This window comes from Aplidium turbinatum, chromosome 2 (assembly GCF_918807975.1).
Source record: "Aplidium turbinatum chromosome 2, kaAplTurb1.1, whole genome shotgun sequence".
NCBI classification, from domain to species: Eukaryota; Metazoa; Chordata; class Ascidiacea; order Aplousobranchia; family Polyclinidae; genus Aplidium; species Aplidium turbinatum.
Window position 1 is genome coordinate 51,549,621 of NC_137473.1, and position 144,179 is coordinate 51,693,799.

General features: G+C 38.2%; 6 protein-coding genes and 1 pseudogene across 7 annotated transcripts; 3 read left to right on the top strand and 4 right to left on the bottom strand.

The window, feature by feature from the left end:
• The first annotated feature begins 11,647 nt into the window (after positions 1-11,647).
• On the top strand, positions 11,648-25,022 carry LOC145765247 (epsin-2-like). The gene is made up of 7 exons (XM_082577038.1): positions 11,648-12,031; positions 13,276-13,416; positions 14,480-14,593; positions 17,921-18,007; positions 18,457-18,598; positions 19,424-19,599; positions 21,194-25,022. Exons 1-7 carry the CDS (start codon positions 11,678-11,680, stop codon positions 21,827-21,829), a joined length of 1,650 nt encoding a protein of 549 aa, XP_082433164.1. The 5' UTR covers positions 11,648-11,677; the 3' UTR covers positions 21,830-25,022.
• Positions 25,023-26,203: 1,181 nt separating this feature from the next.
• LOC145765249 (geranylgeranyl transferase type-2 subunit beta-like) lies at positions 26,204-32,168 on the top strand. Its single transcript, XM_082577041.1, has 8 exons — positions 26,204-26,330; positions 26,778-26,968; positions 27,387-27,501; positions 28,033-28,126; positions 28,903-29,087; positions 29,364-29,463; positions 30,151-30,326; positions 30,766-32,168. The coding sequence occupies exons 1-8, from the start codon at positions 26,328-26,330 to the stop codon at positions 30,907-30,909; spliced, it is 1,008 nt and encodes a 335-aa protein (XP_082433167.1). The 5' UTR covers positions 26,204-26,327; the 3' UTR covers positions 30,910-32,168.
• A 795-nt stretch (positions 32,169-32,963) lies between these two features.
• Positions 32,964-39,723, bottom strand: LOC145765248 (rhamnose-binding lectin-like). Its single transcript, XM_082577039.1, has 11 exons — positions 39,642-39,723; positions 39,158-39,246; positions 38,624-38,723; positions 38,179-38,290; positions 37,565-37,746; positions 37,124-37,241; positions 35,942-36,232; positions 34,888-35,069; positions 34,239-34,318; positions 33,714-33,819; positions 32,964-33,416 (listed from the first exon to the last, which is right to left on the bottom strand). Exons 1-10 carry the CDS (start codon positions 39,685-39,687, stop codon positions 33,715-33,717), a joined length of 1,305 nt encoding a protein of 434 aa, XP_082433165.1. The 5' UTR covers positions 39,688-39,723; the 3' UTR covers positions 32,964-33,416; position 33,714.
• Positions 39,724-57,880: 18,157 nt separating this feature from the next.
• LOC145764394 (intelectin-1a pseudogene) lies at positions 57,881-62,391 on the top strand (annotated as a pseudogene). Its single transcript, XR_014288479.1, has 3 exons — positions 57,881-58,088; positions 59,766-60,397; positions 61,926-62,391. The product of XR_014288479.1 is annotated as an intelectin-1a pseudogene (transcript).
• An 856-nt stretch (positions 62,392-63,247) lies between these two features.
• On the bottom strand, positions 63,248-77,212 carry LOC145764704 (phosphatidylserine lipase ABHD16A-like). The gene is made up of 14 exons (XM_082576357.1): positions 77,011-77,212; positions 76,511-76,634; positions 75,706-75,792; positions 75,243-75,331; positions 73,934-74,180; positions 72,936-72,976; positions 72,360-72,436; positions 71,211-71,379; positions 70,929-71,040; positions 70,395-70,511; positions 69,532-69,651; positions 66,958-67,140; positions 66,338-66,483; positions 63,248-64,281 (listed from the first exon to the last, which is right to left on the bottom strand). The coding sequence occupies exons 1-14, from the start codon at positions 77,092-77,094 to the stop codon at positions 64,132-64,134; spliced, it is 1,746 nt and encodes a 581-aa protein (XP_082432483.1). The 5' UTR covers positions 77,095-77,212; the 3' UTR covers positions 63,248-64,131.
• A 15,584-nt stretch (positions 77,213-92,796) lies between these two features.
• LOC145764395 (rifampicin phosphotransferase-like) lies at positions 92,797-124,823 on the bottom strand. Its single transcript, XM_082576010.1, has 31 exons — positions 124,721-124,823; positions 124,215-124,375; positions 122,413-122,562; positions 121,422-121,552; positions 121,075-121,149; positions 118,251-118,364; positions 117,323-117,553; positions 116,326-116,453; positions 114,710-114,857; positions 113,597-113,795; positions 112,095-112,151; positions 111,898-111,947; positions 111,350-111,388; positions 110,808-110,994; positions 109,963-110,027; positions 109,667-109,808; positions 109,347-109,458; positions 108,404-108,555; positions 107,554-107,675; positions 103,637-103,709; positions 102,247-102,339; positions 101,368-101,535; positions 100,692-100,908; positions 99,972-100,111; positions 98,614-98,766; positions 97,564-97,661; positions 96,147-96,282; positions 95,699-95,790; positions 95,015-95,219; positions 94,318-94,495; positions 92,797-93,751 (listed from the first exon to the last, which is right to left on the bottom strand). The coding sequence occupies exons 1-31, from the start codon at positions 124,821-124,823 to the stop codon at positions 93,693-93,695; spliced, it is 3,978 nt and encodes a 1,325-aa protein (XP_082432136.1). The 3' UTR covers positions 92,797-93,692.
• A 1,408-nt stretch (positions 124,824-126,231) lies between these two features.
• Positions 126,232-131,116, bottom strand: LOC145764564 (coiled-coil domain-containing protein 186-like). The gene has a single exon (XM_082576189.1). The coding sequence runs from the start codon at positions 130,953-130,955 to the stop codon at positions 129,159-129,161; it is 1,797 nt and encodes a 598-aa protein (XP_082432315.1). The 5' UTR covers positions 130,956-131,116; the 3' UTR covers positions 126,232-129,158.
• Positions 131,117-144,179: the final 13,063 nt, after the last annotated feature.

Genomic DNA, 144,179 nt, shown 5'->3' on the forward strand with positions numbered 1-144,179 from the left:
TTAAATTTTTGTCTCAAATCATCTCAAAATTTCATCAAATTGAGAACAAAACTCCTCTTCTGAAAACTTTGCTACGGACTGTGACATTTGGTAGGCACATAAAAAATTTTGTAAGGCAAATGTATCAATGGACCAATCAAAAGTTACACGAACGGCGTTTCAACCAATCAGAAAGTTACAGATAAAGGTGTTGCGATCGTGCCATATTTTAAACTGATTGTCCTGCTTTGGTATCATGCACGCTACAACGTTCGCGTTTTGTCGCTTCTATTTTTTTCTAGACCTCTGCTATATTTGTCATATATTGTTTATTCGTTGTGATGGTCAGAAATAAAAACAAAGTAAACTGAACTGAGATAATCAATCAATCAATGTTTTATTTGTCAGTAACAGGAACATAGGTACATGTTTGAAATATGCAATATACACAATACAAAAGTTACACAAGTTCCCATACCGACAGGGAGACAACGAGACGACCATACGGTCTACTAGTCAATTGCCACCCTACGGAAATTACGATTTTGCCATTTAAAATAAGCTTACAAGAGAAAAAATAAAATAATTGAAACGTTCCCGCGCTTCAACAACAACATACGCACAAAAAAAAGCAAAAAAAAGCATATTGATGATAACGTAGGCCTAAACACAAAATTCCATGAAGCAAGCAGAGAATAATCAAGTTTCCGAAGAAACTGTCAAGTTGGTTTCCATAACATATCACTTACGATGCACTGTAGCTTTGTAAAATTAACGTTTTGATCTCTTTTTTGAAACAATGAAATGATAAGTTTTTTAGCCTACTTGGAACCTCTGACCAGAGCATTGGTCCCAATACCTGCATGGACTTTTTGCCAAATTCTGTGTTTGATCTATTTATAAAATAGTTGTTGCTTGTTTGATATCTTGTGATATGCTGATAAATAGATGAAGCATTTGTAAATAAATCACAATACGTAGACGGATACTCATTCATATGAACTTTGTACATATGTTTTTTTATTTCAATGTTATGTATGTCTTTTAGTTTCAAGATGTTCATTTTAAAAAATAAAAAATTAGTGTGAGCATAGTAATTTTGTTTCGTAATTATTCTTATAACCTTTTTTTGTAATTTTATTAAAGGATCCAGTGCACTGTCACAGGCCTTTCCCCAGCTTGAAATACAATATTGCAAATGACAGTAAATCAAAGCGTGATACACATCTTTTAAAATGTCTGTGTTGGCATAATTTCTGAGTTTAAGCAACGCCCATGAACCTTTTGCTACTTTTCCGCAAATTTTATCTATGTGATATTTCCATGTTAATTTGTTATCTATGTAAACGCCAAGGTATTTTATTTGATCTTTTTGTTGAATGCTTGTGTTACCAATGTTAATGTTAAAATTTTTTTAATGTGTTTTTTATTTGTTATTGGCATGTATTCAGTTTTTGAGAAATTTAACGATAATCTATTAAGCTTCAACCAGTTGTAAACTTTTTGCATTTCGGCATTCACATTGTTCTGCAAATTTATTTCACATTTGTCGCTCATCGTAAGATTGGTGTCGTCAGCAGATAGTTTAACATTCATGTTTGTTGAATTTGGTAAGTCATTTATATACAGTAAGAAAGGAAGGGGTCCCAATGTCGATCCTTGGGGCACACCGCAGGTAACTTGTCTTGAGTTTGAAGAGATTCCATTGACGACCGTGTGCTGTAGACGATTGCTGATATAGCTTTTTAACAATAGACCTTTCCCGCAGCCAACCAATGAAGCGTGACGTTGAAAACAAACCACTTCAAGAATTGAAATCGTAGCAGTGAACCACAGTTTTTGAACGTTTTCATCGAACAATCGCGCGTTTTAGTCGTACATTTTGTACTAAAAGTACTTTTTTGACTGAGTATTACAATTGAGTTATTTATTTTTAGAAAAAAAATTGAATTTACCTACTACAAGGCCTTAGCCCATGGGTCTAACTACCACCGGCACAGCGCTATAGCCAACTGCACGAGACTACTAAACGAAAGGACCTCGCATTGATAAATTTTGTTTTAAAATATTTCAGTAACAACTAAAATAGGTAGCCTAAACGTGTTATCATTTCATTTAGAATCTACACTTATATTTTTTTCATGCAGCTTTTCCGTTTATTAGGCTACTTGATGTTTTTGTCCTAGCTTACCCTATGCTTTTGGTCACTCCAGGTTTCTAGCCCCTTAATGTTTGTGTTTGGTTTGGCTTCTTTTATTTTTATGAAATTAATATATTGAGACAGCATAGGCCTATGTATTTTTGGCAATTATTACTTTCTGTCGAAATAGGAATAATCACATCACAAGTTTGCAACACACACGCATTCATTTTAAATTGGACTACAGCGCAAGTGGAATCCCCAATACCATACTTTTTGGTTAGGCTAATACAATTTTATTAAATTATTAGCCTACTAACTGTTGTCTAAAATTTTAGAAAACTTTTTAACATTATAAAACTCTAATTAAGTACAAACAATTTATAGTAATGTAGCAACTGCATGGTTGAGTGATGAAAACGTTTGCGCGACGTTCGCAAAGGACGTCGGTTCGACACCACTCCAGGGTTTGCGGCTGTGTCTCGGCAAAGACACTAAACACACAAATAATTGAAATCCTTTTGTGGTCGGAAAAAAAGACTGAAACGTACTAGCTTCGATTTCATATCTAAAGTAATCACCAAACTTTTGCGAAAATCCAGTTTTTATTGGATGAGTTTGGGCAAATGCGAAGTGTGTGCCCTCTACGTCTTTATTAATAGGTTGACCCGTTGGGCAATTGAGATAAAAGCGGCCAAAACAAGGCATAAGCTTATGGTAACAATAAATGTTTGTCAGCAGCTGATTGTAGCAAGAATTGACAACTATAGACACCGATGTTTCGTGGTGTGTAGCCTAGCTCATGCGAGCTTTACATGCGTCATTTCTACGTTCTATAATCGCCTAAGCACAGAAACAAATGGAGGCCTCATAATTGTATCGGAGCCTCAATTGACGAAGTTAGGCTACAGCCCTCATTGAATGGCAGTCCAGCTTATTAGCCTACTTCAGTTGGTTCATATTCAGTGCAAGTAGGCCATAAGTGATAGGCTGCATTGCTTTCACAAGTAAAGAAGCAAAAAAAGGCTACAAACTGAAAACCACTTGTCCTACTTATTGTAGCAAATACGACACTAATTCTCACTTATTATTATAAGACATAGTAGCTAAAGCAGAAAGAAATTTCAAGTCTATCAGAATTGCAGACTAACAGGGTTTTGCTTAGACATTAACACACTACCAGCAGTTCCTTCAAGCGCCATAGCTTATTCGTAGTTACTAGAGCCCATTAAATAAGTGGCTTATCATTGTATCACTTGGCTTGTTTTTCATACAAAAGTAACTTGAATAAAATTTAACAGTCAGATCCTTGCTTTTTAACGTTGATTCCATGTTTTTACGTAGATTCTACTAACTACTCAACAGTGATGTACGCGCATACAAAAAATATTGACGCCGTCAGCGCAAACGCAAACGTTCGAAAAACTATACGCCGTATGCGTCAACGTAACTTGTAAAAAAAGTTGGCGGGGTCAGCGCATGCACTAGCGTAAACTCATTTTGTTTGCTAAGTGCCAAACATTCACACGGTATAAACCACTCGAAGCAAACAAGTTTTATTTTGAATTTTCACGAAGAAACACAAGCATCTGGAAGTGCTCATCTGACATTTTGCTCTGTTTTGGTTCCAATATGTCTTTGCCCATTGAAAACATTCTTTCAACTGCAGCGCTGGTGGAAGGTATTGGCGTGTTGTAGCGAAAATATACATTAAAAAGTATGCGTTGACGCTATGCGCTAAAAAACCGCGAAAACTTTACGGCGTAGCCTCAAGCGCAAACTATCCAAAAAACTGTGGCCGTAAAGCGTTAGCGTAAACAAAAGTCTACGCCGCAAGTCTGCGGCGTAGAATTTGCGGCGTATACGTACATCTCTGCTACTCAACAAGTTATCAAGTAGCCTATTCACAAGCAATTTGGTGCTTGCCAATGAAGCAGCCAGCGTGATTGTTTTCAACGTCACGCTTCATTGCACAGAGCTGCGGGAAAGGTCTATTGTAATGGAAGGCCCCGAAAACCATATGTTGGCAGTTTCTGTATGAGAATAATGTGATCAACTGTGTCGAAGGCTTTAGCTAAATCAAGAAATACAGAGCAAGTTGTATTTTTATTATCTAGGTTAGTTAAGATGTTATCACAAACGTTTGACACAGCTAACGAAGTGGAATATTGTGGTCTAAATCCATAGGTGATAGGAGAGATGTGGGACCAGTGGGTCACTTTTGACGTTTTAGCATGAGCAGGTTTAATTTGCCTTGTAAAATTGGATTTAGAAGTCTTAACATGAACTTTAATCTATCCTTCAACATACCACAGCATTTAACTCAAAATGTAAGAAGAGAAAAGTAGTTTATTTTGCTCGCAAAAAATGCAACTCAAGTGAACCATTGGTTCCCACCCATAAGGACCAGTGGTTCAAGGATTGGGGACCATTGGTTCACAACATCTTGTTGAAGAAGAACTCAAGCACCGTCCAATACAAATGCAATTTTCATCTGCATTATTTTCTTATTTTTCATTAGCCTACTATTTACATGGTCTTGCAGTTTAATTTATATTTCTAGCAACCAAAGTAGGCTATATTAGGAAATTAAAGTAGGCTACTATTTCCCTTAAAAGCCATTTTGACGTCATCACTATCGAGTTAATGATTGCATGGTGGTCTGTTGATACGTTTAAGGCCACAACCAAGTTTAAAAATGCCGTAGAAGATGTTGAGAAATTTGCTTATCTCTGTGGTTTGTTTACTCGGTATGCGAACTGCATGGTTAGTGGTTTGTTTACTCGGTATGCGAACTCCAGTACAAAATACAAATTCTATTAGATGTCAAAATTTTACTTTTTTGCCTTAAAAATCGTTTTATTGTCTCAAATCTTACACAGCTTTTTGTCTTGTTCAAAAACTCGTAGATAAAGATGGCACTGCATCTCGATGCTACAGTCAAAATTTCAAACATCTATTTTAAATGGAAAGGAGAAAAAAGCTCCCGAGTCACTGGTCCCTATGATCTACTGGTCCCACATCTCCCCTACGTTTGGACCCGGGTCCGAAATATTTAAAGGCCCCGATTTAAAACATTCCCTGCGACTTCAAACGTTAGTAATATCTTAATATAATCAGATCTAAAAAGATTGCCATCAGAGGTTAAAACAGCCACTTCAGCCGTCAGATGGTAAAGTACCGGCCCCCTTCTGGGTAGGCTATAGACCTAGCCATGTGGGCTAATAAAGCTATAGCATAAATATATGTTGTTTAATTGTTTTTTTGTTTTTTTATAACATTTTCTCTTTTTTTTTTCTTTTTTTATTTTCCCTTTATATCTTAAATTTTTCTGAAGGTGTTGCGACCGTGCCAAATTTCTTTCAAATCAATAACTTACTTCGGTCTCAAGCACGTTTTAACGTTCGCCGTTTTGTCGTTTCTACCCTTTTCTCGACCTTTGCTATGTTGACGTGTATTGTTTTGATATGGTGGTCAGAAATAAAAACAACTGAACTGAACTGATTTCTCTAATCACGATTTTTTTTTCAAAAACACGAAATATTTTTCTTTACCCACTCTTTAATTCTGAATATATATATATGTTTTGGTGGTAATCACTTCTAGCTACTTGCGTCTACTTTACAAAGAATTAATTTCAGCCGAAAACTCCAACAACTTTAAACAAACAGACATACCGTACTGAAGATCGTGATTGAGAGCGAGGATTTTGCGGTTTATGGAGAAATCCCTAATGCGTAATTGCGCAGTTGGGGTATTCGTGGATACAACAAATCTTTGAGAATATGTAAATGATATGCCTCTTAATTTTCTACTTTGAACGGCATGTGTCACCCTCATTTTAACAGCACATCAATAAAAGTTTGTACACAACCTTTATATTCATAACATTATAAAGGGTGCCGGAAAATAAATTGGTGCAGGGCTTGAGAAATCCTGACTTGCGAAATCCTACGGCCCTGCGTGGTCTAGTGAGTAAAGGCTAGGGGATACATTTCGATAACTTTTTTTCTTCTGTAATTATGAAACAAAGTTCAAAGAAGGACCAACCCTCTGGCTGACTGCTAGACGGGTGACAATCGGACGGTTTTTTAATGTATTTAGCAATTTTTAGAATTCTGTCCTCAGGAATTTTTTGTTTTTTGATTTGGCAACTCTGTACCTCATCTAAGTTTAGGTAATTTTGCATTTTTCTATGAATCTATGTTTCATAATGTTTGTGAGACAAGCCAGTAAAGCTAAGTTACAATGCGTTAGTCGAAGCAATCGTATGACAGCTGTAGAAATTACAATACTGACTGAAGAAGAGTGGTCAAAATAGAGGAGCCAAAATATTGTAATTTACGGTACGTAAGACATCTATTTACTGGGGTGCAACCTATTTCGTCCCCTGAACACTTTGTACCCCCATTTCGTACCCTGGAAAGATCGAGAAAAAAATACAGCAGAGCCGAAGTCGCTGATTGGAGTTGGCGCAAACATTTCAAAATTTCTCTCGATCTTTTCAGGGGACGAAATAGGTTGCATGCCTCGAAATTCAATTTTGTGGCCAGCGGACAAACGTGTCTGGTCTGAGCAGCTATCTCGACGGACAAATTAAGTTTCACAGCGGACACACCAGTTTTTACTGCACGTCACAGCAGCTTCTCCTGCCATGAAAAAGCTGCTAAGCACCAGAAAAGAGTCCAACTTATAGATCAATTCGTTCTTACTGTTACAAAGAAAGCAAAGCTTGTGGATCATGTATTTGACAATAAGACCAGGGAGGCTGAATTGCAGTTGGCTGTTGGAGTGATATATCATATAACATATAACATTATATCGGTAACATATATCATATAACATTTTAACGTTTAATCTTTTTTCTCTTGTATTTTAATTGGCAAAATCGTCATTTCCGTAGGATGGCAATAGACCGTGTGGTTGTTTCCCTGTCGATATGGGAACTTATGTAACTTTGCATTGTGTTTATTACTTGCATATTTCAAACATGTACTCTGTTACTGACAAATAAAACATTGATTGATTGATATTGTGCAATTTTGTCCATCGACCACTTAGGAGAAATAATAGTAAGACATGGTGAAGCACCAAATGTACTAGAATTATTGATGCAAAAGGAAAAAAATAACACTGGTCTACACGATTTTTGCTCTGTGAACTTTGAAAACTGATTTAGAGTAATTTTGGGGTGCTGAATCCGAATATGACCTCAGATTTATCCTATCACGTCAGGTTTGTGAGATATGATAACAGCATATTGTTACTTTTGTCAAAAGTGGAAGATTTGACGTTGCGTTTATTGCACATACACATTGTGCAAGATCCAGAAATCCAGGCCATGTGGTGCATAAGTAGCTGAAATACACCTACCAATTATAATTTTGATACCAATTTGTTTTCTAAGCAACATTATTAACAAGGCAGTAATAACAAGTTAAAAGGGAGGCTATAAGTGTAACTGACCCCCTCCCCCCGTCAATGTTTTGCATGAAACCACAAAGATTTAAGCAAGCCTATGGCAATGCTTGTTTAGTAACCATATTTAGGCTGTTTTGGCCTGTCTAACACTAACCTTTCGTTACAGCACTGCATATGTTGGTGGTAAACGCAACGCCAAATCTTCCACTTATGACAAAATTAGCAATTTGTTGTTATCATATTTCACAAACCTGTCGTGATAGGATAAATCTGAGGTCAGATTCGGATTCAGCACCCCAAAATTACTCTAAATCAGTCTTCAAAGTTCATGGAGCAAAAAAAAATTCTTTTTTTGTAGACCAGTGTAATTGATGAGTCAACTGACATCTCTGTGCAGAAACACATATATACTGTAGGGTGGCTCTTAAAATTGAGTTTTTGAATTTTGCTTGGGACACCCTTTCAAATGGTGAGGTTGTCAGAAAAAATAACTCTTGCAAATTTTTTTTTAATTTGAAGTTGATTTAGAGGTGGCCCTCCCCCCCTAAAGTTCTGTGCCCTCCCTCGAAATACCAAATCTGCGTATCTCGAAAACCAATTGAGCTAGAGATACAGTTTTTGTGTTAAAAGATGCAGAAAATATGGTTTTCTATCTGCTTTCTGAACATTGAATGCATCTATCTTGAGTAGAAAAGCAGTTATTTAGAAAAAACGCCTTTGACCAAATCTTGATTTTACAACCTTTTTTGTGACCACGAAACCGTCTACAAAATTTCGTTTTTTTGTCTTAATTTTTGCACCTTAGAGGGAACACTGGTAACGATATTCATATCAAAATGTAATTCTGGTCAGTATCATACTGGAAGAAGCGATATTATCGACAATATTTCACATATTGCCTTGCGCATCGTGACAGGATGTCTGCGACCTACACCATTGGACAATTTCCCTGTCCTTGCAGGCAACCAACCAGCTGAGTTTCGTCGCGAAGAAGCCATCCTGTCTCTTTCTCGCCGCACTACGAACCCCAACCACTTGCTCGGACACTCAAATCTCTACGAGTCTGTGAGCGAGCAATCGAGCATCCTCGGCAACTGAAATCGAGACACCCATTTGTATGTGACGCACAACTTCTGATGAAAACCGCTGAAGACCAATCCATCAGCGCGGCTACCTGGGAGAACAACAAATGGAGCTCAGAGTGGAAGAAGAACTCCTCAAGACTCTAAAGTTGTATCTCCGACACCAGCCCCCATCCAACCGGAATGCATAATTTGCCAAGGAAGGCCTGGGTGCGGCTCAACCGCCTGCGTCCTGGGCTAGCCTACTGGAGTCAGACTATTTCGCACCAACATGCACAAATTGGGGATGGCTCCATCCGCAATCTGTGAGTGTGGCAAAGAGGAACAAACCACAGACCACACCATCTGTAACTGCGCCAAATGGTGTGCGTGGTCTGCTTGAACTGGATGACGAATCAATGGACGAATCAAAGGATTGCTGCTCGACACCTGCTCAAGCATCTAAACCGCATCGCCACTGCCCAAGAGTGGTAAAAGACAGAGCCCTTGACCCCTGGAGTAACAAAGAAGGTTTAAACGAAGAAGAATAGACAATATTGTTCTTGTTGGAATTTGGAAACAGTTTTCTGTGTTCAGTAACAACTTGCAAAAGAAACTGAAGTTGGTACTCATCTTCAGTTAAGATTTTGTTAAAATCCTGGATTAGACTTAGAGCAACTCCTCTCTCTGCTCTGTCATTGACTACTGAAAGTCCCTTTGCCATGTGTAAAGCTTGAATAAATGCACCATCTTCAGTCCAATGAGCAGGATCCTTTGAAAGTATAATTATTGCTTCATCTTCACCCAACAGCTGAAGAAGCCATTTTGAATTAGAGGTGCAATACTGTTCTAGACCCTTATTGCTAAGAAACGCATCTACTTTGATGCTTGGTCTCCTTGGTGGACGTTCTCCTGTTTCATCTAACATGGTTGCCACCATTAGCTTTTTACTTTCCACAGACAATCGAGAGTCAAACAAGGCTAGTCCAACCATTTCTTCGGACAGATACCATAAATGCACACCAAGCTTTTTGCATAAATCGCCTTTGCCATCCAACAAGTGCGATGCATAGCACCTGAAGCTTGAAAGCGGATTCCACGCTCAGGAGTTTCTCCAAGGAATATGATACAAAACGGGCATTTTAGCTATGCATGAATGCATAAAAGTTTAGGAATACTTATTTCGTTTATTGCTTTACCAGTTTTACCGGTTAGTTTATGAACTTTGTTTATTGAATAGCTTGGGCCACAATACTTGTTTAGCACTGTTTTGTGCTAGAATACCGAAAACAGGTTTTTTCTAAATAACTGCTTTTCTACTCAAGATAGACGCAATCACTGTTCACAAAGCATATAGGAAATCATGCTTTCTGCATCTTTTGACACAAAAACCGTATCTCTAGCTCAAGCAGTTTTTGAGATATGCAGATTTGGTATTTTGGAGGAGGGAGCAAAACTTTAGGGGGGGAGGGCCACCTCTAAATCAATTTCAAATTCAAAAATTTTTTGCAGGAGTTATTTTTTCTGACAACCTCACCTTTTAAAAGGGTGTCCCACACAAAATTCAAATTCTTTTCATTTTTTGCCAAATAAGAGCCACCCTAATATACTGTATGTATTTTGATTTGTTTTTAGTGATAAGAATACGATTCTTAGGATTTTTACCTGTTCATGATGCATCAGCAGCAAATCTCTTTACATTTATTGACGAAGAAATTTCTCTGTGTGGGCTAACACTGAAACACTGCTTTGGATTTGCCTCTAATGGTGCTACAACAATGACTGGTTGTAACAATTCAGTTTGGACATAGATTGAAGCTGTTGCTCCTAACTGTGTGCACTGTGCAACTAAAATGCGTTTGCCATTTTTTAGGTCTTGCGATCCGATATGCGGTTGATAAACTGCTTTCCAGTGTGGGATTTCTTTTAACAGAAATACCTCATTGGCTTTGTAGTAGCGATATTAGGCGAGAGAGCTTCAAAGAATTGTTCCAAGGGATGAATGCGACAGAAGATTCTGTTGATACTAGAACAGCTTCGCTGTCATTTGAAAAACACTTCTGCCACAAGACGGCTTGTCAGAGGCAAAGTGATGTACATTGTACAGTATGACACTTTGATCAACTGGGATGAACTTACAGCATACTTCACTGCTGCTAAACAATTAAACATGTTCAATCAAGACTAGACTCTCGATATAAAGCAAGTATCATATGCTTAAAAAGATGCTGATGGATCGTATAAATTATCTTTACTTTGTATTTTGTACTCCAATTGTGCAAAAATTCGAACGTGTAAATGCATTGTTCCAGCATACTAATGCTGACTCGTAATCACCAAAGCCTTTTCAATCAATTCTATCATCATGATGGCATCGAAAAATGTCTTTTACAGATAGATATTTGATTTAAATTTTCCCCTGAATGCAATGACTTTATCAAACAAAGTGAAATTTGAAGTGGACAATTTAAAACTAAGATGTAAAGACATGCTTCAAGAAGCCATTGATCAAGTTGATAATCGTCTTCCCTTTGCCAAATACACAATTAAAAATTTATCAAAATTAAGTCCTAATGAAGTGTTGAATCAAGCTTCCCGATCTCCATTTTTAGAGCTGCCCAAGTGCCCATGCTTCACGTTGTCGAAGAAAAATTGATGTTGTGAAGGAACAATACAGCAAGATCTTATTTGTCGACTGGAGTGAAGAATCTTACTTTCAGGATCAATCATGAAATTGGTTCAGTTGACAGTGAGCAGTTTTGGGCAGGAGTATGCCAGCACCAATCGTTTAAAGATCTTTCAATGTATGCATTAACGTGCCTGGCTACTTCTGTCAGCAATAGAGAGGGTGTTTTCCTTTGCATCATCATCGACAAAAACAAAGCCACGTAATCGCATGCAGCTGTTGGATGATGGAATCACTCACTTTGTGGACAATGCATTTTTTTTATTGATCTTGCAATTGAATAATTGATGCAGTTAGTTCAATTATTATTTGGCTTGTTCAATAATATTCATATCTTTTTCTAGACAACATAAAATTATAAATACTGTGTATTTAAAAATAGTATAAATTATGGCACTGTCTGTGAGACGGAATGTTTTGAATGTTGTAAAAAATTACACTGATGCCGAAATAAAAGTGCGAGATGCAACATCCAATGAACCATGGGGTCCATCAAGCTCCTTGATGTCTGAGATAGCAGATATGACATACAACGTTGCAGCGTTTACAGAGATTATGACAATGATTTGGAAGCGCATCAATGACCATGGAAAGAATTGGAGACATGTTTACAAGGCTTTAGTACTTCTTGATTATCTGATTAAGACAGGCTCGGAACGTGTTGCTGAACAGTGCAAAGAAAATATATTTGCAATACAAACATTGAAAGATTTCCAGTTTATTGATAAAGATGTAAAAGACCAGGTAATATTAATATTATAAGAGCTTTTTGCTGGAAAAGATTGATAGCCTAGTTACCTATTGTTGGTATATAATATATGTATATTAATTTTTTTTGTTTTTAAATTCTAAAAATAGTGATACATTTGAAAGTTGGGAGCTGACGTATAAGTTTCTTCTCTGCTCAAAAATACCATGATTTCATTAATTGGATTTGACCAAACATTAGGTGCAAGTACTTTGCCTTTACTTTATTGTTCACACATGTATCCCCACATGTCTTGATGGATTCCAACCTTTGATGAATATTCATGTCATAGAATTTATGACCACAGCGAAGACTTGTATACCCGCTACGAAAATTGTTATATTATGGTTCAATGAAAGTTCAGAGTTCAATATATTTTTCAACATTTGTAGTTTCTCAAAAACTGTGTTGCCATGCCTATTATGTCATAAATCCAGTTAAAAAAAACAGTTTTAATTCTATCATTAATAAATACATTGTTGATTGATTATGATTTATATATATAATAATACACCACCTTTTGAATTTTTCTTTGGTATTAAAACATTTTTTTGCTACTTAAAAAAAAACAGTCCAAGTAAAGTAATGAAACTTCTGTAATAACATACTATCGTTCATTTTGAAAAAGTTTAAAATTTACTGACAAATTAGATTGATAAAGGTTTCAAAACTCTAATTAGAGTTAATATAACTAGTTTGAAAAGTTGATACTACTGCTTTTCTTAAAACCAGTATAAATACAGTTTCAAAACAAAGGATTATTGCCAAGAAATGTATACAAATAGGATTTATTAAATGCTTATTTATTATATATGGTAGATTTTTAACTAGTCATCATGATCATCCTAACTCGGGTTTGTCCCCACTAGTGGGAGGTGCTCGTTTCTTTCCTTGCAGTGATTGTCTTTACTCCTATTCTCCATCTCATTCTGTCCATCACATCTTCTTCCTTCAGTTCGACTTTACTTCATTCTCCACCTGCTTTTTTTCCATGTTGTTGGTCGTCCCTGTTTCCTCTCCCCATTTCCTTCGAAGTCAATATGTCTTTCAAGAAAAACTTCCTAATGTTGTTGGTTGTAATGTCAGTTTTGAAATCCAGTAACCTGTCAATCAATTCTATTTCCAAGTATTATTGATATGAGTTGTTTTGACAACCACTAGCATGAAGAATTTTTGTAAGCAATAATAAGAGAAATGCTACATTTTGTTTTGGAGAGCTCACTTTATTTATATTTTTAAGGGTTCAAATGTTCGTGAAAAGTCCAAACAGCTTGTCAGTTTATTGAAGGATGACGAGCGATTAAAAACAGAAAGAGAACGAGCACTTAAAGCCAAAGAAAGGTTTTTGCAAGCTACAACTGGAATAGGAAGTGATTCAAAAGTAAGTGCATTATCAAATAAATATAGAACCGGACTATTAAAAAAAACATGTTTTTGATTTGATCAATTTTCACTGTGAACAATGTGCTACCGGTACGTAAAAATCTGATTTTTTTTAAATGTCAGTAATGTTGCTATAAAATTTGATATATTATATAGTTTTAAATATTATATTACTTGAAAGCAGGGAGTCGAACCGTTTGATTTTTCCGGTTCGGGTCCGGTTCTGGTTCAAAGATTGTTTCAAAATTTGGTTCAGTTCCAGTTCAGGTTCGAAGAAACTTAAAACCGGTTTTATAAGTTCCGGTTCGGGTCCGATAAAATTAGGCCTAGGCCTACTATTGCCCAACTACTAACTAGCCCAACTGGGCGTGAAAACCGCAAGGTTGGCAACACTGATCTCAACACTGCTTTACTCAATTAACTTGCCTTTGTTGTTTGTTGCGCAAGTTACAATCAAACTATATTGTCTATGATGTCACAGAACAGAAGTTGTTTACCTCAAAAAATTCCTCTCCAAAGCATCGATGAGATAGTGAATCGTGTGTTACGGAATAGGCTATAATTCATCCGTACAATGTGGCCTCCAAGATAACAACATGCTACGTACAACTTCACTTACCACAATGCGAACAATGACGTAATGCTGGAGTGAACCGCTTTTTTTAACCGGTTCGGGTTCGGTTAGGGTTTAAGCTAACTCAAATTTTCGGTTCAGTTCCGGTTAAGGTTCAGACAAAATCGCACCAAAACCGGTTTACAAAAATCCGGTTCGGGTTCGGTTCGACTCCCTGCTTGAAAGACACAATCATACCAAAAATGAAGAGCTCAATATGTAGAAGTTTAACTCATGTTCAGTTAATGTTTCGACTCAGCTAAACTGTTTTCATCTTCAGTGATATTGGATGGCAAGCGTAGATACAATTATTTTTCATTGTTTTGCTACGATTGTTTTTCCGACCATTAACACTTGTTATTTTTATCAACTATGTTGCAGCACTGGTCTTTAAGCTTTTTTGAGATAAAATATCTCATTTTGCTTCATAGCGTTGTGTTATTTTCAGGTTGTTTATGGTCACGGTAGTAAAAGTCCACACCATGGCACTCCAGAAACCACTAGAGCATCAAATCAAACAACTACCGGTACCAGTAGTGCTGTATCAACAGAAATTGAACAGGTAAATGTATTTCTTGAAAATTGATGATTAAAGCTTATTCTTGTGCTTTTATGTGCAATTTAATTTATATATAATTTACTATATCTTTCCAATTATGCAAATCATAAGTTATACAGTATAAGTCTTTTGTTTCCCGAATATTTATTAGCAGCGGCTACCATGTGGGCTTACGCGCCGACTTCCGGGGGCGTTGCTCCCCGTAAATTTATGGTTTAGGGGCAAGAAAAATGGCTATTACAAGTGGTGTTTCAAAGATAAAATACTTCGCGAAAGAGATCTAGATCAGTGCTTCTCAAACTTTTTTAGTTCATCGCCCCCTTTTCGTTACTGAAATAAAATTTCGCCCCCCTAATTCTGTGAAGTAAAATAAACATTGATAATAGAGTGATAGACAACTTTAGTTTTAGGAATTTAATCAACGAAATTGACAGTAACATGATAATGTTCAATGGGATGGATGAGCTTGGCGACTTTTACAAAGTTTTGAAATGTTTGGCGACATCTTCGTAAGATAGAGTCGAAGATCATCCCGTTTATGAACTAGCAAGCGATTTCTTTGCTTAGAAAGCATCTATGTCACAGCCGAAAACCCCTTTTCAACCATATATGAAGTAGGAAACGACAAAATCCACATTCTAGCTTCTTTCCAGAGAAGCTCATATTTACCAGCAACCTGGCACCAAAACAAATCGTATCGATCATTTCTGAATTTCATTCTTCATCGTTTGTTTGCATATCAATGAACTGCTCTTGAAGTTCCACTTCTATGTCTGTGGGTTCGGTAGAAAATAGTTGTACCACCCAGTTTGGAACATGGAGGTCCACGAGATCTGCAAAGCGAAGTTTCATGTCTTTATGAAGCATGTCTAAATGTGAGCAGTATTTTTGCCGTTGTTCTTCTATTATAACATTCTTGAGCAAATTGGGAAACTGAGTTAAGACATTTTGACCTGTGCTTTTATCTTGTTGACGCATTTTATCACAATATTCAGTGATTCATGCAGTTCAGGACTGAGATTACGGGCAACCAAATGCTAACGGTGAATTACACAATGTATTGCAATAAGTCCAGGAATTGCTCTTTTCATCAGTGCAATGAACCCTCGATGCTTTCCAACCATTGCCGGAGCACCATCAGTTGCGCATTGTAGAATATTCTTCAGTGGAATCCCCTTCTCTTCGTAGAAGTTTTTCACTGCATTAAAGATGCTTGATGCCCGAATATCTGGAGGAAGGCTGAGCGCAAAAATCATTTCTTCTTGTTCTCATATTACAACAAAACGCACATATCCAAGCAGCAGCAGCGATACATTGTCGGTCAAGTTGGATTCATCTATTTGCAGTAAATGGTTTGCGCGTTGGACTGTTATTGGTGGTTTGATAAATTCGCCCCTTTCGAGTGTTTTCGCCCCCCGATTGCCCCTCTTGATTTTTTCGCCCCCTTGGCGCTCGAAATCGCCCCCAGGGGGGCGATTTAGCCCACTTTGAGAAACGCTGATCTAGATCATTTAAACGGACTTAAAGAATGCCAAAAGCGAAAAACAGCCTATGTTGCTCTTGCTCGCAAAACAACAGCTGATCGCATGGCTTTCTCTGGAACGTGAATTACTACTGAGATGCGCACACACGCTCACACACTGCTTAGTGCTTATCTTCGCGCGCGTGAGACGCAACTTCAAAGTCAAAAGGCGTAGTAGCGAAAAAGCGAATGCGAGGTTGAATGTTTATTCTCATTTCACGAGTTATCCAAACCTTTGTTAGATTTTCTGTGATTTCAAACATGAAATCGATTTTGGCAAACTTTATCGAGTTGAAACCAGGGCTTTGGAGCAAGGAGCCGGAGCTCCGGAGCTGTGCATTTTTAACGGAGCTGGAGCCGGAACTCTATGTGAAATTCAAACGGAGCTGGAGCTAGTTGTTTGAAAAATAGCTCCGGCTCCGATGTATTTCATAAGATGCTACCACTATTGGCTGAATTTACATAATTTAACAGCAACCCTTCACAAAATTAAGAAATTGTTTGCATAATCAGACGTCGAATTAGCGAATATGTTTTGAAGTTTCGCAAGTCATTTTGATGAAAGTACCTTAAATTTCATAAAGTTGTGCCATTTTTTATCAATAGTTGACTGCATGCATTTTTAAGCTTTAGAAGTTAAACTGATATGTCGTCATTATTTTAATGAAATCACATTTTGAGCCTGGAGCCGGAGCAGTGATATCATTAAGCTCAGGAGCTGGAGCTAATTTATTATAAAAGATAGCTCTGGAGCTGGAGCAACTTAACATTTACGCTTGCTCCAAAGCCCTGGTTGAAACTACGACACAACGAACAATTACGTGAATACAGCTTAAAGAATGCATTTTTCAAAACTGTCATCCGTGTTTTGCTTCAATAAGCACTATATTGACTATTGATGTATATCAACATTCAACAATTATGAGAAAATTGCACTACCGTATTTGATAAAAGACTATAAAGACTTTCGATAAAAAAAAAGAAGAGAAAACACTTCGCCGTTAACGCTTTGAAGGTTAGGGTTAGCGAAACGAGGTTAATAAAACTGATAGTGGGTTTTCACTCTGCTTGAGATCATGATTTTTTTCCGTTTTATTTCGATAACTTCACTGTCTTGATCGTTGTTATTCACTCGCACGAAAAGGAAATGAATCGGCTTGTTTTTCAACTGTTCCAATTACGAGCTAACAGTATCAAATTTTTTACGACTAGGTGTACTGCATGCGTAAGACTAATCCTTTCAAGGAGCGGTTCTAATAAATGCGATTTGCGACCTAGGTGTCAATATAAACAAGACAGTAAGCTTAATCAAAGACTATTTTAATTGAGTAAAATAGCGCTATGGCTATGACGTCATCACTTTTCTCGCCCCCCCCCCCAGGTTTTTTGAAAAGTCGGCGCCTATGCATGTGGGGGTTACTTAGGTGTTTGTAATGTGAGGGAGAGTAAAAGGCCACATATGAAGCAAAAATTAATTTGACTTGTTGAGATTTTGTCTTTCACACTTTCTGCTTATTTGCCTTAAACCTTTCAGCAATTCATCGGTCAAATATATATATATTCTAGTTTTTCTAATATTCTTTCAGTTTCTTTCAAGTTTCAGCTATAAAAAGATTACTATGCTTAGACTTAACTTGATCTTTCATAAAGCAAAGTTACCTTTTCATAATTAAAAATCTTAATAAAGTTCCATTTTCCAAATTGACTCAGTTGAAGTGTGGCTGTTTTATTTTTTAATTTTCAATATATTTTTTGAAACTTTTAAATCTAAAAGTCTAGCTTAAAGTCTTCATGTTTCGATTTACAAGGCCCGACCTCAAACTGCTACTGAAGAAGAATTGCAGCTGCAACTTGCGTTATCAATGAGCAAAGAAGAGGCTGAGACTGAAAAGAAGGTTTGCTGTTTTCATCAGATCTGATCTTGTTGCTTAAAGTTTCTCGAGTCATGGTGTATTGTTGGTGTCTCTGTTGGTAGTATGAACTGTTTTGTTTGAAACTGTAACTGCTACAACGAAATTTATAAGGTTTTATATCGGATTCGCATTTCAACGGTATAACTTTGGTATTAACTTTAATCCACTTTGATTTGCACAAGCATTAACATAATTATACAGGAATGCAGTGTTCCAAATTTGTACCAGCCGTCTAAACCTTCTTCGGAAGTGAGTGTCTCTGGATAGACACGTGGCTATAGTAAGATGCGTAATTGGACAAATACTGTACCGTTTAGCTATTCACTGCATATTATATCTTTTATGGAGTTTTACTTGAAAAGAGAATTCGTTTTAAAATAGTCTGCTTCATTATGATCTGTCTTTCAAGCAGGATTGTTACGTTTTGACAGAAAATTGATAGTGATACGGTTCGTCTCGAAATGGCATTGTCGGAGAGTGCAAAAACGTCTTCTTCGACTCACGACACAAGTCACAAGCCCACTTTGGTCGATTTATCCGCTGCTGCAAAGTCTCTTAAAGATCCATGGGGAGGTGCGAAAATATAAATATTCTCTGAGCATCTTTTAATGTAAATTTTGATAGAGATTGTCATGCTAGATATAAGTTTTCAATGTAGGTTTGAAAGGCCTTAGTCATGCTTGTTTCGAGCAGTCGCAATGCACAACTTCCAAAAATTTTGCCATTTAACACTTGTGTTATATTACATTTTAATATTATGTTTTAATAGCCTCTCCTTGTTCACTGCTCTCCTCATTCCAGGTCGTCTAAAACAAGACCGTTCCAGAGCCTACTCTTGGCGAGTCTGTTTTTACTAATCTGGGTAGATTTAGAGGGGAAAACTTTGATAAAATCACGTTGGTTCTTCTAGCAATGTTTAGCCGGAGGATGGGAGGAGTGTCTACCATTTCCAATGGCATGTTTGGACTGCTTGGTTGCCGCCAGGAAAGGCATCCGGCCATAAAACTCGTGCACCTAATACTTATATGCAGTGATGTTCTGTACAAGATTTTAAAGCCATTTCCATTAATTTAAGTCTTTGAATTACCGGCTATACAGAAGCAATTTGTTTAAAGTCTGATAAATCTTATGGTTGTCTGATAAAGGATTTCGCATGATAATCCTGTTGTAACAATTTACAATCAAAGAAATGTGGAATAGAAGATTCCTAGTGGGGGGTGGAAATTAATCTGGCTCATACAATGAAGCAAAGGAACTGTTGCTATTTAAGCAGCCTTTTAAGCATTTCTTAGGTTTTGAATTTTGTACAGTACATGGTAGGGTGATAGAGTGGTAACGTCTATAAAGGCGTTTAACATATTTTGCGATACTGTATCTTTTTAACTTGTTTGTTTTTAGCTTCTGCACCAACTTCTCAACAATCAAGCGACCCATTTCCAAGTCAAAGTGCGCCAGCCCTAGCAAATGATCCCTGGGCCCCTTCTTCCTCTTCAGCTCCGCAAACCGACCCCTGGGCCACGAACCCAGCTCCCCAACAAGTTGACCCTTGGGCTAGCCCCCCTACCACAACTAAGGTATGTGGCGCACCTGGTCAGCCATTTGTAGGAATAGGATTTGGGAGATGTTCTTTAACCCAATATTTGATAATCATAATACTACGTTTCTATTTTATGAAAATAGTCTACATCCTAATCCAACTTCAGTAATTTTATGCCGCCTTGCTGTCGCTCACTCAGCTTCTAGAAAGACATTGAACGTAATGCCGGATCTAAAAAATTCAAATTTTTATCTTTTTTCACAAAAATCGTAAATGTTGCTATTTTGGCATGAAAACTCCAAGTTTGGGTAAAAATTATGCAACGTAGCTTATACTTTGTTTGTTGTGTTACGTAGCTCATGCTTTGTGGAGCGAATGGTTGGCTGAGTGTTACGTGTGTCACGTTTACCATTAAAATATCACTTTGTTTACTGCTTTCTTGTACCAAGAAGAAGGGTAGCAACCATTGTAACAGGCTGTGGTAGGAAAACCTATCATATTTGAAATTGTTACTTTAGCAAAACTGTTACAGTTCGGCAGGTAGTTGAAATGAATTTTTGTAGGTAATGACTTAACCTCACGGGTTCTGTTTCCAATAAGGTCTTCAAATTTCTTAGGATGCTAGTCACAGATCCCCAACTTTCAATGAAATTTTCTACATTAAATGCACGGTGTTAGCTGGTCCAGGCTATTTTACACATCAATACAAATCTTAAAAAACTTGCACTAAAATTATTTATCTACAAAAGCAGAATAAAAAAACACACATGGCAAGTCATTTGCTGCAAATTTGACTAAAATTTTAGGTTCATTTTCAAATGGTTATTTAAGTTATTTTCTTACAAGGCGAAGCTAAATGCCAACTACTCCACATTTTGAGTGCTATAAAATTAACTTTGCGTATTTGTCAAGTAGTAATCGGATCGAAACACTAAATTTTTGTTGTTGCTGTAGCGCAGCTGTTATAGTTACACAGGTGGTTAAAGCAAAATTTCGCGGTTTATGACTCGCCATTTCTGTTTTCAGTGAAAGTGTTTAAAATTTTATAGTGGAAATTATAAGGAAGATTTCATTGAAAATAGGAGAATCTGTGACTGAAACTCTAATAAGTTTCAAGACTAATTTCAAACTAAACTGTCACGATCCTGTTCTTAATCGAAAATCTGTATTGCTCTCGGCCAAAATCTCAATTTTCAAGAATTGATGAAATCTTCCACAATAAATGCATGATGTTCGCGGTCCATTTTACACACTGATACAAAATTTAAAAACTTGCTCTAAAAATTAGTTGAAAGTAAAAACTAAATTTGAAAACACACAATATGGCAAGTCATCAACTGCAAAATTTCATTTCAACCGTCTGTGTAACTGTGACAGTTTCAAATGTGGTAGGTTATTCTGGCAGACCTTGTATTTGCTTAAATTCGTTATCGTGCATCCCTGTGCATCGTGGCAACCATCAGTAATGTTCATTCTTTATATTTACGAGTTTTGCTAGAAGGAGAGCACTTTAGTTGTTTTATAATTGACCAATGTTGCCTGCACAGTTGATAGTTTAATTGTTCTGCATTCTTGAGTTCATGTAATAACTTTTACTTCATCTTACAGCACGGTTTGTTGATTTCTTTTAGGCATCTCAAGACCAAGCTGCTTCGTTTGATCCTTTTGGAGCTCCTGTTGCTTCCCAGCCGGCCTCTTCTCAACTGGATGTGTTCGATAGCATATCGGCTGCTGCAAGTTCTTCTGCTCAACCATTTGATCTGACCTCGATGAGCAACAACTTACCGGGTCAACAGACATCATCGGCAACGTCAAAGAAGACTGCAGAAGGTTTTCTAGGTGATGTGTCGAGTTTGGTCAACTTGGACAATCTTGTGACCCCCCGGCCCCCCGCACAACAGCAGCCTGCTAACCCTTTTTTGTCTTCTTCGTCGCCGTATCACCAGCCTACACCAAACCAAATGACTATCAACCAGATGAGGGGTGTAAGTTCAGTTGTCCCTCCGGCGGCGGGGACAACAATCCTGGCACAACCTGCCCCGCAAATGACTGCTCCAGTCATGATGCCTTTGAGTTACCCGGCCCCAGCCATGACCCCCTATGGGTATCAGCCCGGTATGCAACCCGCTTCAGGTTTCGGGGTTCCGATGACAAACCCAATGATGCAAGGAACCCCTCCTCAAACCGTGGGCTTGATGGGAAATATGGCGCAACCCAACATGGCTGCCAATGTCAACATGCAGGCGAACAGAAACCCTTTTCTTTGACATTCACTGTTATAGTGGGGATCAGAAGAAGTGTTTGGGATGTGCAATTTGTGGGCTATTAAAATGAAATTGTATATCCACAAAGACTAACTGAGTGTATGTAGTATTGCTATGCGTTTGATATGATTTTACCAGCAATATTAATTGTTTTTTTGTTTTTTTATAGTTTAATTGTTTGAGCATGTGCATGGGGTTGTGCAGTGGTTTTTACTTGTAGGTTTGAAATAAGAGATTAAATACTTTTGCCAAACTTAGAAAGATTTTACAATCAAACGCAAGTTTAATGCACAGATTTGCTTGCAGTGGTTGGCTATTCTTCGTTATCTACAAATGATGCAAAACTTCTTCGCCTGCAGTTATGTACACGTCGTTTTTTTAAGATCTTTCCCAACAAACGTAATCTAATTTGTCGTTTGGACATCCGCTGGACGCTAAAATGATGCAACCAAGCAGTAAACCAATGTAAAAACCGGTTGATTTGCTGTCTGGGTAGAAACGGTGTTGCTGGCTGGATATGCGTATTCTGTGCTTATCATTTCTGCGCAGTCACTTAAACAGCGGATGTCTTATCTTTTCCGCCCAGACAGCGCCTTAGTTTACACTGCCAGTGTTGCAGTTCCCAGAGAAGTTTTAATCATTCGAAGATGAGCGCATTGGCTATGTCAGCTCAAACAGACAAGAGACAACGCCGAGGAAACAAAGATAAGTGTCGAAAAACGTAATGTAGGCTACAGCTGTTGAAAAGGAGCGATCTTCCTGGCGTCAGCACTACCTGACTACTCACTATAGAACAGCGAGCATTGTGTTTCGCTAACCATACCAGTGTAGCCTCCACACTAGCCATCAAAACGTAATGTAACTGATGAAGTTTCTGTTTTCGTGTAAATATCTATTTTTGTTCATTTTGCTCATCGGCAGCGTTTTCAATAGTTGAATTTACAACATCAGGTTATGGTTTTAAAGCAGTATAGGTTTTCTGTTAAGGCCTTGCAGGTATGATAATTAAACCACTTCCTGTATAGCTTCAGTATTAATACTTACGCATAGCTTTTTTTAATTGTGATTTTTGGTTGAATCTGAGCAGTACATAGTCTAATTCCTGTTTACAAAGAAATTCAGTTTTCATTTTATTTCAAAGGATGAAAACCTTAAAGTTTCAGAGCTCAAGTATTTTAGACTTTAACTGCTTGATCTTTTTATGTAATTGGTATTAGTTGGTTTCATATTGCTGATGCAATGCGTTACTGCTCAGAAAATGAGTTAAGTAGTTGTATATAACGACATCCGTTGCTCCTGTTCTTGTATAACATGTTATATTATTTATTGTCATGAACGAACGTAATACCCCGGGCCCGGCGTTCTACTTTCTTTTAAATGTTTTCGTTCTTCACCGTCATCAGCGACTCTCGCTTGAGTCAAAACATACGACCCAAACTTTTATGCTCAAATTTTCTGCCATTACATTTGTAATTTCTAACCCGCTGTAGTGTTAGAAGCGGATTAGAAATGATAAAAGAATGTATTTGATGCATGGTAACATAGGCCATGCAGGCTTCAAGTTTGACTGGAGTCCGATCTGCTACCCTTAATACATAGCAATCAAAGTTACTAGCATAAGTTGATATTTTGAGCAGTAGATAAACATAGTGTTTTTGTCCACTTGGACTACTTTTGTGCTGTTGTTACCACACCGTACAAATAATAGACTAGATTTTGGCACTTATGCTGGAAGTTTAAAATTGCAATTTTTTGACGTTAAACTAAAAGTTACACAAAGAGATACAAAGTACATTTATTCTAGATTTCAACATCAGAATTACATCGACCTCCAGTCAATGTGTGAGGTGCTCTCCTTGGCAAAGCCTGTGTAGATAGATCGTTATGGTTTGCTGCATGCTGTCATAATAAATCTAACAAGAGGTGACTGTCTTAGATGTTGGAGAGCTTTAGTACCAACCCATGTTCTGTTGGAAGTGCTCCGTTGTTTTCGAGGTCTTGTATTTCTTTATCAGGCTTTCATACCACCGCAAGTTTCATTCTGCTTAAAAATATCGTGAATACAAGTTCAGGACTCCACGCCAGCATCGCTATTGCTTTGTGACTCCTATAGTTTGTCATTTTTAACTGAGTGTCTGCAAATGGTAATTACGAACTATTTTCATGGTACCATAAGCGTTTGATCGTATCCCAATGCCAAAATCAGCTTTTATTTTACATTGATTCAATGTGTATGTGCGCAAATAAGACTCAATGTAGATCGAGAAAACATATTTCATGGTAATTGTTTTTCAAAGAAATGCATCTATTGATCGTTTTTGTGTCATCCGTATTCACTTCTGCAGACGTTGAATCAATGTAAAATAACCAACTTTTCTCTCTGGGATCGTATTTTGTTGTAATGCTTGTTTCATTTCACCTAATTATATGACGGTATAGTTCGGGAAAATTAACATATCGCTGCAGTGCATATGCTCTACGTTATTTTTTGGTTATAGGCGACAGCCAGGGATTCCTGGGTACAGCATTTGCAGTGGTTCCACCAGTCATGAATAACGATTATCGCTCTGCATTTTTATTCCGTTTTTAAATGTACAAGTTATAGTGTTGTCTGCATTTTTGTATTAGTGGCTGCTCAAACATGATATGAAGCTATTTTCTTCACTCCGTATGAAACCAAATGTGATATTTTGTCAACCAATGTGGTGCAATTTGACACCTCTATGATGTTTGAACAGCCCCTCCGCATTGTACATAAGTAAATATTGTACTTTCATGTATACTACCATCCTACTAGTCAACTCTATAAACAATGTGAAGTTGCGACATAATAAACATTTATTCATCAATCATCATTATGGAGTATTGTCTTGTATGCCTTGAATTATGCGTTAAAAGAATGGTATTTTACGTGACTTCTACTTTGGGGCGATCAGAAAGCTGAGCTGGATTTCACAGCAAGACGGAAACGAAATTTTTCAACCCACCTGTTGTGGATAATTGTCTGATTGTTGAAATAACTTTATCTGCTTTCCCACTCATCACATGAGTATTTTGCATTCATTCAAAGTCTGCAGACGTTGAATCAATGTAAACATGTCATTTGCTCTAAACTGTCCAGACAGTAAAACCCGTCGTTTTTACATTAATTCTACGTTTGGAGACGTTGTTGACGGATTTTGTTGTCTGGGATGGATGTGCCACCTCCGCTTTCTTGACAAACTGAGTGTAAACTTTCAAGCTTTTTTAATTTCAGATTGAGGAAGAAATGAGCATTATTACTCAACAATACAGCATTTACAAGAATCGTAGTCGGCGCGCACACCTTAGGTGGGCTGTGTTTGTCCAAAAACTAACAAGCAGTGGCGTCATGTCAGCAGATGAAATAAATGACAAAACGAAAGTGGTAAAAGTTAGGGAAAAATTTATTGGAGTTGGACAAACTTTTAGAATTAGACTATTTTTCATAAGCAAAAGGCCACATAAAAATAAACGAATTTGCAAGCTGTTTGAACGAGGGGTACAGCACAGCGTCTATGCTGTGAAAGGGATTGGCCACCCTTCCCACTGGAGCCGTAGTCTTCACAACTAAAATGAACAATTATACTTTCATACAGTGATGTCTTATAAATATAAATTTAGAAGGTTATTATTAGAATATGGCGCAGCGGATAAGGCGTTGGTTTTTCAGTAATGTAAACCTGGTTCGACACCAAGTTTAAGCTGGTTGTTGATTAACACCGCTCACCTCTACCCAGGGTATAATAAATTGGATGGGGAAGCGGCCTAGAGAAAGAAACTGGCCATCCTACTTTCGTTAGTGGTTAATATTTTGAAAACCTTGTCTTCTCTTTCCCCAAAGCTCAGTAATGACTATGGGATCACTTTTACTTTAATAAGAATATAAAATTTTAAAGTTTTTAAATAAAACGAGTTTGGTTTTAAATCTTTATCCTCGCACTGACAAAGCCTTGATAAAGTTATTCCTGGTAATTTCGCATAGTTGTAGAAGCTTTCGACGCAGGGCCGGTTGGCGAGATTGACAAAGTGAAGTTTCCGATTGTTGAAGTTTTGTTGCCGGGGAATTATTCCATCTATTAGGTGCCGCTGAATGGAGAGCTGTTTTTAAAATGCGTTGCTCAAGCGCACACATCGAAAGTCGAACCAGCGCAGCTTGATCGTGAAATTACTTTGTTCACGAAGTCACGCGCTAACCAACTGAGCTATCGAGGTTGCAGAGTTTTTGTCCATTGTATCAAACTATTCTGGTAAAGAATGCAATTATGTCGAACTTAGACCGATTTTTACCTGATTGTTTTACAGTACTGTAGCCTACTGAAGATATTCGGTGTTAAACCAGGGCTTTGTCACCAATCCTTTTGCTATTTTAATGAAACTAAATTTGTCTCCGTCTGTTTTTTACTTTCAGGTTTTATCTTAACAATCATGTGAATTACTGTGATTAACATTCAGCAAGAAGATCTTCATCAGAACTCCAGAAATGGTACGGATGTTAAATTTAGTAGACAACGTGTTTTGGCAAGTGGGAGGCACCATAGCGGCATTGCAAGAAAACAGGCAAATAGCGAGCCTTAAGATAGCTTTGAGGCAGTGGGAGATTTAATCTAGTTTGGAATCGGTTCGCTTTGACTTGAACCTGGCAATTTTGCGTACTGTGATTATATTAGGTCCACCCATGACCCACCCGAAAAAGTTGGCCAGGAACCGGTTCAGCAAACTGTTTTACTTTTAGAAAGCGGTTTGCGCAAACCGGCCAAATCTCACCACTGGTAACTCCTGAAATATTTTCCTTTTGTTGCTGAAAATAACCATTTTTTTTTCAATGTAGCCGTGTGCACCTCAAGGCGCGTTACTGGTGTTGGCGCAGCTATCAGAACTATTCATAACTGCTTTAAGTTGACAAGCTCACATCGTTAAAACACTTGTTCAGGGCAGCATTGTGAAAGACGCGACCTTAACAGATGATATGCCTAAAGAGTTGCTATTGGAAAAGCACATTGAATACATCGCCTCGTATGGAACCGATAAAGAAGATTATGAATATTGCATGACGGAATATCTTCGCCTGAGTGGAATTTACTGGGGACTAACCACTATGGATTTGTTGAATAGTTTGGAACGGTATTGTCTCTTGCTTGTTTGCAAACTTTGTCAAAAGTATATTCTACATTTTAGCGACTCATAATATCATGGCTAAAAATGTGCTGGGCATTTTGTTTTGCTGAATTTGTTCTAAACCTAAGTACTTCATTCATTTTCTTAGCAGCTTAATGTCAATTGTAGCATGTGGTTGGGTAGTGGTGAAATTAAAATACCTTAACAACAGGTTCTCTCTCTAGAGACAATCCATGTTTTCCCAATATGTGGATACAGTGGCACGCAGGCTTAGTTAGGCTAGTTACGTTTGAACCTGCTCGCGGTATTCATTAAAATCCCAAAAACAGGTTCACAGACAGTATAAAATATTGCCCGTTTTTTTTTCGTTCTCGTAACCAAAACAAGCAAACATATATCTCACTGACTACACTTTTGTATGCAGCATGAACAAAGATGAAGTTGTTGAATTTGTCGCTTCGTGTCAAACAGAATCCGGTGGGTTTGGCCCTGCGATACGCCACGATGCCAGTATTCTTTACACTCTCAGTGCTGTACAGGTATGTGACAACCAAACGTACATTGCACTTTTAAATTTCGTTTTTCGGCAGAATTTCTTCGTCAATTTAAAGCTTTAGATGCCCAACTCCAGCTAAACAAATCAGATTTTACATTGATTCAACGTCTGCTAGTTCAATGTAAAATCGTGTTTCGTGCTGCCACCAATCAATCGCATTGATTTCTTTTCAGACAGCAAATCAGACGTCTGCAGACGTTGAATCAATACAATAAACGACTGATTTGTTGTCTGGGTTGTTGCTTGTGTATTTGAAAAATGTGTAGCCCTCGAACAACAGTAGCTTCAACTGTGTCGTGTGACTGTATCACAATACTCACGTTGTTGAATGAAGCAACAAACGCTTTACCAGTTTGACACTAACCGGAAGCTTCAGCAGTTGACTTCGGTGACTTTTCTAACGTCAACAGCACCAACTCCCACTACTGCCTCGTGTGAAACTTCGAGCATGAATCTTAGGAAGGGGATTTTTTTATTTCCCACAAGCTTCAGGCTATTTTCTACATGGTTTCAGGTGCTTTGTATTTACGACCGACTGGACGCAATTGACGTGGAGGCCGCTGTGAACTACGTCTCAAGCTTGCAGAACGCAGATGGTTCATTTTCAGGTTGATTTTCATATGCAATGTCTTTCACAGATCCTGTTTACATTGATTCAACTATAGCAATCGTTGAATCAATATCAAATGTCTCATTTTGTAGCTGGGTCTCGAAGTGCTTGTTTGTTATTAAACCACATAAATTATTGTTGTACATCAATCAGATAAGATCGGATCTCGTATTTCGTTGATTTCAAATGACATTGAAAGTCATTAGCAGGATTACTCAAAGATTCCTGCAAGCTCAGAATGTTTTGAGTCGAAAAATCGATTTCTTTACTTGTAATTTGTGTTGCTCACCTTGAGGTTTAACCTTGCTGCCGCTGCTGCTGCTGGTTGCACATCAATTTATTGTTCTGCTGCAGAATGTGCTAATGTTGCATACGAATTTTTTGGGCAGGCCATAGTGGACAATAAAATCCTTCATTTTTACATTGATTCAACGATTGTTATTGTTTAATTATTTAATTTATATCTAAATTAAATGTCTTATCCACATTTATCTAAATTTCATTTTATAGTAATTTTTTCAACTCATGATGACTTCTGTTATGTTTCATGTGAAGAATTTATGTATTAACACTCACTTCTGCAAAGCTTTTTTTTTTCTCTGACTTTTCAAGTTACTGGGCAATGGACATATTAGACAATTTCAGCCGGTTTAAGTTTTTGTCGCCATATTGAGTAACAAGAAAAGATGCTTATTTTGATGGAAAACATGTGAAATTTCACGACTGTCCGCTCATTGGTATTGACTTTATTCTCAAACGCTGTGTTTGTTTTAGGAGATAAATGGGGAGAAGTCGACACTCGGTTTTCGTTTTGTGGAGTTGCCACTCTTGCCTTGCTGGGTCGTTTATGGGAAAATTGCCCGATCAACATTGAAAAATGTCTTCAGTTTGTGTTGTCCTGCATGAATTTCGATGGTGGCTTCGGCTGTCGGCCTGGCTCTGAAACACACTCCGGTCAGGTAAAGACCGTTCTTTAGCTGGCACACATTTTAAGGTCCGAGACAGCAAATGGTCGTTTTTACAGTGATTCAACGTCTGCAGACGTAATTTGTTAAAATATTTAATTTAGATCTAGCCCCTGTCAAACTCTGAAGCGAATTAACAGAGCCATGTGCTTGATTTTAGAACAAACGAAATTTTTATTTGCTGTCAATTTTGTTACTTTTTACCGCGTTTGACTGCAACCGATTAGATTAACTGCTAAGCGCTGATATTTATCTGTTTGCATCATCCAGATATACTGCTGCGTAGGCACTTTGGCCATATTAGGAGAGCTGCACCATATTGATGCCGATCTGCTTGGCTGGTGGTTATGCGAACGACAACTTCCTTCAGGTATCCTTTGCTATTTTGATTTTAACTTCTATTATTTTCACTTTAAGGCAGGGGTTTTCAACCTGTATTGCACCGCGACCACCTCAGAGCAACCAACGTAGCCTTGGTACCCCACCCCGCATAAAAATATTCAACAAAACAACCCTTAGGGGTTACGACCTCCATGTTGAAAACCACTGCTTTAAGGAGATTCAGTAATGATACTACATCCGATCTTCTTGTGTTCGAGGCCGCCGCAGTTCATGTTGTTAAATCCAGGCACAGCAGTCAATTGTGTGTTCATCGAGCGTTGTTAGGTCTACAAGACTACATGTCTATCCTGGGGTCGGTATACAGGACAGAATGTGGCGTGCAGTCTAAAAATCTTAGCCACATGCACAAGACAGTGAGTCGGCGAGGCCCCATCGAAACATGTTGCTATTGAAACGGCTCACCTCAGTTCGCAAGCGATAGAGCTTCACCCATTTCTTCCGAGGTAGCTGCATCCGATAATAATGCTGGTTGTACTTTTTTTAATTATCGTTTATTTTTTTTGCATTTAGTTTCACAACTTCATATGACGTAGGCCTACGTTCATCGCTCACGAATTGCGAGTTTTCCTTATGTAATGGTTTCTCGCTCGAAGCGACTAAAGTTTACAGATTCAGTTTTGAATTCTAACATCGAGCGTTGACGTTTTCTTTCCAGGAGGATTAAATGGGCGACCGGAAAAACTTCCCGACGTCTGTTACTCCTGGTGGGTGCTCTCCTCATTAGCCATCCTTGGGAGGCTGTCGTGGATTGATAAGGAATGCCTTCAAAGATTTATTTTGGCTTCACAAGATTCTGAAACTGGAGGGATAGCAGATAGACCTGGAGACATGGTACGTATCTTTATTGCCCACTACGTAGTACCTTTCTTTTTGTAATATTTTGAACAAGCTTATCCCAGCAATCAAGCAGCTTTGCATTAAACATTTAGACCAGTGGTTTTCGCTTTGTGATCCATAGGCCCTCAAGGGTACGTGGAGCTTTAAAGAGGTCAGTGAATGCATTGAATTTAATATTACTAAAATTCGTGCAGGTAAAAATAGTCTATTTTTACTTAGGATCACTCTTGAAAATTAAAGGGTATGCACTATGCAGACATGGTAATTCTTTGAAAGGTATAGGTTATGATTACATAAAGTTTTGGAACTATTGCTGCAGACAACCAATTCTTTTAATGCGCTCTCTTCTTTTTATTTTTATCCTTTTTTTTTAATTACAGTTTGCTACTAATCTTGGTTTTACGATTAACTTAAAACTTTGGTTGTTGTTCAGGTTGATCCATTCCACACCTTATTTGGAATTGCGGGACTCTCCCTAATGGGTGAAAAAGCTTTAAAAGATATCAACCCGGTCTTCTGTATGCCGCAACATGTCATTGAACGTCTTGGTATAAAAGTACAAACACTCACACTGTAACCGAATATAATTGCGGACATGATGAGTTGCGTTTAGTCTACTCCAGAAGAGCAGTGTGCTTTTGTCACATGCAATTTTAGGTTTTTTTGGGATTGTGGAATATGGCATTGTGTACAGGGCCGGATTTAGCTGACGGGGAGCCCGGGGCACTTTTAGATCGGGGGGCCCCCCTGCAAAAAAAACCACCTCTGCGTCTACAGTAGCATCAATCCAGCACCGCACAGCATTTTGCAGAAACTTCAAAGGCTGGAAGGAAGAAAAAATAACACAAAATCACATTTTTTCCACGTAGGGGGGCCCCTTCAAAAGTCGTGGGCCCAGGGCATCTGCCCCCCCTAAATCCGGGCCTGATTGTGTAGGCTATCCTCGGACTGAGAAAGCTTCTATTCCTGACAATTTTGCATACTTGTAGAATCTTTGACGTAAGTCACTGAGTCACTAACAAGCCGGTCACCGAGATTGACAGAGTGAAGATTTCGATTGTTAAAGCGTTGCTGTCTGTGAATTATTTCATCCACTAAGTGTCAGTGAGTGGAGAGCCTGCTGTTCTTGAAATATGTTACTCAAGCGCACACCCCGGGAGTCGAACCAGCGCCGCTTGATCATGAAACTTCGTTCACGAAGTCGGTCGCTTAACCAAGTAATTTTAACCTTTTTTGAGCGACGGAACATTTTTATGCATTAAAATAATCTTGCTAAACACCAAACAAAATTTTATGATCGTGCAATAAAGTAAACAACAAAACAACAATTATTTACTTATTCAGTTTTTGTTGGTGCGATATTTGGGCCTATTTGGATGATTCTTGTGATTTTGATTTTCGACCGCTGCTCTATGAAATGGAACGCTAATCAAACTAATAGACTTCTTGCGGAACACCTGTTGAGAATAATTGGTTTAACCAACTGAGCTATTCGGGTGGATAGTTTTGCAGTCACTCTCGGCTACGTGTTTAATTGCTATGATAGTAACTTATTGATCTGGTTTATTGCCCTGTATTAATTGAAGACTGTGCGCGACGGTTTCTTTTAGTTTCGTGTGATTAATCTTAGTTTATAGCCTATATCCACGATTTGCACACATTTCTGCTCCGACATTGGCTATCCTCCCCGCTTCTAAGCAAACAAGCGTGAACTACAAACGACCGCTTAATCTGGTTCAAATTCTTCCCAGGCGGAGGCAGCAATCTGGTGTTAATTTGCACCATGTTAAGTGCTTGTTTGTAGAGCCGGGTGACAAAACAGTAGGCTAAACCTGGGGTTCGCGGACCCCTTGGGGGTCCGTGAGAAAGCATTTGGGGGTCCGTGATTACCTTGATGAATTTTGGAAGAAAAAAAAACGAAAAGCGATCTTTTTAATTTCATTTCTCATTAAATTTGCTTAAGTTTCGGCACCTTTGGCACCTTTTTTCTTTGGGTCACCTTAATAAGCAAATACTGCTGACATTTCTTGATCAATTCATTCATTTTCTTATTTGAGCAACTGTTTAGCCTGATATTTGCCGCAGGAGTCATAGCGGCAATGCAATATGACACAGTACAGTAGTTGAGTAGCATAATTATTACAATAGTCAATAGTAGCCTATGTTAATTGAGTTTCAGGCAAAAGTTAGGTAGGGGTCCGCAGAATTAATAATTTGTCTAAAGGGGTCCGTGACAACAAAAAGGTTGGGAACCACTGGGCTAAGGTGTGTCACAACAATGACATAAAAACGTTAATGTTAGCTTGCAGCTATGACGTCGTCGCAATCTAGCTTTCCATGATGGAAAGACAGTCGGCTGCATGGCCAAGTGGTGAGAGCCATTTGACGTTCGAAAGGCCGTCGGTTCGACACCGCTCATGAGCATGTTTCTTTGGCAAGACATGCCGTCGATTGCAGAGTGGTGCCCCTTCTACTGCAGCACTTGAATCCTCTCAGAAAGCTGCTCCAGAGAGAAATGCCTACGGGCCTACTAAATTGAACTGTGATTACGTGGGGTAATGACACGAATTTGATGGTAAAAATGGAAAACTTGAGAAAAAAAATGATAGAACGACAGACCAGCACAACACCTGCTTCCATGTTTGTTTATTAATAAAAGGTCAGAACCCGAAACGCAATTAAGAAAAGCCGTAACAGAAAATGATTTAGTCTCGGACAAAAATATAATTAACTCTCAACATATTGAAAACGCTTTTTCCTAAACATTTTTTCAAGCTATTGTATGAATCGCATGTCACCACTTTTAACAACAATAAATTCTCCGTGTAGAATTTGTTTTTATTTTTCTACAAAATGGCTCCATAATTATCACAACTTAAAAATGCTCATAAAAAGGACATGATTAAATTTAGGTCTTTTGCGTTTCAGACATATTTTCACTAAGTTACTTTTGGCGTTTGTGTATTAAAATCAAAAAAGCGACCTCTGTGCGAAAAATAAAGCTTTTTACATAAATGAAACACGAACGTTAGATGACTGAATGACGCTGTTGACGAATTCGTCGTTGTCGTGGATTCCATCAAACTGTAAAACAACAATATTGAAAGATAACACTGTGCAAGTCATTGAGGTAAAGTTCAGCTATATGTCCTTTTTAGGCTATCCGATGTAGCCCAAGGGGAAATTAAACCTTCACTTTCAAACGTTTGCACGTTAGGTTATAACTTATAGGCAAAGTAGACTTACTTACTTTTCATATTATTTTTTCCAACAGTATTCAAGCCTACACAAACGCATGTTTTTAGTCGCTATCTTGCTTGTGAACAAACCTCGGAAACAAAAGAATAGAAAGTTATTGTTTGATCCCTGAGGGTCTCTTACCTTAAGAACATCCGGGAACATTGTATGGCCAATCGCATACCCCGATGCTTGGGTTGAAAGCTGTCCCGGGGGCGCATGGCATGGTGTGAAGAACTCCGTTAGAGCACTGCACACGAAAAATTATTGTAAACCTTCAAAATTGTTGCATCACGTAGACCTATAACGCGTTGAATGAGCCGATCCGTATTTTTTGGGGAGATAGATAGGCTAGTCTTATGCTTGAGTTAGTGATCGGATTACTCTTATTGTAGAATCTAGGCTTACGCCTGATGGTTGAATATTTGGTAAAAGTGGATGAAAAGGCAAGGAAACCAATCTATGTGTCTACCTTCAAGTAAAACGTGTCATGCAAAAGACACAACCGCATGCTCACGAGCGGTGTCGAACTGACGCCCTTTCGGGTGCGGTACCAGGGCTCTTACCAATCAGCTATGCAGCCAACACCCACGATTGATAAATGCTATTCAAAAGTTTTGTATTCATGCTAAAGTGTAAGGAGAGCAACAGCGTTAAGTCAAAATCTACCTGATAAAAGTGGTCGCAGTCACCAGGCTTTTCAAAAGGATGGCTGCTAATTGGTTTTCCATTCTTGTCCACACATGCACCTGAAAAGTTGACATCGCAAATTAATTAAGCTCATATCGCAGATAGTTGTACGAGCCTCAATAGCTTGTAAGTTATAATATTTTTAAAGTGATGATATTTTTGCTTAGGCCTACATTTTAGCAAATTCATTATTATTAGCCTGTTTGTCGGAAGACGTAGCTAGGCTAAAGTAGCTTTTCTTTTATGAATCGTCAGGGGAAGGGGACAAAAAGGGCTATCGCCCCTCTCTCCCGAAACATTTTAAATAACAAATTTACGCTCTGTTGCATGATCATTTGACGAAGTTTTACTATTGCTTTAGACTTTAGGCTACTACTCTCAGAATGCGCAATTTGAAGATATTTTTTTTTAATTTTTCTAAGGGAGACTCCCCAAACCCTGTGGGTGCTTTGTCTTTGGTGACTTGTTGCCGGGCTCATTCACATGTGCAAAAACACTTACCTGCCCCTCCTCGAAATTTTGTGCTGGCTGCGCCCCTGTGAGCCGCTTATGGGTGCCTCTGAATAAAATCGACAAATCTGACTTTCTTATAAAATCAAGTGATTTATGACACAAATTGAAAACTTACGTCTTTCATTTCGGCAAATGTAGTACATCTCAACGTATTTGTAAGTTCCAACACATGGGTCTCCAAACACAGAGTTGCTCGCTTCAACTGTGCAAGAGCTTTTGCCATTGCAACTGGACTTGATTGTGGAACCAGACTTTGCGGCAGCGCATTCAGTCGTCTTAATGCTGCTGCTGGGGCATCTGGAATAATTAATTGAATAGAATTATTATGGGTGCTTTTCTATAGCGCTGTCGCTTATCAATCCTTACTACACGTTGGTCTCACTCAGCGCTTTACAAAGCTGGCAGTGCCAGCATAGCCGTATAGAGACGCAACTAAGTAGCCTGCGTGTTACTTAAAAACTATTCATTTGTTGAATCCCAAGCAAGAATAGGATACAATATCGCTTTTAAAATGTTGTTAATATTATGCCTGCAACTAACAGGGTGACCACTCAGCTAACAAGGTGATACAATAATGCTTTTAGCGCAAAAGCTCTCTATTTTGCGAAAGATACAGTACAGCGTAGTATAGGTTATAACATTTTATGTAATAAAATGCCACCAAAATTAGAAAGGTTATCCACAGTGGCCTTCTTGTGTCAGCAGGTTTAGTCTGCTATCAGAGCTTTTCTTATTTTTCTTCTCTGAATTATATTCTAATAGTCTCTCGGCCGAAAAACATTTTGTTGATTGGAGAGTTGCAAAACCTAGAGTGAAAACCACACCCTTACGGCTGGCCAAAGGTAATGTCCTCTGTTCTATAGTAAGTCCTCAGTCCTCAGCCTTGTGATGACAGCCATAAAATCGTTGTTTGTTTTATTTTTGTTTGTTTGTCTTATCTAGACTTGCACCCGGTGGTTGAAAAATTAGATTAAGTGAACGGATAGGCAAGGAAGCCAATCTTCGTGTCCACCTTCAGGCATGCCTTTAAGTGTCCTGCCAGTGACAGCTGCATGCTCTTGAGCGGTGTTGAACCGGCACCCTTTCGATTGCTGTCCCAGAGCTTTCACCACTCGGCTATGCAGCCGACATAAATCGTTCAACACAAAGTTTAGTCTTTAGATACTTACGTCGTGCCATCGTCTCGGCCGTAGTAAGCTTTTCCGACCCTGAGAACTTGTCCGCTTGGGCATGTGAAAGTCTGCTTTTTGTTTTCACAGATTGTAGCCTTCTTCCATCCTGTTGGGTTGTGGCAGAGGTACAGCACCTCCACGTACTTGAATGTACCGTAGCATGGGTCGCCAAACACAGAGTTACTGGCCTCAACAGTACAGGTGTTCTTCCCGTTGCAATTCGATCTTATATTTGCCAACGATCCACTGGCAGCGCATGATGTGGTTTTGATTGGTCCATTGGCACATCTAAACAAAAAATGCAATTTAGTTACATCCCGCTACTTCCAAGACCATTAATTCTAAAAATTGAATTTTTAAATCAAGTAAGACCACTTCTTTGCACCATTTTCCATAACTATTCAATTTCTTGCCTAAGAAATGTTGACAAGTAGACTATGTTGATTAATGACAGAAAACGCTAAATTGATTCGTTGCAGAATTTTATATTTTCAGTCTGAGAAAGTCTCTTTGGAAGCTTGATCGTGACAGTTCCGCATAGTTGTAGAGGCTTTGAATCACTGACGCAGGCCTTGTTACCGAGGTCGACAGAGCAAAGTTTTTGACCGTAACTTCTTGATCTTGTTCCTTGTTCACAAGCTTGTTGCTTAAACAACTGAGCTATCAAACTGATCATGTTAAATTCTTTGGACTTTTAAATTAATTTGACGTTTTGTTGCAATTACTAATCTTGAGCTTAGAAATAGGCGTAGGCTTATTTGTGAGAATGTTTAATCGACGTTCGATCGTACGTCATCGTGACGTCATCGTGACATGTATCTAAAGGACACATCAGTATCCTGATAAGACATTGAGCCGCTGGTAAGACAAAATGGATACGAAGGTCAGTTTCATCAATTATTTCCGTCATATCAGAATTCATAACATCAGGTACAAGCCTGGACAAGATTAACAATAGCTGGATACCTTATGAGAATATCATATCATTAATGATTCCTTAAATTTAACCGGTCAGGCGACATTAAAGTCTTCAAATAGATTTTCTTTTATTAAGTAAATACATCTTGCGACGTAATAAACTTTACCCTACATAAAACATTAAACCTCGTATAGAACGTTCACTGTCGCAAAGCACTAAATCACCGCTCATAAATCTGTCGTAATGTTTAATATGCTTACGTTTTTTTGTCGTCCCGCCCATAAGAGCCGCTCTTCACCCAGATTACCTGACCACTGGGGCATTGTAAGGTCTTGCTGTCGTGTTCACAAATAACTTCCTTGTTCCACCGCGAAGGTCCTACGTGGTTGAGACAGTGATTATTTGATGCCGTGGAAACGTGCATAAAACTCTTTCAAATCTTACCGATCAGTTCTAATAGTTCCACCAATCCAGCATAACTTGCACTTTGAAATACTGAGCTTATTTGAAATCAAATATCTACATGTTTTAAGTCAAAACTCAAACGTGCAAATCGTCAAACGTACATGCATTTATATCTTTGGCAAAGTATCCGTATTTAGTTGAAAGTAAAAGTAATGAATATATTTTGATAACTTTTAGAACCATTTTAAAAAAGTGATTATTTGTTATGCTTTTCTATCTTTTTACTAACGACTCACGATTTCTTTGTTTGCAGTAGTATTGCATCTTGATGTATTTGTACGTTCCCACGCAGGGATCGCCAAACACTGCGTTGGTGGGCTCCAAGTTGCAAGAGTTTCTTTGGTTACAAGCTTTCCTCAAAGTTTTTGCTGATCCTGCAGCCGCGCAGTCTGTCGTCTTAATGTTGGAGCTTGGGCACCTGTTGCATAAAGCAAAATGTTAAAATCTGTAAAGTTATACCCTAAAAATATCAAACTGGTAGAATATGTTGCTGTCTTATTTTTTTGTTGCTGTGTTAAATTTAAAAACTAAACTATTTTCTGTAGTTACTGCATGTGTGTGTGAAATTGTCACCATAAGTAACTTGTTTTTAAAAGAATCATGTTAATATGTGAATAAATTGTTGTGCACAGCACCGCCTGAAACAAATCAAATGGATGTCAAATTGTAATAAGTTATTAGTGCCGTTTCTTGAATAGGCTGTTGACATTGTTATGTCATTTGCGTGTCAGCTGCAAAACATTACAAAAGCCCATTGTTGTGTTTGGTTCATGATCAAAGGTAAAGCACAATTTGAAGTAAATTAAACTTTCGTAAATTTCTGAAATACGAAGTTCGAAGTGACACTTACGTTGTTCCGTCATCTCTGCCATAGAAAGCATCCTTGATCAGGATAACAGAGCCAGTGGGGCATTGCGCTACCCCGTTTTTAGCATTTTCACAAGCCACAGTTGTGTAAAGCTCTGCAAAGAAAAAGTTTGTTTAACAAAATTTCAGTTTTGAAACAAATTCTTAATTTGGTTGGATTAGAAAACTAAAACACCAGTATCATGATCTGGAACTGGATTCCAAAAACGACGATAAATACTTTATAAAACTTTGAAAATGTGGTATACTGCAGGCCCATTAAATTTTATTAAAGTTTGTTTTGGAGCAGTCCCTTTTCTCTTGCTCCTACTCGTAAAGTTATGGCAGTTTAAATTATGCAAATGATCGGAAATCTTCATCAAGAAGAATTGCACACGAAAGATTGTCTGTACAAAAACAAATTTTCTTCAAATGTTTAATCTACTTACTGCAATCCGGAACATTTGAGGGCCAGTCACACACAGAAAGGGCAGGGTTGAAAACTGTTCCTGGGGCGCAGGATTGTGTTGTCAAGTAGCCATTAGAACACTGAATGTATAAAACAGGTAAGGTACTTAAAGTATGGAATGACTTTCAACTTTTCTAAGTAAAAAATAAAAAAACATATATATTGAACAACTCAATTCGTGAAATGCAGATTAACTTAGTAAGCAAACAAATGTAAAAAGCAAGTGGGGAAATTAAAGTAATCAATTTACTTAGTTTTTTAAGAACAATAACTTAATGGGATTGTCTAATTATTACTGGGCAGCTAAAACATCGCTTCACTTCAACATTATAAAGTTGTGCGTTATGAAAATCGGACCACGAGAAACCGCTACTGTAGGCTACGCCGGTCTTGGCCCACTTTTCTATGTAGGCTATACCATGAACGTATACGTATAGCCTACTTCTGTAAATGACCAGCCTCAAAGAATGCAAAACGACAACTTTTCAATAAAAAAAACAATGCTATCAATTACCTGGTAAAACGCGTCACAATTGTTTCGAATCTTGAATGGTTTACTTGAAATGGGCTTTCCATAACGGTCTGTGCATTTCTTGTCGAAACCTGAAATGATTTTTTTAAGATATTTATTATTGCTAAGTTATGAGAATCGTTGGTGTTTAATGAATGCCGAGCGCCAGCATGCGGTCTATGTTTTTTTAACCATTTTTATCGCATCAAATAATTGCTTTTTTGTGCTAAAATGACTGTTGCGGCCCTCTTGTAATCCAAATTTGTTATTAGTATCCCTTCACGTTGAATCGTTTGCTGGTCAAACCACCAGCGGCCGTGGAACATGGTTTAAGAACCATCGTGGTAGGTAAATATAAAGATTATCTTGAAAAATCTAAAGCCTTTCAAAAATTTAATTATGCTAATGCTTCATTACTTAAAGGTGGTTATGTGCACTTTTAGTTTTTATCAACTTATGTTTATGTATTAAAATAAACATAACTTACCGAAAGCCAATAGAGGAAAAAGAGCAATTAATAAAAATACTTTCATTTTATGTTTTTTAAAAGAGTTTCCGTATAACTTAAACCTTTCAAAAGCAAGAAATCATTTGGTCAGCGTGGTCAGTAAATTTACTATATCTTCTGTAAAGTGAACCTTTTATACTTCAAATGCGTGGCATTTGTGGACTCCTATCTCGATTAATTGCAAGTAGAACTACAGAACTTGCTTATAAATGATAAAATTAATCAAAATTGAACAGCGCTATAGTTGACCAAAGCATATCCTTCATTTACTGCTTTTTTTTTCAGAAATCATAGCTAACAAAGAAAAAATTTTCCGTCTCCCTAATTTTTGTTAAAAAATTCAAATGGCAACACTTTTATGCTACCTCTCTTTTGCATTCTGAATCTTAGAGCGACCATGTTCGCTTTTATACGCTTTCCCAATTGTTGACAGATAAAAAAGTGACTTTTCAAAGTCGTAAAACAAAAAAATCTTTTATGATTTACGCAAGTTCAAACATAGCCGAAGTTGTCCTGGCGTTTCGTGCACAAAATTTACCTCCTTCGGCAAACAACCTGAACTGAAATGTTTTAAAAGATTTTACAATACATGCTGACAAACAAGCCTTGATCGTGTTAAATGGGCACCATGAGTTATCTCAAAACCTGATTTCTATAATAATTAACCTGGAAATTTACCAGACATTGAACACGAAGATAAAGTGATATTTTCATGACGGGCTGTTTGAAAAAAAATATTTCGAAATTTTAATTTTTTTCGTTTCGAAGCAGAATTCCATGCCTTGCATTCGTTTCGTTGTAAAATCTAAACAAAAACGAAACACACTAATAAGAATGAAAAAGCAACGTAAAACTTAAAGGGCGTTTCGTCATGTTCATTCTAGAATTTATCAATAATTATTAAAACTTGGGTGTATCTAACGCAAGCGTATATTTAAAGTCTTCTTTTTCTTTTTCATGGCATAAAATTCTTTTGTTTTCATTTCGTTTTGTTTTCGTTTGGAATGAAATCTATTGGCGATGAATCTTGTTTCATTTTCATTGTGTAAAACTTTGTTTTGATTAAAAAGTACCTTTTAGAACAGCTTTATCAAACATGCACGTATTTCTCAAAAATTGTCCCTCAGAGAACTTAACTGCACCAGCCCTGATTTCATGCATCACGTAGCTATAGCAAGTTTGGTCATGTGGTTTTATTACAAAGTTTTTATGAGCGATTGTCGCATAAGAAAGGTCAATAGTATTAAGCCTTCTCAGATTAACTGGTCTTCACTTCCATTTAATGATTCCTGAGAGAAAAATCTTCAAAAACATCGTGCGCAAAGAAAACAGGACGATGGGTGACGACCAGTACCGTACTTGTTTGTTATCCATGTCTAATGCAATGTGTCATTGCTATTTCAAATACACCATGACGATATGTAGGTTATCAAAGTCAAGTTATTAAAATAAAAATTCATTTACTCATGTCATAAAGATTTTTTTTGTAGGTTTAATTTATTTATTTGTACGCAAAGTTTTCTCATCACATCTTTGGAACATTACTAATATCAATCCTTTTTTATGAATTTTACCTTGGACAGAAGATAATAATATATTTTTTGGTTTAGGAATACAATGCATTCCCGGTACCGATAAAAATATCCTATCAGAAACCCTTAAATAGATTTCCATTTACAAATAAAGCTATCAAACTGAGATAGAAGTTTTCTTTGTTATCAGAATTTATAAATTAATTACAGTGTTGTCAGCGATCTGCTAGGGATGCGAAACTTCAAAGAAAGTTGATTTCAAAATTATTGGACTTTCAAGTTTCCAAAAAAGGTTTGCTTTCCAGGGCTGTTTTCTTTTTCACTTTTGTCATTCCTGCGAAAGAAATCCCTAATTTTTTCAATGATTGCTTTACACAAAAGTTCACTTTCATTTAAACAATAATCTGCAAACAAATAGTTCACAGTCTTTATATCAGGAGGTTTTACATGACCGGGTGGAGGAGACACAAAGTATGATATTTACAAAGGTTATTTAAAAAAGAAAATTGTCAAAGTTTTCAAAAATCTAATTTCAGTTTGTAAGAGATTGCTTGGCTTTGCACAATTTTTAAAATTTTATGCTCTGTTTTCTTTCAAATAAAAGCAATTTCGTTCTATTGTCAACTCAAAACGAAAACAAACTACGGGATTATCCTGAACTTACTGCAGAAACCAAATTAGCCTATATTAACCAAATGGTAACCAAGCTATGTCTGTGCCGAGGAGTGACAAATTATTGTTACTATTATTTAGGCATGTAATTATTATCATTCCAAAGGAACATATTTTAAATTTGCTACAAATTGTGTTTGGTGTTGTCAAGTCGCCAAAGACACAATGCAGTAGCCTATAGCTTTGCACAGCGCTGATAAATGAACGCATATCTGCGACGGATACAGAAATTTTTGTATGGTATCATTTTAAGGTATTAACAAAGTCAAAAAAGTCATTGTATCGTTTTGAATATCCGGAAGATTGCATAAAATTTTTTCTGTTTCTTTGCTACGTTTTGTCTCTCCCACAAATCATTGGTGATGAGCAAAGGAGGCTAATAACAACAAAAATGGCTCCACTTTTTCAGAAATTGAATGCATCTTTGGATGAAGGGTGTTGAAAATCCAATTTAACTTTTATAAGTTGGGTTTTAATAAAAGCAAACGTTTTCAAACATTACCGATAGACGAATTAAACTTTATTTGAATTTGTTTCTATGAAAAGTCGGAAGATGCTTTTGATACGGTTGACATGTTGTACGCTTTTTGTCTAGTGGTGTTTGACATGTTGAACCTTTCACAGCCTAATAATGTTTGCTGTTACTATGCAGCTTTCCTACTTTCACAAAGTAAAGAAACACTCAAGAGTTCAATATAAGTTCGACTTTCACCATTGTTCAATTTGAACTCAAACGTTCTTTGGATCAGTAGGCTACCCTAAAGTGGAATGTTGCACACACAAAAACAAGACCGTGAAATTTTCATACAACAAATGACAAAATACGTCGATTGAAATACTGCACTAAAAATACTAATAAAATGTTACTGAAAAATATTTTTGCTGCAAAACAAAAGTGAGTTACAAATGCTTAAAACATTTTTTCATGATTAATACTAGGCCAAAATATTTTGCCAAAGTCACTTGCACAGCAGCATCCAACTAATTTTTACTTTTATACATAAAAACACTTAATCACCAAAACATTTATAAATCACATAAAATTTGTTTTTAAAAAGTTAGATGGTGACTCACAAGGTATGCCTATGTCACGTAGCACACTGTGACCTGGTCCACCCACCAAGAAAAGCATATTTGCTTAGTTGAAACTTTGTGGCAACCATATAGCTACGTCCAATAGCGTTAACTCTTAACAAGTTTAATAAAGTTAAGGAGAAAATGCCGAGAACAGCAAAGTTAGTTGACCTTTTGACCCGTTTCGCATACCACCTGAAAATATCTTTACAAACAATTTTTATACGTTTGCATTCTTTATTATTGCTAATGTGATGACTATACAAACAACACAAATATTTTTCAGCAGTGGACTGTAACAAGAAGTGACAGCTATGGACACCGGTGTTTCGCTCAAAGACTGGGCACATCAGCGGTAGCATTGACAGGGGGTCACAAAGATATATTTGGACCCAGGCACGGAATGATTTTAGAGGCCCGTAACCTTTTCAAAGGGGCCGGGACACGAAGAAGCCACCGCGTATTCTTTGAATATGTTGCGTTTTTCTTGATCTCATTTGTACACGACCAAAATTATCCTCTCATCAATATCGGACCACTAATTCATGCCACAAACTATCAAACCGGTGTAGCGGTGGAATGGCGCAACGGATAAGGCGTTGGTTTTCCAATTATGCAAACCTGGTTCGACTCCCGGCTTCAGGTGGTTGTTGAAAAACACCGCTCACCTCTACCCAGGGTGTAATAAATTGGGTGGGCGTAGTTGCTGAAGTAAAGGCGGCCGAGAGAAAGGAACTGGCCACCCTACTCTCCTTTGTGCCAAGGGCTTAGTATAACGAGAACCTTATCTTCTCATTGTAACCCAAAGCTCAGTATCTGAGTATGGGACCTTTACTATCAAACCCTATACCTATACCTACACCAGTCAGTTAAACTTTTATTATACAGTTGTGGAAAGAAAAGAACCAAACCAGCAAGTGCCAATTAAGGGTAAGCAATGTCGAAAGGGGTGTTCTTCCTGGCTGTCAGCACAAGACTGGCTAGAATAGCGAGCAATTTGTAATTCGCTCACCATCGCGGTGTATAGTAGCATGCGTAGAGTAGAAAAAAACAAAGCCATCTCAAATCGTTTGGGGTGATCGTATGAATAAAACAATCTTCTATTAATGTGTTATATGTTTGAACAGTGCCCGGTAAGAATAGGAACAGATCCAGCAAGTATTCCTATTAGGAGGCATTTCAACAAAACACAATAATGTGTAAGTTTATATTAATTCGACTTTGCAAACACACCAGGAATAAAGTTACTTTTTTGCGTTTTAGGGGGGTAATTATCTTAATTACCTTTTTTACCTACACCCGCCCCTGGGTAAGAAACTAATGCCCATCAGAATGATTTTTTATCCACAATTTTAACCTAGCCCATTTCAACAGTAATAAGAAAAGTTATGAACTGTAGTAACGGTTTTGCACACTAAGTCGGTCCAGCAAGCAAAAATGACCCTTTTTACATTGTTTCAATGTCTGCAGACGTTAAATCAATGTGAAATAAAGCAATTTTGCTAAGTGGAACAGTCTGTTGTTATCAAAGATTCGTTAAAACATGTGCTCGTTGGTACTGTCGTTTCCTTTTTATCTCAAAAACATAATAATTTGCATAACGTTGTAACAACTTCATGCACCTTAGACAGCATTAGAGATAAATACGTATTTAAAGCTAAGCAAAATTTCACTTGACAAACGGACCAAAGTTGATGACACTGTCCATTGCAATTTTTGCATTTGGTTACTACACTGCCACCTAGCGACACTTCTCAAACTACACCTAGCGAAAGATTTTACACTTGCGCAGTTTAGCTAAAAAAATCTTATTTCAAAATTAGGCTAAAAACATGTTGATAATATTTAGTTGATTGATTTCTTCTAACAAGTAAACTTAACTTCATGTGGAGTAATAGCCTAAATATGTTTTCATCCAGGTTTAAATTAATGTATACCTTTTGTGTCGAAAGAGCTACACCATATACAACCTACAGGTTTAAAAATGTCTATAATTATTTTGTTGTTCTTTCGGTTGTTTTATTGAACTCGCTCCTGCTGGGTCAATTGGAGGAGACTTTTGCACTTAAAACCATCTTAGCTTTGATCTCACTACGGGATCTTGCGTGGCCAAACTGGGAGGAAGCTGTGATGTTCTTTTTGTACGTTTGCTGCTTTTAAGAAAGTGCAATGTCGGCACGCGTTTTGATCAATGGCGGAGACGGATTAATTTCGTTTTAAGTCCAAAGATCAAACTTTTCAAAGGCTATCCGACACTTGCAAAAGACCTTAAAACAAAAAAAAACAGTGAAACTGCGGTTCGACTCAAAAGAATGCATGGAACAAGATTTAGATCTTCTCACTTTAGGTCTTTTGGAAGTAAGAGTGAATTTTTAGTTTAAGTAAAAAATTGTAACTGGAGCAAGGAAGTGTCTTTTTTGAATGAGTGTACTAGCTGAAGACATAGCATTCCAGAAGTTTCAAAAGCAATTTTTGTCTGAATTGGAATACAGCAATAGATGTGAGTTAAAGTTTTCGTAGCTACTAAACTTTCTTCTGCGTGTTTAAAACGTAGAACTAGTCGAGAAAATTGATCTAAATGTTATTAGTTACTTAGCTAGTTACAAACTAAAGGTTTTTGAAACAACGTTTTATCTAAAAAATAACTTTAAAATTCAGTTTGAGGGAAAAAACGTATGTAGATATACTGAGTAGCCTACATTCATAAGGCAATATGAGATTAGCAAAATGCTTGCGAAAATATAACGGGAACAATAATGCATTTCACTCCAAAGAATTTCAGGTTAATCAACAACAAATGACTTTCTTGTTTGTCTTAAATTATTACTAATAGGCCTAGATTGGGTTTTAGGAAACGAAGTTTTTTTCAGTTGAAACGAGACTAATTTTTTTCATTGAAATCATTCGAAATTAGTTAAACTCCAGATAATGAAATTCATGTCGAAATAAAACAAAATATCTGCTAAACACTTGGGAGCCGGAATAATTGAAAATTTTTATTAGAATTCGTTGTGAAAGCAAGATTTGCTGTTTGTTGAATCGACGACAAATATTAATCTGGCGTCGAAACAAATGTGTCACAATTTCGAAATATGTTTGTTTTAAAAGCCAGCAAGCTGCTTTGATTTTGAAACAAAAAGTTTTTTTTTGATTTAATAACAAAAGATGAAACAAACGATACTAATTTTACCCATAAGCATATGTATTCAAAACGTTTAAACTTGTAAATTAAACCTAAGAAGTCTAATGTGATTTTGCTATAAATGTCAACATGTTAGGCTCGAATAACACGTCGTCTTCGACTTGGAGGAGCGCGATGCGCTCGCTCAGTTATTCAGAGTCATCATCATAGTCACCCCATTTCAGTGTCTTATTAAAACATCCAAAGAAAAATAAAAGACAACCGATTACTTAGTAACTTTTTACTAATTTTGCTTGAAATTACAAAAAAAATCAACTCAGAAGAAAAATTACAGAGAACTGATTAATTTTTGTTAATTGCAGAAATTGCAGAAAAAAATCAACCCAGAGGATTGCTTCTAGTCTATGAAACTGTCCAAATTTAACTTGGATTTTTAGATTTCTTAGATTGAGCGCAGAGTGCTTTAAAATGTCTTCGCGGCCGGTTAGCAATGAAAATGATGTAAAAATTGGCCCATCGTTACCAGAAAATAATAATGCAACTGATTGCGGTGAGACTTCATTTTAGCTTTTAAATCAAGGCTTCTATTTCGTTTATTTATTTTGAAAAAGGTTGTTTTTGCATCAAATTTTGAAATCCATTTAATTGTAGTTTTTAATAATTTTAAATGTTTGCTTTGTGAAATCCCATTGTTATTCATTACGTTTTGCATTAGAGATTGAATTTATTGCAGTGAAGAAAAACTAACAAATATGCAGTAGCCTTCTCTGTGTAAAACGAAATTTTTAGGCAGCTATTGATTTTTAATTTCAGCTTTTAATTTTTAAGTGAAAAATTTTCAAGTACAGTTAATTATCGATTTTATATCCCAATTAAATTGCAAAAAAATTAATTTTTAGAAGGTACTGAAACTATGCTTGATAAATCTTGCAACGCATCAGCGGTGAATAAAGATGACAGCGCGACGCGGCAAACGAAACGTCCGGACGACCGAAACGAAAATGAGAATAGCTTATCCGATTCACTTTCGGTGGCAAATGAAAACGGAAGGCCAAAACTCTCCTTTATCGCTTTAATTCACTTGGCTATTCGGCGGTCGAAAGAGCAAAAATTAACCCTCCGTGGCATTCTTAGGTTCATTGAAGACAATTTTCCATACTACAGTAATAAGGGACCTCGGTGGCATGCAAGCATACGTCATAATCTTTCTTTGAATGACTGTTTCATCAAAGTACAAAAGCCGTCAGGCGAAAAAGGTCACGGAAGCTACTGGATGCTCGATCCAGACGCAGCCAATATGTACGAACACGGCTCGTTTCAACGCAGAAGAACAAGATACACTAAAAGCATCATCGACAAAGGTTCCAATCCATCAGAAGCCGCGTTTTCAGACAAAAAGATAACATCTTCAAATGCCAATGAACCCGACCAAGAAGACATGTCATCTAATCAGCAACGCTCAAGTTTAATTTCTGGTGAGCAGTTTTCTGTTACTTTGAATCTATTAGGGTTTTATCTGTATTTTATTAGGACCTCAAGTTTCTAAAGTCTTCATTAACTGTTCTATTTTCAACAGGAGAAAACGAAGAAAACACAACTGCAAGAAATCAGAAAAGCTCTGCAAAGAACTCGCCTGAATTGTTAGCTGTTCCAAAAAGTGCGAGGACAGGCTTCCAGTCTTCTTTTTCAATCGATTCTCTTCTCAACAAGCAATCAACTAAAAGCCCACCTGCCGTTCATCATCCAAGACCATATTTGCAACCGGTTTTAACTACGGTTCCTCCTTGTCTAGCTATTCCGCAGCAAGTAGTACCAATGCGATATCCATCGCATCCTTCTCTAATTGGCGCTCAATCGATTCTGGGCCTGGCTTCACAACCACAACCAAGTTTGTCATCATGGCAACTACCTAGAATGTCGTGTCCGGTTCGTCGTCAAAACATGCTTCGTTCAACGAATTTTGGGCTGATCTTGCCACGATGGCATCCTTATTTAGGATGATAATTTTGTGCAAAAAAGAATTTCGACTTTTTGCTTTTCTGAAGCGGAAACACCAGTTGAAGCAAAGAGGAATTAAATTCAAGGACTTGGCAACTCGTGAAAATAGACTAAATTTAGACATAACAAACATTGTGCCAGAAAAATTATTCATTTGGCTAAAAGTCTTAAAAATGCATGTCTTGTGTCAAAATATGAAACATGTTTGGCGTGGTATATTTTGAATATTTTGTGAAAGCTTTTTGCAAATCGATTCGAACTAGCAGAGAGCTAAGCTATTTATGTAGCATTTGATAAAGAACATTTGAAACGGTATCATCATGTCCTTTGAAAGGTAATTTTTTGTGTGCGACTTGAAAATTAGCGTGATTGGCCATGATTGTAAAAAAACAGTCAAGTGTTTTTGTGTAGTTTGGATTTCAACCTGGAGTCTATAAAGACTTCCAAAAGGTTAGCCCTCAGTCAGGGCCGGATTTAGACCATGAGAGGCCCTAGGCTATTCCATTTGTGAGGCCTCTCCCTATTTTTGAGCTTAGAATTTCTCTCTGAACAACATCACATGTCATTGCTTAATATTAAAAATATGAGTGCATTAAACTCTTCGTTCTTTTTATTTTCCACGTTCATGGGTGCAAACTTTTAATTAATAGAATAAAAGTCTAGCTTAGGCAGTTTTGCTTTTAATTTTAATTTCTTTGATCAAACAACCGTTACAATAATTGTAAAGTTTATTTACGAGGACATAAGAAATAGTTACAGCCATCAAATAGAGCAAGACAAGGCTACCAAATTTTTTTTCTAGCTTTGGTCAAAGCGAAATCATGCAAAAGTTCATCAAAATTGATCTGTTTAAGTTTGTCACTCTCAATGCACGGAATGCTCAGCGCGGACAACCTTTCTTGAGACATCGTCGATCTCAATTTATTTTTGATGCTTTTGAGCCTTGAGAAAGATCTCTCTCCTGAGCAGTTTGATTGATTGAATCTTTATCCTCGGACTGGGAAAGCTTCTTGCAGAGCTTAATCCGGGCAGTTTCGCATACTTGTAGAGGCCTTGAATCACTGACGCAGGCCCGGTCGCAAAATTTGTTTTCCCACGTAGCCTACTTTCTGTCTCATTTACATATTTTGGTAAAAGTTTGTATTAAAACCGTGTGAATGCAACATATTCTCGTTGGCACGGTTGGTTCAGTGGTTTCATCCTCTGCCTCGTGTTCGTGAGAACGAGGGTTCGACGCCCTTCGAAGTCAAACTTTTTTTTTCTTTAAATTAATTTTTGCGGTGCACAAGAGCTTTTCAAAAAAAGTAGGGTTCGGGAAAGCTTATATTTTATTATCATTGCAGAATTTCATTGGCAAATAGCTATTTCGCAATCTGAATCAACCAATCTCTCAAAACACTTTCGGAAAATCTTACTTTTAGAGTGACTAGAATCAAGGCCTATGAGAGAGGGGTACGGAGGGTACGGCGTACCCTTGAGGGCCCTGGCCTGTGTTTGTTGGGGGGCCCAATTGCGATTTTATAGTTTACGCGCAAAAATGTTTGGTTGAAACCATTCTAAACGACTAAATTAAAGCATAAAAGTTGTTATTCTTTAGTCCTGGGGGGCCGTAATGTAGCAAAAGGGCCCGGAAAGGTAATTGAGTGCATTGTCAGAAAATTAGGAACCCAAAGTGGTGGTTTAATGCTTTACGTGCAAAAATGTCTTGTTGAAAGCACCCTAAATGAAATCATAAAAGTTGGTTATTTTCCTGTCTGGGGGTTATTTTCCTGTCTGTCTACTTAGCGGCCATGGCCGCAGACTGCTTTAAGGCTTGACAGGAGGTTACATCATTATAACATAGCATGATGCCCTTCTTTGTATACCGGACACTTGTAGGCTATCATTACTCAATACATAGTGAGCTGATAGATTAGCATTATCGCTATATTTATCTTAAAACAAAAGTGCCCTTTTTTCGTAATCTTGCCCCCCCAATCAAAACTCGTTCCGGCGCCCCTGGGAGGTCATGTAACACTCAGTAACGTTAACGGATTTAACATTTTTGATCAAACACACAAAAAAACAAGAAAAAAAACTACTAAGCTTAAATCCAACGTTTTCGACACCACATAGTGTCCTCATCAGAAATAATTATAGGCTACATCTAAGAGTAATAAATAAATGAATTTGAAAATTTTACATTAAAGCTGTAGGCTACAAGCAACACCTCTCATCAGCACCATAAACATTTAAACAACTGACACACGAATTCAATGCAGGATACATAAATTGGCAAGGGATAGATCACATGATATGCACAACACAAAACACTAAATAATAGTTTTTTGCCGCCTGATACTATTATTGCGCACAGATATCAACAGTAAAATGTTGTATGATGTGTGGTACGCCTAACCAAAAGTCATATCGTTTTGCCCAAGACAAAGGGGGCCCGGATTGAGAGGGGGGCCCGGAGTAACTCTTCGTACCCCTAGTGAAAATTTCTCTCAGAGGCCCTGACTAGAATTAATGAGACAGAAAGTTCGTGGGAAAAAAAATTTCGCGGCCCGGTCACCGAGATTGACAGAGTGAAGTTTCCGATTGTTGAAGTCTTGTTGCCGGGGAATTATTCCATTCACTAGGTGCCGCTGAATGGAGAGCAGTCCTTAACGTGCGTTGCTCAAGCGTACACCCCGAGAGTCGAACCAGCACCGCTTGATCTTGAAGCTTCTTCGTTCCAGAAGTGACGCACTAACCAATTGAGCTATCGGTTAGTGACCATTAAGCTTAGAAACAGTCTTAATATTGCTTTCGCGTTAGGAAAGGCAGTGTTAATTTTTTCCTTGCGTATAGCCTAATTTCACAAAGATCTCCATGAGATAAGGAAATAAATTGCTCTTCTGTACCGGCAAGCCCTTGGTTTTGTGTTTGTCTCACGTACAAATGAAAATGTAGAACTTCATCAGCAAGTTGCGGGTCAACATCTTCTGGATACGCTTCCTTTAAACGTTCTACGCTTCGTACAATTTCTACCTTAGGTGCTTTCAGATTAGCAAGAAAGAGGAACATTTCTGCAATGTCACTGTCAGGCGCGAATCTAAGAGTTTTTTTCGGGGGGGGCCAGAAAATTTGAAAATCAATTAAAAAGAAAGAAAAAGCTAAACAGATATGAACAACGATGCTACGACATATACGATATGCTAGAAAATAGACATTAAAACAACCATTTTCATCAATTGTGATGCCGAGGGACTAATATCAGCTGTTTAGAAGCATATCAAACCATTTGATGCGGAAACATACAACTTCTACAATTTTTCACAAAATTTCGGGGGGGCCCGGGCCCCCCCCATAAATCCGCGCCTGGTCACTGTACACATTAGCTCTTCTTAAATTGGCTTCAAGCGTGTCGAGCATATAGGGATAAAGGGATTAATTTCAAACCTTTCCTTTGAATAGAATTCACTTGTCTTAAAGCGTCAGGTGCATTTCTTTGTCTCCTAGTGACAGCTCTGTATAGTTAATATTCGGCATTCGGCAAGGTTGCTTTTGCTTGCAGATCAAACTCATCTCTAATTTCGCTTAGAAAGTCTGTCAAACCAATTTTGTATAGAATTTTTACTCTGAAAAGCTTGATATATATATACTTTAGGTAGGGTTTAAACTGGTCAAGTTTTTAAAAGAATTACAACTTTGAAACCGAATTTCGAGGCCCCTGGACGTTGAGGCCCTAGGCTTCAGCCTGTCTAGCCTATTGGTAAATCCGGCCCTGCCCTCAGTGGAAACCTTCAAGAGTGTCCATTATTGCTTTTGTCCTCAGATGAGCTAATCTCAGCACTAAAATTCAAATCAAAATGACGAAAAGGGATTTTGAATGAAAATTTCTCTCGAGACCGCCCGAGAAGTTCGTGTGTTCACAGGGCCTGATTAAGGCTCACGATGCCCGAGGCACAGCTAAGTTTAGGGGCCCCTATTGGCAATCGCTTTCGATGCAATGCCATGTAGTCTCTTCGAATAAGAACACTACTGAATATGCCCATAAGCGATAAATTACGAACAACAGGTATAAGGACTTCTTAGGCCAATTGGTTCAGAAGAATACAAGTCGAAGCGTGACGATTCGGAATCGTTATTCGAATTCTTGTAAGGGCCTTGTGACTCCAAAAACGATGAGAACTAATTTTGACAGAAACTAAAATTTGCAGTGTAGACCTAGCCTACGTTCTCAAGAAAATGTGGTCTATAGAGAAGTCATGTTTTTCTCAAATGAATCAATCAATGGATTGTAGCTTAAAGTTTTTGTTAGTGAAAAAATAATAGTTCTGATTTTAAATTATTTTGTCAGATTTTCTGATAATAGCCTATGCTTTAAATCAGTGATGAGCAACCTTTTTGTGACTGTGGACCATAAATTTTTTTTAGAAATCTCTGTGGACCATAGCCTTTTTTGTATATCAGATTTATAACTGTGGCTTAAGTTTAGAAAAACAACATAGTAATAAGTAATAAATTTAACCAAATATTTATAAGTAACAATTGACCAAATATCATAAAATTTTACGTCAGTGACTGCCTTGTTCTGTCACACATTAAGTTTGTTGTTTGTCACAAATTAAGTCATAATTACAAGTAAAAGTTTGATTCAATCTTAATCTTACTGTACTACGCTTATTAATATCAAGTCGTTTTTTTTTTTTTTACAAAAAATGTCATTAATAACAGAAAATCCAGCCTCAACTAGCCATGTTGTTGGAAAGGATATGATGAAACATTGTACGATTTCGTAAATCTGTAGATTATTATTTATTATTTTAAATAATTATTTTATCCGTGGACCACCGAAAATTCTCTGTGGACCACTTGTGGTCCACCTGGACCACGTTGCTCTTCACTGCTTTAAATCATTCAACTTTAAACATATTCTGGAGTTATCGTGATTTTGATTTACGAAATACACGAAACAACATTTTTTGCAAATTCGCGGACTTTGGTGCCGAGTCGTCGCGAACAGGCATATCTACAACAGAGTGGTGCAGTAGAGTTCACGTTTTAGAATTTGTAAAGGACGCAAACAAATTATAGAAAAATTTCTAGCAGCCTATCTAAAAAATAAAAAGCTTCTGGAGTGTCCAGAAAGCCTATCACTCGACTGTAAACGCTAAATGTGAAAGAAATAATTCAGTAATAAGCCTACACAATACTTCACACTAGTAGGCTACTTTCCCTGGATGTAATAAACAGTTAAACATCAAAAATCTTAACATGAAATACTTTCAGCATAAACTGTGAGATAAAAAATAAACGTTTTTATTTCCACTTTGAGCAAGGGAAGCAGTGTGTATGTGTTATAAGAAAAGCGATGATATACGCCACGTGTTGTCGCCATGTAGCCAACTGCACACTGCATAGCTGAGGTTTTTTAGTAAGTTTTCTGTAGCCTATCATTTTCTGTTTCAGTAAGCTTTTTTCCCTATATTAAAGCCACTTTCACAATATCTTGCAATTTTTACTCCGAGTCATCTCTGCTGCAAGTTCTAATCGTAAATAATACAATCACCGCCATTGCTAAATGCTTGAGACTGGTTTAGCTAAATTCTTAAAAATGCTTGCGTTTATGGATCTTTCTCGCCTATAATTAAGGAGAAATTTTGGAAGGATCGATGTTTGTGTGATATGCTTACACTGAGTGCATGATTGTAGCATAGAAGTACTTGAATTGAGGAGGATAGCCTATGTTCTTTCTGACCATGAGTCAATGGTTTCTTGTAAAAAAAACGCACAACAAAGGCAAACTGCAAAACTGATGCTCAATCTAAAGCGGTTTGTTTCCGAAAAACTATGGAATAAAAGACAAAAATGACCTAAAACAAGTATTTTCTCTTTTGTGTTAGGTGATTTCATAACTGATAGTTACATTTTCAACCTTTGATTTAATGAAAATCCAAACAAAAGTATGTTGTGATGGCAGATTTCAATCCAAAACTGATTGGTTAAAGAAACCATTCCATTATTGTTTTACTTTCAAAGTTACTTCAGTTAAAAGTCAGGTAGCTTATTAATCTATGGCACCATTGCTTACAAAACCGCACACGCCAATATTATTCGAAAGGAAATTCTAGGCATGCAATATCCTGTTATAAGTTATATCATTAGCATGATTTTTATGTGGGTGATCCATCAGAATGTCATTAGTCAGTGGTAGAAGAATACATTGACAGTAGCCTAATAAGCCAAACTAAGCAAAAACCAAGGTAGCACAGCAGACAAGTTCTGGAATGATTGATTCAACAGTACGCTTCATCCATAAATCAATTTGTTTTTACATTGATTCAACGACTGCAAACGTGTGGTGATTTTTTAAGCTTTTCTGAAATCAACAGTGTACACCCAACTAACAAAAATAGGTATTTTCACATGGATCTAACGTTTATAGACGTTAGATCAATGTAAAAAAACAACTTTGTTTAGTTTGGGCTGGTCACATCTTAATCATAATAATAGGCTACTATGGTTTATGTACTGTTTCTCAATACCAGCTAAGGTCTTTTAGCGACGAGGCTCATTTTTAATTTTAGATCAGGTTTACAATGTCATCACATCATGACCCGACATCTCACTGCGTTACGCAAGAAAGAACACAAGCTGTACCATTTTTAAAGTCTTCGGCATGGCCCGACTTAGAATCGAACTCAAGTCTACTGGCACTAGAGCCGAAAGCGATAACTACTTGGCCGCTGAGCTGGTTATTGCCTCCCTTGAAGGTCTTCAAAACCATCACATTCTCATTGATCATAAAGAAGAGTAATACATTCACCTGCAATCGGTTAAAAATTCCTTCAGTTACTGCGAACGCTATTGGAACAATTGTTGTGTCAAAGTAGGTGACTGTGGTACCGTAGTTAATGTTATCAAATTTAATTTCTAGAAATCTCTTTAGGCTATAAATTAAACGCCAGTTACAAACTTAATGATCAATTACAACCAGAGGTGTTTTTCTATCGTTTTTTTTTCAGAGAGAGGCTCTCAAAACCTAATTGCGCTGTAGCAGGCTTACTACGTCTGATCATAAGTAGCCTACCGTAGTAAGAATATTATATAGGCTACCTTGATAGAAAGAGGAAAACTTGACTTTAACATCGTAACGTGCTCCAAGTTGGTGGAGATGAACTTACGCAAAAAAAAAAACTACGCACGCACAGCCTATGTGTTGTGAGTTTACATTACAAATACCTGGTACTTTTTATTTATTTATTACAGTGCAATATCTGCATTCTGCACATGTCTGAGTTTCGGATATTCCATGCAATTAACTTCAAAAGCTTCACGGGAATATCCACAGCTCATCGATGTGTCCATAACCAGGACCGCGGAGTCGGGTGAAAAGAACTTCTCGGTTTAAAACTCTCCGGTTCCAGCTTCAGTGTTGTCAGACTTTTGAGAGTTTCCAGATTTTTTTAATTTTTAATTTTTGTCTTTTTTTACTTTTATTTTTAAAGTTAATCTCACTTAGGCTAAGTTTTACTCGAAATTGAAATGACGATTTTCAAAAAAACAAACAAGAACAAGAAATTTTATTTTCTGGAAATATTTTAGAACACAATACGGAAAACAAAAAACAACATTTTGTAAAGAGATTGCAAACAAAAACTTTATTAATCATCGTTTTTTATCAAGTTGGAGTCTGCATTTTTTACAATGATTTTGACGCTGGACATGCCAAAACTTCTCCGACCACGACTCCAACTCCATCACCCATCGAAAGTTGCTTTTGCACCATTCCATGCGTGATGACGTGGTCCATTGACACCAGCGTTGACAGGGGGTTTAGAGTGTATCATTGGACGCGGGTCCGGGACGATTTTGAGGGGCCCATAACCTTTCCAAAGGAGTGCGGGAATTTAAAGAAACCACGGCGTTTCTTAAAATATATTGCGTTTTTCTTAAAAGTGACTTGATTTAAGGCCTTAAGATCTTATTGGTACCGAGCCCAACATCCTCTCAATGGCCCTGTTCATTGACGTGTACGACCAATCGTGCGAAAACAAGTGATAGCTGTAACCAAAGCGATGTTAAGACGCAATTTGTCGCAATTCAATCCAGCTTATTGTGTTGCAGCATTGCATAATCATTCTTCTTTTGGTAGAAACACTTGCTTTTGCAATCTTCTGAGTTCTATTCACCATGTGACCACAGCCCATCCCGGAGGCGTGTTTATAATCTGCAGGTCGCGGCTGCAGATGAAATTTATTAACCAATCAGAAGGCAAGATTTGAATAAACTGATTACAGTCATGTGACTCATGCGCGTTAAAAAGTAAATTAATGGAATGTTGCACCGTTGCCAGTGGGGCCGAGAGGAAAATAGTCATTTCGATGGCGGGGCTTTGATTCCCACCCCTGCCTTTACTCTTTTTTCTTCTGTAATAGCCTACTAATTACCAAACATAGTTCAAAGCAAGAATCAACTCTTTGGCTGAGTGCTAGAAGGCTCACAATGACGCTGTCAGCTGGTTCATACAAAACATTGTCCTATAACTTATTAAAATGTCCACCGGTCAAAATACCCTATCCGCTGCAGCGACTTACAGATTGCAAATAGGCCTACGCGCCCCAAAGTCCTCCTTCATCGTTTTCTTCTCATTTGGTGGATGGAATTCTCTGTGGTACCGTAGGGGAAGACGGGGCAAAGCGGGACGCGGGGAAAAGCGGGACATCGCGATTTCTCACGTTTTGTATACTTTGGCTCCCTCTAACCGGAAGCACTAGTTAGGCAACTATGAACTGTATTTGCTGTGAAAAAATGGCGACTGGCAGAGCACAACGCGTGTCATGAGGAAGTAAAATGTGTTTTGGCATGGTTTATTATAAGAAAGAGATGGAAAAGTAGCTACCACATTGGTTAGCATAAGCGAATTTGTTGGTAGCTTTGTTTTTATCTTAGACATTGAGACAGTATTTGTTGGTAACAAAAGCAACTTTTACCTAAAACTTTACAGGTTTCAGCAGAGATGTTATTTTCCAAAGGCCATACTTTGGGGCAAAGTGGGACAGCTGTATTAGGGCAAAGTGGGACAGTGCATTAGGGCAACATGAGATTCTAGAAGTCTAGATTGTATCTGTGGTTCTTCTGTTGACTGAATTTGTGTTTATAACTGTTTTAGCCTTCAAGATTGTAAAATATTTATCAGCATTCATTTATATTGTACCGGTAGGGCTACATAATTAAATTCTGACAATAGTTCGTCGCTATAAGAGAAAAACTGCTATAGGTAAATGGACGGATAGGCCATCAATATTAAGAATGCAATAGAAGATGTGAAAAGCAAGAAGTTGTCTTTGAGAGAAGCGGCTAAACAGTACCAAATCAAGCAAAAATGAAGTGTCCCGCTTTGCCCCACGGCTGGGGCAAAGCGGGACATTAAAAAAAAAATCTTTTTGGATTTGTACTATAACAGTATACTGTTATATAGAAAGAAAGATTCTATAGAAAGATTCCGCTTGATCTTCGAACCAAATATGCTGACCAACTAAGACTTTCGATTAAAAAAGAAATTAACTAAATCCAACCATCACTGTTGCTGAAATTACGTTTTTACGAAAAGTGTCCCGCTTTGCCCCGTCTTCCCCTACTTGACTATATCCCAATAGCTGGGATCCTTCTTAGACGACAGTATATATTAAAACTACATAAAATTAATAAATGCGCTTACATTTAAGTGTTTTTCTTCATCCAGGAATAGCAAAGGTCTGCGGTGTAGGTTTAAACAGGTTTTTACTTAATTAGGAAAACAACTAACGGAAATGTTGTCCTTCTTCTATATGGGGTTTTGTGTATCCTTGGTTGCTGCAGTTGCGCAGCAACAAACAAAGGATCAACCAACTGAAGTAAAGTTAATTCAAGGTCCTCCTGGCAAACGTGGTCCTGCTGGTGTGCCTGGAGATGTTGTTCATTGTGATTGTTCGTCTCCAGACAGCAAAGTTAGTCAGCAAGTGCAACAACTGAAAGAAAAACTTGAAGAGTTTCAAGGTAAGATACGGCTTTTGAGCTTCTTGATAATTAATAATGTTTGTTTTTATATCGCGCTGCACCTGCATCCCACCGCAAATATGCGTCACTCCTCAGCGTTTTGCAAAGTAAACAATATCATTGCAGCCGTATAGAGGCGCAACCGAGTAGAAATTACTTAAATCCCCTCCATTGCTGCGTGCCAAGCAAGCATAAGATTCAGTATCACTTTTAAAAAGTCTTTGGTATGACCCGACAGGGTATCGAACCCACGCCTAACGATCCAAAGGCGGACCATTAAGCCATAGAAACTGTTGCTTTAATCAGGTTATTCGACTTGTATCTCCCGAAAGTTCTTGCAGTCATCTCAAATCGTTTTTACTTTACATAGCATCTTATTTCGATATTAAACATGTTTTGTCGCTTATACCTTTTCTTGAACACTGTTATATTTAGCATGAATTGTATTCGCTATAATACTTAATAGTAAAAAATAAAATGAACCAAACTAGATATGAAACAGATTACACTTTCAATGATTAAATTGAAACGAGTTTCACCTACGAATAGGCTTAGTGTTCGTTAGCCAGTCAGACAAATCAAAATTTTTATATTGATTTGACACATGCAGCTGTTGAATCAAAGGACCGACGTGGCAGATTCGATATAATCCTTGTGTCGTAAAGCTAGGCTTATTCGTGCAACATTGACTACTGGCCATGGCGATCTATACTACTGGCCATCCCAACGTGGCAACAGCCAAAAATGTGGGGGCCTATTAAGTTTTGGCAACTAACAGATATTAGGCGTAAAAAAGGCGTTTTTGCATGAATTATTACTAAAAACAAACACTTCTGGATGAGAAAACGAATTTTTTAACATACTGAGTGTTGTGAAAGTTGGGTCACTCTTGATTTCGTGTACCTTGATTCTGTTGATATCTTGATTCTCATGGTATTCTTAACATCTAGCTATTGTCCTGCTTTCTTGCCACTTATTTAATAATATTACATCTTAATTACGTTTTGGCACTGTATTTACAATTTTTAGGCTAAAAAACATTACTTGACCAATGAGAATTGCTGATTTCATGTTGTAACACTTATCTCAGTCGGTAAATTGAAATTTCGTATAGGCCCCCACATTATTTGGCTGTTGCCACGTTGGGATGGCCAGTAGTATAGATCGCCATGCTACTGGCACATTGAACGAGTTCGCTTTTGTCATGACATGGTGTAGGCTAGCCATCTGCCATCTGATGGTTGCAAGTGCGAATTTAGTTTTTCTGGCAATACAATTATTTAGGTACCGGTAGTAGGCCTAGTAATAAAGTAATTCTGATATCTCTATATCTCTGTCCTGGCTTCTTGATGCTTGGAGAAATGCACGTGATATAACAATTAGCCTACTGTCAAATTATACAGAAAATAATTTTTTTAACCAAAGACCATTTTGTAGTTTTGTCAATTTTGTTTAATAACTTAATTTTTAATAATCGAGTAGGCAAACTATTAGGCTTAAAACAATATCTTTATTTTGCAGGCTTATGAAAAATGCTAAGAGCTTGGTTGATGCCATCTTCTTGAGTTTAACAAAATAATTTTTAAAGTAGGCTATCTGTTAAAATATTATAGGCTTACATCACTGTACAGTACTGTAACAACAATTAAACGTCTTTACGCTTTTGTATTTCCACAGAAAAACAACAACAGCGAACATCAATCTATAGTTGTGAGCAACTAAAAAAGAGTTTTCCGGATAGCAACACTGGCTTGTACGAACTGAACGATCTAACCGGCGAGAGCTACAAAGCTTATTGTGACATGGAGACCGATGGAGGCGGCTGGACTTTGGTCGCTTCTGTTCATGATAACAACCCTTGGTCGACTGGTCGATGTACGGTCGGTGATAAATGGTCCAGCGAGCAGGGGAACAATAAATATAGAACTAAAGGAGATGGCAACTGGGCGAATCTGAATCTTTTTGGACGGGCCGTAACCGCGACTAACAAAGACCTAAAAAATCCTGGCTACTTTGAAATAAACGCAAAAGACGTCATGATTTGGCATGTTCCAAATGACACCCCACTTCGCAACTTTAGCATTTCCTCCTATTTGAAGTATCGCACCAATAATGGATTTCTTACTCGATATGGAGGGAATCTCTACCATTTTTTCTCTAAGCATTTCCCCCTGGAGTCGAAAAAATACTCTTTTCCAACTGACAGTGGTCCTGCTATTCCTGTTATTTTTGACGTAGGAAGTAAACTATCTCTTTGGCAGCACATTTCACCAAATACAAAGCCCGGAATTGAACTTGGATATATACAGGTTTGTAGGCTAAATCGCAGAAAAGCCTAATGATTCCTACGATGTTTATCGCAAGAAGGATTCAGGTATCAGCAGTTTCTTTCAGGGGCAATCAATTTTGAGGTCAGTTTACATTTACAGGATTAACACTTTTATCAGTCCAACCGACAACCGCACTGGCAAAATGCATGACCAGTGTCACAAATGTCTATAATAATTAGCATGGTCTGTGTAAAATTAGTGAAATTTACCAAGACAGCTTATTTATTTCTCAGATTGTTTAGCCACAATCATGATCTTAAAGGCAGAATCTCCTAATCTTTTATGAAAATAAATTAATTGCTTTATTAGGCTACATCTCATACAAAATGCAGCAGTCCAAATGTCCAATTAATAGGATATAACTAATAATGATAATTTAGTGGTTAGTGGTGATGCGTCACTTCCAGGATATGATCAGCAGTTGTATTGCAAAGTTTCTGGAGTGTGCGAGCGAGTTGGTTTCTGGAGTAAACTGCGAATATTGTATCCTGTGTACTATTCTTACATGAGAGACTGAAGTTAGACAAACAGTTAGACCTGCTGTTTCATAAGCATTAGGCTATTGCTTTAATCTATCAAGCATTACATGAAATGTTGGTTTTAAAGTGAAGTCCAATAGCCCAAGAAACGTTGTTTGAAACTGTGGAAAATCACACCTAATCCACCGCGATAGCTCAGTTGGTTAGGCGCCTGACTTAATGAACGAAAACGGTTCAAGATCAAGCGGCGCTGGTTCGACTCTTGGGGTGTGCGCTTGAGAAAAGCATATCGATGACAGCTTTCCATTCAGCGGCTGCTAGATTAAATGAAGCTTAACAGGCGGACACTTCGCCCTTTCAATCTCGGCAACTGGGTCAGGGATATCTAGAGAAGGGGATATGAAGGTTCGCAGCAATTTGTCTTATTCTCATGACACTACCAGGGCGGTAGTTTGTAGTGCTTTAAACATGTGGTTCTTTTTAAAATCGTAGAAAGTTTTGTAGTGCAGCTGGTACAGTGAGCTACAGGAGACAGTTAGCAAATGTTACGTAGAGCATATTTAAAGAATACTTGTTTACAAAGACAGTTGAACAGTTACCAGTAAGCTGTTTTTTTTAACAAAGCCTTTGCAGTAGGCTAGATGTAAAGCAAGTATATGGGTAGTTGAATTAACAAGCAACCATGAGCATGCTGTGAATATCCAGGCCTGATGCTAATAGCGCAATGCAAGTTATCATAACAAGATTTATTAAACTACTATCGGTGCCAATTGTCATTTTACGATAAACACAGATTATTTACAATAAACAAAAGCCCTTCTATTGTCAGACGTAATAAAAGCCTTCGTATCTCCTTCTTTAGATATCCCTGAGCTGGGTCTGCATCAGCAGTGGTTCAAAGCCTCTGAAAGTAAGTAAAATTCCAGAGTTAAGCTCTGGAATAAGCTTTCTCAGTGCTATAATAAAGATTCCCACAATCAACCTTTTGTGCCTTTTAAAACGTAGTTTTAACTATAACCTTCTTTTAGCTTCGTGCCATAAGTGTACATAGAGATGCTTTCGCCCTATGTGCTGGATTCCGACTAAAGCCGTCCTTTGAATATCCCGGACATGGATGCTTAGGTTCAACAGGATGGAATCAGCACATTCACTATTGTGGCGACACAACTGCCTACTTTGAGGGAACAGCAGCGTTTTTGACGGGTTGGACAGCAGATGAAACTTTGATCACAACAACGTATTTCATCTTTTATCGCTAGTAAGCAATAAATTATAGAAAAAAAGAATTGCATACTCACTACTCAGTGTCGTTCAACGATGTAGGCTACTCTTGCTCTACCTATGCTTTTATAACTTATGTTCGTAGTATTTTCCCTGTAGCATTGTTCGTAGTATTTTCCCTGTAGTGTTCGTACACTTTCCTTTTGCACATAACTCAGTATGGGTGGATGTAGCCTACACAACAACGCTATCTGAAGTAAATAAATATTTCAACAGTTACCAAGGTGGATTTGAAAGATTGTTGTCATTAGGCTCTCATTTCTGTTTCTTTGTTAAATTTTCATATTTGCGGCATAAACTGTAGACAAGATCAGCCTGTGGCTGATTGCATAGTCGACTGGTGAGAGCTGCAGCACGAAAGAGCGCAAATTCGACACCGCTCAAAAGCACACGGCTGTGATTTTGGCTAGACGCGCCTAAAGATGGACACGAAGATTGGCTTTCTTGCCTTCCGGTCCATGTGATCTAAATCTTTAACTGGTTGGTTTTGAATTTTTATCCTCGGATTGACAAAGCCTTGATAGGTTATTCCTTGTAGTTTCGCATACTTGTAGAGGCTCTTGACGCAGGGCCGGTTGCCGAGATTGGCGGAGTGAAGTTTTGCGATTGTTGAAGTGTTGTTGCCGGGGAATCGGCCGGGAAATTACTCCATTCATTAGGTGCCGCTGAATGTATAGCAGTCCTGAAATGCGTTGCTCATGCGCACACTCCGAGAGTCGAACCAGCGCCGCTTGATTTTAGGCCGGGCGCGTAACCACTGAGCTAACAGGGCGGACGAACTACCAGGTGTAAACCTGGATAAGAAAAATCAGCCGGGACAGCTAGTCAAGATTCTCTGCTTTACCGACAATTGCGCGGATAAAAGCGTGGAAGAAATCCGAACTGCGCACGACATATTATAAGTCTACAGGCAAATTGCAACAGGCTATGACAGACTATAGACATTGGATACGTCGTTACAAACTTCTCCACTTCACAGATGTGGCCACCAAAAGTGATCACTAGAAGCTACACAAGTACACCCACGTTACCAAAATCCGCTGCTCAGTCAGTCCTTGTTAAGCTAATCAACCGTTTCAAAAGTGTATTAAATGTGCGTGGCAGAACATATCAATAATTTTCTGATAAAATTGAAAATAAAATCTCTTTGGCCGAATATGTTGAATATTGCGAGTACTTGTAGAACAGCTGACTGAAGTGGGGTGATCATGGACATTGTCATTAGATATTTCTCGAAATATTAATCGTCGATTACCAAGTGGAAAGGAAAACACGCAACAAAATGGACAGTGTGACTTTCTTCCTTGCTGTCAAGCACGAGGCATAGTTTGGCACTCGCTATGTTACCGGGTGGGCACTCAGTTTTGAGTCAACAGCAAAGAAAAAAGTTACGTACTATACGGTACTAAATTAGAATACTAGGCTATATCCTCTTTGGCTGCGGCAGATTGATATATCTCGAGGGAGATTTTTCTCGAATTTGCTGCAAACTGCAGGGCTGTGGAGTCGTAGGGATTTTGGCAATTACGGAGTCGGAATTGTTAAGGGCCCACTCAGACTTGATGCGAAACAATGAACAACAAAGTTTTTGTTTGCAATCTTTTTCCAAAATATTGTTTCTTGTTTTTTGTATTGCGCACTAAAACTTTTTCAGAAAACAGTAAAAATTTTCTTACCAGTTTTGTCAAAGCCGCATTTCCAATTTCGATAGCACTTAACTGAAATTAAATTTAAGAAAAAAAGTGAAAAAGTACAAACATTTAAAAAAATCTGGCAACACTGAAGACGAAGTCGGCCAGGTAGAAAATCGAGAAGTCGAAATCGTAGATTTTCGCCCGACTCCACCGCCCTGGCAGAACGCGAAGATTGAAACGAACGTGCGTGGTATGGTGAAGCTGGGTAGTCTGTAACACCGCTGTCTCCCGTTTCATTCTTTTCACGTCTGCAAAACAACTATGGCCGTTGCACCACCTCGAAGTCGGAGGAATCGCTCTTCGAGTCCGACTCGTCCATGAGAGACTCTACCCTCCAAGGACACCTGAAGAGACCCGGAGGAAGAGGAGTGCAATGAGTGGAGGAGAAGTGACGCATGTACTTGTTTGCCTGAATGACAAAACAATGATCTTTATTTAATGACAAAACAGGTTTATTTAGGGCAGTGGTTCCCAACCTGGGGTTCGCGGACCCCTTGGGGGTCCGTGAGAAAGCATTTGGGGGTCCGTGATTACCTTGATGAATTTTGGAGAAAAAAAAACTTGTTCTATAGGCACGGATGGAGCACCAGCTATGCTCGGGAACAAATTCGGATTTGCTGCTTTAGTAAAAAACAAAGCTCCTCGTGTGGTTATTACCCTTTGCTTCTTGCACAGGTACGCCTTAGCTGCAAAAATTTTACTAGCAAGTCTCAAAGAAATTCTGACGAATTGCGTGAAAGTCGTTAATTTCATCAAAAGCAGAGCTGTAAACCACCGTACTTTTAAAGCGCTCTGTCAAGAAGTAGGGTCAGATTACGGAGTACTTTTGTATCATTCTGAGGTAGCCTACGTTATCTAGAGGAGAAGTTTTAAAACGACTGCAGCAGCTAAAAACTGAGGTATCAACTCTTTTCAAAGCAAAAGGAAGTCCCCTCTCAAAATTGTTCGACAGTAAAAGTTTTCTATACGGCATGGCCTACTTAGCCGATATTTTCGGTCATATTAACAATGTTAATCGTGGCATTCAAGGACCAGATGTGACAATAATTGATGCAGCTGAAAAACTGAAAGCGTTTTTAGCTAAGTTGCCGGTTCGGAAACGCAGATTGGAAGCAGGTAATTAGTAATTACGCTAACTTTCCAATGTTAGAAGATCTTATCTTGATGGATAAAACTCAAAGAGAATGTGCTCTTTTGATCTCTATGAGAGAAAATTTTTACGCACACTTGAAACCCTGCAAATCTCATTTCAACGTTATTTTAATGTAGAACACCTGTCGAACGAAGTTAAAACATGGATTCGAAATCTTTTTCTTTTTGACTTGAACAACATTAGCAGTGACGATCTCAGTAAAGATGACCTAATTGATTTGAGATCAAAAGAGTTATTACGCATTGAATTTCATTCAACAACTGTGGAAGCATTTTGGTGCTCACAAACTGCAAACCTACCCATTCTTGGCAAAGCAAGCGATTATTGTTTTGTTACCATTCATAACCACTTAACCTCTGCGAGGCGGGATTCTCAGCTCTCGTTACAATAAAAACAACATCGCAACCGCCTGGACAGTTGACGTTGAAGATGACATGCGTGTTGCATTGTCAAAAACTCAACCGCAGTTCAGTCGTTTAGTTCAGGAAAGGCAACAACAGTCAACAACCATCTCATTAAATTTGCTTACGTTGAAAAAATTTCAGCATGGCACTTTGGGTCACCTTAATATTCAAATACTGCTGACATTTCTTGAACAATCTATTCATTTTCTTATTTGAGCAACTGTTTTATCTGATATTTGCCGCAGGAGGCACAGCGGCAATGCAATATGACACCGTACAGTAGTTGAGTAGCATAATTATTACAATAGTCAATAGTACTGTGATTGAACCGACTCGTGTGAAAATAAATTTGTTTGCAATAGTCAATAGTATGTTAATTGAGTTTCAGGCAAAACTTAGGTAGGGGTCCGAAGAATTAATACTTTGTCTAAAGGGGTCCGTGACAACAAAGAGGTTGGGAACCACTGATTTAGGGTTTCCTGGGTAACAAATCAAGCAACAAAAAACGTTTACCTAAAATCTTAAACGAACGTGATGCCCTCGCCGAAGTTGTTACAACTTAGCAGAACACGCCTAAAGTGACACCTGAAGGGACTTTCGAAAAAGTGTCACTGTAGCAAAATGTCACTACAGCCAGACACGCCGAAATGCACCTTTACTTGAAAAACGAGACTTGCAACAAATGCCACTATAGCCGAAGTCTACAGTACAACCGCTGCTGCAAAAGGGGTGACAAAAATTAAATACATGGCATCATATCTGACAGGTTGACGAGTTTGTAAATTGTAGGTTGCTGTAAGCCATATCACATAATTTGGCTAACGTCCGGGTATGTCAAGCTAGCCTATTGATTGTGCGAGAAACTCAGCAACGCTACATTATCAAGCAGTCCTCAGACTTGAACTTACCAAGAACAGAACAACTTGAGTCTTCTGCGCTGATGTCAGATCTTTCCCAAGTTCACAGGCAAATGATTCTTCGTTTTCCAAAGGAAATTTGAAGTACGGAGATTTGGTGTCGACAGAATGTGCATCATAGTTTTGCAATACCGCGTCTTAATAACATACAAAACGAGGTATTAAGCCTGTCCACGTGAGAGATATTGCAATCGATCCAAAACCATGGCATCGATCGATCGCAATCCCAACACATAGTGTTAGGATTCTAAAAGAATATCCAAACATGTCTTTGTCTAGTGTTTGTCGTATCTAGACTTCCGGCTGGTGGTAGATACAGTGAACGGGAAGGCAAGGAAGCCAATCATCGTATCCACCGTCCGGCATGTTATTAAGGTCAAAGACTGATCCAGTGATCCTCTTAAACGGTGTCGAACTGGCGCCAGTTCGAGCGTCGTACCAGGGTTCAAAGATGTAAAATGTAATTACTTACAAGTGGGGTAGTGAGTCTATTTTTACCTTTGTTTTTAAGGAAATCACCTTCTTCCTGTAATTTTCAAACTTATTTGATTTATTGTGATTGCCTTGCTGCTAAAAGTAAATCTTCGTGTCAAGCTGCTTTGAATTGATACCTCGGTCGTCGTAGTCCTCAGCACAAAGCCACTCCCAAAGCGCCACCGCTTGAGGGCACTGTGAACGAACATATGACGTGGTGTCACGTGGCAATTCGTCATCGAAGAGATTTGGGAATCGATAATGGAGAAAATCTTCCAATAAATGATTTCCTAAATTGCTCGAGACGATGCGCGGGCCATCTGGAGTAAAAACAAGGCGTTGGCATTTAACGTGATTAATCTTACTTTTCTTGGAATAGAACTGAATTATAACAGCGATTGCATCTTAGTTCAAGTGGTCAGAATAAGTGAACCTATCTTTCATGGTTTCATATTAAATCGTTTCAAATTGCGATTTTGCTTCAACATGTTACGCAGGTATAACAACACCATGTGCTATCGCTGGCATAATCCAGGAAAAAAGTGAAACAAGATGATATACAACGTTGAAACAATGCCTTGGTATAGAGCTACAGTTTCAGCAGCTTCTACGAAATCAATAAATAATTTATTCCACATGACCACAGGAAAGCACGCTTGGTCCAAAACATGTACTGCATGTAATAGAAGTTTTGGTAATCATAGGCGCCGGGTTTTGAAAATTGCCGGGGGGGGGCAAACTTTCTAGCCGACTGATTGCTTACATTCAAAATGCTGATGTTTGTTTGTCAGCATTGATGTTTGTTTGCGTCTATCTGCCATTGTATATCGCCAAGTTTTATAATGTAGGCTCAGGTCTCGAAATTCACGGCGGACATCGGACATGTCCGTCGTCACAGCATGTGATGTCCACGGGAAGTACCATCTAAATCGGTCATATTTGTCCGCCGAGAAATAACACAGGAAGGGTCTGCTACTATTCGGTGAGTCCGATTCGGTTAGTCCGATTCGGTGAGTTCCTAACCTGTAACCCCTAACCCTAACCTCTAAACCCTAACCCTAAAACGGCAATGATAATTAGGCTACGGTACCCGATAATTTAAAAAAAAAATTGAAAATATCACCGAATAGGGATCGGACTCACCGAATCGACTCACCGAAACGGGCCATTCCGACACAGGAACTAGCGATACAAATCGTCATTGCATAGCACGAAAAATTGTTGCGATAATAATATTTTCCAGCGCATTCTAGCGCGCATCTAGAAAATGTGAATACTGTATCCCTTAGCTTCCATTCAAGGTGGAAAACTTTCGATTTTTACATTGCTTCAACGATTGATGACATTGAATCAGCGTAACAAAGGTGAATTCTTCGCTAAGAATCGATAGGAGTACAGGTACTTCTATACTAATCACGCAAAATTTAGTTCAAGTTTTACATCACAATGTCTGCCTTTGATCTCCGAGTAATAATTATACAGCAAGGTTGGTTACTAAATTAGATTATACGAGTAGGCTATTACAGCAAGATGCAACAAAATTTGTTAAGTTTGGGTATTACAGTAAGAAAAAAAAAGACCCAAGGAAAATTGACTTTTGCTTACATGACACGCAAAAATAAACTTAAAGAAAAAAGCCTGTGAAACTTTGCACAGCAGAAAATAGTAGCGTCGGTGTAGAAATTTTCCGACTCCTGTCCAGAGCATTGTGACGCAATAAGCCACACGACCTCGTTCGGTGGAAGTTAATCAGTTATGTGACGTATTGACCAGCTACACCGCGCTTTGACTCTTCAAGCGCAAGTCGTTGGTCTGATGAAAGCCTTTCAGAGTGATTTTACTGAATTTTTAAAAAGCCTTCCAAAACTGTAGTTATAGCTGGTTATAGTTCTGAAATGGCGAAGAACTATTATCAAGATAAAGTGATTAAACATGACGATCGACGGCTAAAACTGGTGTGTCCGCCGTGGCCCGTGAGACTTAATTTGTCCGCCGAGATAGCTGCTCCGACCGGACACGTTTGTCCGCCGTCAACAAAAACGAATTTCGAGGCCTGTAGGCTACTTCGAATTATATGCTAGTCACTTTGAACTTTAGCTCTTAATACGCGTAGATACTAAACTGAGAAAACAGCAAACCCCACCTCGTTATTGACACTCCCAAGAAAAAACAAAGCGGAAGAAATCAAGAAAAACGTTTTTCAATCATGGTTACTATGCTTCAACGGCCCATGCTGGCGTTTATCAGCTACCGTACTTCTGTTTCTTTTGTTAACTTAGGAGCAGCGCTCTTGTTGGAACAAGTAGATCTTTCAATTGAGATCCATCCGCAATGAAGATCAAACTAACGCAAATCTGAACTTAGAAACATTTGATTTAGGATTTTTTTTTAATAATTTGCGGGGGGCAGCCACCCCGAGCTATATTCATGGGCGGGCCGCCCCCCCCCCCTCCCCCGGAGTCGGCGCCTATGTTGGTAATTTTCCAGCCGCTTGTCAGTAAAATGTCAAAATACACGTTTATCGAAACAGTTTTCTAAAGGCTTAAAATATAATGGCAAGTTAACATAAACAAAATAAGGTATAAACGCACTTTTCTTCCTTCATCTTTATGCTGTTTTGAACGTTGAAAAACATAGTATAAAACAAAACCCTACAGCAATAAAGGGTTCAGCAAATGAACTGAAGGCGTAAATGAGTTGTTCCCACTCACCTATGTTCATAACTTCGTCGCTATGACGACGAACAAAAGAGATGGGTCCCTTGTACAGTCGAAGATTCGCGCAATTGTGCAAGTTGAGATAGTTGCGGATCGTGTACATGACGAGGTTTTCTAAGTTATGCATAGCGTTAAACCTCTCTGAGGCACTGACGTAGCTACAAAAAAACGTTAGGGAGGCAAAAGTAACTGTCAGTGGGCAAACGTTATTGACATGAATTACAATGGCATTAAATGTTATAACACCATTAAAACATATTTTTTAGAGGGCAAGGTAATTAGGGGACAATTGTCATCCCAAGCTACCTGTGGCTACGCCCTTGTTCTGAGGGAAAAATCTGTGAAGTGTATGTTGATACTACACAATCCGACAAATATTTATAAGTGCAGTGCAAAATAGTTACGAAAGATCAAATTACCGTCCGTGTACATCAAGAAGATTTCTAGAAAATACGAAAATAATAATGATATATTTCTAACAATATAATTCATTAATTATAATCATTTTCCATCAATTGTGACAGCATATAGTACACTGCAAATCACATATGCAACAGATTAGACAGCAGCGAAAAGACATGTGATCGTCGCATCAGCTGTTTCCTGATAAAAGATTAATCCCCTCCTCAAGGAAAAGTCTGGCCAGGGAAAAGCCACACTCCATCAACAACTGAATCTCCATAATTCTTCGTTTGTTGCCACAATGTACAATGCAAATCGTATAGAGGCAGGTGTTACCTAAGTAACATGAACTAACAAAACCAAGCAGTCATTGGATCAGGTGCACTTTGCCAATGCACGTTTAAAGCATGAAATAAAAAACGTTTTTACACTGCTTTTTCATCGCGGTGACTAACCGGCAAAGGAAGGCATCATCTTCTTAGCGAAGGGCATTAAGTCATAAAATGTAGAATCCAAAACGATTCCTTGAATATCTGGGTAAGCAACAGCTGCGTTTATGGCTGTGAAAGCACCTGCGATAGCAAACACAACACTTGGTTAATTGGAATGAAAATTGGCAACATACGGTTGAGGAACCGTCAAACTTAACACTTAACCCTGGCACCGTTGACTCGAATTCGGTCATTATAAAGGCAACCATCTGAAGTTCTTGGCTTTATCGCAAATATGTTAGTTCTAGCATTCCAGCAATTGTTTTACCTACAAAGTTCAGTTAAATGAATAAGAGCAAACATTGTCCTTGAAATTCTCTGCTTACTTGCACTTCTCTCGTATTGTCGCTAAATATCATGAACAACCGGTAGACCCTGACATACGAAAGAAGACCTGCCCTTGATGAGAATACAGACAGTCACAAACGGATTTACTATAGGACGTTGAAAGTACAGTTGAATTCCAAAAGGAACATGGCAGCCACGACCAGCACTCACCTATCGACCACGCAAATATTATGATGTTCTTGGGCTCAAAATTAAGTTTATGAAGAGCATATTGCATCACTACGTCCATTGCATTATTGTCCGCATCTGGAAAAGGTTTGCCCTGTAAAGAATGTTTCTTAAAGATTACTTGAAAACAACATAAAACTACAAACAAAACAGTCAAGTTTCAAATTAAAAAAATTTCAAAGAGTTAAACATGCAAGTTTACTATGCGACTGCAGATGTTGCATTGTTAGTGACAGTGCAAAGTTTATACAGAACATGACTCACAGAGCTGTACAAAAATCCAGGATGGTTCCAGCCTAATACAGAGAATCCGCTCTGCAAAGGTGTGGTCATGCATCCCACCTCATAAAACCCTGCGTTACCTTCGCAGCATATCACAAGGACGTTGCCATGACGAGACGTGGCATCCGGCTCAATTTGGTTTTGACTGGATCTGCGTGAAAATGTCCAAGGCTCCATCAAAACCGGTACAATGGCTAACATACAAGATAATTTGATTTAACATATTGGTTTTTGAAAACAAGACCGCAGACTATTAATGCGGAAATGGAGACCGACGTCTATTAACATATACAAACAATATTGCTTGTACAGACCTTCTCTGAGTAATAACACTTTAATTAAAATCAGTACATTTAAGCACTATGCAGGTACAGTAACATAGCATACATTTTGACACAAATAGAACACTGACATCATCAATACCATGATACACAGAGCGAAAAGCATGCAATGACCACCAACGATGTGTCTACACATCAGTTGCAGTGCATCAAGTCTCTACGTGTCTATGGAATCACTTGAACCTAACACAGGTTTGGATTAAACTTTTAGCAGCATTCTCTTGGTATCAACAAGAGGAACATAGACCCAAGCGTGGAATAACGCTTGTTTTCTACAACTACATCACTGACCTTATTAATAAATAATCAACCCCAATCTCAAAGGTAGTCACGCCAAGAGGCCGAGCACTTTGCAATAATAGTATGGCATGTTATGTTTCACATGCTGTTTAAGTCTAAAATTGCTCACTAATTTTCAGCTTCACGTTTAGGACAGTAGCAGACAAAGCACTGACCAATGATGTATCTATATATAATCTATTCAAGTGTTAACTGCTGGAATGAAAGACATCGCAAGCGACTCAAACACACCAAGATGTTGAGGAATGCGTGACTGCGTGTAACAAAATTAAACTGTTTGACAGAGTTGAGTCAAGGCCAGGGCTGCCATTTATGCATTGTATATGGTTAAAATTTCAGCAATTACTGCAAAGATTCTTTATTGTAGTTTATGTAATTGAATGTAAACAAAAAATGGTTGCATATGAATGGGGTTATTGTTCTAACTAGAAGAAGGATCTCGTCTTTTTGATCATTGATGTAAGAATGGGGGATTGGCAAATGTACATACTTTTGTCTCCTGTCAACAAACATGGTATCAATGTCATTTCCATCTTCTGTCAGTAACTTGGCACGGCGGCCTTCATTCTAGAAATGAAAGTATCCATCAGAAGGGTACATAACATTCTGACAAGGCCGAATTGGTGCGAGACAATTCACGTGGCCGACTTGTCGCAGGGACATCTCACCGTGACACTAATCGGTACAAATTCTATTTCATCCATTGAGCATATCTTGCCTTGTGCAGTTATTTTAATTTACGAGTGTTGAATTTTCATCACAGTTAGAAGTCATACACAATTACACATGATACTTTGATCTGCATGCTACATTGTTTATAAAATTTCCTCCTATCACCTCTTGACCTGATTTATTTCATATCAAATATATGATTAAGCTAAACGTCTCCATTAACAATAAAATGCATGCATTGTATTATTGTAGTTTTATTTTGGAATTTATGAATTTTAATTTTAGCGCATGCTGCATTTTCAAAACATTTGTCAACAAAATAACCATTGGGCAAAAAGAAAGTGGAAAAACTGACCTAGCTAAATTTCTACAAGTTGCAACCACAAAGTCTTACCTTTTCAACAAGAGTACATCTGTTTTCCAATGTAGCATTGCCTGAAAGTAAGATTAGATTGAATATTGAAAGAATAAACTGGCTACGTTTTACAATTGTTTTACTTGCTAAAATCAACTATTGTTAAAACCAGACAATAGCTAAAGAAATAATGTTTCTGGTCTATGGAATAAAAAGTCCTTTTTGATTTTAGAGTACCGTATTCATTACTACTACTGAAAGCATATTCAAGTAGCCAAAGAAAAATAATGCAGAATATCCCATCCGCCCCAAAAGCTCAGTTGGTTAGCACGTGTCTTCGTGAACAAAAAAGCTTCAACATCAGGGTCTGCTACTATTCGGTGAGTCCGATTCGGTGAGAGCCTTTTCGGTGAGAGCCCTATTCGGTGATTTTTTTGAATTTTTTTTTGAAAATTATCGGGTACCGTAGCCTAATTATCATTGCCGTTTTTACATCGTTTTAACGTCGCTAAACGTTGAAATAAGACCCTAACCCGTAACCCCAACCCCCAAACCCTTAACCTCTAACCCCTAACCCTATAACGGCAATGATAATTAGGCTACGGTACCCAATAATTTAAAAAAAAATCACCGAATAGGGCTCTCACTGAAAAAGGCTCTCACCGAATAGGAAACTCACCGAATCGGACTCACCGAAACGGGCCATTCCGTCAAGATCAAGCGGTGCTGGTTCGACTTTCGGGGTTCGCTTGAGCAACGCATTCTAAGGACTGCTCTCCATTCAGTGGCACCTAATGAATGGAATAATTCCCCGGCAACAACACATCAACAATCGGAAACTTCACTCTGTCAATCTCGGTAATCGGCTCTGCGTTAAAAGCCTCTACAAGTATGCGAAACTACCAGGAATAACCGATCAAGGCTTTGTCAGTCCGAGGATAAAAATTCAAAACCAACCAATCATCCCGTTGTTAAAGCAAACCTATCACGATCATAACTCAACACTAAAAAATCAGTAAAATCTTCAGTATTCTTACCAACAGCATGCTGAAGGATTTGCATACAACCAGGGTATAGCAATCTGATGCCAAATGTGTGAGACATGAGGTAAGCAATTGCTTCTTTGGGAAGACCTTGTAAAATTGTGGTGAAAATGTTGGAGTGTTGAGAAGATATACGATTCCAATTTGAAGAAGTTTTTCTTATCCGTTTGCCATCATTATTGTTCCAGCTGTAGTCCAAAGGAAAATACTTGAAATCAAAGTCATATCCTCGCAATCTCTCCTTAAAAAAAAGTGAAAATCATCATCGAATCACAATTAAAATGTTACATGGACACTTTGGACAGTCTGTTATTTTCATAACCATAATACGTAGCAACGAGTAGTGATACCAATAACAACTAAGAGGAGTAAATATTGATTCTTCAAGCAATATTAAACGGCATTAAAATAGACTATATATATTTTTTTATTCAAATAACACTAATTTACAGAGGTGGGCAGTCGCACTGTACTTTTTTGGTAGCGACGCTATGAATATATTTTTGTTGGAGTAGCGGCTGCAATAGCGGCGCTACTTTCCAATTTAACATGAGAAAAAATGACCCATTTTGAGAGATTTTTATGTCCATACACAATGCTTGACAAAATCAAGGCAAAAATAATTCGACTGTTGAGAGAAAAATCAAGCCACGTTGATACTGACAAGAGTGACACTTACAGCAGTCACGACTCGAAAATGAAATTTTTGGTGTGTGGATGCCACTGCACAAAACGTTGATACAAAAAAAAGTCAATCGTGGAAGTTTATTTTTTTCAGATTGAAGGATGTCCTTGAGCTTGCCCATTGCCGATTTAAAACGTTTCTTCATTAAATACAACACCGTCCTTTCTTCCAGTGCTATGGTGGAGAGACTTTTCTCCATTGGTAAAGACGTACTGAAGCTAAAGCGGACAGGACTCTGTGATTCGCATTTTGAAATGCTCATGGTTTTGAAAGATATATATATACATGTTGTGTAACAATAAATTTCGATAATGAGGTTGAAATGGCAGTACAATCGAAAGAGATCATTATAAGGTCGTTTCTATGTCACAAAGTGCTTCCAGTTCCAGTTTAATACAAAAAGGAATGAGAGAAGTAGCAGACGTTACTTTAACATGAGTAGCGGGTACTTTTATTCACTCAGTAGCGGTTTGCGCATGATAATTTAGCTCGAGTAGCAGTAGCATGCCAGTTTAAAAGTAGCAAACGTCCACCGCTGCTAATTTAACAATAGTTCAATTTTATCATAGTTTTGACCATCGCACTTTCAATGATGAAATTAAACTACTTGTATGTTACCTTTTTTTCTTTGTCAGTTGGATTGCTTAGAGATTTCAGTAAAACATCAAGAAAAGCAACATAAACTTGATTACTTGCTCTTCCAATTGCTATGAAACAATAATGTTAAAGTGTAAAAAAATTCCAAAAAAATTTATAATGCAATAAGTGATTACTGTATTGTCAGCTGATTATGAGCATGACAGCTGATTTTCATGAGTCCATTTGGCATAACCAAAGTACCACCCAGAAAAGTTGTAAAGCGTTGTGGTTTCCATGATGAATCTTTGTCTTGGCTTGAATGTAGCACAAACACTGCACTCTTCAGAGTGAAGATTTTATACCATTGAAGTGATTATTATGATAGTACTTGGCTTGTTATCCATTTTATTGCAATCATAAAGACGCTTTCACAGAACTTTTCTGAAACGTACTGAAGAAGATCAAACAGAAATAAAAGATTTAGTTGTTTTTGATTACTCACCCCTGCACACAAGGGCTCCTGCAATAACCAATGTCACTCCTCCACCACACACAGCAAAGTTGAGAAGATAATCTTGCGTTAAATAACCTAAAAAAATAGACATTTGAAATAAAATATGGTGGGCCCCACATATTAAACCCACTTCAGAACCAGACAATTCTAGCTTTGTTTAATGATTGGGCCACAAATTAATGAAAAAAATGTGCCATAGTTCAGCAGTTCACACTTATTCAACTAATCTTGAAACCAGACAATTTTAGAGCTGTATAAAAAATGACAAATTTTTGCTATTTTGCATTGCTTGTAAATGACCATGGCCGATTGCATAACAGATATAAGGAATTAAATCTAATCCACACAACAACAAATAATATAATCTTGTCCAAAACATCAATACGTTTATGAGACTAGACTTGTCTTTTCCACATCTCTAAAAGTAAATTCAAAGAAAAATATACTCAACAAACCAACAACACCTGCCTTGCACAATTACCATGTGACAAGGTTTAACCATTTGTGGCAAAACAGTTATGAATAAAAAACAAATTTGTATATATGAAAGAACAGTGCCGCGGCGAGAAAATTTACTGGCCACAAACATCATCCAATATGAATTACAATTACTGCAATAGCATCAAAAAATTTTTTGGAGGTAGGGGTTGCCTCCCCAAGTCCTCCCCCATGGCTACGTCCCTGTGTAAGAAGTATAAAGCCACTAGACAACATGTCTGAAATGATAATTATTATTATCAACAATTACTGTTTCTGGCTTATAACAGAAAATGGCAAGTGCAACAGTACCCACCTCTTCTATAGATAAATGAAGCCCAAAGCGGAATCGTATATGTAAGAATGACTTTTGATACAGATGCAAAATTTAAAACTTTTTGTGCAGTTTCTTCACATCCATTGTGTGCATAGAAATATGACTGGAATGTATATGCATACAATAAAGAATTTACATACTTTTTTCTTTACTAAGATAACTGATAAAGTAAGGTACGGTAGCTAAGCAAATACCGGTACACTTTTAATTTGAATAGTTTAATTTATATACAATTATGCCAAAAAGCAATTACCGAGTCAATAGACACTTGGAGGATAGTTAGTACTTTTCTGCACATTAATTTTCCAAAATAGCAGTGGCCTATATTTTATCCAGAGTTGTTAAATACTTTTTTTTTCTTTGTTTTCCTTACAAGCCATATCAAACCTACTATTAGTTGCATTAGATGGTAGCCTCTGAAATGTTTATAGTAGAGCTATTAAATACCATTAATAAAGTAAAGTTACTCTAACACAAACCTTATTTTTCCCATTTTCAACTTTATGAATCCGATATAATTTTGGTCCAAAAATATACAACTGAATGCGCCTTAACCTTTCCATTGCTAGGTCCAATCCAAATTACATAAATTCAAAAGCCTATTAATGATGACTACTGGTATATTTTCTTTTATATAAATTAATAAACTTTGTCGATGATGACTTGGCCAATGGCCTATAAATAAAACTGAAAAAATAAATACCAGTACTGTAACTTTTTTCAAAAAAAATTAGAATACGCTAGTTCAGTGATTCCCAACCTTTTTTGGATGACAACCCCTTATGTTGATTTTAAATATCTTGTGACCTCCTTCCCCCCGACCAACTATTTCTTCTAAATAGCAAGATCAATGTCGATTGCTGCGACAAACAAAGTTGATGGTTGCAACCCCCACGAAACCTCTTCGGAACGACCCCCAGGTTAGAAATCACTGTGCTACCTAGATGAATTCAGCTCCAAATGCTCAGTTGGGTAAGCAAGTAAATTAGTAAACAAAGAAACTGCATGATCTAGGCCGTAGCAATGCAAGCTCGATAGGTCAAGGACACCTCTCCATGCAGAGGTCCCCAGTGGATGAAATAATTCACAGATAACAAACTGGAACTTCAATCTATCCAATATCCTTCAGTTACCGTACTGCACACTGCCTTTGTCAGTAATTTGAAATCTTTTCTCTTGACTTACAAGTATGCCAAGCTGCCTGGATTACATCTCCAAACGAAAGATAAGCTGCTTTATATCTTTTTCAGTCCAACATGATACAAGCAGAATGCATTCCTTAGTTTCTTGAATTGAAGGCCACCAGGCACCAGATATATTACCTCATTATCTGGACTGGTTTTGGCAAGCTTATTCTAAGAAAAGATTTCCATTTAGAGTTGCCAAATAAAGTCTTACACACTACACAGCTGCTTTAAAAACCACCAAGGCCTTTTAGGGGAAGATCTCTTAAGTATTATTTTGCCAACTTCAAAATGATCTCCAAAAAAAATTTAAACATGGTATTTTTCCACCAACTTTTGCATAATCCTTGAAAAAACAAAGTACGCTTGTCGCACAAACCGCACTTCAGGTCTAGGCCTATTATTTATCTCTTTGTTTACATTTTATACAACCTCAAAAGTTTTCTCAATGCAATAGACCAGGGGTCACCAAACTACGGCCCGCGAGCCAGAACCGGCCCGCGAACTGATTTCATCCGGCCCGCCAAGTGCTACGGAAATAACAGCTTCACTACAACTGTTAAGGAAAAAAGTTACCAAACTTTTTGTAAAGGACTGATGTTGCTGTTGAGCTACACACAACCTGCTAATGACTTTTCTGGGGACAGCCTAGGCCAAATTTGGAAAGATGTAATGTTTTTTCAAGAGCACGATGCCCTGTAGTGTATCACAGTGTTCCAGACAATTGTTCACCTAATCAAACGTCATATAAAAACCGTTCAAGTCTACTGAATCTTACGTCATGGAAATTCCTAAAACATGAGCCAAAATTGCACCATCGTTCGTAAGACTTGTGTCAAACCTGTTTAAACCTGTTTAAACCTGTTTAAACATGAAATATTGCGTCACACGAACTGCTGACGTGCCTTTGAGTTATCACAAATTTTTCTGATTCATTCGTAAAATTGTTTGTTGGAAGTCAGTCGCAAGTTTAACTGTTTGCTTGGTGCTTGCTAGCTGGACAAATTCTCCGTCTTTTATCCAAGTAATCTGTTCTGTAGTGACAGTTTTAGAGGCGTACGGTGTTGCGTTTCATTTTCGATAGCCGCGGGCTAATTTTACAGGAATACACTTTTTGAATAGACGTTTCGAGGAATGTTTCTTTTTCGGTCACTACATGCAGACAAACGGATCCGGGAACTTTATGTTACAATTTTCCCACGAAGAGATTATGGTTTACCGCTGTGACCATAAAAAATAAAAGACGAGTTCTTGTTAGCTGGTGGGCCAAGAAGCACTTGAAGGCATAAAAATAAAAGACGATTTTTGTTAGCTGGTAGGCCAAGAAGCACTTGAAGGCATAAAAATAAACGACGTGTTTGTTGTCAGCTAGTGCAGAAGAACTACTTAGAAGTACAAGAAATAATAAAAGAAGATTTGTTGGTTGGTATAGTCTACACTCTTACAGAAGCAAAGAAAAGTAAAGACATTTCTTCTCAGTTTGGTACTGAAGAAAAATAACTTTGACATTCATTGGCAAGAAAGAAGATTAAAGACAATCCATCTGTGCTTGTAGATTCAAGTGGAAGAATCCAAGCAGGTTTTGTGGACTTTAGGACTTCATACTCGTACAGCTACGGTATCGTGCATTTAAATTCTTTTTTGTATTTTTTACGGTCTTTGCAGTTAAGTTTTTTATAACTACTGTAGCCTAATAATTTTGTGTGTTTGTGTAACTTAATTTTTTTTTTTCAATTGTTAAATTTAGCCCCAACATTTAATATGTCTACACTCGGTGGCGACAAGGACTCGACCGCCGTAGACTCGACTGATTTTAAGCCTGATGATGTTCTTTGCGGTCGGGCAGGCCATTCTGTGGAGGGACCCAGTAACGATGAGGCTAAGTCAGTTCGAGTGGCCCGGCATCTTAGAAGGGATATTTTGACTCAAATTGGGAAACTTTCTGTAGCCCTAGGTTCTTTGAGTGATAAGCAGGAACTGTTAATTTTTAGGTCTAAGTTATCTACTTTAGAAGAGGAATTACGGCATTTCCATGCTCTTTTGACTAAAATCTCTCTGCAATCTTGGCAGAACTTCGTGATAGGGTAGATTCCGAATTTAACTCGTTAAAAAATAACTTTGAACAAAATGAAAGTGAGTTCTCAGATATGTTGGATGCTGACATACATCCTGAGGATAGCGCCCCAAATGTAAGCACTAGGATGTCTAGGACTTCGTCTCGGATCGTGGTACAAATTAACCTGCAGCTAAGACGAGAGGAGCTCCAGATACAAGCTGAGGCCGAAGCGAGAGCTGCTGAGGCTGCCGCGCGAGCTGAGGCCATTCGAGCTGAGGCTGCCGCGAGAGCTGAGGCCGAAGCGAGAGCTGCTGAGGCCATTCGAGCTGAGGCTGCCGCGAGAGCTGAGGCCGAAGCGAGAGCTGCTGAGTTCGCACTCAAAGACGCTCAGTTGAGGGCTGAACAACGTAAAGAGGTAGTTTTAGCTGAATATCGATCAGAGGTGGGCTCTCGGCGTAGCTCTAAGAAGGGCTCTTCTAGGCATTCCAGAAATGAACATCAATCGCAGTTTAATTTACATAACCTTTTCCAAACGCCCGTTCAACCTGTGAGTGGACCAGGGCAATCCACACGTTTTCCAGCTGTTTCAGGAGGTCTCGGGGCCGCGGCTAAGGGTCTTCCGAATGCTGTAGAGCCAAGGTCTGCGAATTACAACCGAACTCCTCCCCCAGAGCGTACAGGTCACGGGGCCGCCATTAGTAGCAATGCTTTGCCCCCTTCACAGTTTTCTGCGCCGCTAGTTTTTGATCGCCCAGCTACACGTAATTTGGGTGGTTGTGAGAGGCGTATCGCGTCTCCTGATTTTAACGTGTGTGAGGATCGTGATCGGGCTGTGCACGTGACTGAGCCCACTCAACCCCTTAAGGGATATAGCTTGTCTTCTCCCGCTAAATCGAGTTCTCAACAGCAGGATTGCTTTTTTGAATACCAAAATAGTAGGACGTTTTTCGATAAGGCGGCCTTGATTGGTTACGATGGTAATAATATGCCATTTATCTTCTTTAAAAATCGTGTTACGGCCTTAATGGCAGCTTCGCCCTTTAAGGGGACTTGTTTGACTTTGTTACAAGCAGCTTGTGTTAGAACAGCTGTGCAAACGATTGCTAATTTGGTTTCTGACACCCCTGGCTTGTCAGAGGAAGACAGGATAGAAATGTCGTTAGCTCGCTTGTCCCAGCGTTTTGGGGTTCGTGGAGGTCTTTTTGCAGAACCAGAAATTAGAAAGTATCGCTATGGTAGCAAATTGACTTCTATCTCTTCCAGTGATTTGAAAGAGTTTAAAGATGAATTATCGCAGTGTTTGCTTTACACGCAAGCTTATGGTCAGCGTGACAAATTGGAAGGACGTTTTGTTTTGAATTTGGCTAAGCGACTCCCGTTTGACGCTAAGCAGCGTTATCTTGACTTTTTAGGTGATCAGTATGGTGGCACTAATGAGCCTACTTTTCAGAGTTTGTTCGATTTTGTTGTACGAGAGGAAACGCGTAAGTCGATTGATTTTAGCATTATGCTAATGGGCGATTCTGGTGAGTCGCAGCATTTTAAAAAGTTTGGCAAAGGAAAATTGCCTTCATGTCCGGTTAGGCAGACGTCCGTAAAACCCCACGATGATGTGATGTCAGGGAGTTCGCAGTACTCGACTGTTGTTGGCGTACCGCGCGGTGGTGAGGCTAGACGTAAAGACCTGCCGGCATGCATTTGTTGTTCGTCACGTGGTCAAGTTGAATATCATTTTTTGTCTAATTGTAAAGAATTTTTGCGCTTGACACCTAAAGATCCGAGAGATGTCATTGTGAAAGCTGGCAAATGCTTGAATTGTTTGCGCCAGCATATGGTTAGGGATTGCGTTCATGCAAATAACTGTCGTAAGTGTGGGCCTAACAACGATAGGAAACACTATTTTCTTCTGAATGATTTTTATGTGACGTCACGTGATTCTCTGGATTCGGTTGGGAAAGATGATGCTCGTGCCAGAGTTCCTGTGCGTAATGTTAAGATTGGAAATGTTAAAGCAGCTTTTAACCGCGTTACTGCTGCTCGTGTTTTGAATCCAATGACTGGCAAATCGAAGTTGGTGTATTGTCAGCATGATCCTGGTTCTCAGTTGACGTTTGTTTCGAGTGATTTGGTGTGTGAACTTGATCTTAAACCGTACGATAAAGCGTCGTTTAAAATGGATACCCTGGCTGGTCAGAAAGCTACTTGTGCTGACCTTGTTAAACTCAACATCCAGTCGTTAGAGACAGATGAACTGTTTTGTGATATAACTTCGGTGGTTAACCCAGCTTGGGCTGACGATGTTAAAACTTTACCGCATAAACAAGATTTAAATGGTTTCCGTCATTTTCATGACGTGAATATGTTTCATTTGAATGATTGTAGCATAAGTGTACGGGAAACATATTTTTTGGGGGTGCAAAAGAATTCTTGCCCAAATATAATCAATTAAACTACCATTCAACGTTTTATAAGCAGAGAAAACTTTTTCTCAAACCGTAGAAAATTTCATTATCAGATCACCGCTTCAATGCGTGATGGAAATCTACAGATAAATCTGCATCAAGCATTGCAGAATGCAGAGTGCAAAAAACAGTGTTGCAGAACGCGTTTTCGAATATTAAATTCTCATCAGTGCAACTACGTTTATGAACGCAATAACAACGGTTAAATTTAAACTCAATACAATACATTACAAACATTATAAGGACATAATCTCAGTGTTCAATTGAATATTAATAAATCCAGAGACATCAGAAAATCACTTCCCGCATGCAATTCCAGACCGACATTACTCGCTTAAGGTTTTTTTTGTTAAAACAAACTTAATGTTCAAAGCAAAAAAGCCATCACAATGAACATCTACCGAAGTATACTAATTTACAGTACTTAGATAAGCACTGAAAATTAATGGACGGTATTGTTATTAATATCAATTCAACATGATTTCAGTGATTATAATACAATGTAATACAGTAGCGTATCCAATTAATTAGCGACGACCTTTTAAAGTACACGTTAATTAATTAATTATCTGAAATATAATCAACTGGCCTAAACAAAAGTACTACACATGTAAGAAAAAGCAATAATATAGCCTTAAAAAAAAACAGCATGAGGCATCAACTGACAAGCCTTCTACAAAGCCACTGGTATGATAAGTAGGGGAAGGCGGGGCAAGTTCAGGGATATTAGATAGATATAGTTCTAGATATCCCTGGGCAAGTTGAGCAGGTTTTTTTTAAATCTTTTTTTTTTTTTTTTCACTAAGTTTTTCGAGGACTCAAGTACAGTAGGCTATTGCATTTCAAAAACATGCTACTAAGCCAAGTTTTTAGACAAAAACTGGTTGGTTTTATTTATTATTTTGCACTGTATTCAAGTTTAAGTAACGATTGCACAACTTGCCCCGGATTATTTTTCCGGGGCAAGTTGTGCAGCACCATGGGGTAAGCTGTGCAGCACATGGAGTAAGTTGAGCAACAACAATCGTTCGTTTTGACTAGGGGCAAGTTGAGCAACATATTACGGCCAGCAAAAGTACAGACAATTCAACAAATCAGCTATTTTTACATTCATTCACGAGTCATTTTTTACATTCATTCACGTGGAAGACTTTGAAACTATGTAAAAATGGATAATAGGCTAGAACATTTGTAAATTAACAAAGGCGGTTTACAGGAACAGTTGCAAAACTTGCCCCGTCATCAATTGCACAACTCGCCCCATTCACACTTTTTTTAAAGAACAAAAAATTTCAAGAAAACTAACAAATGTACGAAAAAATTTTACCTGCGAAAATACAACTACATCATATGTCTACTGACCCCTACTGCTAAAGTTTGACTAGTTCTACTGTGCATTCGAAAAACCAAAATTTCGTTTGCGTCCAAATTTAGATCCTAAGACCTAAACACCTTATATCGTTGATCAAGCCTAACCTGCCCAAAAAACTGATAACTGCGATTCACGTGCTTCAAAGGCATTATAGGTAAAATATAATAATGGCGTTAAAGATTCATTACGCTATTTATTTCCTTTTAAACGGGGACTTGCACAACTTGCCCCGGGCCCGTTGCACAACTTGCCCCGCCTTCCCCTACGGTATACCATTATGCAAATTTGCAAAACAACAAATTCATCAAAAGACAATTGAAGGGAGTAGGCTAATTGACACTACACTGACGAACCAGTAGAATGCAGTACCACCGGTACATGGCTCTAAAACTGCAAAACTAAAATTGCAAACTGAACTAAAAAGTACTGATTAGTGGTAGTCTGGTGGCATAGGCTACACAAATTTAAAAGAAGTATTTGTTTTGCCCACTTCGTTGTCCTAATATATCTACAATGCGATTGACATCCACTTTAATTGTTGTTGGTCTTTCCAAGTGCAACAAAGCTAAGTTTGACAGTCGTGTTTGGCCCATTGTTGATCTCAGATATGTTTTCAATCGTCGTAATCCGGAAAAAGACCTCTCAGCTGAACATGAATTTGCAGGAACTGTTGCTAGAATTTTTGCTGCTTTGGAAAAGTGGGGCATAGTTTTATCTGATCCATTTGAAATTAGGAATTTTGTACATTGTACAGCAGTTTTGATTTCTCTGTTGCGAGTGAGTTGGTGAAAAAGTTGATATTCCGATTCCAGGAAATCCTGTTCCGAGGTGTAGAATTCAGATATCAACTTCAAGCTTTGTTGGTTGGCATTATTTGTATCTTCCGAAAATTCTCCTTTTGAAGACTAAGGAGAGAATTTGGGCAATTTTTCATATTTGGGCAAGATTTCACACCTATCTATTCTCCTTTTAGGATAGATAGGTGTAAAATCTTGCCCAAATATGAAAAATTGCCCAAATTCTCGACAGATTGGGGGTGCGATTGCACCCCCTGCACCCCCAGCTCGTACACCTATGGATTGTAGTACTGTAGATGTACTGATTGGCAACGACAACGCTTATTTGATGTGTGCAAAAGAAGAGCGTGTTGGTGAAAATCGTAGTGAACCGCATGCTTTACTCACTCCTCTCGGCTGGTTGGCTTGTGGTGGTAAGTCACCCTTAGAGGAAAGCGTTGCTAACGTGTGCAGAGTGCAGACGTCTTCAGAGTCGGATGTCATCTCTGGCTTTCAGCGTAAAATTGAGTCTCGCGATATGGAAATAGCAGACCTGAATAAAGTCATTCAGGATTTGACCTTGCAAAATGAAACCTGTGAATTGTCTCGCAATGATAAGTTGGCTAGAGAACTTGTTGAACCGAATATTGAGTTGAAAGATGTTCGATTTGAGATACCTGTTCCGTTGAAGGAAGATATTGATCTACCTAACAATTTTGTGTTGGCGTCAGATAGAGTTGCTGCTTTAAGGAAGAAGGCTTTAAAACAACCTGAACTTCGTGATTTCCTTACTGACACCATGAAAGATCTTAAATCAAATGGCTATATTGAGCGTACTGGTGAAGCAGGAAATGTCAAGGGATTTGAATGGTATTTACCATACTTTGTTACGTCACAATTAAAAAAGCGCATTGTTTACGATGGCAAGCCTGAATTTCGAGGAACTTGTGTTAATGATGTAATGTTTTCGGGTCCTGACTTGTTAAACCCTCTGGTAGATGTCTTGGCTAGATTTCGGCTTGGTAGATTTGGTCTCATGGCTGATGTGACTAAATGCTTCTTTCAAATAAAGTTACCTGAGTCGCAAAGGGATTTGTTTCGTATATTGTGGTTTGAAGATGATGACCTTGAAAATGGTAGGATGGTACCATTTCGTTTTTGTGTACACCCTTGGGGAATAAAGAGTAGCCCGTATATCGCTTGCTTGGCTATAAAGAAAATGATCGAGCAGAATCCCAGCAGTGCTGGTGAATTGACTCTCTGCAATATTGCAAATAATATGTACATGGATGATTTTATATTTTCGGCTGATAGCTTAGAGGAAGCTCAGCAAATCACTCATGAATCAATTGCTTTGTTTGATAGCCGTGGGTTTAAACTTGGTAAGTGGAGTGCTAACAAGGAGGCTATGAATGTCTTGTCAAATTTGGATAATGAGATGCTTTCACCTTTGATTCGTGACATTGACTTTCAGACTGAAAATATGACTTTGCCATCAGCGAAGACATTGGGTTGTGTGTGGCAAACCGAGTCTGACGAGATGCGTATCGCATGTTCCTTAAAGCCCTTAGCTAAACACACGCGCCGAAGTATGCTCAGTCAGCTTGGACAAAATTTTGATCCGCTAGGCTTTGGAGCGCCATTTTTTCTAAAAGCACGCCTTATACTTCAGCAATTGGCGATAGACAAGTTTGATTGGGACACCGAGGTCCCTGATAGCTTTGTTAAAGAGTGGGGGTCGTGGCTTCGCTCTTTGGACCTGCTTAAGGATTTTTCGTTACCGAGATGGTATTTTGCAAACTCTGGCGTGTGCAGTCCGGATGATATTGTTTCATATCAATTGCATGGGTTTAGTGATGCTTCGAATCAAGCTTTCTCTTCTGTTGTTTACTTACGTAGACTGGTTAACGGAGTTCCGAGTGTGTCTTTCGTTCTGGGTAAATCTACCATTGTTGTAAAAAATCAGTTTTCTTGGCCGATAGCTAGGAAAGAGCTTGTTGCCGCTTTGAATACAGCAAGACTCGTGAAGCAGGCCTACGAGGCATTGAAGATGCCCGACTGCAGTAAGTATTTTTGGTGTGATTCTCGTACTGTGTTGCAGTGGGTTAAAAACCCTGATTTACGTTTGAATAAGTTTATTACGCGTCGAGTCGAGCATATTTTATTGTTGTCTGGAGCCCAGGATTGGCGTTTTTGCCCTACCGATATGAACCCAGCTGATGTTGGCACAAGGCCAAATCTTATTACAAAGAAAGAATTTCGAGAGTTGTGGTTAAATGGTTCTAGTCTTCTCTATCAGTGTGAGGAAATTCCATCTGTAGAAAATGCCACTCCAGTACCTGTCCATAGCCTATATCTTCGTGACGAAGAGGAGTCGCTTGACGTTGGACAGGGTGGTCTTCACAGATTGATCGAGGCCGCACCTTCTTTGTATGTTATGAAAAAGAGAATCGCTTATTTGGTTGCTTTTGTTGAATTTTTGTGCTGTAAAACGAGAAAGCGTAGCTTTGTGAAGCCAAAACTGGATGCATCTTATCTTAACAGTGCTTCAGAGTTGGCTGTGAAGTTTGTTCAGAAGAGCGTGTATGGCGATGTGGTACATTTAATGACCAAACGATCGCCGGATGCCCTTGAGGAAGTGATAAAGCAAGGTAGTGTTGGCGCTTCGCAACGTGAGAAGAAACGCTTGAAAGAATTACGTTCACTTAAAAAGTACAGACCTTGTGTAGATGACGCTGGTGTAATCCGCATTGAAGGGCGCTTAAGTAATTCTCCCGAGATTTCTCTTGAAGCAAAGCATCCGATTGTTTTGCCTTCGAAGCACCCCTTCACTAGGCTTGTTGTACTGTCGCATCATAATGGAAATGCGCACTGTGGAGTACAGCACACTTTGTTGTCTACGCGACAGAAGTTTTGGATCGCTAATGGTAATGCCTCCGTGAAGAGGTATCTTAATGATTGTGGTGTATGTGCGATTGAGAAAGCACGGCCTATAAGGCAGCTCATGTCTGATTTACCTTTGTCTCGCACAACTGCGCATAGGAAGCCCTTTTTTGATTGCGGCTTAGACTATCTTGGACCTTTAACCTTTGTTGAAGGTAGAAGTCACAAAAAAGCTTGGGGACTCTTGTTCACATGTATGGCATCTCGCGCTATTCATGTTGAGCTGGTTACGTCATTGTCGCTGAGTGATTTTTTACTTGCCTTTACAAGGTTTACAGATTTACGTGGGCAGGTTAATGCTATCTATTCCGACAATGGAAGTACCTTTCAGGCAGCATCTAAGAAGTTACCCGAGTTGATAGAATCAGCTGAATTTCACAACGCCCTGAGACAGAGAGAGATAAACTGGGAATTTATACCTCCGTATGCTCCGGCGCAAGGTGGCGCCTGGGAGGCAATGGTTAAACAATTTAAAATTGCATTTTTTCACATTTTGGACTCTTCAATTCGTAAGCCCAAATTTATTGAACTGCTTACGTACACAGGCAGTGCCGTTCGGATCGTGAACGAACGCCCTTTGGTACCTTTGAGTGACGACCCTAGGGATTTTACTGTCATCACCCCTGCCTCACTTTTGACCCCATACTTAGACCCATACTGTGCTGTTGGGCAACCACATGATCGTGACCAATTAAGAAGGGATTATCGGTTCAATCTGTCACTTTCTCGGCAGTTTTGGAGTAAATGGATTGATTTTTACTTGCCAGGTCTTCAGGGCCGGAAAAAATGGCTAAAAATGGCCGAGAATTTGGAGCCTGGTCAACTTGTAGTGGTAGGTTCTCTCCAGGACATTGGTAAACGTGGGAAGTATCAACTTGGGAGGGTGCATGAGGTAGTTCCACAAATTAGGAAAGGGAAGCCTGTGGTTCGTAGAGCTAAAGTTGCCGTCTGCAACTATGATAAGAGTACGGGGAAAGTGAAAGTAGACTATGTGTTGAGGGATATTTTGTGCCTCGCCCCCGTAAAGAACACCTAAGTGTTAGGGTTTGAGCCTGGTTTTGTCTGCGGTGGCCGACACTTGTCTGAGCCCAGAACAGTCGGTTATTATCGCAACCATTGTATATAGCGTCATTTTTGCGTGTACCTACTACCTATGGTACCAATTTCATGTATTGTCGTGTTTATTCTTATTGCTGTTCATTCTTTGCATGCCCTTTGTATTTGCGTATTAACTTAAACGTGAGTGATTCAAACAATTTGTGTATCATGTGTTTTTATTCATTGGCTCACAATTGTCGTCAATTCTTTTTTAGTTATGCCATGTCAGACTGTCATAACTAGGGGCCGCTATGTTCCAGACAATTGTTCACCTAATCAAACGTCATATAAAAACCGTTCAAGTCTACTGAATCTTACGTCATGGAAATTCCTAAAACATGAGCCAAAATTGCACCATCGTTCGTAAGACTTGTGTCAAACCTGTTTAAACCTGTTTAAACCTGTTTCGGTTTGAAACCTGTTTAAACATGAAATATTGCGTCACACGAACTGCTGACGTGCCTTTGAGTTATCACAAATTTTTCTGATTCATTCGTAAAATTGTTTGTTGGAAGTCAGTCGCAAGTTTAACTGTTTGCTTGGTGCTTGCTAGCTGGACAAATTCTCCGTCTTTTATCCAAGTAATCTGTTCTGTAGTGACAGTTTTAGAGGCGTACGGCGTTGCGTCCCATTTTCGATAGCCGCGGGCTAATTTTACAGGAATACACTTTTTGAATAGACGTTTCGAGGAATGTTTCTTTTTCGGTCACTACATGCAGACAAACGGATCCGGGAACTTTATGTTACAATTTTCCCACGAAGAGATTATGGTTTACCGCTGTGACCACACAGCAAAAAATAACTTTTCAAGCAACCTCTCGATTTTCATCGCAAGTTTGCTATTCCACCGCTGACTTTGTTATTTATTGTGCTCAATTCAAGTCAATGGAGATTCTAAATAGTTGTATATCTTTTCACAATTTGCATCCGGCCCGCAGCTTTTAATCTCGCAGTAATCCGGCCCTCAGAGAAAAAAGTTTGGTGACCCCTGCAATAGACCTTTCCCGCAGCCAACCAATGAAGCGTGAAGCACAGCAGCTTTTGAACGTTTTGATCGAACAATGGCGCATTTTAGTCGTACATTTTGTACTAAAAGTACTTTTTTGACTGATTGTTATAATAATTAAGTTAGTTATTTTTAGAAAAAAATTGAATTTACTACAGGGCCTTAGCCCATGGGCCTAACTACCACCGGCACAGCTCTATAGCCTACTGCACGGGCAAAAATATTTGAGTTAACAACTAGAGTAGGTAGCTTAAACGTGTTATCATTTCATTTAGAATCTACACTTATATTTTTTTCGTGCAGCTTTTCCGTTTATTACTTGATGTTTTTGTCCTAGCTTACCCTATGCTTTTGGTCACTCCAGGTTTCTAGCCACTTAATGTTTGTGTGTGGTTCGGCTTCTTTTATTCTTATGGAATTAATATATTGACACAGAATGAGACAGCATAGGCCTAGCCTATGTATTTTGGGCAATTATTACTTTCTGTCGAAATAGGAATAATCACATCACAAGTTTGCAACACACACGCATTCATTTTAAATTGGATTACAGCGCAAGTGGAATCCCCAATACCATACTTTTTGTAAGTTAATACAGTACAATTTTATTAAATTATTAGCCTACTAACTGTTGTCTAAAATTTTAGTAAACTTTTTAACATTATAAAACTCTAATTAAGTACAAACAATTTGTAGTAATGTAGCAACTGCATGGTTGAGTGGTGAAAACGTTTGCGCGACGTTCGCAAAGGACGTCGGTTCGACACCGCTCCATAGTTTGCGGCTGTGTCTCGACAAAGACACTTAAAGGCATGCTAAAATAAGAATAACAGCTGACTCGACAACTAGGCTATATATATCTTCGTTGCTTCTTTTTGTGTTGCATTTGTGATCGCAGTGAAGGCTACGTAGGCTACTTGACATGTTGTTGCAATGGGAGCAAAAAAACGTGATTAGGCTAGCCTATTACTGGACTTCATGTCAACTTTACTGGGTGGCTTATACGAAACTGGGTAGGCTAAACAAACAAATAATTGAAATCCTTCTGTGGTCGCAAAAAAAGATTAAAACGTAGCTTCGATTTCATATCTAAAGTAATACAATTTTGGTGAAGAGGTCACTTTCTTCAACCACAGACATATACAACCAAGCAACCACACGGCATTTAACATGATCCATTAAAATTGAACATAAACTATAAGCTACAAACGTTTTCGGCCATACACACGTTAGCCCTTATCAAGTAACACAAAAAAAAACCTGCTTATCATATCTACAATGAAAATGAATAACTGATCTAAACACTGAATTTTAGTAATTCGACACTAAAATCCACGAGGTTTTGCTAATAAAATCATACAATCCTCGCCTCAATACACAGTTGTTTGCCTTAGGTGCTTCTTATTTACTCAACGTCTTTTCTTGATACGTCGTATGATTATGATGCGTCTTTGCCTCGCGTCTTTGCCTCGCAATTTAAACGCCATGTGATGTGCCTTTCTCCTATGCTCTGCCGTTTCATTTTGCATTTCGTTTTTCAATTCAGTGTTTAGATCAGTTATTCATTTTCATTGTAGATATGATAAGCAGTTATTTTTTTTTGTGTTACTTGATAAGGGCTAACGTGTGTATGGCCGAAAACGTTTGTAGCTTATAGTTTATGTTCAATTTTAATGGATCATGTTAAATGCCGTGTGGTTGCTTGGTTGTATATATCTAAAGTAATCACCAAACTTCTGCGGAAATCCAGTTTTTATTGGATGAGTTTGGGCAAATGCGAAGTGTGTGCCCATACATCTTCATTAATAGGTTGACCCGCTGGGCAATTGAGCGAAAAGCGGCCAAAACAAGGTATAAGCTTATAGTAACAATAAATGTTTGTCAGCAGCAGCTGATTGTAGCAAGAATTGACAGCAATAGACACCGGTGTTTCATGGTCTGTAGCTCCTGCGAGCTTTAGGCCTACATAGCATGTCATTTCTATGTTTTATAATAAGCACAGAAACAAATGGAGGCCTCATAATTGTATCGGAGCCCCAACTGACGAAGTTAGGCTACGGCCCTCATTGAATGGCAGTCCAGCTTATTAGCCTACTTCAGTTGGTTCATATTCAGTGCAAGTAGGCCATAAGTGATAAGCTGCATTGCTTTCACAAGTAAAGAAGCAAAAAAAGGCTTTAGGCTAAACTGAAACCCACTTAGCTTACTTAGGCAAATAAGACAGTAATTCTCACTTATTATTATAAGACATAGTAGCTAAAGCAGAAAGAAATTTCAAGTCTATCAGAATTGCAGACCAACAGCGTTTTGCTTAGACATTAACACACTACCAGCAGTTCCTTCAAGCGCCATTAGCTTATGCGCAGTTACTAGAGTCCATTGAATAAGTGGCTTATCATTGTATCACTTGGCTTGTTTTTCATATAAAAAGAAATTGAATAAAATTTAACAGTCAGATCCTTGTTTTTTAACGTTGATTCCATGTTTTTAAGAAGATTTTTTTAACTAATTAAGTATTCACAAGCAATTTGGTGCTTGCCAATGGAGCAGCCACCGTGATTGTTTTCAACGTCACGCTTCATTACACAGAGCTGCGGAAAAGGTCTATTCTTTTCTTTCCAAAGATTTTAAATTTTTTTAAAATTGGAAAAAAGATCCGGTGACATTAAACATCCGTCTACGGCACATTTTATATCACAAAAAGTTGTTTGACGACAGGACAACAGTCAAACTATTCTGCTTCAAGTTACATCATAAGATAGAAAGCAGCCTCGTTAGCTCAGTGGTTACGCGCCCGGCTAAAGATCACGCGGCACAAGTTTGACTCTCGGCGTGTGCGCTTGAGCAACGCACTTTCAGGACTGCTCTCCATTCAGCGGCACTTAGTGAATGGAATAATTCCCGGGCAACAACATTTCAATAATCGGAAAACTTCACTCTGCCAATCTCGGTAACCGGCCCTGCGTCAAGAGCCTCTACAGTCTACAAGTATGCGAAACTACCAGGAATAACCTATCAAGGCTTTGTCAGTCCGAGGATAAAGATTCAAAACCAACCAACCAACCAACCACCTGTTTAACCTACTCAGCCTCACAGCGTTTCTCAGCGACCACTATTTGTAAATCTTTTTTTCGCGCACCTTCAGCATAAAGCCTAGTGTCCAATCCTTCGTGTCATTTTTCCTCCCAAGTCCCAACTGGTAGTTAACTAGCTATAGAAAAATAATTCAATAACAAAACTAAATAACACTGAAGTTTCCGCTTGATTTGTGGGTAAAAGAATGTTAATTATTTTTATCTCCGTCTAGGCCAGGTGCGTGACTGTTTCTAATAGCTACAATATCTGCAAAAGACCATTGATTTAAAAGTTGTTTGATGCTTTATTACATTCAAATACAATACACACAATGAAAATAAAGTTTCAAAAACAAAGTAATCTACTATCAATACATCAGTCTGACTAACTTACAAACACAGGTGAGAAAAGAAGCTTTAAACCTAAAGCAAAACTAAAACGTGATTGCGCTGCTCATTTCATCTTTTCGTAGAATTGTAGAATTTGTAGAAGTTTACACTTTTTCAAACCAAATTAAGCTTGGTAGGCCTAGGCCTAGCATGCAGACATCGAAAATAAGAATTAGTTCATCTTTCAAATTTAGATTCAAACCAAATTGACCCAACCTTGGGAACAAAAACATAAATTAGGCTAGAATTTGGTTAGGCATTGAAAAATCAAGTTCAGATGCCACCTAAAACAAAATTCCGTTGCTTAAAGTTGAAAATGTTTTCTAGATAGAAAATCAACTCTTTGTTACATTTATTCAAGGTTTATGAACAAGATAGGGCTAATGTGAAACGTGTCAATATCAAGCATAGCCTAAGTTATGAAAAGTTATCAACGGAGCTATTGCCTGCAACTGGGCTAGAATTTTAGCTTTATCAATTGAAACTTGGCTATTTGCACTTTAACTTTCAACATTTTGCTTCCATTCTTTAAATGCAAATCAATTTGTCTCATATTTTCAACTTACTCATACGTCTCTTCTTCAATGGTTTCATCTAAAGCACATAATATGAAAACACAAAATCGCTTCAAAACGTCTTTGTAGGATAAGTTGGAAACAATTACGACAGTTTTTCTTTTCAAGCTTTAGATACCTCTACGCACTCTTGAATCCTGTCTAGCGTGAATATTTAAATTTTCATATTCACGGCGTAGTCTTGTCTTGGGTGGACGGACACTGGACATTGAATACTGCTCAAATTCAATTCGATTTCGTTCGTCGGAGCGTCCCTTTATTGCCATTTAGCGTCAACACTTCACCTGAAATCATACCACGCTGAAGCTCGCTAAACAAAAATCGCATCAATCGCTTACGGCATATTTATTATTATTATTTAATTGCGTCTAACAAGAGTGTCCATATTCGAATCACAAAAAGAAGAAGTTCAAAACTAAAAGGCTACAGTTGTATACGAATAGCATCGGTGCAAAAGTATTTGAAATTAAATTACGAATTCGTACACTGAAATTAACCTAAAACTAAAACCCGAAACACCTTTCTTGACAAATTTGCAGTAAGCTTGTCTATATATTTCTGCTGTGGAACTTGCACACTTAAAATGCAAATTCTCAGTCAAAACATTTGCGTTGTAGTCTAAAACCTAAATAAAATAATCATACAAAAAGAGATCTAACAAAAAGTAAAAGGCCTAGAAATATAAATTTATTTTTTCTGGGTGTTCTGAATCGGTTAATTATTTTGTTTTTATTTATTTGCATCAGGCACTAAAGAGACAGGCCCATATTCATAAACACAACTCAAGCCACAGCAACTATCTTTGTACGAAAGAAAAGTAAACACTGTCAACCGTAGGTCCGTAGCCTACCTGATGCAAAACATTTCCTGGCATTCTTAACCCCAACAAGACAAGGCAGACCGTAGTCCCGAGCAACTATGCAGCCAAATGATAAAGTGTTGCCATCCTCTGTGACCAAGCCAGCTATTAGCGGAAAATAAGGCGACCAACCAACATCAGGAGACTTCACAATCAATAGCTCACCTTCCTGAAAGGATAATGTTAGAGGTTATGGTTAAGTTTGTTATTCTACAGCCTGGGCCAACTCTAACCATAACCAGAAGCGGCAGGGATCTCTGAAGAAAAAATCTCTGTTCTTCACAGATCCCTGGGTGAAGGTTAGGGTTAGGGTTATTGTCTTTATCGTAAATAAATTCCCGGCTTTGAATTGACCGCTTTGAATTGACGCATTACCGTTTTAGGGGGACGATCGCCCCAATCGCCCTCTCCCCCGTAAATCCACCACTGGCCATAACAAGGCATATGGCAACTGTAGGTTACACCTTTCAAGCTAAATATCACATTTGATGACTTTTATATATATAAAAAACAGTATCAGTATCATCATATTTAGTATGTTCGAATCTGAAATTAGCCGATCTACCCGACACAGTAACAGAGACACCACCAATTGGTAAGCAGGTTTATTTTTTGACAAAAATCTTTTGTGTATCCACTTTAAGTAACTTTAACGTCAGATTATATTGTAATAAGTATACCAACTTACTTGTATGAGAAAAGCTTCTGATTCGTCATCAAGTACACGAGCTGGCCCTTCGACACTTTTGGCAAAGGCACAAACGCCGCGTAACACAACATCTTGCGGTGGAAGTCTGCTTTCGACACTTCCATGAGAGGTCGCGTTAGAGCTATGAGTTGTTTTGCTTTTCTTTGTCACAAGTTGGCAATAGGTTCGTCGACGTCTCAAAGACCTATACGTCAACATGACAGCGATTAGCTTTTCGCGTAACTAAGCATGCCTGGAGAATGGAGATGGACACTAAAATTGGCTTTCGCTCCACTTGAAATCTCCAATCATTAAACATAAGACGGGATGACAAAATAGATAAAAAAGAAACTCGTTGTGGGGTATGCCTATAGCAGCAGCCTACTTTACTTTCCAGAACAATAGCAAGCTTGTGAAACTGTCAAGCGCCAAATTTAAGTCATCCATATTTGCCATGCTACTACTAGTTATTTAAGAACTTAAGTTGCTCCAACGGAAATTAAAATATCCCTACAGAGTTAGGAATGATGTTTTAATATGATAGGCTACAGCTAACATACTCTAGCTTGCTATGTGATTATAATTTCCAGTCTGGTCAACAAGCTAAATACAATGTTATGACCATTTCTTTCCTTTAGTCGTAAGTTAACTCACTGGAAAATGAAGAAATTTACAGAAACTTACTTTGTAATGAGGTGAGGTGAAAATTCTTTCATCAATCTCCCAATTTCCGAGTGGGTAAGGAAATACAATAGGTCTTCGTCAGGAAGACGCATCTAAATAACAGTGAGTTGTACCTTGTCCAAAGGTCAGTGTCGTTTAGATTGATTTAACGTCTGCACGTGGGAAAGCCAAACCGTGCTACTAGAATTGAAATAAAAGTTCAAAATTTAATATCTCGGTCTGAATTTTGTGACATTTGTAGAACTTTAAAATTACTTTCTACATAATTTGATGTTACATCTAAAATTGGACCCATCATTACAGGTCTGCTTCCACTTCTAAACTTCTTGAAGCACAAACGCACCAAACAAACAAGCAGTGCAGAAGCCTGGCGTATTGTGGTAGTTTTTATCAAAGAAGTTTTGTTAAAAATAAACTATAAAAGCTTTAACTTTATCTTAATACTAACTTGTTCTTTCATCATCCCAGCAAGGCAAGAGTAGCTCCGTTTATATACGTCCAAGTTTTTCACAAACAACGATTTTGCATCAACTGTTTGTTTCAAGCTCTTCCTTGCCATGGGTATAAGTAACCTTAGCGCACAGCTGCAACGCAATTAAAACAGACATGAAAACAAAAGATTTCTCTTGGTAAGTGTAGCCTGATGATATGAACAAAGTTATAACCAAAGTTTGTTTGTTTATCTTTATCCTGCATTGCGGGAAAGCGGACTTGAGCGCTATGCATCGGTGTACGCCTTCCGACATACACCTGACCCACGCTGCAGCCGACGGCAATGTCTGTTTCCAGTTGTCTACTCTACTTATGACTTAAATTTTGTACTACCCATTACTCGAAATCGATCACTGGGTAGAGGCCATTATCGTAAAGTTTCTTGCCCAGAAAAACAACAGCAAGTGCCGGTGACTGGAGTCGAACATGCAGGCTCTCGACTGCGAGCCCAACGCGCTAACCACTCGGCCACGGCTGCCGACAAAGTTAGAGAAGCTACCACTCAGGCAGCAAATCAGACGTTTTATACAAACAATTGGTTTAAACGTTTTCAGTCTCCAGACGTTGAACCAATGTAAAAAATGTCTGATTTGCTGTCTGGGCAATAACAACCTATATTTATCAAGATACTTGTAGGTTAAATAGACGAAAGAGAGCCCTGGAACGATGCTAGAAAGGACGCCAACTCAACGCCACTCATGAGCAAACGGCTATGTCTTTGGCAGTACCCTTAACAGTATGACTAAAGATGGATGTAAACAGTAACTCCTTACCTTTCAGCCGATTCAATATAAATCTTAAATCGTGATTGAACGAAAAATAAACTAGGACTTTTTGTAAATTAATAAACAAAACAGTGTAACGTCAATGAGTAGGTTAAAATATATATTTAATTTTGATTTGACCTTCTGAATGTTCTGATGATTCCCCTTTCAGGGTGAAACAGGTTGTAGAGGTTTTAGAAAGTAATAACCATATTTGATGCAATTTGTTTTGCTTGTTTTTTTGCTTGGCATTGAGCACTTTTTGTGATATTAATAGTATTTATTGTTTTATTTAATTTTTAATTAATTGCAAACATACAGCATTTTTATTATATTCATTACTATAAACAGATAAAACCAAGCAACCACTCGGCATTTAACATAATACATTAAAGTAAAAATAAACTATAATCTACAAACGTTTTCGGCCATGCTCATGTTAGCCCTTATCGTAGTTTATGGCCGAAAACGTTCGTAGTTAATGTTCACTTTAATGTATTATGTTAAATGCCGCGTGGATGGTTGGTTTTATCTGTCTATGGTTGAAGAAAGTCACCTCTTTACCAAAATTGTATCATGAGTCATTACTATAACTGTGTCAGCACTCACCTTTGAAAAAAATTTAAAGAAATTTTTACATTTCCCAAAATAGAATTCAGATCAGGAACTGGACGCATTGTCGAAGAGTTCACTTTTTCTACAACAGCCTGCAAAAATTAACTGCTTAGTCAGAAAACTCCGGAATGCATCACACAAAATTACGTGGAAAATTCTCCACAAACGAATTTCCTGAACATTGGTCAGCTTAATTGCTTGTCAGGATTTTTTTGGATTACAATATTTTGATTTCATTTGATAACCAATGATAACAAAGCTATCAAGTCAGTAGCGTAGCCAGGAAATTTGAAAGGGGGGGGGTTTGACGACCAGCGGTGGGGGGTCTGGGGGGCCTCCCCCAGAAAATTTTGAAAAATTACTTTGAATTTGGTGCATTCTGAGAGCATTTTCAACAAAAATGTGGTTATGAATATTCTTGTAAAATAGTGCTGTCCGGTGGCATAGCAAAAGGATAAGATCATGTTTTCTTCGGCATTTTTCGGAAATAAAGCTAAGTCTTTATGTTTTCTTGTTGCTAATTCCTGGCTGAGATGTTTGAATGTTTGGTATTGGCAAAAGTCGCTCTTTTAATGCAATTTTGTTTAAAATTAGTCAATTTTTTTTTACTGAAAGCATCATTCTCAATATCGTGACGTCACACGCGTGCCAAAGGGGGGGGGGTTGTAACCCCCAAAACCCCCCCCTTGGCTACGCCACTGTATCAAGTTAATATTGAAACTTAGTTGCACTTTACGCTTGATATTACATGTAGGCTATTTTTCATACCATCACGCGGATATTATATAGCCTAAGTTCCAAAAATTTGTTGAAAAACTCGCTGTTAAAATTTGCTTCGAATACGCGTAGCTTATAATTATAATACATTAACCTACAAACTATCCCTAGCGTTAAAATCATATATATTGTCATGAGTTTCAACTGCCAACTGTTTGATAAAAACACAGGCCACATGATATAATTTGGTTTTAGTTAACCTCACTCAGACTCATCCTTGTTTGAATGACGACAATATTGGATGCGTGTTTACTTTTATTCGGTTACCTGAATCGTTGTGATGATTTTTGTCTGGTCTTCCATCCACGATTGCTCTCGCAGTTCGCATTCGTTCAAGCAATGATGGCCATGACGAAGCAGGAACTCGTCGTAGAGTTTTTTCACTTTGTTTTCTCTGCTTGTCATCCACTTGACAGCGTTCTGCAAGATGTACAGTTAGACTAATATGGTGGTAGTTTGATGTTTTCAATGGAGAGTTTAGATTTACCCGTTTGCCATTACGTGGTGTTTTTGCTGTGGTGTTTTTAGTTATGAAATTTATTTCATCTGAAAATGTATGAAATTAAAATCAAATAAATTTCTTTAATTTTGCATGCTTCTTATACAGAAACCAAATAAATTCCATAACAAAAATGAATAGAAAATTTTACATAGATACATGAAATTTTAAGTCCTTGATTATAAGGGCAAAATGGTGTTAAAAGGGGAAAGCAAAAAAAAATATTAAAGATAAACTCCCAGAGTGTAAAAGTTGGTTAACTAAGTTTAAAAAGTTAAGTTACAATTCGCATCAACACCACTTTTCATACATTTGATGTAGATTATTTGAACTAATATTAATAGGACACATACGTCAATATTGACGATCTGATAAATGTTTGTAGACACATTCCTTCATTTCTTTACAAAGAAATAGTTTGATAACTGTTATGTTTTTACTCTTTCAACAAGAGTCATACAAAGGTTATTCTTACTCGTATTCAAAATCGCAAAGGCATAAAGAATAAATATTTATAGGCGTGCAACCAAAATATATTGTAAAACAAAACGAGACGCGCTGATTAACAGAAATGCAAAAGAGAAGACCTAAGGGGAACGAAAGCATTAGCAATGTGCGTTGTTTTAACGAAAACAAACGTGTGGGGTGAAAACGAGAAGGGAAAAAAGGACTGAAGAATTGTTGGATATGCTAGAGATGAGAGAGACCATAGACCAACTGGCAAGGGCAAATGGAGTAAGATGGTATGGACATGTGATAAGGAGGGAGGAAGGAAGTTTTCTTAGAAAGGCACTAGATCTAAAGGTGGATGGAAAGAGGAAACGCGGTCGTCCAAGAAGAACGTGGAAACAACAAGTGAAGGATGAATTTAAAAAAATCGGACTGAAGGAAGAAGATGCAAGGGACAGGGTGAAATGGAGAAAAGGGATAAAAACAATTGCTGCGCGGAAACAATCGGCCACCCCCACTAGTGGGGAACAAACCGACGATGGATTATGATGATGATGATGATGATGAAACCAAAATACACAACAATAACAATTTGACGTCAGATCAAACAAATTACAATGAATTTTGGAGGCAAATTAAAGCATCTGCAAATCACAATCAGTTTTTAACTCATTACCCTGGGTTTCATGGACAGGAATTCTTCTTTGTCACTTCTTATTGCCAAGGCCAATTCAAGCAAAGAAGCTGGTATGCTGTCTTGTGACGTAATCCCATCATAGATTGTCGATAAGGCAGTGGCAAAGTTGTGGATTGAATCTGACAAGACAAGACAACAAGTGTCACCTCTGGAAGTTAAAATGACACCAATAGCTCAGTTGGTTAACACGTGGCTTCGTGAAAGAAGAAGCTTCAAGATCAAACGGCACTAGTTCCACTCTCGGGGTGTGCGCGTGAGCAACGCATTCTAAGAACTGCTCTCCATTCAGCGGCACTTCATGGATGGAGTAAATCCCCGGCAACAAGACTTCAACAATCGCAAAACTTCACTCTGCCAATCTCGGCCCTGCGTCAAGAGCCTCTACAAGTAAGCGAAACTACCAGGAATAATCTATCAAGGTTTTGTCAGTCCGAGGATAAAGACTCAAAACCATCTAAACTAAACAAAAGATTTTTTTCTTGTAGATTAATCTTCCAAAGACAATGAGAAACATTTACTTGTTACTTTTGTAATACAGTAGCCTTCTTTCCATACATTTCCAGAGCAAATCTTTGAAATGTCCGCATTTATATGAAGAAACGAGTTTAATGCAAATTAGTAAAGTTAAACCGAATAAGACAAATAGTCATTAAACACTTAAAACAGACCGAATTCCATTCAAACTTTGCGTGATTGTACCTCGTGTATTTCCAAACAAAATAACTTTCATCGCTTTCAATAGATAATGCTGCTTAGCAGAGCATGTCGCAAGATAGCTGAAGGAACTTGATAACAATGGAGCTAGATGGCTTGTTATGCTTTCATATAATTGTTCAGAAGAACTTGAATTCACATCCAGCGTTTTTGCTGATTCGGTTATTGCAATTGCTTGCCGTTTCTCGGATGCAACGCTGATCTGCCGAAACAAGGTATACGTAAGTGGAACTTAATTGACTTTCAATGAACAATCAGCAGGGATTTATTTCACAAAATCTCTCTCATCAGACTACTACCTTAACGTGGTGAGAGAGTTTCCGTGCCTCAGTGAACTCTCGAGCTGTACTGACGGGAGCTAACTGCTCCCAGAAGGGTCACCCATGCCAGGTTGGTCGAAAGGTAGAGGCCACACAAAACGTAGTCTAAAGTCCACAAGTCCCCAACTGCGGAACCGGCGGATGAAGTCATTCAAGCTCAACGGTTGTGAAGGCTGCAGCATGTCACCTGCTCCAATTGTCTTGGTTTGCTTTGCCATTTGACAACGCTGATGGCCTTTGATGGATAACTATCATCTTCATTTCACAAGAGATAGCCTACTTTTTTTTTATAAGGTAACAAAATTGTACTGTAAAACATTTTTTTTAAGTCCATGGCTTACCAAAAAAAGCTTTGCCAAATGAAATGCACGCTTCAACAATTTCCAACCGTCTTTTTCTTGTACTTGATAATTACTCCTAGCTTGAGAATCCGACACTCTGACTTGCCCTCTGTCTTCCAACAGGGTTTTTCCAAGAAAACTTGCGAGTACGACAGACGATTGCAAGTCCTGAAAAATATCCAAATAACGTTTTTGTTGCGTGATATTGAAAACGAAAACAGATTGATTTAAGAAAGGTATCCACACAGTCTACAAGCTGCAACACATTTGTAAGGAAAAATACACTGGAATCGAAAATAGCTACACGTTCTGACAAGAAAATACCATTATACATTGCTTTAACATCTTTAGACGTCAAGACAATCTAAAAAGAGCAACTTTTAAATCAAAAACTGCAACTTCATCGATAAATCACTTGTCTGATGCATGCAAATCATTTTTACGTGATGCAACAGGTTGATTTTCGCTTTCAGCAACATGATCGCTGTTTACTTTATAAATGTAGTCCACCCCGTTAGCTCAGTGGTTACGCGCCCGGATCAAGATCACGCGGCGCTGGTTCGGTTCTCGGGGTGTGCGCTTGAGCAACTAATTTCAGGACTGCTCCCCATTCAGCGGCACTTAATGAATGGAATAATTTCCCGGCAACAACACTTCAACAATCGGAAACTTCACTCTGTCAATCTCGGTAACCGGCCCTGCGTCAAAAGCCTCCACAAGTATGCGAAACTACCAGGAATAACCGATCAAGGCTTTGTCAGTCCGAGGATAAAGATTCAAAATCAACTAAATCTAGATACAAACGACCTGTTTTTGCATGATGCTGCGTGGTGAACCAGCAGCACCAAGCTAAAACAAGATTCAACTTTGCTTTCTCACCTTTACATTGACATAGCAACTCCCACGAAATAAGTTAAGTCCAACATCAGCAAATGGAAGAACTTCTGATCCTGTGACACTGGATTCTGACTTCTGCAATAAATTAGCAAACCGTAAGCTCAGCCTGATCACGTGTCCCTTTTACAAAAATTAAACATCTGCATACGTTTCTATAAAGTGGAAAAAATGGTTTTGTTAGATGTAAAGTTTTACTGGATGTTTTCAAAATGAAGAGAGCCTTGTACGTCACGTGACACGTGACGTCAAGAAACAATTAAAAATATGAACGCCTGTGCAAAAAAGACTTTGTTGCTTTTACATGTTAAATTTCAAGCTTCATCCTTTTTTCAACATAACGTTGAAATCAGATTCATCCAGCTCAAATAGGTCAAAAAGTTGACAATGAAAAACATCCTTTATAATGAAGACTTACATGCTGTACGTTTGAGCCAACCAACCAGCTCTTTCAACTGCGCACATTAAATCGATGTATAAAGATGTGGTTGGGTTGACTTCAAATTCTAACGTAGTTCGAGTTAAAGTCATTTGAGTAGGTAACTTACACCCAGAGATGTACGTATACGCCGCAAATTCTACGCCGTAGACTTGCGGCGTAGAATTTTTGTTTACGCTAACGCTTGCGGCCACATTTTTTTGGATAGTTGTCGCTTGAAGCTACGCCGTAAAGTTTTTGCGGTTTTTTAGCGCATAGCGTCAACGCATAGTTTTTAATGTCTTTTTTTCACTACAACACGCCAATACCTTCCAGCGCTGCAGTTGAAAGAATGTTTTCAATGAGCAAAGACATATTGAAACCAAAACGCAGCAAAATGTCAGATGAACACTTTCAGTTGCTTGTGTTTCTTTGTGGAAATTCAAAATAAAACTTGTTTGTTTCGAGTGGTTTATACCTTGTGAATGTTTGGCACCTAGCAAACAAAATGAGTTTACGCTGGTGTATGCGCTGACGATGACGCCGCCAACTTTTTTTACAAGTTACGTTGACGCATACGGCGTATGGTTTTTCGAACGTTTGCGTTTACGCTGAAGGCGTCAATATTTTTTGTATGCGTGTACATCACTGCTTACATCACGCATCTATTTTGTCAGTTTGTGAGATTCGGATACGATTGATTGGTTAATTAAGAAAATTTTTACCCTTGGACTGAAAACGCCTACCCTGAGAGTCGAACCATCGTTTCTTGATGTTACCGTTGCTTCGTTTACAAGCAAGGTATTTAACCAACTGAGCTATCGGTGGACGTAGCCTACATTAATTACGATAAGCCTAATCGTTTTAACAATACGAACGTAAATTCAGATGACATGTAATAAAATAATGTCGTCTTGACTCACACAACTCGCATCAGTAAAAAAGTCCATCACTAACCTGTAAGCCAAGAATTATTGATTTGAGCACTGTAGAAGAAGTGAGGGGAGTAGAAACAAGAGGAAGAATGTCACTAAAACAAACAAATTAGCTTTTCAAGTAAATATTTTTAACCAGGTCTAAACACATGATCACCCAAGAGACAGTAGACACTTCCAAGCTTTCAATCTAAAAAAAAATTCAACATTTTGCAATGTATAAAATAAGAATCATGTGATGGCCAAGTACATGCTTGGCAGATGACAATTTGGATGAAGTGTTGAGGAAGTAAGGAAGCCAATTTTTCTGTCTTTTAAACATTGCAGCTTATGGTGAACCTAGAGTCTTGTCAAGATTCAGCAGTGTGCTCACGCTGGGATTTGAACTGGCGTCTTTTCAAACGTCGTCGTCGTCGTGTGAGCGTCTGGGGCCGAGGGTCTATCCTTTTACCACCCCAGATTCACGATGTTCCCGGACTACACTGGAAGGCTACTAGAGAGCAGCCAGTCTTTGGTTTCATCATCCATGACACGCAGACCTTCCACTCCATTAGGTGGCTTGAAGATGGAGCAGTCATTGATGATGTGGTCTGCGGTCTGTTCCTCGGCACCACATTCACAGGAGGAGGAAGAGGCCATTCCATATTGGTGCATGGTTGAGCGGAAAAGCCCGACGCCCGTACGGAGACGGTTGAGGCGCACCCATGCCTGTCTTGGTAGTGTTAGACCGATGGGGCGTGTGTCGGCGTCGGGGATGAACGAATAGAATCTGGTGGCGGTTGACTTTCATTCAGAACTCCACTTATGGTCCGCCCAAGCAGCCGCAGAGATGTCTTGTACATCAGCTTCGTTGATAAGAAGTTGAGCGGCTGGCACAAATGGGTGTCTTGATTTCAGTCGACGGGGGTGCTCGTTTGGGAGAGCAGAGATCTTGTGGTGGAGAAGGTGGTTAGGCTCCAGTGCCCGTCGACCGAGGGACAGAGTGGCTTCTTCGCGACGAAGCTCAGCGGGTTGGATGCCAGCGAGAATGGGGAGATTGTCCAATGGTGTGGGATGCAGGCATCCGGTCATTGTGCGCAGTGCGCTGTTTATGGCAGTGTCGATGTTATGGCAGTGAGCACTGCGGCACCAAACAGGTGCACAGTACTCTGCTGAAGAGTAGACAAGGGCTAAGGCTGCTATACGTAAAGTGTCAACCTTCGCCCCCCAGCTAGAGCCTGCCAGACGCTTGAGTAGCGCAGCGCGGTATGTGAGTTTCTTGCGCAGCGACACCAAATGGTGGCAGTATGTGAGCGATCTGTCCAGTGTCACCTCAAGATATCTTGGTTCGGGTCAGAAGGACAGAGATTTTCCGTTGTTCTGGACGTGTAGCTCACGATCAGCTTCCCGATTATGGAGGTGGAAAGCTGCTGCCACAGTTTTGGTTTTGCTGAGTTTCAGTCGCCAGTTCAGGAGATAGGCTGAGAGAGTTTTCATGTCCTGACTCAAGGTGTCTTCTAGATTTTCCCACAACTTTGTGGGGTGGAGAATTTCCAGGTCGTCCGCATAAGCGTATTTTGCGGAGACCGTAGTTGGCAGGTCGTGGGTGTAGATGTTGAAAAGAAGTGGAGCCAGGACCGATTCCTGTGGGACGCCGTTTTTCAGGCGTCTCAGTCTGCTTCGCCGTGAGCTACCGGTGGTGAGGGTGAAGCTTCGATTTTTGACAAGTTCCATAATCATATGAACCATATGTCGGTCAGGAAGCAGGCGAAGCAGCTTGCAAGTAAGGCCGCGATGCCATACGGTGTCATAGGCAGCTGTAAGATCTAGAAAAACAGCGCCGGCCTTCTTTTTTGCCTCAAAGCAATCCTCGATGTCTTGGGTTAAGAGTGTGACCTGATCTACGGTGGATTTTCCGCGCCGAAACCCAGCTTGCTCTTTTGGAAGGAGCGGGTCGATGATTGGGTTGACGCGTGCGTAGATCAGTCTTTCGAGGATCTTGAAAGGAACACAGAGGAGGGATATCGGACGATAACTCCTTGGGTCCTCTGGTGGCTTGTGAGGCTTAGGGATCGCAACTACTAAAGCTCTTCTCCAGATTTTTGGGATTGTGAGGTGGTGCAGGCAGGAAGAGAGGAATCTACGTAACCAGGACTTTAGGGCATGGCCAGCATAGAGCACAAGCTCAGGGCAGATCTTATCCGACCCTGGAGACTTGTGTGGTTTCACTAGGCGGAGGGCGGTGGCGAATTCCTCTGGGGTGACGTCTCCAGAGATTGCTTCCTCTTGTGGTGTTTCCACTCGTCAAAGGACAGATACTTCCTTGGCAACAAGGCAGGATGCCTTGCGGTCCTTTGTCTTGTAGACCCCGTTCTGCACTATCTGGGAAGCGATGGCATTAGCAGAAACGGGGCACTGACGAGGAGAGTTTGCTGAGCGCCCTGTGAGGTTGTTGATGATGCTCCATGCTTTGCGGCTTGAGTGTGAGAAGTCGATGGTTTGGACAGCTTCGTTCCATCGCTCAAGCTTCTTTGTGTCCAGCCGCTCAAGTAGTCTGGTGGCGGCGGTGTTAGAAGCAGCACCACTTGTGGCGCTTAGGTAGGAGCGATAGAGAGCTTCACACTCAGAGTCCCAGCATGGTGTATAGCTGGTTCGATGGCCACGTGGTATTGTGGCCTTTGCCGCAGTTATTATGGCATTGCAAAAGTCCTGGTATGCCTCGTCTGTGTTGCATGTTTCAGGTGATGGTAACTTTGCAGCAGACCCATTGGTCAGGAGGCTGTATTGATTCCAATCGGCTTTTTTGAAGTTCCATCGCTTCACCGGTGAACTCGGGACAGGAGCCACAATTTTTGGGGCGATGATGAGGGACGGCCGGTGTTGGGACCGCGGGAACTTCTCAAGCACATGTCTGTCTGGAAGAGAGCTGTCGACACTCGCGAAGGCCAAGTCAGGGTTTTTCCCTGTTCCCCAGCGGCCGGAGTGGAAACTGGCTGGTTCCTTTGGGTTGAATAGGAGGGCAAGATGGTTCGTAAAGGCCCAGTCACCCAGCAATTCTCCGTCGCTGCTTGTGTTGTTGTAGCCCCAGTCGATGTGCTGGCAGTTGAAATCGCCAGCGTAGAGACTGGGGGAGAGGAACGTTGGAAGGGATGGTGGCAACATTCGCGAGGGTGGGGGCTTGTAGATGTTGACGATGTTGTAGTCTGAGATACAAATGCACACCCACTCAATCTCAGCATCAGTTGAAGATTGGTCGACAAAGGTCGACTTTAGGCTGTCATGCACAAACGTGGCAATGCCGTGCTTTCTGCTTAAGGTAGACCCGACTGGCGTGTAGTTGGGAATAGCTAGCCTATCTGCAGAGGTGCAGTGGGTCCCTTGGAGGAGGATGACGAGTGCCCGGTTGGTATGGGCAAGCTGCTCCACAACTTTGATCTTGCTTGTTGTGTAGCCTTCTATGTTAAGCTGCAGAATGGTGGGGCGTCTGAACTTGTCCATTGCCCCTTGCAGCTGTGCCGTACGGGTGGAGGCTCTTGGTTGACAAGTTTCGTTTGGCATCTGCTTGGGTGCAGATGTTACTCACGGGATGGGGCACGGGGAGCCACTTGTCGTCCGTCCCTGTTTTGAACGTCAGGCAGATTCTCTCAGTCTCATCACTTGCAAGGAATCGACAATGAAACACATGATTAGGAAATACACACATCATCCACTCCAAATTAAGATCTTTTCTGCCCGACGCTGGTATGGCCATGGTTAATTTTGTTACCGAGCCAGTGCGTTTAGGTATTTTGTTGATCATTGTTTTTGCTACTCCGTAATCTAATCATAATTTGAATTTAAAAAATAGCTGAGAACAACTTCTCGTGTTGTCATAACGTATAATTACCATAACACTTGCTAGTGCCTGCAAGCACAAGTTGTATCCTTGAGAGATTTCAAATAAAACACAAACCGACTTACGTATCTTCAGCCGAGGTAAACTCTTTATCATCACGAGCGTGAGGGCTGTCAAACTCATGGCACAAATCCGCATCAAGCTCTTTATGATTCACAGTTAACTTGTTGACACTGAATATTGAAATCTATAAAACCACGCTGTTTTTATTCAACTTTTCTCAACAACAAGCAAATGCACTCACTCGTTAAATACGGTAAACAATATGCGATGAATGTTTTTACCAATAGTGAAACTTAACCCGATTGCTTTGTTAGCTATTACCTGCTTGTGGTATAAAAAAGAATATTTATATGACATCTGACTTGAAAAGAAACTGGTCCGGTTAGAATTCAATAATCCAGTAATTTTGAAAAACAATACAAAATATTTTGTAGGAGCAGCATTCACCGTGAAAGTAAAGATACAAAATGTAATGTTCAGAAAGTCTTTGCTTTTTCAAATTTGGTTTTGCTATTTTTTAAATTCCACATTTTGCTAAACACAACGTGGATATTGACGGAAAATCAACAGAATAAACTTCCACTAAGGAGTAGATTAGCAAAGTGAACTGAAAAGGGAATTAAGCACCACTTAAAAAATCGTTTCAAAAAACATAAAAACCTTCGTCTTTCTCAATCTGAGATAATTCATACATTTCTGTTGAAAGAGAGAGAGAGAGAGAGAGAAATTCAATTCTGCTGAAAAAGAGGGAAAGTGTTTGGACTTCTTTGTAAAAAATCAATTTCTTATATCCTATTCCTACATGGCGTAGCCTATTCACAAAACCGACCCAGAGTCAAGAAGCCACTAGGAAACATCCCGAATCCCGGTTAGAGTAATCTGCCCCTTCGTTCAACTTCATCATCAACAAACCTTTCCTCGAGGTGATATCGCCCACTTTAAACGAACATCATGGTCGCATTTGCTCTTGATAAACTGGGAAATTTCAGCCAATCGGAGAAGGTCATCATTGCTAAGCAACAGCTTACGTCCTTCGTTGGCAACAGACACTTTTGTTTCGCTTGCTGAGAAAATACAAAACATTTTTTTTTAGCTGAAACAGTTTTAGTAGGGTTTGGTACTTGAACAAGTAATTACACATTTTATAAACTTATGTGAATTTTTAAAATCCTTGCGGCGTTTTATACTTGATTTCTGCGATTTTTCACCGGTTGTGGTCTTACCATGTTTTCCACACGAGAGACCTATTGTGTTATTCATAGTAGAAGTGATAGAGCTTGGGTAGAGAGTTTGTCTTGTTGAACCATAGGCATTCGAAGCCAAGTAACTTAATCAGATTTAACATTATTTAAGTTCATTGCAACATTTACAGAAAACAAAACAAAAAAACTACAGTAGAGCCTACATGAAAACAAATTCCGACCGTTTTAGACATCACATGATGTCCTCTTCAGGAATACACTAATATACTGCAATTTTATCTTATATATAAACAAAATACAATGGTTAAATATTAAATTTATCAACATATCATGATAGAAGTACTCCGCTCTGGAAACAAAGACATGGCAACTGGCAATATGCAGTATGGCAATGATGCGTCTTTGATTAAGCAAGCAATAATAATTAAGCGAAAACATGTCTACAATCATTAAAATGTAGATTAGATGAACATTGACATGTAGGCAGTATGGTTGATGCAGCAACCGCAATGATAGTGAACTACGACGACTATTCAAGGACAGTGTTGAAAATTCCTACGAGTAGGCTACGGACTTCCAGAACTGCTTGAGAAGCTGTTGTTGATTTATTCTGGAATTAAGCACGCACACCTCACAAAACAACAATCACATACATCTTCGATTTTGTGTCATAAAACTTCCATGTTGACTGGGTACTCGGAAGGCATGATATGTTTCGTCATCAAGCTTGCTTAAGACAAAGTAACCGGGTGAGGTGACGTATTTCTGAAACAAATATCTTAAATGCAACAATTTTTATTTTTTAGGATAGAAATTTTTAGAAAGCTAGTAAGAGAGAAAACATTATTTATTTATGTTACTTTTATTGATTTTTTGTAAACAAGTCTTATTGACTTTGCTATTGTGATGCATTCAAAAAATGTCACTTTAGGAGCTCTTCTTGTAAATGTTAAAACGTATGTGAAGTGCTCACCATGTGATCAGGAATGATCGTGATCTCTGACGGGTCTCCAGTCTCTGGTTGGCATGTCAACAGCATCCCGGAAACTCTCTCTTCATTGTGCATTGCTTCCACAATAATTCCCATTCCAAGGTCAAGAGGAAAACCTCCTCGTCTGGAGAATCGAATGACTCAGTAAAACATACATTCATTCCTTGCGTCTATTTGACAGTGATATTATTAGAAAAATTGGAACTAGATCAAGTTTAGATTGAATTGAAAGAAAAATAAACGTAACTAAGTAAAAGTTATGGCAACACTGCCGATACCTTCTAGTTTGCAGAACATCGTAGGAAAATTGACTGGCCCAACACCGAGGGACAGCATTTAAAACCTGCAAACAAAAGAAACAAATCAGTTGCATTCAATCAAAGACCATTTCAATTGTTGAGTTCATACTGAAAGTCACAAATGAACTTACGCATTTTAAATGAAAGGTATCACAAAAGATATCTCATGAACATATCACATGAAAGGTACACAAAAGGTATGACATGAAGGTATCTCATGAAGGTATCACATGAAAGGTATCACATGAAGGCATCACATGAAGGTATTACGATAAACGAAATATTTATCCTCGGACTAAGAAAGATTTTTTTTTAGTTTAATCCAGGCAGTTTAACATACTGCCCAGACAGCAAAATTTGTCGTTTTTACATTTTACGTCTACGTTACTATGCCTCCAGACGTTAAATTGATGTAACAATGACGAATTTTTCTGTCTGGGTTGTAGAGGGTATGAGCTGCTGACACAACCCAAGTTACCCAGATTGACAGCAGAAAGATTTTTGTCACTAAAAACTCAGACACAATTTGGTCAGTTGCAAATGCGCATTCAAATCAAACAAAATCACTGAGTGCAGACAAATCATAAAATATCGAATATTCTCAGAATACCTTTTTGTTTATTTTAATATAATCACTGCATTTTTATGTTCAATAAAAACAAATTGTATTAAAAATTACATAAAGTATAAAACAAAATTAAAAAATGCTAAAAATCTTTAAATTTCTTCTTTTGTATATTCACCACATGTATTTTAATTTATTTTAAATAATCGCTGCATGTTTAATGTAACTGATTCACTTGAGAAAGGTTTATTAGTCAAACCTGGTTTATACAAGTGATGTTTCCAAAAGACGGACAAGAGCAGTTTTCCTTGGATATTTCCACGTGAGAGCAACGGACGATAACAGCCAACCCACACTTGAAGCTGTTTTTAATCACTTGAATATTTTCCTTAATTTCTGCTACCAATCTAGCAGGTAGGTTGGAATCTGCAAATGCCGCCAAGCAGCTGTGAACAAAAAACGTGCATAGAGTGAAATGATCCGCTGACAAAAACACACAAAAACATTACGAAAAGTCTGCAAAAAAAATTAAGCTTTATAGGGTAGGCCATATACGTAGTTTAGTAAAAAAATGTTACACACAGTTCTTATTCACATGTGACAAGATTTCTTTCCTCTGACTTTATCTTTAAGGACAGACTTTGCTTTCTGAACTATTATTAAACAGTAAAAGTTGCTTGCAAAATTCTCTAAGTTAAGACATTAGCCTACAACCAAAGCTTAATTAAGCTATTAAAGTTTGAAAAAGCTGTTAACTGTTGCAGGCACACAAATATTTGGCTAGTAAAAATATATACTTACGCTTTTGACTTTGCAGAAATGCTTTCGTTGCTGCCTTTCCTGATAGATATTAAATATTAATTAAGTGCGAGAAAAGAAAAAAATTCGACGTTTATTTTAATCTTGCAAAACTTTAAATATTTTGAAACTTTTGATTTTAAAATTTTTAAGTTGTTACTTGGCTTGGTTGCTCTTGTTTTAGAAAATATGTTAAAAGACGCAAGATTTGCAATTTCTCAAGCCCATGTTAGAGATGGCAAATGACTTTCTGCAGAACAGAAAGACGTTGCTCAGAGACTCATAGCTTTCATGAATCCTTGATGTTGCAACCAGCAGCTACAGAAGTAGAAGTGGTAGAATAAACATGATTTTAGAGGGTATTATTGTAGTTTAAAAACTGGAGCATTGCCTAGGTCTTCCTTTAACAAACCTAACAGGTGTTAATTAACGTTTGAATAACAACTGCAGTATTCCAAAAAATCTATTCAATTAAAAGCAATGCCAGGTAGACCGGTAACAAAATCAACAGTTTGACTTTAAAAACCTTGAGTAATGCCATAGCAACTTACTTTAATGCATCCTTGAGTTCTTCCAAAGCATTTTTCACAAGTTTGTTTTCCTGAAAAAACCTTACAACTTTAATCACGTGTAAACACTTCCATCCATGTTATTTCTTACAAATGAATCTGGTGAGTTATTTATTCATTGATTGATGGTGACTACGTAGATTTAACAAAAGTTCTTTATCTATTTACAATATTCTTACCTCCACAAATGCATTGTAAGCGTTCACAGTGATACAAAACCCTTCAGGCACTTGATACTAAACATAAACAAAATATCGGTAATAATAATAATAATGCGATATTCGAATAGATTCGCAATAATTCTATTCAAAGACAACTGCTAGAAGGAAAAATGAACGGCAAACGAAATAGGGGCAGACCACCGAGAATTTGGACTAATGATATTGAAGACTGGTCAGGACTTTATTACAAAACTGCAGTAGAAAAATCTCACAACAGTGAAACTTGGCGTCTCATTGTCTCCAACCCTCGACGAGAGGAAGGAACTTAATGGTGATGATCATAACCGTACGAGCCAGGGGGGCGGGGGGCAGCTGCCCCCCTGTTGTTTCAAAACGTCGCGTATTCGGGGAAAATTTGGCAATTATTAGGGCAAAAATTGCTATATGAAAAGCTACAAAACTGCATGAAGCAAGAAAAACTATAAATTAATATCTTTTACCTATCAAACTAAGTACAGCCTCTTATTTGCACAAGAAATGCCGCAAAACTTTCATTTGACACACCCGTGTCCCGTATTGATGTATAATTGTATTGCATGGTGATCAAACTGGTAGTACGAAATGCATTTAACCAACTGCATCATGCCAATTTGGGCAGTCACCAAAATATGTCTTTAATACTTTTGTGAAACTGCCCAAATCAAAACGCAAAATTTGCTATATAGCTAATTTTATTAATTTTCACAAATGCATCGTGTTGATTTGGGCAGCTGAAAACATTAAATTATCTGATGAAACTGATTAGTCTGTTTATGCAACTGCCCAAATTAGCGTGAGACAGTTTCCCCAAAATGCACAAATTTATTAATTTTTCCCATTTACATAACTGTATCGCTTAGATTTTTGGGCAACAAAAAATATGAAATTATCTGATCATATAGTATATTTATAAAACTGTTATAGTTTATCACCGTTATAATGCACCGCATACATTATATTTGGGCCATTTCTATAAAAGCGTGCAGATTTGGGCAAATTTACGTTCTGCCCCCCCAAAATGGTTTGGTCTCGTATGGCTATGGTGATGATGATTCTCTGCGCACAGCCTTATGCAAATTATACCTAGGTTACTTGTTTAGCTCAGAAGCGCCCATAGCGTCATTTTAAAATGATACTCGTTAATGAGTGACACAAAGCTTTCTTTTAACATGTTTGTCGTTAGATGGAAAATATTAAAGTCGTTGGAAAACAGTTTGAAATTGGGAAATTGTTTAACTTCCAATAATTGGTATCAGAAATGGAGCCCTGCAAAATCACTTGGTTTTCTTTATTAGGCTAAACTGTGGTTAAAACGTTGGGCGCGAAAAAGTTAGTAAAGCAACAGTGTTATTGATTTAATAAAAATAGCATGCGGACATACAGTAATTATACAGTAGTGATCTACATTATAGCTTCAAAAGCAATAACTTAAAAATATAACCGGCCTCACTATCAATACATTAATTCTATTGCAAGTTTACCTCCACAGTAAGAGTTTTGTCCCTTGCTGTAAAAACTTGAGATAAAAGTGATGCTTTTGTCCCCACTAGTGACGGATCAGAACAGTTCCTTTCTGATAAAAGTAGGGTCCACTTGTTTGAGCCAGTCTCTTTGCATGGCCGACGGACCGTGAGAGAGCTTCCAACAACTCTTTTGGTTTCAAACCGCGCTTCAGATTTTCTGTTGAAACGAAATATCTTGTTGCAGGAACGTGGAGATTAAAATTTTGAAACAAGTCAAAATTTGATTTCGTCAAAAAGTTAGTTTACACTTTATTGACGTTTAGCTTATTTGCTATGAATTATGGATAATTTAAACAAAAAATTAAAAAAACACAGTTGGGCTATATGAAAATTTATCGAAATTGAAGTGCAATTGGGCCTACAGCATAACACATTGCAACACAAAAATATTATACAGAATATTATAAAAGTTTTCAGTCTAAGTTTGGTTTTTGAATCTTTATCCTCGGACTAACAAAGCCTTGGTAGGTTATTCCTGGTAGTTTCGCATATTTCTAAAAGCTTTTGACGCATGCCGGTAACCGAGATTGGCAGAGTGAAGCAATTGTTGAAATGTTGTTGCCGGGTAATTATTTTATCCACTAGGCGCCGCTGAAGGGAGAGCATTCCTGAAATGTGTTACTTCGCGCGCACCCGGAAAGCCAAACCAGCGCCGATTTATCTTGAGTCAATCTAACATGAGCTAACGACAGAGCTAACGGGGCGGACGAGTGTGCTGAAGCAACGCACTTTAGCGAATAAAAAAGATTTAATCATGCATTTACTATCAACTGAAGCTTGAACTATAGATAGACAATAAGACAACATACCAACATATTTGAATAATTTCTAATAATATATTCTATTTGAATAAGCACCTTCTGATGAACCCAAACAAGGGGGAAACAGGCTGTACAGGTTATTAGAGAATAGTAACTGAATTTGATGTGATTTTCATTTTTTGGCTTTGGGCATTTTTGTTAGTATAAAAAGCTTTTATTGTTTGTTTAAATGACTACGCTATGTCAAAAACTGATGGATAAGTTTTTCACCACTCAGCATGTACAAACATCATATTCATCATTCCATTACCCGTAGAGTAACTCAACCATTCCTTTTCCAGGAACAGAATCTACAAAGACATCAGCGAATGCATCATGTATTCTTGAATGGCGGTCACTTGAGCGGTATGAAACTGGTTTCAAAGTGAGTCGGCAAGCCACGTTATAAGTGGAGCTACCTATGTGAAGATGTTTCACAGTAAAACTAATGAAACAAAAACTTATGCATCACATATAGGCTACTGTACAATAACATATTTGACATAATGACTGCAGACATTTTTTTTCTTTTCTTATCGTAACGCTCAGAGTTGACTGCAGACAGTGCACACCGTTTCGGCCTTCCAGCCTTCTCAGTGCAGTAGGTACACTGGGTATGATCACGGAGAAATATAGGCTATACCTCAGGATGACGTTTTCCCATTTGTGGAACCCAAGCTCCAAAAAATGGTACCACCGTCAGTAAATCCATATATTTGACTCGGGGATTTGACTATATGGATTTACATATTATGTGCTAACGATTGTGTCCAAATTAGATTCCATATAACCTTTCTAGTACTGAGAAACCAGCCAATTGAAACTGTCTGCTCTTAGTGAGTCACATGAGTCTACAACTGCGTAGCCTGCATTGGTAGTCAAACAGTATCAGTTTATCAGAATCGGTTTCAATAATCTTGTGTTAATTTACTAAAGTTTTTGATAAAACTGACACCCGTAAACTGATGTTGTCTGATTAGCAATACCTAAAATGGAGGTTTCGGTCTGATAAACCCAGCCGACAATTTTAATGCAATTGCAAAGAAATCCAACAACTTTGCAAAGGATTTTTCTATTTTATTTTTCATAAAACAAAATTTACTTTCAGAGTTATAAATCCGCGGTTTAGCAAAGCTTAGTGTTAACCAATCAGAAATGGCTACGAACCAGCGCCGATGATCTTGAAGCATCTTCGTTCACGAAGTCACGCGCTAACCAACTGAGCTATCGGGGCGGATTATATGATTTAATCCAATGATATCTGGCGGTTTGAGCAGATGATATAATTCTTGCTGATTTGTTTTGTCATAAATTAAATACCTTATGATTAATTTGAATCAAACAAGGTTTAGTTCTTTGAAATACCATAAAGATTTTATAAACTGCGTGTATATAAGACGATTTATAAAGTAACCGCAAACCTATTGACTGATTTATGAAGCGCAGTGTGTAACAAATAACAATGCCTACGTGCAAAGCCAATGCTGTAAACATCGGTATTTGCAGAACGTCATAACTTACCAGACAGCAAAATCCGTCATTTTAACATTGATTCAACGTCGTTGAATCAATGTCTGCAACAACCTCAATGTCTGCAATGTTGAATCAATGTAAAAATGATGGATTTTGTTGGCAGAGTTGTAGTGCGCATAGTGTAAGTGGCACAACCAGAGACGTTGAGAGGATAGTTTTGGCCCAGTAGCAATGAAATACTCTGGCCCCAAATCAAAACACTTCTAAGAAAAATGTATTACATCCAAAGAATACGCGATGGATTCGAATTCCGGAACCCTTAGAAATATCATAGGCCCTAAAATCACCCTGGGTCGGAGTCTCAAAGTACCCACGGACCCCTGTCAAGGCTACTGGGTACCACCTTCAAATCACCTGCATCAACGTTGAATTGGATCATGCTGGGAACGCTTCCATTCTCCCCGTGTCTCCACATACGAAGATCGCAATGACATATAGGTAGAAGTACGTGGCTAGATGAAACAACGTACCCGCTGATGAAGCTGTAACCACAATCAATAACTCAGTTACAGAGCCCATATGTAAACTGTATCTGAATAAGTTTGCGCTTGATTGTTTCGGCAAGAAGCGCAAGGGATCACATCACGTTTTTATATCAATTTTTTTTTGGTGTTACTGTTGCCACCTCGATAGCTCGACTGGGCGCTCTACTTTGTGCACAAAAAATATTAAAGATCAAGCAGCACTGGTTCAACTTTCGGGGTATGCGCTTGAGCAGAGCATTTTAAGAACTGCTTTTCATTCAATGACACCTATCTATGGAATAACAATTTACTGGCAACAACACTTCAAACAACGGAAATTTCATTCTGTTCTATCTCATAACCGGGCGTGCGCGTCAGTGGTTTAAAAGCTCTGCATGTATGCAAAACTGCTAGTACTACGTTCCCAAAGACGCTTTCCCAGTCCGAGGATAAAGCTTCCCGCAATCAATCAACTGTAAAAAAAGATAAAGGTGGTCCCACACTTGATTCAAGTGTCGGGTATGAGAAAATAAGGTTCTCATTGTACTAAGCCTTCGGCACTAACGAGAATAGGGAAGCCAGTTCTTTTCTCTCGGCCGCCTTTTCTGCAACAATTAAGCCCAACCAAATTATTGCACCCTAAGTAGAGGTGAGTAGTGTTTTCAACAACCAGCTGAAGCCGGGAGTCGAACCAGGTTTGCGTAACTGAAAAGCCAACGCCTTATCCATTACGCTATTCCTCGGCCAATCAAATGTAAATATTATGAAAACAAATGTACGTGTTTTTGTTAAATCTTTTGTTATACAGTAGATTACGATTCCTTTATTGCAAAGATAAAACAGCAATCGTTAATTTTAGAAGAGTTTCTAATCCGAAAAGAACTTACTGAGTTAAAAAGTCGCCATAGCAAACTGCAAGGAGAGACAGATTTAACCCATCTTCGGTATGTGCGGTAACTCTCATGTATCTATGACAACCATCCATGCTCCCTTTGAAATCTTGTCGGATGCTCCGAAGCGACAATTTTATCCCGTCCGTTCCTTCTTCCATCCCATTAACAAACACTCTTCCTTTCAATTGCCCCCATTGCTCCTGGTAGGCGTAATGTTGACGAAAGCTAAATACACAGTTCATCATCATTTTTTTTATTTTCGACCATCAAAGCAAAAAACCATACCACTTGCCATAACATAACAGGAGTCTGGAAAAAAGTGAGAAGCGACAAAACGAGAACGTTACAGCGTGCTCGAAAAAGAAATGATTCCTTAAACAGGGTATGGGATGGAATGGAAGACGTTTTTGGAATGGAAATAGGTAGTCGGTTTCTCACAAGCAAAAAACGTAGCCTTGGTACATTGTTGCAACATCATGATTCATCATGCATTGAAAAAAAAAAAAAAAAACTTTTGCTGGCTGGGTTGTTAGAAATCTTTTTCTCCCGGCAAAAACAGCTCATTGATAATACATTAAGGTGGTGAATCACCACAGAAATCAAACGCGAATTGTCAGTACGTCTATTTAGAAGTCTATTGCTCTAACAACGTTGTAAACATTGTTAGCCTACCACTATGTTGTAAACATGGTAACATTTTTTTACTTTGTTTAAATAAATAAACAAAAAACGTTCAAACTAAAAACCACTAAAACCACTGTAGCATTCATGGGTTTCTTCATTTGATATTCTCATATTGCTATTACATGAACCATTGTGCATATATGTTACCCTCGAACATGAAAACTTGTTTTATGATTATTAAAAAATCTAAGCAAGCTGAGTGTGCTATAGTGAGACAAGTATTATAACCACCTGATACCTTTTCAATTTGCGATAAAAATCCCAGCTCCAGGGTTCCCTTGCCAATGACTTTGATAACAAGTTGACATGAGTGTCGTGTGCACAATCAAATATAGAAGAATATGCTGTCCATCTAAAACAAAATTAAATTAACAATTTATAGAAATAAGCAAGCCTATAAAAAAAATAAAAACGCATTCTGTAAAGTAAAAAAATATCGTTGCTTTCTTTACTGGTAGATTAGTTTCAGTTTCATGTTTTATTTCCTATCATCAAAGCGAAACAATATCACTTGGCATAGAGGAGGTCTGGAAAAATATACAGTAGATACAACTAATCACGAGTGTTGATTTGAAAACGATATCTTTGCACTTCTTTTGATAGTTTTATCAATTTTCATACTCTTATAAAAGCCATTGTAAAATGGAGAAACAATACCAGTAGGTAAAGCCATACGGTAGGCAACCTAGGAAAACGCGAGAAAAGCGAATTTTAAGTGTAGCCTTCCGGTAAATTCTTCAATAGCAGAAAAAAAGTACCAAAAAAAATGTGAAAAACAATGCGTGCTTTTTATATGGGGCATGATGAATTTTAGAAAGCAATTGTTCTCTCATTCTCCTCCTAGATTTGCATTAGATCTACTAGTAGCTACTGTATGTACTGAGCAGTAGCGCACCCAGAAAAAAATTTAGGGGGGGGGCTAATTCAGAAATGCAGGCCGAGTGATTTGCGACAATAGTGACAGTGACAATAGGTCAATACCCTTCCCTTTGATTAATACGGTATTTAAAAGCACTTACAATCCACCGGTTGCCGATACATCAGGATGCGTTCTCTCAATCAGAATAGAAGTTGGCCTAGTGAACCCCATGCTCAGGCGCGGATCTAGGAGTTTTTTTCGGGAGGGGGGGGGCAGAAAATTTAAAAATCAATTAAAAAGAAAGAAAAAGATAAAACAGATAATAACAATGATACTACCACATATACGATATGCTATAAAATAGACATTAAAACAGCTATTTTCATCAATTGTGAATGTTTAAAAAATAAATTTTGCTTGAATAAAAATTGCTAAGCATGCAAAGTAAACTTGAAAGCTGGTTTAAAACCATGTGCACAGTGTCCATGACCAATTGGATTGAATGTTTGCAGGCTTATACGGTAACCTAATTGATTGAAATTATAATGAAGACTAAAAACTGTAAAACAGCCATTCAAGGTTTCAGATTGTTTCCACTGACGTCATTTGGTTCAACGTTGGTAGCTGAGTCAGCTGAGTCAGCTTCAACAAATGTTGCCATTAAAATGTATTTGAAGTTGTATCAAAGAAAATTACGAAGTCTGATCGATGGATAGTTTCAACCATACTAATAACAAAAAATTATCCCCCCTCCCCTCCCCGGGATTAGTTAAGCCCGCCGTGGGACTAAGATCAGCTGTTTAGAAGCATATCAAACCATTTGATGCGGAAACATACAATTTCAACAATTCCTCACAAAATTTCGGGGGGGGGGGGGGGGCTTGGACCCCCTCCATAAATCCGCGCCTGTCCATGCTAATAGCACCATCAGCATCCTCATCCCTACGTCCATTCTCGCAATCTTCTATAGATCTCAATTTTTTTGTCATGTATGACAAAATAGAATTAGCTTTCCGTTTGCCAACACAAATAAGTGCAAAAACAACAACTAGTACGAAAACAGTTTGAAACAAAATACTAATTTTGTAAACAGTAAATTTGATGTGGACGTTTTTCCTACTTACAAAACATTCAAATTTAGTTCGTATTTTCAACTAAAGTCCCAGACGCCTTCGTCTCTCTGCTCAAATGTCGTACACAGTTTTACAGGCCCGTGTGATTCGGCATTGACGTACGGTAGCCTACATCGGTATGTCCTCCAGACATTTGACCACGAGAGTACGGGAGCATCTGAACTTTAGGGAGTTAAAGAAAAGTGTCATCAAAGACCATATCATGGAGTGTTCTTTTTGCACTGGTCGAAAATTCTCTGCTGACTCATTTAAAATTTTACTCAAAAGCAAATCCCAATTTGACACCAAAATTTACTGTTATGGTAGGAAGCACTGTTAATCAAACGCTACAACCAAATTTAAACAAACAATCATTTGCTAGAGGCGCGTCCATTCTCTTCAACATTTACTTGATGTAGCCTATCACGTTCCCTGTGGTGCAAATTTTTTTGTAGCTATTTTATGTAGTTGCCTTTTCCCAATGTAATTTTACCTTCAAGAACTTGAAATTTATTGCATTTTTATAAATATTTTCAGATTTCTGATGAGGGCTTAAGTTAAACCGAAAACGTTCGACTGTTAAAACTATTTGTAAATATGTAAAATATATTGTTGTAATGCTCAGCTCTGTTGTATTGTTGTGTCTTATTTATATCTAACCTGTAAGCAAAAGGTATAAATGGGGAACATACAAAAAATTCATTTTTGGTGGTGGGTTTGGGGGGGGCTTCAGCCCCCTTAGCCCCATGCTGGGTGCGCTACAGGTACTGAGGCAAAGGTAATACCAGCTACTGTATTACAACTTTCTAAAATTTGGTACAAGACAAGTGGAAAAAAGCGTTGAGTGTGTATGGAAAAGTTTTGATGGCTAGCGTGGAGACTACACCGCTATGGTTAGCAAAACGTGATACTCGCTGTTCTATAGTGAGTACTTAACCTTGTGCTGACGCCAGGTAGGCTGGATCACTCCTTCTACACATGTAGTAGTATAAATATCACCATTTATATATAGGTGTTTAGAGATGAATATGGCGCGTACGGAAAAGACGCTTTTTAGTGACATTAGTTAAAATCACACTTTTGATACTCACGTGAAATTAAATTTCGTAAAAACCAAATTCTTTCCTTCATGCCATCGTCTTGGATCAGCAAGCGTGTTCACCTTTCTAAATAAATTAATAAGTGAGGAAATGAATTTGATTCATTTTAAAAGATTTCCGTTCTCTTTCCTTTCCGGCTCTTTTGCCTTTCCGTCCACTTAATTACACGTTTCAAAACTTATACCTGAAGATTTTCGGTTTAAGTGCGTTCAGGTTAATTCATGTCCAGGACTAAACACGAACTCAATTGAAAAAATAGGCTTCAAGTTTCTAATACGGTTTTAAACCCGAAATTTTCTAGCTGATTGTCACAGATTATAAAATTAACATACGGTTACCTCATCTCTCCATGATAAGCAATTCTCCATTTTCTATTCGGTTCAATTGCTTCAATAAGCAAACCTTCTACCCTGTATTGGCCGTGTTCGTACATTGCATGGCACGTCAAGGGATCAGGGTGGTTTGGTAACTTGAAAACACAAAACAGCGAGAAATGTTAAGTCGCAAAAAATAAAATAAAAAGTGGATTTATTCACAAAAATTAATCATTGACCCTGGTAGCAGTAAAAAACAAAAAGGTTCACAAAAAGTTCAAAAAAAAAATCACAAGTAGAAAAAAAGAAATATTACAGGCACTGGAAGAGACGTTTGTCAAAGTGTCCACAGACAATAAATAAACTGTAAGCTAAGCATAGAATTAACACAATTTTAATTTGCAAATATTTCAATGGATTAAACTGCTTTATTCAAATGAAGGTTTTTGATAACTGACGTCATAGCTTACATCAAAAGTTTACTGCAGCTCACTTGAAATCGCCCCAAGAGTTAGAAGACCCGTAATAAATCATCAGAACGCTTTACAATCTATCTTTTTTATTGCTGATTATGTTTTCATTGAATGAGTGGAAACATTTTTTACTATTTTACCCACCTACTAATAAGTGTCACATTACCACTACAAAAGAAGTCAAGCTTAAACACGAGCAACTTGTCATGACCGGAACTAAAAAGTTCATTTTTAACACTCTATAAGTGGGTTGCTTTGCTGTCAAAAATAACAATTGCGCAAAGCTAATCGTCCGCGAAATCCACTTACCAGCGGCCCAGCCTAGTACTACCCAGACAACAAATCAATTGCTTTTTACATTGACGTTGACGTTCACAGACGTTGAATCAATGTAAAAACTTACTGACTTACTGTCTGGGAAGTGTCAATTTTAAATCTACGATGTTCATACAAAGCGGACTTTTTATGAATTTTTATTATAAACCGCCTATGCAATTAAGTTGTATGAAAAACAAACACCAGCAGGGTTATTCATGTTTTACCTGCAAAAAGCCACTTCCAGGAACTTGAATGTACAAATATATATCAGCTCTGCCATTGGCATCAATAAACAGCCTCAGAATTATCCCAGCATCGGCAATTTCGCTATTTTTGTCGTTGGAGAATCCATTAAAACATAAAGAAGTTAGATCCTGTGTCAAAACACAATATATTTTTATGAGCTATTTATCGAGAATAACGATAACACGATAGACAGAATGATTAGAATCTTAAAGCTTTTTCAAGATGATAAACATAACTTATTTACATAATAATAATACTTCGCATTGTCTTCAAACATAAACAGACAAAATTACAGTAATTGTTAAAAAGTACTTTACTTAATTTACTGTAATTTATTATGAGAGCGAGGATCTAAGAGTCCCTGGATCTCCTGATCAACGCTACTTCCTCCCTTACATGATCTGCCGGTAGGGAGAAAACGCTTTTTCAAAAAAACTTAATGTTAAAATTAGTTATTTTTGCGCACACTCTACTGAACGCTAAAACTGCTACATTTGTTCGGGTACTCACAAAAGTGAAATAAAAATCTACTAGCATCATTTGGATGAAGCTTCAAATATAAAATTTTGGGTAAAAAGTGTGGTAACAATAAAATCTTTCTATGAGAATACAAAATATATTTTCTGAAATTCCCACCAAAGGCAAAATAGAGGTAAGGTAAGGTTTCAAACAGCCCTATCCGGGTTTATCGATTTGGTTGAGAAAATTGCTTAATTGTGAGATACGACAACTATTACAATGCTCGTGGCTTGTGGGTTTGAAATTGTAGCCTGGATTTATAAATTAAGCTTTGGTTATCGACAACTTGACAACAGCAAGTTAAAATGTTAAAACAAGTTACAGTTTCTAACGCCATTTTGTAAATAATCGTAACGATTCAGCATTTGCGCACCCCCTAAAACACGTGTCACACTCAGGACCGGATTTAGCTGATGGGGGGCCCGGGGCACTTTTAGATCGGGGGGCCCCCGTGCAAAAAAATTTTTCGCGCCTACGGCGCGTAAAAACCATCTCTACGTCTACAGTAGCATCAGTCCAGTACTGCACAGTATTTTGCAGAAACTTTAAAGGTCAAAAGGAATAAAATAACACAAAATCACATTTTTTTCCACATAGGGGGCCCTTCAAAAGTCGGGGGGCCCGGGGCAACTGCCCCCTCTGCCCCCCCCTAAATCCGGGCCTGGTCACACTCAATAGCAGTGAGCACCCCTGTTAAGAATCATTGACTTAAGTAAGCTGTATGAGTGTGTAGAGGTATGCGTGAGCGACTGGTATCAGCAGTTCAGCAGTAACAATAATGTTAAGGTTTATTTGTTGTCGCTCTGCAATTGGTGGTGCCTTTTAGCAAGGCTCATTATTAATTTTGTATGATATTTATGATATCACCACATTATTACCCGACTTATACTTTATACTACGTTATGCAAGAAAGAATACGATCGGTCTTTGGCATAACCCGACCGGGAATCGATCTCAGATCTACTGGCACTAGAGCCAAAGGCGATAGCAACTTGGCCACTTGTAATGGACTAATAATGGTTCAATAAAGATTTTACTGAAGTGAAGATATTTCGGTTTGCAGCGGCAATAGAAAACTCGGCTGTTTTTCCGTAGTTGCAACGTAAGCTTTCGCTGCATCGACGCACATCAACAACATGTTCAAAATATTTGTGGTTATCTTGGACAAGTTTGGTAACTTTGACGACAAAATGAAAACCTAACAACACTTAACCAAACAAGCAAATGATAGCGGCAAAGACATGCTGCTGTCAACGCTTACCTTAAATGGGTTCACATCATTCCGACAAATGTTTCGCAGGCCAGGAATTAAATGATTGTTTCTTTCCAGTTGAATAGAATTTTGATTGGATAAAGTTTTGAACGCCTTTTTCACCCGGAAATACAGTTTAATAATCGTGCACTTTGGAGACTGGAATATTCCTACACAAGAAAAACTATTCATTAATTTCCCGATGGTATTAAATGTACAAATATCTAACTTGCTTGCTGAGCTGTTTTGTTATTGATTGAAATCGAAGTTTTTTGGTGCAATTGAGCGAAGGCAAACAAACGTTTATGTAGCCTAGTATCAAAGCCATCAGGCTCAGCCAGGAGTAAAACACAACTACCCTATCCATATTCAACCTAAAAACATTAAAAGCAGAGTAGTAGACTACACAAAACACGTTACATTTAAAGATATAAAACGTGAAACCTACAGCTCCATTTGCGGCACACTTGGTTTAACGTTTACGACAAAAGCTCTAGCAATCATCATAAACCTACCTGGAACAGTGTAAGTTTTCTTTTCACTTTTGACCCAGTCAGACTCAACGAATGCTTTTAAGATAATGATTACCAGAATGGCTAAAACTGCCTCGACTATCATAACTTCTGACCGTAGTTTAGACCTAGGTCACTCTTTTAAAAACCTTTTCTCTTTAATCAAAAACATCTAACCTGTTTTGTGATGGTTTGTAGGAAAATTACACTAGCAATGTCCTGAAAAAATTAATAACTTTTTAATCTAGCTGTAACGTAGCCGCAGGCGAACGAAATATTTTTACGGCACTGGCCAAAGTGTGAAAAAACAACATAATTTCAATCCACTGACTCATAACAGAACGAATAAATGCAATCTTTTTCGATTAAAATTGTTTTGACACAGTCGAAACCACTGCGGTTTGTAGCCGTCAGCAACCAACTCAAAAACTGTAAAGCTTCTTTTAGCACTTAATGCTGGAAAGCAATCTAGCATGTCCATCGTTTACAGACTCTGATTGACGAATCACAGCCGTATTTTCGCTCGAGCTAATGTCGTTAGGCGCCAGTGAATTGACTTATTATGCTGTGATTTACACAGGTTTCTAAAAATCTAACATCACGTCTATTTATTTGCTATAACTATTCTGCTAAAATGATCATCATAGTCGATCACCAAACAGAACCCGCCTGTGAATTAGTAAGTAGGCTATTGGTTCAAATGCTCTACGTCTAGTCTATCGGGTCAAATCAACCGCTTTTTTTTCTAACAGTTCTAAATCTTAGTTTTGCTGTTCATGCAAATAAGTACTTTTGCAGCTGTAACTGAGGCTGGCGACGAATCACTGAAGACGGGGGACCACCGGACCATCCAAAAATTTTTGAAATAAATACCTTAAAATTGTGCGGTCTGAGAGTACTTTTAGCCTAAATCAATAGCAAAACTTTGTTAAATGATGCTGTAAAAAAGCAGAGTAAAAACGTGTAATATGTTTGTTTAAAACATGTCGGGAGGAGGAAAATTGCTCCCCTGAACATTGACTGTTTGGTTAACCACTACCCTGCTAGCGTATTAACGGTAACTCTGCGCGATTCAAATCTCTTACTTCAGTTCAACTCGAACTGACAATAAACCGCCCAGTAGTCTACGTTTCGAGGGCTAGAATGCTAGATTGATAAAAGTCTTATCCGGTTGAACGATGGTATGCAAATTTACCAGGTACTGTACAACCTTGCGGTTTTACCAACTTAATTGACTTTCAATGAACTCGATCGATTTGAGGCTTGTAAAATGTTCATTCCGATTACAAAAAAACATCGATATCTGCTCAACAGCGCACTCAGTGGTAGTTCCGATTTCTGTACGGTACGCGTCTTGAAAGAGTTTGTTGTTGTATGAAGCAGTGAGAAATTCCTCACAGTGCTCACGAAACAAGTGCAATTTTAACCTACAGCAATACATGGGCTTGTTGCACGCCACTGAAATCCTCTCAATACCAAACTGAATTAGACAACACCAGGATAAACAACTTGCATCTTTTGTAGGTTGCAGATACCAAGCGCAAGTAAAAAAAAACGAAAGACAAAAACTTCAGATACGCACTACGCATGATTGAATCAAGACATAGACTTACACGTAACATAGTTTCATATTAATCTATACACATTATTCAGTAGGGCAAGAAAACAGACCAGAGTTGGAACAATTACGCGTGTAGCTGAGTGCAATTGATTTCACATTTTCATGTAAATGAAACTTTTTTGCTGTTGTGTAATGTAATTTCAAAAACTTTTGGCTAAATTACAATTACAATTGGTAAGTTGTCCGCGTGATATACAGTACTCTTGTTGGGGTTCAACATGGACTTTCAAACCACTTTTTTATCAAATGCAATTCCACTGTCTTTGATAAAATTGAAGTGTCAAATTCCTATGATGATCATAAATATTAACTGTTTGAATTTTTGTAATTGAAACGTGTAATTAATTACATTTGCAAGCAATTGTAATTTGAACAATGTTGTAGTTTAACGCAATTAAAAATTTTGATGGTGTATTTGTAATTGAACTGAAAACTTTTAATTGAACCAACTCTGATACAGACCATCTAAATGTTCAAAGAAAAGTGGAACAAGTGATTCATTGCGAAAAGTCACGTTGTAGGCTATTATTTTGCACAAGGTTGCTTCGTATGATTTACAGGTTAAATCCAAAACATGGCTGAATATTGGTAATGTTAAATCACGAACAAAAACGCACACACAAACATGTTTAGCATGGCGCCATAAATCAACGCTTCGAGAGGTTAAAAGTTAAGTTGGCCTAAACGCAGTCGCTCTATAACACACAAATGTCTCGTGGTAGGCTACAAAATCAGGAAGCATATGCAAAAAACGTGAAAAAGCGGCCATCCATCTATTCACAAGTAGAGATTAAAACTTTAGTACTTCATATATTTTAGATAATATGCGTAATTTGGCAAAGGGACAACTCAAAGCATTTGTCTGAGCTTTAAGAGCAGACCTCTTACAATTTAAGATACAATGCTGAACTGAAGTAATGTTGATGTACAACCACTACACAAGAATTTTCAGCAATGTGTTAGATTTCCATTCACAAATGCTATTCGTACAATTTTTTGTTATAAAGATAAACAACAAATTGTCGCAAATACCTTGAAAATTTCAACTAATGTATCAAAAACATTTTATTTTAACTTTTTCACATATTAGCCTATGCATATTACATATACTTTATATTTTGGTATAAATTTAGTTCAGGAATAAAAATCTACCAGCAATACTTTTTGATGTATTTCTCACGTCTTCTGGTGACAAGAACAGAGTCACTAATAATTTCATAAACAGCGATAACGACACAAAGCATTGAAAATTTTGAACATCAAATAACAATACAGTATTCCGCGAAAACTAAAAAGCAGTTATGCAACACCATGATATGGAGTTGAAGTGTTTTCTACAGTTCAAATACCAAAAATAGAACGTCGCAAGACAGTTCGGATACGACTGAATATCATCAGGAGCGATAATATCGAAATAACTGGTAGAAAAATTGCACAGCAGGTTGTCGAAAACTCTTGTGTAATAAACCAAGAATTATGAGCATTTTGTACAGTCAAGAACAAAAACGGCCACTCTTATGGGTATTTATAAGATGAGTGTCAGGTCAACCTTGCCAACCACACAGAGACAAGCCTGTGGGAGCTGAAGATGCAATTACGCAGGGTCGCAGTCTGTTCACATGAACAAAAATAGATATGTGCCTTTTCCAGAGAGTGAGGTTTAGTGCCTCAATTTGTTGGAAAATGAAAAAAATGGTACACGAAAATCAATACATACGAAGGATGAATTCCATTCGATTGGACCATTCAATTAATTTTATGAGTTAAATTTAGTAAATATTAATTTTCGTTTTTAGTTATCGGTCACAACAATAAAAAGAATTTTAAATTTTCGAGCGTTTTTGGAAAAGTTCTAGACATTAAGGCCCAGATTATACAAAAATGGAAGACGCCATATATTCGAGTTTCACCTTTGTTTGACTACACAAGGGTCAAACTCGAGTATGGCGTCTTCCATTTTTCTTTGATCGAAGCCTCATGACTTAACAAATCCCCACATCTTCAGAAGTTAAGGAGTTCCTGAATGACAAACGTACTTCCAGAAAAAATATTATACGCCTGTATGCAACTTCTTCACGTCATAATAATTTAAACTACAAAACCGTTGCTTTGTTAAGTAGCTGTTGGTTTGTTAAGAATGTCGATTTCCTGGGCTTCAGTTAGTCAAAATAAAAACACTAAACAACAACGCTACAAAGAAATGTTTGAACTAAATCGAGATCACTTAATTTTCTACTTGATTTATAAAAATAAGTAACTAACTCTGAGATTAAAAATAAACGTGTAATTCATGGTTCGGCTCAAATTGCACACAATACAATAAATTTTCGCATTGCACGACCCTCCTAACAATCACTGCATCAGTGCCGTGGGCAATCGAGTTAATACGTCAATCTAAACATAGGTTAAATCTTCATATAGAATAAACCTTCACTGAAGTTTTAATGCGCGATAGCAAAATTCAATTAAAGTCAGTGATTGAATCTAACTTGCCAGTTGCCAAGACCATGCGACCATGTTGCTGCACAGGAAACACGGTTATTAGCAATTTGGACAGCTGTTAACAAATTGTACCATCAAAACACAAACACAATTTTATGACATCTTCATCCAATTGAAATTCATGCACTCGGAACTCTCTTGGTTGCGACTGCATTGTAAAATATATTTCTAGGATATTCTAAATTTCACTTGACCGAAAACATTTTTAACTCTAATAAAAATATAACATTGTTAACAGTGAAAGAACACATCCTTCTTTAAATCTTCATATACTCGACAGTTTATCTTGTGGCCAACTGCAGCGAAAGTATTGAGGTGCTAAGATGACGACATTGGGGAAGACAATCGCTGCACTTCTTTACCTAAAACTTTTAGGCTTTCTTTTAACGATATATTTTTCATCAATGTGTCTTCAAGCAAAGATAACATTTTTTTACTCATTTCCTCTGCGGTGAGTCCATATCGTAAATGGAGGTCTGTGTCTCCACATGGGGGAGGTAAGGCATCTGATTTTTCATTCAATAAGAAATGTTGAAGAAGATGTTGTTTCTTTTGCAAACAATCTGTGAGTTGGTTAACATGTTCATTGAGAAAGTCAATTTTTTCATCTTTGGTCGCATGGGTTTGCTGCAGCCGTACGATCCGCTCTAGCAACAACTGCTGATGCTGGAGACCTTGAGCCGTAGTGGCGGAGTCTGCATCTGTAGATTTACCACAATGATTAGCAGATGCCATCGATGGAGGCACTCGATCTGAGAGTGAAGCGGAGGATGTCAAACTGTGACTATCTGGATTGCGAGCACGGCCAGAAAAGCCGAACGTTGGAGCTACAGTGTCCCCATTTTCGTTTTTCCTTCGAGCAATATCCAATTGCCGTGAAAGATCCTTTAACAAAGCAGCATTCTTTCGCTTTGTGGTACGCATTTCATCTTTTAAGTCTTCTAGCTGTAAGAGAAGCTCACATGTTGTCTGCTCTTTCTCTTTCAATCTGGTGCTAAGAGTCTTTTCCACATCTTTATCTACTTTCTTCTCCTGTTCTCTTGTGGTTGCAATCTTATTTAGTTCATCTTGAAGATTTTCAATTAGTTTTTCTTTGAGAGAATGTTCATCATTCCGCAAAGACAGTTTTGATTTTACTTCATCAATTTCAATGGCCATTTGTGTATTTTTTGAAGTAACTTTTTCAGTATACATCAATAGTTCCTGTTCTTTACGTTCTTTGGAAACAAGATCATTTAAAGCCGAGTTTCTCTGAGAAATAGCTTCTTCTACACTTTCCTCAAGATTTCGTGTCACTGCATTTAGTTCTTCAACTTGGTTTTGTAGATCAAATATTTCTTGCATCTTTGCATTCATATCTGAAGCAGTGGCTTTCTGACTGTTCATAATTTTTTCATAGTCTCGAAGAACAGATAAATTTTTGACCCTCTCTTGGTCTAAAGTTGCAGCTTTTGATTTTAAAGTTTGATACTCATTGCACATGTCTTTGTGTTTTTGTTTTAATAGGAGTAAGTCATCACTGCGTTGCTTCAGAGTTACACGCAACTTTTCAATTTCAGATTCTTTTTTAGACAACAAGTTGGCATTTTCTTGTAATTTAATCTCCAAGGCATTCGACTTAATTTCTTCTGAATCTTGGTAAGTTTTAATCATGTCTTGGCAATTCTTCCGCAAGTGTTCAGTTTCTTCTTTGGCATGTTGAACTTCCAGCAGAAACCTGTCACATTTTTCTTTAGTTTCTTTGTGACTTTCAACTTCAGCCTTTAATTTATTCTGAGCCCAACGTACTTTAATCACTTGCGAGTTAATCTCTTCTTTCAACCTTTCGATTTCTTTGGTTTGCACCACACTTTCATTTGCAGCCTTTTCATTTATGTTTTTAAACTTAGACAAATCAGGTTTTCTTGCTTTAACTTGTGCAAAAACTTTATCTCGATCTTTAACTGCCTCTTTAGCTAGTTGCTCTGCATTTTCCTTTTGACATCGCAGATCTAAAAGTTCTTTTTCCCTTCTGGCATAATTCATGACCGATGCTTGTTTTTCTCTTTCAGCAATTTTGCACTTTTCATTTAACTCAATTAGTTTTGCTTCGTAGCTGTTTCGGAGTGTTGCCATCGCTTGTTTTGTTTTTGCATTATGTTGTCCAAGTTGTTCTCTAAGTTGTTTTACAATGTCAGCGGATTGAATATTTTTTGCTTCCAAATGTTTACAGGTTTCACTTAAGCGATGTATTTGAGTTTTTGCTATATCACTCTCATCTATTGTTATAGATTCCACAAAACCATTATCATGCTGAGCTTTAGTTAAAAACTTGTGAAGGATGCCTTGAAGCTCTTCCACATAAGAGTTTTGAAAACAGTTGTTCTCAAAGTTTAACACAGCCTTATTTTTAAAGTGAAGTGATGACAGCTCAAACAAATGTGCTTGATTGAGTTTTGGCAATGTATGATTTTGATGAATTTCTTCACGTTCTTCTGCAGACGATGCTTCACTTTCAGTTGTTGACTTGTCATCATTATATGTATCTTGTGTACTGATATGACATAAGGTAGTTTCTTCAGCAGTGTTTATGACAGGACAATTTTCTTGGCCTTTAATTTCTAAGAAAACCTCTGAAGTTCGTGAAGTGGAATCGCACATAACACTGCTGAATTCACTCATATCAAAGTAAATATTTTGCATACATTTAACATCATTGTCTCTGAATCCTCAGCAGTGTCTTCTAAATTTGCATGCTTTAATGTATTATAGTAGTGTTCAGTGTGACAACATCAAGCCATTTAAAGCAATAGATGATTGTTCTAGTACGGTACAATTTGCACAAATAACTAACTTTGGTTGGCTTATAAATTCATACCAGAGCTGTAAAACATCAATGAAATAGAAAGTATATTTTTATTAAAAGTAGTCAGTGTGATGATTATAAAAAATCAAATGCACAACTGTGTTTTAGTAAAATACTTGTATGCAAACACAAATACTGACTTAGTGACTTTATTGTCTTTCAGCCCACTTAATATTAGTGACGGGACAACCTCTGGCTCTGGTCATTTTTTTCAGGTCTTACTTCTTGGTCAAATCATTATATTTCAACAAGAAAATTGCAATTTGTAACCCAATGTCTCAAAAACTCATGAATTTTTGATATAAGGTGCACTTGAATGAGCTAAATCCAATAAAAGAAATTTCAGTGAAGTCCGTCGAGAAATGGCGGAGCTACACTGATTTGATTGTACCACTAGAGGCGCTGTGCGCAAAAAGGTAAAAATACAAAAATTGATAAAATTTGCAGTTCTAATGCTAGGAATGTGGCGAAAACTGGTAATGTACCATTTTTGGGGGTGTAGAATTCAAAACTGAGGTAACATTAAGCAAAAAAGACTTGCAAATGGGTCAAAACTGGGATTTTATTTTCAAAAGTAACCCATTTTAAGCGCGTGCCCTCCGAAAAGGAGACGATGTTTCGAAAAAATAAAAATAGGAAAATGACCTTCGGGAATCAAGGTTTCATGTCCAACATTCAAAATAGGTGCCCCAATGCGTTTTATAGACAAATTTCAAATTTTAAAATTGCAATGAAAAAAACTCTGAAATAGCACAAAATACTGTAATTTAGTGATCAAATTCAAACATGAAAACTTTTTACAATTTTTCATACAGTTTTTACAAGTTTTTTACAACGCATTGGGGCACCTATTTTGAATATTGGACATGATTCCTTGATTCCCGAAGGTCATTTTCCTAATTTTATTTTTTCAAAACATCGTCTCCTTTTCGGAGGCCACGCGCTTGAAATGGGTCACTTTTGAAAATAAAATCCCAGTTTTGACCCATTTGCATGTCTTTTTTGCTTAATGTTACCTCATTTTTGAATTCTACACCCCCAAAAATGGTATATACATTACCAGTTTTCGCCACATTCCTAGCATTAGAACTGCAAATTTTATCAATATTTGTATTTTTACCTTATCGCACACAGCGCCTCTAGTGGTACAATTAAATCAGTGTAGCTCCGCCATTTCTCGACGGAATTCACTGAAATTTCTTTTATTGGATTTAGCTCATTCAAGTGCACCTTACATCAAAAATTCATGAGTTTTTGAGACATTGGGTTACACCCTTGTTGAATTATAATGATTTGACCCTTCTAGTAATTCTAAAATTGCTAACAATTGAAAATTTAGCTTATTTAGATATCAGTTCATTATCAATTAATCATGGTGTTATTTTGACCAATTACCGTACAATATAATTTGTCTCATAGAGACCTGTGGTCAAGTTCATTAATGCCGAAGCTGGTATACTGACTGGTATACAACTGACCGATATATCTTTTTCAAGATTTGTATAAATAGATACTTGCTATGAAGATCGGCCATGGCTATAACTTTTTTAGTTATCAAGAGTGCTGATGGTTGTGACGGGAATACATCTTGATGCGTTTAGCTCATAGCAAACAAGAGCAAGGCAGGCGAAGAAAAACCCAAAGAGAAATTCTACCATGGGCAAAGCCATTTCAAGCGCAACACACCAGGCCTTGCTCGCCTCACAAAATAGTTACAATTTAACGACACGAAACTAGGGATGCACAAAACAATGAAAAAAACTAGTAAAAACAAACAAGCAAAAACAACATCACCTTCTCGCGGAGATCCGATTATATCTAGGCTAGCTATGCTGTCTTGCAGATGTCAAGCATGCTTTGATATAAAATTACGTAAATTTAAAAAAAATCGGATCCAAAAAATCTATTAAAAAAGTGAGATCCAGATTCAATTCAATTTAATTTATTTTTTTCTGCTGGCGCAAACATGTACAAAACGGCAAAGTAGACATACGAATTTGACAGTGTCAACAAAAGAGAAAGATGGCAAAACCCAAAAGTTTAAAATATACATCGATAAAACAGTGTTACCACTATCTTAAAATTGCACAGCCACCAAACTTAGAAGCTAAATAGAAAAAAAAACTTTATTTATTGGGAAAATAGTCCTACAATTACAATTAACACTTACAAGTGCAAGGGCGATTAAACTTTTTAACACAAAGAAAAAAATCCAAAAGGTGACAAGTTTCCTGAACTTTCGCTTTGTGAGTCATCAAAAGCATTTAAAAAAAGTGATGCTATAAGAAACTCAGCAAGGCAAAATAATAAATAGATTCAATCCAGATCCATCACAAAATGGTGATATCCGGGTCCAGACCCGAAAAAACACTCAGAAAAGCTTCAAAGAATAACTATTTTGATCTGCGGCGGCATACGAAAGAATTTTGGAATTTGCTGTGGCATATTGCCTTCACACGTTATTGTGTTTTGGCGATAGATTGCTATTGACCAACGTTATTATGGTGTTAGAACCGTGCCATATTTTACACTGATTGTCCTATTTTGTTGTTCACGTAATAACGTCCGCGTTTAATCACCTCTACCCTTTTCTGGAGCTCTTTTATGTGTGACATATATTGTGATGGTCAGAAATAAAAACGAACTGAACTGTTTCATCCTTTATTTTTTAACCAACAATAGTAGAGCCTAACTGAAAACGTCACAACTCACAATAACCACCTATCGCTAGAGTTGCCAGATAGGGCGCTTTCACGCCAAATTGGGCAACTTTTGATTTCTCAAGGCGCCAAAAATTTGCGTTGAGCGCGGTTTGTTTGGCTGGCGCCCAGTTGGATTACTTTTTTTTTTAAATATAATATAACTTTTTTATGTAAAAATTGTATCATGTTTAGGATTTTCACTTGATTCGTAGTTATTTCCTTGAGGAGCAGCCTTTTGGGAGGCCCCGGTTAGGCAGGGTTACCAATTTGGTATAAAAATGCCAATTAAAAAAAAATTGAATGTTTAGCCTTTAATATCTAGCAACTTAAGTGATCCAGGTTGTTGTTTTGTTTTGTTTTATTATCTTTATCCTGCATTGCGGGAAAGCGGACTTGAGCGCTATGCATAGGTGTACGTCTTCCGACGTACACCTGACCCACGCTGCAGCCGACTGCAATGTCTGTTTCCGGTTGTCAATACTCTAGCCTACTTATGACTTAAATTTGGTACTACCCATTACTCGAAATCGATCACTGGGTAGAGGCAATTATCGTAAAGTTTCTTGCCCAGAGAAACAACAGCACGTGCGGGTGGCTGGAAAAATTTCAATGAAAGGGCTTCAATGAAAGTGCAGTCGACATCGACACCAGTTCAGTAAGCTTATGTCAAACATAGCAGGGGTCTAGAAACAGGTAGAAGCGACAATACTCGGACGCTATAACGTGGATGATGCCAAAGCAGGACAATAAGTTTAAAATATGTCACGGTCGCAACACCTTAATAAGATTTTTACAAATTTAGAAAGATGAGAAAAAAAGGCCAGTGAATTTTTTTTTAACAAGTTATATGAGTAAAAATGATTAAAACAAGACAAAAAGATAGTTGCTTTGTTGATCGACTTTGGTGGGTTATCAAAAGTGTTGATGGTCTTGAGGGGAACAATCTTGATGCGTTACCTATTAATCCATTTCTGTTTAGGTAATTGTTTGTAGTTGTTTGTTGGTACTTGTTTGTTTTAATAAATAGTTGAATGAATGCATGGTTGCCAATCTGTCTGAAAGATGTGAAGAACTAAAAAAACACTTATATTTTGGGACTGATGATCAAGCGCTCTGGAAGAATTTTGTATAATAGCCGATCTCTTTGCTTGGGCTTTATTTTAGGCTATATTTTAAAACCCCAAAAAATTTGGGCTACTTTTGCATATGCTGGGGCTTTTTTTTAATTTAGCCTCTGGCAACTCTATCGCTTTTGCAGACCTGCTCGTTAATACCATAGATATCTTATATATAGATATGCAACTCAGAGGTGCGTAACGATGTTTGAAGGCTAACAGCGTAGCTATGGCTGTATGCATTGACTTCAAACTTAGCACAGCAAAACAACTTTATTTTTAATATATTTTTTTGGTTTTTGTTTAAATAAAACTTTCTTCGTTTTCAAGTTGACGTATGGATTGCTTGTGATGACGTCACATTCTCGTTCCGCATGGACTGCTTTATGGAGATTCTGGCGATTGAAAACAAATCAGTCACAGAGGGTACCTCTAAATACCCATTGTCTGGCATTGTAGGCATTGTCGGGCATTGTCAGGCATTGTCGGCTTTTTGGGGGGTTGTGGAGCATTTTCAGGGGTTGTCGAACATTTTCAGGGGTTTCAGGTATTGTAGAGTAGGCTAACTACTTTCAGGCGTTGTTGGGAATTTCTAGGCATTGTGTAGGATTTACAGGCATTGTCGATCATTATCAGTGGTTGACAGGCTTGTGAGGCATTGTCGAACATTTTCAGGCATTATCGAACATATTCAGGGGTTGTCGAGCATTTTCAGGGGTTGTCAGGCATTGTAGAGTAGCTACTTTCAGGCATTGTTGGGAATTTCCAGGCATTGTCTAGGATTTCCAGGCTTTGTCGATCAATATCAGTGTTTGACAGGTTTGGCAGTCATTGTGGAACATTTTCAGGCATTGCCGAACATTTTCAGGGATTGTCGAGCATTTTCAGGGGTTGTCAGGCATTGTAGAGTAGCTACTTTCAGACATTTGTTGGGAATTTCCAGGCATTGTCTAGGACTTCCAGGCTTTGTCGATCAATATCAGTGTTTGACAGGTTTGGCAGTCATTATGGAACATTTTCAGGCATTGCCGAACATTTTCAGGGATTGTCGAGCATTTTCAGGGGTTGTCAGGCATTGTAGAGTAGCTACTTTCAGACATTTGTTGGGAACTTCCAGACATTGTCTAGGATTTCAAGGTATTGTCAATCAATATCAGTGTTTGACAGGTTTGGTAGTCATTATGGAACATTTTCAGGGATTGTCGAGCATTTTCAGGGGTTGTCAGGCATTGTAGAGTAGCTACTTTCAGGCATTGTTGGGAATTTCCAGGCATTGTCTAGGATTTCCAGGCATTGTTGATCATTATTAGTGGTTGATGGGTTTGTCAGGCATTGTCGAACATTTTGAGCGGTTGTCTAGCATTTTCAGGGGTAGTCAGGCATTCTAGATTAAGCTACTTTCAGGCATTGTTGGGCATTTCCTAGCATGTCTAGGATTTCCAGGCATTGTCGATCATTATTGGTTTTTGACACGTTTGTAAGGCATTGTCGAACATTTTCATGCATTTTTATTCCCAGCTCTGCATGCGCAGCAGAATGATCCCTTTCTATTTTGCGTAGGTTGTAAACGTATTTGCGGTATACACAAACACAGCAGCGTTTAAATGACCTGGCTATCATAAGTATCGACAATGCCTGACAAACCTGTCAAAACCTGGTAATGATCGACAACCCAAGAAAACGTTCGACAATGCCTAACAAACCTATCTACCACTGAATATGTTCGACAATGCCTGAAGATGTCCGACAATCAGTGGCGTAGCTAGGGGGGGAAGGAGGGGCGGACCGCCTCGGGCGGCACGTCTGGGGGCGGCACTTTCAGACTACGATATTTGATTTTGATTATAATCTGATAAAAAACGCATTTCATTTTCACACAGGGCCGGATTTAACTGATGGGGAGCCCGGGGCACTTTTAGATCAGGGGCCCCCGTGAAAAAAAATTCGCCTATGGCGCGAAACACCCCCTCGACGTCTACAGTAGCATCAATCCAGCACTGCACAGCATTTTGCAGAAACCACCAAAGCTAAAAGAAAAAAAATAACACAAAATCACATTTTTTTCACGTAGGGGGGCCCTTTAAAAGTTGGGGGTCCGGGGTACCTGCACCCTCTGCCCCCCCCCCCCTAAATCCTAGACAATGCCTTGAAATTACCGACAATGCCTGAAAGTAGCTACTCTACAATGCCTGACAACCTCTGAAAATGCTCGACAACCCCTGAAAATGTTCGACAATCCCTGAAAATGTTCGACAATGCCTGAAAATGTTCCATAATGACTACCAAACCTGTCAACCACTGATATTGATCAACAATGCCTGGAAATCCTTGACAATGCCTGGAAATTCCCGACAATGCCTGAAAGTATAGCTACTCTACAATGCCTGACAACTCCTGAAAATCCTCGACAACCCCTGAAAATGTTTCGCAATGCCTGAAAATGTTCTATAATGCCTAACAAACCCGTCAACCACTGATAATGATCGACAATGCCTGGAAATCCTAGACAATGCCTAAAAGTAGCTAGGCCTACTCTACAATGCCTGACAACCCCTGAAAATGCTTGAAAATTTCCGAAAATGCCTAACAACAAGCCTGTCAACCATTGATAAGTAGGTAAAGACTTTTTTTGGAGCTGTAGTTCCAGGACAAGCTGAAGTTTTATTCAATTAATCTATTGAGGTTACCAAAATGAAAGTTACTGCTGGCTACCGAAAGCTGTGCTATAGCATTTGGTAGCCTAGTTATGGTGTGTACCAAACATTAAAACTGTCTTGGTTTGGCGGTTGGATCCGTGATGCTAATGAAGCTGTCTCAGCAGGGGGGAGGATGCCCCCTGTCCTCAAATTTTCTCTGGATGGGGGGCAATGGTGCCCTTTTAAGGTCATGTAAGCTACTGCACATTTTGCAATATAGGCTAACAACTTCTGCTATTCGCTTTTAGCCAAATTATAGGGCCTACAGTAGGCCCACACAAATTATCCCGTGGACACATTTTATACTTTGCAGCAGATTGTGATGCTATGAATGTGAAATTTACCTTTCGTTTCTTGTTCAAGTTATTGCAATTATTCATCTGTCTCACATTTCGACTTTAATGGCTAATAGAGGGAAAACGAACGAGTTGCCCAGCATTATCGCTACCGTATATCTCACCCTAAAATCGTTCCGGCGCCCCTCTATCTCAGGTTTGTAAACTGCCTACAACAAGCTTTAATGAGTCACTGGAAATAAGCTTAAATGGTAGTTCCAACGATCATGAAACAGAAGTTGCATAACCTACGTGAAGAAAGATTATTGTCTTGATTTTTCATAGTAGGCTATTCTGTGAAAACTTGAAATATACGCCAAACAAAATATTCCAAAGGAGCTCAAAAGCCGCCACTCGCCAAGCCCAAACCGTACAATAATAGCCTCCCATAGATACGCTAGCCAAGCTGGCAACCTTGATTGTTGATTGTGTCCATAAAGTCAGTCGAGCGTGACGATAATTCCACGATTGCTGAGTTGCATATCTATATGTAAGATATCTATGTTAATACCATAGATATCTTGTTAATACTGTACGGTAAGCACTAGTGATGCAAGCCGCGCCGCGTACGCGGCCGCTTTTGACTTTTTCGCCGCCCGCCGTGCCGCGCCGCGCCGCGTGGAAGGTTGAAATGACAAAGCCGCGCCGCTTGCCGCGTAAACTTTCAAGAAATTAAACTTTCGTAAACGTAAACTTTCAAATTTTCAAGAAAATCAGTTATGAAACTTCAAATTTAAATTGGAAACACGGATCAGCTTTTTTCCTTTGGAAACCCTAAGCTGGAAAGCTGTGCAAACAGCGTTGCCAGATGGGGAAATAGGATACCAAATAAAAAAATTCTGGTGAAATTTAGAGGTCTTTGGTACCACGCTTTTTGACCTTGGAACCAGACAACGTTTTGGTGAAATCTGGTGAAATATTCCCCACTCAAATTTTTCCAAAATTTTTTAAACTTTTTAGCAAAAGATCTCTGCTCGTGCAGAAAACGTTTTGCAAGAGGTTTGCGCATGCGTGATGGCAGTGTGTTGCAGGTTCAGAGTGACCAATTTGCGCTCTTCAATCAATCTTTTGAATCTGACAGCAGCACTGTACCAGCAATCGTGTAGCTCAGTAGTTCTCAAACTGTGCGTCGCGACGCCCTGGTGCGTCGTTTCGATTTTCCAAGGGCGTCGCAGAAGAGTTTCGTTTCGTAGCTGAATTCAGTTTATCTTATAAAGATGAGGTTAATCCTTTGATTAGCAGTTTCAGTTGTCATCAAAGTTGTTAACTTCATTAAAACACGCCCACTGAAGTCAAGAGTTTTCAAAAAACTTTGTGGAGAAATGAATGCAGCGCATCGGAGTTTGCTCTTTTAATTTTCATCCAAGTGGCTTTCGCTTAGAAAATTCTTTGAACGCTTCTACAAATTGGTGGATGAACTTCAGGCTTTTTTGCAGCAAGAAAATAATCCACTTGCAGATTGTTTAGCTCAGAACAATTTCTTATTGAAATTGCCTTACTCTACTTGTGTGATATCTTCGCCAAACTGAACATTTCTATGCAAGGGCCGAATAAAAATGACATTTCAAATAAAATTGCAGCATTCGTTAAAAAGCTGCTATTGTGGAAGGAAGATATACCGTAGCAAACCTGCCTGGAAGCTCTTGATACTTCACTTTCTTGTCCAATTTGCTTGAAAAGAAAAGTATGACGCTGCCTTCAAATTTGTGAAGCAAATATTATTTGGGCAACATTTGTCCAAGCTCGAGTCGAAATTTGCAAAATACTTTCCGAAAAATTGATCAAACTACGAATGGATTCGTGATCCTTTCGTCCAACCTACTCCACTGTCTTTTACTGCACAAGAAAAAGAAGCCTACATTGACCTTTCTTGTGACAATTCCCTGAAAAGGATGTTTAATTCAGAAAATCCGGCAAATTTCTGGATTTCAATGAATGGGGGATTATCCAGCTTTGGTGAAGAAAGCACTACGAATTATTATCCCATATGTCACGTCATATTTATGTGAAGCAGGATTTTCTGCCTTGGCGGTGATAAAAAGCAAATTTCGATCACCAATAAACACTGAAAGAAAAATGCGGCTCCCAAGATTTAATGAACTTTGTAAAAACAAACAAGCCCACACGTCACATTAAATAATATGCATTGCTTTTTGTTGTATCAACAAACAAAACTTTAATAATAAGTTTCCTCATTAACTTTTATTTGCTGGTGCGTCGCAAGTCCAGAAAACTTTTCCAGAGGCGTCGCAACAAAAAAAGTTTGAGAACCACTGGTGTAGCTTAATAGCTTTTGCCACTGGCATGGTTACAGGTAGTGGCGAGACAATGCTTTTTGGAGAGTTCTTTTTACTAAAAAAAAACTGGCCAAAAAGGTAAGTTTTATATTTAAAATTAGTGAAGGAGGTTGATTTTTGCCCAAAAACTAGAAGTTTATCAACATCAGTGACCTTAAATACAGGCTACACAAGCATACAGTGGCCACTTGTTTTATTTTTATGGATATCCTGTGGCCTGTGCAGGACATGCAAAAGTCTTTCAAATTTTTTCATCGAGATGTTATTGCATCTTGGAGTGCATTTTAACCCTGGCATAGGGATTGTAGATCATAGGGATGCGAAACTTCATCCGCTTTTGGCTTATCCGCAACACTAGAAGGGTTACGTTTTTTTCTAATTTACAAAATATTTTACTTTTTATGGGTTATATAAGAAGAGTTAAGTTGGTTTTAAAGTAATTTAAGGTTTTTAGTTGAAAGCAAGCTTGCAGTAAAGCGTAAAAAAAATGTCAAATTGGCAATTGACCCTTCTAATGATGAAAGAACAACGGAGTTGCGCATCCCGTAATGTACCGTCCCTACCCTGGCAGTAAAAGTTTCCGCTTTTAAAGTAAAAACAACAACTTTTTTGGTTAAGAACTTTTAATGTTTATACTGATAATTATGACTGCTAGACTCAGTGCTACAGTTATAATCCTTGTATGCAATGTGTGACAAAACATATGTTTTGCATATTCGTTTCATTTTAGTCTTATGTCTTCAAAACTATTTGTATTTTTAGGCAAAATTGCTGTATTTGGGTGTTCTAAATATCTGGTGAAATTGAATGCAATCTGGTGAAATTTTAGTTCCTTTTTGGTGCCAAGCAGCTTCCAGCATCTGGCAACGCTGTGTGCAAATGACTTGCAGTTGACAGGGTTTTGAGGCTGGCTTGTCAGGGAAGCTGTACGAATGTTTTTGGTTAATAGCCTAGCTGATAAGCTCAGCTCCCAGTTACCAGGCTATAGGCCTAGCGCAACTATCGCATTAGTTAGGCTACTATAACAGTGAGTTCAGGCTATAAGTTTTACTCATTGTGTGTGTAGTTCATATACGGTAGCCACTAGGGTGTTTCATAATTTCCCAACTTCATAATTACAACTTGGCTCACTTAAATTCATACGTGGAATGGTATTACCAACTTCCATGCAAAATTTGAGCATCCTACAACCTAGGTGTTTTAAAACGAACACTGGTCATCAGGGACAAGCATGTCTTTTTAAGATTATATGAACAGATGATCAGGCCCCACTTGGAATTTGCAGTCGTGGCTTGGAATCCCCATTCTGTTCGGGACATTGATTTGCTAGAGAGGGTGCAACAACGAGCAACAAAATGCATTCATGGACTGAAAAACCTAACCTATGAACAAAGACTGTTTGAACTAGACCTTCTCTCGTTGGAAAAACGGAGATTAATTTTTGATTTGACAGAAGTTTTTAATTAGTACACAATGTTTCGGTATCACCATGTTCCAAATATTTCCTTTTTAACTCTAATTCAACCAGAGGCCAAAATTTTAAATTGCATAAACAGTTTGCTCAACTGAACTGCCGTAAATTTTCCTTTGCCAATAGAGTAGTCGATACTTGGAATAATTTACCATATGCTGTAGTCAATAGTATGTCTATTGCGACATTTAAGCGACGTGTCGAAAACTATTTATAATTGTGTCTTATCTTTTTTGTTCCTTGTGATTTTTGTTTTCTCTTCAAAATTTTCTTATTTTTATTTATTTATGTTTTTTTATCAATTGTTATCTGCGAGTATGTTAATGTTTTTCTCTGTAGTACCATGTGTACTGGACCAGAATACATTATTATTATTATTATTATCTTCCACTCCCCCAAGTCAATATTCTAAAACTACCCTGAAGGGACCCCAAACAAAGGGCAAAAATGGGGTTTGTAAGCATTAAAAACCTTCTTACATGTCAATTTACCCACTTTTATGCATATGTATTGGTTCTAAAACATTAATATAGGTTGTAGGCTACTGAATACTCCTTTAAAACAAATTTCCACCAAAAAAATTAGATTTTTTTCCTAAAATTTGCCTAAATTTTGCTGTTTTTTTAACAAAAATTCGCCAAAAAATTATGAAAATGGCACGCAAATCAAAAATGTTGTACATGTAAGTAAAATTAACAACAAAAAATTGTTTAAATCTTGCAGTTTGATCATGCTTTTGATACGTTCGTCTGCATTCTCATCATGTTTGATTTGTCCTTTCTCTATAACGTTCTTTATTCGTCCAACATATCTTTCGCAACTTTGATCACTGTTCATGGTGACATTCCAGAACACTTTGTCTGGGGCATTCTCTGACAAGCATGGTGCTGTGGCAGCATCAGCTGTTACAAAACTAGAGAGTTTGTACCTTTTTGACCATAACATCTTTTTTCTATGCTCCCCATCATAACATGTTCTTATTTCCGTAATCAATGCTGGTGTAATCGAATTTCTGTCAGAATATGCACATAATGAGACATTTTCAGGCCCAAGCCAGGATAAACCATGAGGAATATAAATTTTCTGTAGCAGCTTCATGGCTGCACTAGAATACTTGTACATAGCTGCTGCATTCAACAAGTAATCCCGAATATGCAGCATCAGTTGTGGACCATCTGCTGTTGTTGGATTGCAGTAAATCTTCAGCCAAGCAGGGGTGTAAACAGACACAATAAACTGACAAATTGCTTCCAAGTCCCTCATCTGTTTAGAATTGAGAATGGCTGTACCAACAACAGAGTAATAAATCCTCAAGTAGCCTGTACCTGCAGTGAGCCATCTGGCAAGACCAACCTCTTCCTGGAGGTATGCTAGGAACCGTTTCAAAGCCTCAGGAATCTCGATCCCGGACACTTTTACAGACCAAACCAGCAAACAAGCTTGATCATCCCAAAGGGACTTGTTGCAGACCTCTTAATGCTATTTTTAGCAATAATGGTGAAAGAGAGAACTATCTTGTTAAAATGAAGACATATCCAAAGAACCACAAAGTATGTGCTCTTGACATAATGCCTGAAATCCAGTTTCTTGATAGAGATATACATACTATCTTTGGTTAGATTACTGGTGGCTGACACCACTTCATTGAACACTGGTTGCAATATTGGTGTATTTCGACGTGTAAAAGACTTTTTCAAAAGAGAATTTAATACTGATGTCCATGCTGTTGAATGTTTAATGCTTATTATTGAGCTTATTTTCAAGCATTTCTTCTTATACATTGAATGTCCTTCTAAGGCTCCTAAGAGGCTGCCTGCTGGAGCAGTCTACAACCAGATAGGAAAAATTGATATTGACTAAGAGAATCATCAGTGAACA

Excerpts from the sequence above, each read along its gene's own strand:
- LOC145764395 (XM_082576010.1), bottom strand. The coding sequence starts at position 124,823 with ATGATAGTCGAGGCAGTTTTAGCCATTCTGGTAATCATTATCTTAAAA. Across the intron at positions 122,563-124,214 it reads ATGATGTGAACCCATTTAAG|GATCTAACTTCTTTATGTTT; the intron begins GTAAGCGTTGAC and ends GTTTTGACACAG. Across the intron at positions 97,662-98,613 it reads AAATCATCACAACGATTCAG|GCTGTTGTAGAAAAAGTGAA; the intron begins GTAACCGAATAA and ends TAATTTTTGCAG.
- LOC145764564 (XM_082576189.1), bottom strand. The coding sequence starts at position 130,955 with ATGGCAACACTCCGAAACAGCTACGAAGCAAAACTAATTGAGTTAAAT.
- LOC145765249 (XM_082577041.1), top strand. Across the intron at positions 28,127-28,902 it reads CGCAGATGGTTCATTTTCAG|GAGATAAATGGGGAGAAGTC; the intron begins GTTGATTTTCAT and ends TGTTTGTTTTAG. Across the intron at positions 29,464-30,150 it reads CGAACGACAACTTCCTTCAG|GAGGATTAAATGGGCGACCG; the intron begins GTATCCTTTGCT and ends TTTTCTTTCCAG.
- LOC145765247 (XM_082577038.1), top strand. The coding sequence starts at position 11,678 with ATGGCACTGTCTGTGAGACGGAATGTTTTGAATGTTGTAAAAAATTAC. Across the intron at positions 12,032-13,275 it reads ATAAAGATGTAAAAGACCAG|GGTTCAAATGTTCGTGAAAA; the intron begins GTAATATTAATA and ends TATATTTTTAAG. Across the intron at positions 18,599-19,423 it reads TCTTAAAGATCCATGGGGAG|CTTCTGCACCAACTTCTCAA; the intron begins GTGCGAAAATAT and ends GTTTGTTTTTAG.
- LOC145764704 (XM_082576357.1), bottom strand. The coding sequence starts at position 77,094 with ATGGAAAGGTTAAGGCGCATTCAGTTGTATATTTTTGGACCAAAATTA. Across the intron at positions 72,437-72,935 it reads GATGTACTCTTGTTGAAAAG|AATGAAGGCCGCCGTGCCAA; the intron begins GTAAGACTTTGT and ends TTTCATTTCTAG. Across the intron at positions 71,041-71,210 it reads CTGGATTTTTGTACAGCTCT|GGCAAACCTTTTCCAGATGC; the intron begins GTGAGTCATGTT and ends CATTCTTTACAG.
- LOC145765248 (XM_082577039.1), bottom strand. The coding sequence starts at position 39,687 with ATGAAAGTATTTTTATTAATTGCTCTTTTTCCTCTATTGGCTTTCG. Across the intron at positions 37,242-37,564 it reads CTACTGCAAACAAAGAAATC|GACCTTCGCGGTGGAACAAG; the intron begins GTGAGTCGTTAG and ends TCAACCACGTAG. Across the intron at positions 35,070-35,941 it reads GGCCGAGACGATGGCACGAC|ATGCCCCAGCAGCAGCATTA; the intron begins GTAAGTATCTAA and ends TAATTATTCCAG.